We start from the raw sequence: 124,631 nt of genomic DNA, 5'->3' as shown, positions 1-124,631 counted from the left end.
AAAAATATTTGTTTACTTGTCCAGTTTATTGGAAAACTGAACTGCCAGTTTTCATGAAATTCCTAGAGTGAAATAAAGGCATAGTTGAATAAAAACAAAGCATTTGTGTGACTGCCTGGAATACATTCAGTTTCTTATACACATTAAGAAAAGAGATTTCAACCATATCCTCCTCATATGACGCTGTAGAATTTTCCTTGGCTCTTGCGCCACCTGCAGGCCAGTGCAGGTCACAGTTTCCCTTCATCTCTGGCATCAACAATCCCATTGTCAGCTCCAAGTGGGAACTTAATAAAAAGGCTATCGGAGTCCGTGTGTCACAACAAAATATGATAAAGACAAAAGAAGCAGTCTTATAGATTCATTCCCAGATAGCGGACATTATAATAAACAGCTCTTATAAAATACAGTGTTTCCCTTATAGGACACCATCCCTTATAGGACACCATCGGTGGTGTAAAAGAGTTTCCCAAGAGCACGTTAACACCACCAATCACACCAATCTCATGTTTGGGTGTTGCATTTGAGCCCAATCATCAGAAAAAAAGAAAAACACAGATAAAGAGAAACCAGAACGTGATAGCTGGAATATGCAGATGCTATTTCACATCATAACCTGTTGGTTTGCACTCGAATTTTTTTATCCTACATGTAATCGGATACAGAAAACACTGCGTTTCCACAAGTAGCTGTAAATGATCACTGGTGGTGATAATTAGGGCTGTCACAATTATTACATAATCATCTAATCGCAAATATTTTGTCATAATTGTCATAATCGTGAATGTTGAAACATGTTCATACATTTACAACCATTTTCAGAAATAGTAGAAATAGCAGATCTACAAGCTCACAACGCGTCGCGATGAGCTAGTAGATCGGCTATTTCCACTATCACTGTTATTTTTTAAGTAGTCAAATATATCAGTAATTTCTTTGTATATTTAGGTTTTGGGTCATATCTGCCATGTGCAACTTCAAAGCCTAAAAGTCGAACAGAAATGTAATTATCAACGACAAAATCACAATTAAATTGTTAATCGCAATTATTTGAGTGACAATTAATCGTCATGTAAAATGTCATATCGTGATTCGTGACAGCCCTAGTGATAAAGTGCCTTTGAGAAACCAAAGCTCACTAAAACACATTCTTGCCATAGAGTCCAAAATGTCAGTCAACGTACAGTTAACAGTGAGTGTTACTCCTGCATAAAGGCCCAGTCTCAGTGATACAGACATAAACAACTAAGTAAAGCCCCACCACCAAAAGAATAAATACAAAACAGAATAGCAGTGCAGACATGTTAATATGTATTCTCTACTATGTGATTTACTCTGCTTTTGACAGAAACACCAGGCAACCGATAAAACTATTATCTGTATTTTGGGGTTGTCACAGGTTTGTTTACACAGACAATGGTTGGTAATCATTGCAGTAAAGCAGATTGTATATTTAGATGTATGATAGGTTAGGACAGTGGTTCTCAAAGCGGATTCCAGGGACACTATGGGTTCCTTTAGGGGGTCTAAATTGACCAATACAGGTCTGTAACTCTGACAGTGTACAAATGGAACCAAATGGACCCTAGCGGGTCCATTTGGTTCCATTTGTACACGGCCAGAGTTAAGGGGAGACCTTGAAATTTGAAAGTTTGAGAACCACTGGGTTAGAAAGTTCCACGTGCAAAGAACAAACATTTCAAGAATGCGATCTGGATACACTCTCAATTAATGTTCTTAACAATACCGGATTGGGCCTTTGGCTTTCAAGAGTCTCAATTGGAATCCACAAGACAACCATTAACCACTACATGTGTAACACTGGCATGTGCTCCAGTACTGAAGCGTCAGGATCTGCTATTTTTGAAAAGTCGTGAAAATGTGTGCGAATCTTCGAATATATGCATTTTTTAAGCGAACATTTTTAACTCAAATTTTGATCCTGGGGGGTCCCTGGAACTAACTATTTTGAGATGGGGGTCCGTGACCAAATACATATCATTTTGGGGGTCCTTCACATGAAAAAGTTTGAGCACCACTGACATAGAAACATCATTTTTTCAAAAAGCCTTAGGATTTGAAATATTCAAAGACTTGCACAAATGTTCAAGATTTTTCAAAAATAGTAGATCTACAAGCTCACAGCGCAGCACTCAGTGCCACGCTGTGAGCTTGTATATCTGCTATTTTTCAATAGCACAAAATTCGAGTGAATCCTTGTACCCAGGGCCCAGAATGTGGTGAGACACCCCTTGGAATAACTACTTGGTTATCTTCCGCCAGGCAAGGAGAAAACACAAACTAATCTTGGTTTCTCCATTTCAGTTGGACTGCAGGATTAAATAAGATATAAATACGACAGACATACAACGAGTGACAGACAAGTCTCTCATCGAACACAAACATCTGATCTCAAGCTCTGTCAAAGAGAACCTGCACCCAACACATCCTTTTACAGAACTCGGACCCATAAAATACAGTGATAAAGAGTTATTCGACAAATAAAGCAAGAAATACGTGGCATGGTAACACGGTTCTCCAGTGTCAAAGCATCTCTCATAATACAATACCATCAATATATCCCAAAAATCCTTCTGTACATTTGGAAAATACAGCACACTTAAAATAGATATTAGTTTTACAGTATATGTTTCGTTTTGTGTTTTTTTTTCTTTTTCTTCTTCTTTTCTTCTAGTGTAGTTAGTGCTCAACAAAAATAGATATTTGGACATTTTCATAAATAGTTATACTATTAATGGAGTCTGATTGGCTCTAGCTTGGGTTCTAGGGTTGAGTAGTAAAATCAGATGGGAAGACGGGGTGACAGTAGCCAGCCATCACTAATATTCCTGTGTCCTGTATTCAAATTCTCAAGGACAACTGCATACCGAGCTTTCGTAGCAATCCTGCTAATTTTGATCACTTCTTGCTTTTACCCACGTTTCCAGGCGCCAAAGCCCTAAACCAGGATGCTGAATATTTTCGGTACGTAATGAAAGCTGGTTCAGTCACAGCAGCCTTGCTTTGCTGCACGGGTTTGCCCATCTCTCTGGTGGCTTTGAACGGGTCTTCCGGAGCACAGTAGACGTTTTGCGCATACTATGAATGTGTGCTCCCGGCAGCATCTGCGCATGAGGGGCCAGACCATTATAGTGTGCATATATACGGTGTCAAGTGAATACATACCCTGTTTATAAAGGGGGTCAGATACAGTACGATACATCTCATTATTATGTACTACTTTTCAATAGTGGGTGGTTGATAACCACTTACAAGGAGAATTCCGGCGGAATTCCGCCGTCCTTCATCCCAGGGCCCATTAGAAGGTGCAGACATTCAAGACACGGCAAACAAACGCACGCCCAGACGCAAACACAGCTTTAAAAAGACAGACACGCAGACACACTCCAAAAGAGATCGGGGGGCCTCTCTGACATTCTCCTCTGCAGAGAAAATAACCCACAGGGTTTTGGCTGCATTACGCAGACAGATTTCTTTTTCTTTCTTTTTTTTAGCTCCGTTGGATTGAGCCAACAGTCCCCATCGATGCTATAAAGCCAGCAACTCTGAACGGCTGATGAGATGAGTAATGTTCCGCTTCCTTAACAGGCGCGCCAGGAGTTCAATTCCAGTGTCTTCCATTGGATCTGTCGACGGAACATTAATGGTGGTGTGTGTGTGCGCGCGCTTGGTGAGTGAGTTAGTGTGTGTGTGTGATGTGTGTAAATCTATGTGTGAGTATTACGTTTACATGGTTGCGTATGAATGTAGGATGTTTGGTGTGCGTGTGCTTGTATGTACACGTGTGCAAGATGTATTATTGGTGTTTGGGTGTGTTCATTTTACTTGCAGGGTTGAAACAAAAAAACTAAAACCGACGTTGCACACTTGAGAAAGCGCACAGTGTTAACACAGTGGTTCTCAACCTGCGGGTTGAGAACCCTAACCCCAACCCAGGGAGGGGTTCCCAAATTATTTTGGGGGGTCCCCAGAAGATCAACTTAATGTGCAACATTGTTTTCTCACTCAAAGGTAAACAGACCAACTTAAAGTTTAAGTGTATAGAGGGTATCTGCACATTTCTAAAGAGACAATTTAAGGACTTTTTAAATACCTCTAAAATGGCAAATTAAACATTGGCCAAATTGTCAAATATTAGAGGCAGAAATTGTGAAAATAGCCGATCTACATGCTCTGAAGTATGTAGATCTGCTATTTTATTTTCACAATAAAACTGTCTTATACAAAATGTAATTCCTCAACTCTTGCTCAAATTTGTCAACTGCACGTCAGGGTGGGGGATCCCCAGTGATATGATTATTTTGGGGTTCGGAACCACTGGGTTAGCACACACACACACACACACAGACAGACACACACACATACACGCTGCCTCAGGCGTTAAGCAGTTGGTCCTCGGAGCGGCCGATGGCGTCGGGGTTGGACAGGGGGTCCAGGTCGGCAAACAAGTTGAACCAGGCGGACATGTCCCTGGACGCACCTTTAGACGCTGCGCGCACACACACGCGCACACACACGCGCACACACACACACACACACACGCACACACACGCACACACACACACGCACACACACGAGATGACCAATGGATTATACAAGTTCACGACTGAAAGATGATTCTACATGTCGTCGTTGTCGGGACAGTCTTGTGTGATGAAGCAGGGTTTTGCTTTACGGAAAAAAAAACATACAAATTTGAAACTAGGAGATACGAGGTTTCTGCCCGACAGTGAAGATATACTGTATAGTGTGTAAAAACCCATTGGAAGCAGCAGATGCCATAGCACTGGCTGCGGACATTTCACACTGGACTTCAAGCAACTCTGACTTCAGAAGGTTGACATATGAATCCTTGTTTTGAGTGGTCCCGTGCAAATTACTGTAATAGATGAGCTGTATGCCATAAAAGTCTAAATTAAAAGGTTTTCAAGCTGAAATGCAATCCTACAAACGACTGAATGTCTGTCTGTCTGTCTGTCTGTCTGTCTGTCTGTCTGTCTGTCTGTCTGATATGCATGCTCAAACAGTGGTCAAAATTTGGCCACTGTTTGAATGTGGAGTTGACTGACATCACTGATACTGTATGTCTTAAATCCTCCTATGACATCACTGATATGTCTTAAATCCTACTATGACATCACTGATATGTCTTAAATCCTACTATGACATCACTGATATGTCTTAAATCCTCCTATGACATCACTGATATGTCTTAAATCCTACTATGACATCACTGATATGTCTTAAATCCTACTATGACATCACTGATATGTCTTAAATCCTACTATGACATCACTGATATGTCTTAAATCCTCCTATGACATCACTGATATGTCTTAAATCCTCCTATGACATCACTGATAGCGCTGCCATGGTAAAGGTTTGACCAGGTAGTGGTACTGATAACAAACATAAATAGGGATGGAGCTTGTTAATCTTTATTGATAATGCACACCTTATCGATCCTGCATATTGAGCCGGGCTTTAATCAAGCCCACTGTTGAGCGTTTTCTAATATTTTGTGGAAAGATGTGAGACAACAAATTCTGAACAGAACCAGTTGTTGTGACTGAGTTTGTGGCTGACCACCCTTCTATGAAGATGACAATTGACAAAAGTAACAAATGTTATCATTAAATATCATTAAAACTATCATTCATTAGTGTGCAATAAGTGTTTTATATTATGAATAGTACTGTAATAATTTCTTGATCGCCTCTTGTCCTGGTTGTTTAAACATGACGTCATGGGCTGCTATGCTCGATAACAAGCTTGATAAGCCCAAAGCTTATTGATACCGGCTACTCAATAAATGTGTTGTCGAGTTTGTAACAGGCCCTCGTTTCGAGCTCCATCCCTAAACATGAACCTGCCCAAGTAATCGCGTCACGAAGCATCCGTCTTACCATTGGCTGTTGAACTGGGAGCAGTATGCGCTGATTGGCTCTGGCCGGCGGGGGGAGGGGGTTGTAGAGGCGGGGCTTGGAACATCGGCGGCGTAGCCCAACCTGGGATATGAGGAGCACCAACATTAGACCAGTTAGAAGAACGCACACAACACACACTCACTTCATACAAGCTGACATCATCACCACACACAGTTGAAGGTAGTGGAAGTGATATTTTTTGGTAAACAGAAAAGAAAACATTTGATTAAAAAGTGAAAAGGTTATTAGCTCTATATTCAACCTCTGTGAAGTTGGCACCCCATATTATGAAAACGTATATAAAAAATGGTGTCATTCTTTATTGCTGGATTTGTGCTGAATTGTGCCGTAAATTTTATAATTTGTACTGGTATAATCTTTGAGAGATTCTAAGTTATAGTTTTGCTGAGGCTTGCACCCCCAATTTTTTGGCTCCAAATCGGGAAAAAATGGTCTCCATCTTTAGTGCTGGATGTGCTCTAATTTGTGCCATTGAAATCATCAATTGAGCTTTTATATATATTTATATATATATATAAATATTTATAAGGTTATGAATTAGCAGATTTAGCAGCAGTATACCGGTAGTGATTGCCCTACAGAGGGTGGTGTAGAGCAGCAGTATTTCATTGTAGAAGATAGCAGCAGAACAGTGGTGTTGTGTAGAATATCTCAATAATGATAGCAGCACAAATTATAAAATTTACGGCACAATTCAGCACAAATCCAGCACTAAAGAATGACACCATTTTTATATATGTTTTCATCATAGGGGTGCCAACTTCACAGAGGTCTATATTCAAATAGTGATCATTGCTAGTGTTTTTGAGCGGGGGGGGGGGGGGGGTTCAGTTCAACTGACCTGTGGAGCTGAGGCTGTGGTCTAGGAGCTGGGAGGGCAGGAATCCCGTGGGACTGGGGGGCTGGGAGGGCCGCTGGGCCCCCCCGGGGCCGGGGGCTCCGGCGGCCGGCGGGGGAGCGGGGTGGTGGTCGCCCCCGGGGTCGCCGGGCTGGTCGAAGAGCCCGAAGGCGTCCTGCCACTCCCTGCTGAACTCGTCGGCTCCGCCGCCCTCCGCTCCGGGGCTGAGGAGGTCCTTGAGGAAGTTCAGGTCTCCCCTCTCGCTCTCCCCGTACCCACCGCCTCCTCCTGGTGACGCAGCAACGCTCGAGAGGAGGTCTCCGCCTGAGTGGGGAAGAGTGGTTTGTTAACAAGTACGAGGCAGTGTTGATTTTGTCGACTAAAACTATGACGAAAAATGTTTGTCGACTGCGTTTCTTTCACTGAAGAAAACTAAATAAAAACTAAGCTGTGGTGACTAAAACTAAGACTATATATATTGACAATTTCGTCAACAAAATAAAAACTAGACTAAAACGTTATGGAGGGACTAGTGGAGAAGAGAGTCATTTTATGTTTGGTTGCTCACAGATGTTGCGTGCTGAAAATAGCAGATCTACAAGCTCACAACGCGTCGCAGCACTATTTTCAGCACTCAACCAAGTGTAAAATCAGCCATTACGATGCCATCAAGGCCTGCCAAAATACATTTCAGTTGACTAAATCAACTGTAGATTTAGTCGCCTAAAATATTATGATATTGTCGACTAAAATTTTACTAAAACTAAAACTTTTCCGGTGACTAAATTATGACTGAAACTAAAAGACATTTTATTCAAAAGACTATGACTAAAACTAAATCAAAATTTGCGGTCAAAAACAACACTGGTACGAGGCAAACTTTTTAAGAACACGCCTGGCTAAACAGACACTGAAAAAGGTCAAAGCCTGAACCGAGGAGAGGCAGATCCTCTGGAAGAGAGAGGAGACTCAGAAAAGAGTTAGATTAGATATTTTAGGGTTCCCACACATTTTGACCAATGAATTTCCAAAAGAATTCCAGAATATTTAACCCAATTCCCAATAATGAGTATGTGCAATGCCCAAAGACAGGCAGTGTAGCAAAAATAAAGCGTGCACGCCGCGAACGGACCGTGGCGAGGATGTGGATCGTGCAAGATGGACACGCACATGCCCACGTCAATAGGTAAGAAAATCTTGGCAGGAAACCCTCAAAGTCGATTTATGGTGGCAGTAAATGAATTAACAAGATCAATAACCAAAAACAATGCATAGCCATTTTTTTCCAGGACCTTCCAGGACTGGAAAGATATTTTTCTAATTTCAAAATATTTCCAGGAATTTCATGACCGTGGGAACCCTGATATTCTTCATGCCAGGAGCAGAGAAGTGCAGCAATGCACAGATCTGAGAAAAGGGTAGATTATCTGAACAAGAGAGAAGACTAAGAAAAGAGTTTTGTTATTCTTCTTCACACCAGGAGAACAGAAGTGCAGCACCGGGGGGAATTAAAGATCTGAGGAAAGGCAGATTCTCTTGAAGAGAGAGAGAGAGAGAGAGGAGACTTAGTTAGATATTCTCCATGCCGAGAGACGAGAAGAGAAGTTCAACTCTGGAGGGAATTAAAGATCTGAGATTTATCCCATGAGAGACTGCGGCTCTGGGGCTGAAGCGTGGACCTACGGTATATTTTCTCTACAGCTAGAGCTGTAGGTCAGCTGAAGGAGAGAGAGACGCCTTTTCATTGCGTCTAAGCCAGAGGAGAGATCAACAAGCTGCAGAGAACCCAGTGTGCCAGTTTTAAAGCGAGGAAGGGAAAAGGAGCCTGCAAGAGGAGAAAACTAAGAGCACTGCATCGATCAAGTGCTTGTGACCAGGGGCGTCACAAGGGGGGGAAAAGTAGGACTGAGTTACCAGGGCCCAAGGTGGAGGGAGACTTAATTATTTTATACTTTAGCTTTAGCTATTGAAAAATAGCAGATATACAAGCTATTGAAAAATAGCAGATATACAAGCTCACTGCAAGCTTGTAGCTCTGCCATTTTTGAAAAGTCGTGAAAATGTGTGCAAATCTTTGAATAGGCCTACATGTATTTTTAAGCGAACATTTGTAACTCAAAGTTTGCTTCTGGGGGGTCCCTGGAACTAAAAATTTTGAGATGGGGTCTGTGGCCAAATACTTATCATTTTGGGGGTCTTTGACCTGAAAAAGTTTGAGCACCACTGACATAGAAACATAGGTTTTTCAAAAAAACCTTAGGATTTGAAATATTCAAAGATTTGCACAAATGTTAACGATTAAAAAAAAATAAAAAAAAATGCAGATATACAAGCTCACAGCGCGGCACGAGTGCCGCGCTGTGAGCTTGTATATCTGCTATTTTTCGAATAGTTAAAGTACCCAGGGCCCAGAATTTGGTGCGACACCCCTGCTTGTGACCAGTACAGCCAGCCTTGTTACCGGTGTCGGCGGGCAGCTGCGAAGGAGGAGGAGGAGCGGACTGGAAGTCTCCAAAGCCCCAAGACAGGCTGTCTGGATCCTCAGCCTGGGGAGGAGAACGGGGCTGGAAGGGGAGGAGGGTGTCCTGGGCAGGGAGCTGGGGATGGAGCTGGTCACAGGCCATGAGCATAAAGTCATCGCTGCTGCCCTCCGCGTTGAACGGTCCACTGACTCCACTCAGGTCGTACAGGGCTGGGGTGCATAGACGGCGTGTGTGAGATTACCATTCAATCCGTTCACATTAGTAACACACCCAAGCTGCACCCGTCTCCGTCGTGGGGAGTTTGTGCTGCCATGCAGTGGTGGAAAAAATACTATATATTTTTTTTTTAATTTAAAGGAGTACTTCACCACTTTTCAACCTATCTTCATATAATTGGTCCTCACTAAAAAATTCCTTTTTTTTTTTTTTTCTTTTTTTTTTTCCTCAGAGGAGGGTTGTGGGCAGGTCAGAAACCCATCGTCTTGTGACATCATCGATCGGGAATCCAAGCTAATAGAAAATGCAGGCTTTCTACTCCTGAAAAGTTGCAATGTTAACTCATTGAGTGCCAATCCCGAACTAGTTCGGCTTTATTAGCGTATCGTAGAGTGCCGATCCCGAACAAGTTCGGCTTTTTTTTTTTTTTTTTTTTTTTTTTAATTTTTTTTTTTTGAAAAATTTTTTTTTGATTTTTTTTTTTTTTTTTGGGACCCCATCAAATCTGGTGAACATGATTTCAATCGCGATTTTGCATGTTCCACCCCCATACAACCCCATCTAACATACAGGGCAGCCATTTTTGTTTACATTACATGTAAAACATAATGGCGATTATCTCAAGAATGCCTGAACGGATTTCCAATCAGATTTTTTTGTTTGAAAGCTGTGAACAAACTGCACAAATCCACTCCAATGCAATCCAGGATTGCATTGGATTTTTTAGAGCTCATTCTTCTCTGTTTTTTTCCCATGCATGAGGTGTGCAAGGTTTAATCATGGCTAAGTTGACGAAAATAAGGCTTCTAAAATGCTTGGTAGCCAATAGCTAACTTCAAGCTAACTTCATCCTCTTCCTGTACATGCACAAAGGAAAGTGTCCTTTCCTTTGTAAAAAAAGTCATGGCTCCAGGACTTGGGCATGCATTACCAGCATATCTCTATTATTCTCTGGTCACTGGGCGCCCTCTAGTGGTGATAGGCTGGCACTCAATGAGTTAAAGTGGAAGCCATTGTTCTCGCGATAATAAAAATCTAAATATTCTTTTCAAAAATATTGATTAATTTTTTTTTGGAAAATGATGATGTCACAAGACGATGGATTTCTGAACTTCCCACAGCTCTCCTAACAGACTTGGACCGAGTAGAAAAAAATTGTGCTATTTTATTATGAACATTAGTGAGGACCTATTATATGAAGATGGGTTGAAAAGTGGCAAAGTCCTCCTTTAAGTAAAAGTATTAACACTGCAATATAGAAATATGATGTTACAAGTAAAAGTCAGGAATTCTAAATTAATTTGAGTAAAAGTACAAAAGTATTGGTTTCAAAATGTACTTATAGTACCAAAAGTAGCATCCCCCTGTGAAATTGCCAGTGAAGTTTCAGGGTTACTTTTGACACACTTCCAACGCAAATAGATAAACTGGTATCTTGAAGGGCCTCACACTTCCGCCACCTCGCAGAACAAACATGCATGCATGCATGTGTGCTTACCGCTATCCAGACTGCCTTGGCTCTGTCTGTCAGCACAGTGGGCTGGGCCTGTAGAAGACACAAAACATGGGCGTGTCACAAGCAACAGGGTAAAAGCAATGGGTCTCTAGCCTGGGCCCAGCCTATACAGGTACACTAATGCAGCTAACTAACTGCAGTATATCCTATAACTACATCCCCTCCTTGTTTTAACCATAAGGTTTTAACATGTGTGGGGATGATGTCTAGCTGCAGCTAGGCTAATGGGTCTCAGCTCTAGCAACATATTCATTCCATATTCCAACCTGCAGGGGGCAGTACCTACCAGTTTCAGAGGCCTCATCTGACAGCTTGTCCTCATCCAGAGACACCAGACTGGAAGAAAGAGTGAGACAAAATACCGAATGTCACGTTTTCAGGCCAAGGACCCCTTAGTCGAGAGAGAGATGAAGCAGGGACCCCCACAACCTTTTCATAGATTCCATATAGTTTCATTGTTTGACAGCACAATCATCAGTGTATTGATTGTATTGACCCCTGCCGTATGTCATGAATGCTTTGGCAAAATGCCAATAAGGCATAATTTGAATTTGAAGAAAGAAAGAAAGAAATAAAGAAAGAGAGGAGAGTTAAAAAAGAAGAACTAAACTTTTTTCATGTATGACAATGCATTTTCATCAAACTACCATGTTTTGGAATCATATTTTGAGTGGCATATCTCTCACTGCCCAGGCAGATGACTTTGCCTCCCATCTATTCTCCCTTTTATCTGTTCTAAAAATCACTAACCTATGGCCTCTTATTGTTTTAGTCCAACACTTCCGTCTCATAGACTATATACTGTAGATCGAGCGAGGCATGCTGCCTTACTTGTAATCCCAGTTCTTTGTATTTACCGTTTAGTGCTTCCTCCAATGTTGCAATCTGTAAGTCGCTCCGGGTAAGAGTGTCTGCTTAAATGCTTAAACTGTACTTTCAACTCCTACGCACCTGGCACAATGATGGTCTGGAAAGTTTAGTTTGGGGTGCTACTGCATCTTCTAACAGCAGTGTGTTAATGACACATTTTGAAGACGGTATGCTCTCCAGTGTTGAAAGGACTATGGACTTGACTTAAGTAAACTAGAAGCTGTAACTGTACTGCCTGGCCAGTTGCCAAGTGCCTGTGTGCTCACTTGTCTGTGTGTCTTGGTGTGGACTTCTCCTTTTCATCCAGTTCTTTGGTCTGCATCTCCGTTAACTCTTCCAGAGGGTCCCTCAGCTCCTAAGAGACAGGACATTAGAGACGGGACGATAAGTAAGGGATAACGTCTCGCTGCGTGGTCGTTATGGAGAAAATAAAGGTCCCGACAGGCTGATAATCCCCCGAGACAAAGCTGAGGGGGTTATCAGACTGAAAGTTCCTTTACCCTCCATCAGGTGCCCTGGCTGGCCAGGGGGAGGCAGTATAGAGAGCAGGATTTCTTTTTGTGAGGGTACCTACCCTAGGGCAGTGGTTCTCAACCTGTGGGTCAGGACCCTCAGAGGGTTCCAGGATGATTAACTTAATGTGCAACATTGTTTTCTCACTCAACAGTAAGTGTATAGAAGGTATCTGCACTTTTCCAAATTGCCAATTTAAGGACTCTAAATTGACAAACATTGGCCAAATTGTCAAATATTAGAGGCAGAAATTGTGAAAATAGCTGATCTACATGCTCACAACACCTCGCAATAGAACCGGGTTATACAAAATGTAATGCCTCAACTCTTAGTGCTCGTCAGGGTGGGGGGGGGGTCCCCGAGTTCAAAAGTGATTATTCTGGGGGTCGCGGACTGAAATGGTTGAGAACCACTGCCCTAGGGGACACGGGGAGAACATCCATGAACAAACCCCATCCAGCCGTCTTTGTTACGCCGATACCATGAGTGTGGTGAACTGGTAGGAGATGACTACCCTAGGGGACACGGGGAGAACATGCAGGTACCTTGAGTGTGGTGGGAGATGACTACCCTAGGGGACACAGGGAGAACATGCAGGTACCTTGAGTGTGGTAGGAGATGACTACCCTAGGGGACACAGGGAGAACATGCAGGTACCTTGAGTGTGGTAGGAGATGACTACCCTAGGGGACACAGGGAGAACATGCAGGTACCTTGAGTGTGGTAGGAGATGACTACCCTAGGGGACACAGGGAGAACATGCAGGTACCTTGAGTGTGGTGGGAGATGACTACCCTAGGGGACACAGGGAGAACATGCAGGTACCTTGAGTGTGGTAGGAGATGACTACCCTAGGGGACACAGGGAGAACATGCAGGTACCTTGAGTGTGGTAGGAGATGACTACCCTAGGGGACACAGGGAGAACATGCAGGTACCTTGAGTGTGGTAGGAGATGACTACCCTAGGGGACACAGGGAGAACATGCAGGTACCTTGAGTGTGGTAGGAGATGACTACCCTAGGGGACACAGGGAGAACATGCAGGTACCTTGAGTGTGGTAGGAGATGACTACCCTATGGGACACAGGGAGAACATGCAGGTACCTTGAGTGTGGTGGGAGATGACTACCCTAGGGGACACGGGGAGAACATGCAGGTACCTTGAGTGTGGTAGGAGAGGACTACCCTAGGGGACACAGGGAGAACATGCAGGTACCTTGAGTGTGGTAGGAGATGACTACCCTATGGGACACAGGGAGAACATGCAGGTACCTTGAGTGTGGTGGGAGATGACTACCCTAGGGGACACAGGGAGAACATGCAGGTACCTTGAGTGTGGTAGGAGATGACTACCCTAGGGGACACAGGGAGAACATGCAGGTACCTTGAGTGTGGTAGGAGATGACTACCCTATGGGACACAGGGAGAACATGCAGGTACCTTGAGTGTGGTAGGAGATGACTACCCTATGGGACACAGGGAGAACATGCAGGTACCTTGAGTGTGGTAGGAGATGACTACCCTAGGGGACACGGGGAGAACATGCAGGTACCTTGAGTGTGGTAGGAGATGACTACCCTAGTGGACACAGGGAGAACATGCAGGTACCTTGAGTGTGGTGGGAGAGGACTACCCTAGGGGACACAGGGAGAACATGCAGGTACCTTGAGTGTGGTGGGAGATGACTACCCTATGGGACACAGGGAGAACATGCAGGTACCTTGAGTGTGGTAGGAGATGACTACCCTAGGGGACACAGGGAGAACATGCAGGTACCTTGAGTGTGGTAGGAGATGACTACCCTAGGGGACACGGGGAGAACATGCAGGTACCTTGAGTGTGGTGGGAGATGACTACCCTAGTGGACACAGGGAGAACATGCAGGTACCTTGAGTGTGGTGGGAGATGACTACCCTAGGGGACACGGGGAGAACATGCAGGTACCTTGAGTGTGGTGGGAGATGACTACCCTAGTGGACACAGGGAGAACATGCAGGTACCTTGAGTGTGGTAGGAGATGACTACCCTAGGGGACACGGGGAGAACATGCAGGTACCTTGAGTGTGGTGGGAGATGACTACCCTAGGGGACACAGGGAGAACATGCAGGTACCTTGAGTGTGGTAGGAGATGACTACCCTATGGGACACAGGGAGAACATGCAGGTACCTTGAGTGTGGTAGGAGATGACTACCCTATGGGACACAGGGAGAACATGCAGGTACCTTGAGTGTGGTGAACTGGTAGGAGATGTGTCCCTGGAAGGCCTGGTGGATTCCTGACATGGCGTGGGCCGTCTTCTCCCAGAAGGTCAGCAGAGTGGTCTGAACACACACACGCACGCACGCACGCACGCACGCACGCACGCACGCACGCACGCACGCACGCACGCACGCACACACACACACACACAGCAGGGTTTTTCAAAGTGGGTGCCGTGCACTGTACTTGAGTTCTTTTTCCATCTATTCTACACCAACTCTCTTCACCAAAAATAGCATATCTACAAGCTCACAACACGTCACAGTGTGACACGTGAGCTTGTAGATCTGCTATTTTTGCTGAACGCCCCCCCCCCCCCCCACATAATATGGATGCTGGGGTTCAAGTACGGCTGTAAAATTTTGCCTAAAAATAAAATCCTCCTATATGAATGAAGCTCCCACAGACCTGGTAGGTGCAGAGGGAGTGAGACAGCATGTTACAGCGGCTGGCTCCCAGCATGTCCACCTTCTGACACACATCGTTCTTCAGCTTCTCAAACTGACCCTTCGTCCCCCTCACCTGGGCTTGGACCTGAGCACGCACACACGCACACACACACACACACACCATTTTAATCATTGGCTGCTCTATCACAAGTTTCCCCAAGTTATTCCCGTTGTTTGACGCCACCTTTCCCGAGTTGGGGCCGTTTTTGCATAACTTTTTTTTTATCTACTTAAAATCTCTTCTCTCTTCTATCTACTAGGCATAATCGCAATCGCGAAATTGCATGTTTGACCCCCATACCAACCCCCATCATCAACATGGCAGCCATGTTTGTTTACATTTGAAGAAAACATAATGGCTGCTATCTCATGAATGCCTGAACGGATTTCCAAGCAGATTTCTTTCGTTTGAAAGGTGTGAACGGCGTGCACACACATGGTGCATGATGGTCCCATGATGGTCAGGTGGTCCCCAGCTAAACGATGGAACGATTATAGATGTTTAACTCTTGAAAGCGTAAAATGAATATGAGGGGGCAGACAATGAGTTTAAGTATGAAGTTATCAAATATGTCAGTATTTTCTTTGTATATTTAATATCTGCAATGTGCAACTTCAAAGCCTAAAAGCCAAACAGTTATGTTGTCAACGACAATTAATCACAATTATTTGAGGGACAATTAATCGTCATGTAAAATGTCATAATCTTAACAGCCCTGTGGACATGTTTACGACCTCCTGTTCTCTCTCTCTCTGACCTTGCGGAACTTCTCCAGCTGTTTGTAGGTGTCGGGGTCCAGCTCCTGCGAGGCGTCCTTCATCCAGAGCAGGGCCCCTCGGTACTCGGTGCGGGACGTCTCCATGCGGCCCACCGTCAGCAGCGTGTCGGCGATGGCGCGCCGCCGGAACGTCTCCACCTCCTGGAACATGCGCTGCAGCGGAGGGCACAGCGCCAGCCTGCCGACGGGCACGACAACAGCAAAAAAACAAAAAAAAAAGTTTTCCGTTAACTGAACTAAAACAACTGTTAATTTTATCAGACATTTTTAGATTTAGTCTCAGTCTTAGTCCAGTTTCAATTGCCATTGTTATTTTTTATCACATTTAGTCAACCTCATCCTATTTTTATTTAGTCCAAGGTACCTTGACACGAAATTGCATTATGATTTTTAGACCCAGTCATTGTTTATTCATGTGGGTTTTCGTCTCGTCTCGTCTAGTCTAGTTTTCTTCCTTTGAAAAATGTGTGTTGACGAACGTATTTTCTCATCATTTTCGTTAACGCAAATTAACACTAACTAAAACTAACTGAAATTATAGACAGAATGCACTTAGTTTTAGTTGTTCTCGTTACCAACAGTAATAGAATATATATATATATATATATACTGTATATACTGTATATGTTTTTTTTTTATTGTATCTTTTGTTGAGTTTTTATTACACAATAGGCAATTTTTTTTATCCTGCACCTGGCAAATAACCCAAAGCATGAAAAAAAAACTAAAAAAGAAAAAAACTAAAACTAAACTAAAACTAAGAAAAACTGAATTAGATTGCAGTTTTCGTTTTGTTTTTTTGAAAACTAACTAAAAGGTGTGTCTGACCTCTGCTTAGCTGAGGCACACAGAGCCCTGCTGGTGGCGTCCATCATGTTGCCTGCCTTGGTGCGGTCGTGTTCAGCCTGGAAGCGGAGGAACAGACCCAGCTCATTCTCCTCCTGGGACAGGTCTGAGGACAGAGACACACCGGGGCTTAATGGATGTTTAGATTAGTGGGTCTCAAACCCTTTTCATTTCAAGGACCCCCCAGTTTGGTACTGTATATACCATATAAAGGCCCTGGTCCACGGACCTCCATAACTGTAAGGCGACGTTGAGTACTCAGAAAATCGCTGTAACAATTGTACTGTATCTAGTACTATTATTATTGTCTCCAGCAGGCCGAAAGGCATGGCCAAGACTATGTTTTGCACCTGTCCTCCATCCGGGTGTGGGCCTGTTATGGCACCACCATGAGTTTGATTTTTGCAAAAAATAAATCTGTCGCAAATCGGGAGACAGTATCTGTTGGTCCGTTTTGAGTAAAAAATGCCTAAAATCATGAACACAGCATGCAATGTTGGTGAAATTGTGCACACACATTCCCACTAGGCCAAGGAAGAAATGCCACTTCAAATATCAAATATTTCATATTCCATCCCAATTGGCTAACATTGGCTTCCATAGTTTGCAGGATTGGTCCGTTTTTAACAAAATGCCTCAAATCATGAACGCAGCTAGCAAATTTTTCAACCACATTGCCACTAGGCTGAGGAACAAATGCCACCCTTTTCACATTGGGCCTGTTATAGCGCCACCAGCAGGTTGACTTTTGCAAAACATATTTTTGGAACAAAATGCCACAATTCATGAATGCAGAGTCCGATTGCCGTGAAAGGCTGAAGAAGACATGGCACCCTTTACACCTATTATAACGCCACTATTAGGCCCCAATAACCTACCTGACCTGGCAGCGACCTGTGCTTGGAAGAGCACTTATTCTAGTTTGGTATGTTTTGTTATCAAACAGGTGGATATTAAATAACGGAAGCAGGAATAGCTATCAGCTGACTATGACCTGCATGTCATCGTGTGTGTGTGTGTGTCACTCACGTGTGATTCTCTGTTGGTACTTCTCTATCACCTTCAGCAGCTCTGTGCACGTGGTCTGGACCGAGCGGAAGAACTGATGACACACACACACACACACACACACACACACACACACACACACACACACACACACACACACACACACACACACACACACACACACACACACACACACACACACACACACACACACACACACACACACACACACACACACACACACACACACACACACACACACACACACACACACAGTTGGTTAACATACTGTAGAGCAGAGGTTCCCATACTTTTCAATTCGAGACCAAAAGAGAAAAGACGTTTGCCCAGGATCCGAATTATGGATTTTTTTCGCGCGTTTTGACCCATAAACATTGGTCCGTGACCCACAAATGGGTCCCGACCCACTGTTGGGAACCTTTCTAAAAAGAGCATATTAAAATTGTTCACAGGGATTGGGATTACAATCATTATTCTTATTATAAGCAGTAACACACAACCACACACACACACACACACACACACACACACACACACACACACACACACACACACACACTTTGAGGGCAGAGTTCTGGTACAGACTGTGCCTCACATTATTATTTGTAATCATCCGTCTGTCTGTCTGTGGTGCACTGGATGGGTTGAATATGAGTGCAACAGATGAGACATCATCTCCCCCCCCCCCCCCCCATACGGTGGTCATGGCAACATAGAACCGGAGACCCGCTCTCTACTGTGCTGCTGTGGTCTGATTGGCAAAGGGGAAAAACAAGCTGATGTTCACAGGGTCCGTTAAGACTTTTAGAGCCGACCGCTTGCTTAGTGAGGGACAGAATGGTGCTGTGAACATGCTGTGAACAGTGGTGCACCGAAGTGAACATAATAAAGCATGGGTCTTCAACAGGGGGTCATCAGAGTTACTACAGGGGGTCCTCCAAATCTTTGAGTGATAGAAAGATTTTTCTCCCTTTTTTTATATTAACCACTTGAACCCTAGTGTCCATATTCTGAGAAATGTAGCCAAAAATAGCAGATCTACAAGCTCACAACGCCTCGCTTGTAGATCGGCTATTTTTGGCAAAGAGCTTTGGTGTAGAGGGGAAAAAGAGCAGACTAAGTACAGAGTGAAAGGTTCAAGTGGTTAAATATCTGAATCCAAAATTCACTGATGATTGTGCTGTCAAACAATGTATGGAATCTATGATAAGGTTGTGGGGGTCCCTGCTTAATCTCTCTCTCAACTAAGGGGTCCTTGGCCTGAAAACGTTAAAGACCCCTGTAATAAAGACCAGACCAGAAGTACAGGGCCAATGGTCAAGTTTACTAAGTATTGCATTTAAGTGGTTAAATGAATCCAACGAATATAATATTAAACAAAATGAAATTTAGGACATTTTAAAATCAGCTATAGAATACCATGCAGTATGTAGCTAGGGGGTCCGTGTGGCACCCCTCTCTCAGCTAAGGGGTCCTTGGCCTGAAAAGACCCCTGAATTATACGGCACAAAATACTTCAGAGTCCACTTCTGATTCAGGGCACGGTGCCTCCTCTTGCCTGCTTCTATTTTTGCCTCTGCTGATGAGAACAAGCAGAGAGACGGGGCCTACTGTGAGGTGAGGTGAGGCCGTTAGCTCTACTGGTGCAATTACAATATCCACTTAAAGTGGTCGTAGTAGTGTGTGCAGCACTATGCACGCGCACGATCGGCGTGAACGCTGTGGGAACATGGCCGTACAGAAATAGCCTGGCATTGATCATACTAATTCCTCACTGCGTATCGAATATTAGTCTGGACTCACAAGCAGAATTTTCATGTCCAAGGGGTGGGTTAAAAAAACGGCTCTGGACACGATTGGTTAGACCAGACCAATGCTGGGCCCTGATTGGTCCCCCAAATTTTGGGAGAGGGGAAATGGATTCACAATTGAGTGGGGCCAGACACATATTCGCCAAGGGCAAGTTTTTTGGCCCAGGCGAATTGGTCTAGTAGTTCCAGGCTAGTACTGAAAAGAGTGTGTTTGTGTGATGAAGCATCTCAAAGCTAGCGAACTAGCTAGCAGTGCTTTTAATGGAGACGCGAGGCAGGACCAGGAAACAAGAGAGATGGGCGTTTTCCTGCAAAACCTAACACGGGAGTCAATGGAGAATCGGTTTCCATTTCCTGTCTAGACTGGATGCACTTTGTCCCGGGCACTTGGGCACTGCGTCGCGGTTTATATATTTTTATTATTCTTTTTAAAGTCTCACTCACGATTTGCTTTGCCGCCATAACCATATCTGCTGCGCTGCTGAATGCACATTTAGTCCCAGACCTGGCATGGACCTATCAGTGGTGCAGGCACACATATAGACTAGAGTAGGTACTGTAGTTACTGATTAACCTAAAAGGGTAACCGGTGGCCTCTTCACACCTCCAAGATACAGGAGCCCAACATCTGTGACCTGTAAAGGTGGGACGTTCACGAACGAATCAAGTCTTTTGAACGGCTCCTTGAAATGAACGATGGGATACGGTTCGCAGTATAGGGAGCCGTTCCTTTTTTTTTTGAGGAGAGGGAGTAAATTCTTTACTTGCAGAGAATTTCTACATTGCAGTGTTGATACTTTTACTTAAAAAAATGTAAAAGTATCAGCACTGCACATAGAAATACTCTGCCACAACACAAGTAGACGTTCTCAATTAGAATGTACTTGAGTAAAAGTACAAGTGTATTGGTATCAAAATGTACACTATTGGCAATAGTAGAAAGTACTCATTATGCAGAATTTCACCCATTTCACAAGTTTTCCAATGAATAAGATGTAGAAAAGTCATTTGAAAATAGCCGATCTACAAGCTCACTATGTGTCGCAACGCTGAAATGTATATATGGCCGAAATGTATATAGGATTGAAGTGATTTGTAATCACAATCAAAATCTACAAAGTAACTAAAATGAGCCAGTCTTTTGATCGGCTCTTTGAAAGGAACGGATCCCAGAGATCCAGCTCACTTCAAAGAATAAATCCCATAACTAGTGACTAGCAGAGCTGCAACCACCAGCGCTGATCTCGTTCGTTGACTAATGCCATGACGGAAAAGGTTTGTCGACTACCTTTTTCACTGACGAAAACTAGATAAAAACTGAACACAAACTAAGCTATGGTGACTGAAGACTAAATATATTGACAATTCTGTCAACATATAAACATAGACAAAAATGTTAGGGAGGGACTAGTGGAGAAGCGATCCAGTAGAACTAAAAGACAGGTAGCTTTATGTTTGGTTGCGCTCAGGTGTTGCACTTTGAAAATATCAGATCTGCAAGCTCATTTTCAGATCTGCAAGCAGATCTACAGTTGTGAGATTGTAGATTGTCTATTTTCAGTGTGCAACCAAGTGTAAAATACATTTTTGTCAACAAAACCAACAGATTTAGTTGCCCCATCTGGCCAGTGATATACGTATATCGGACCAGTTACCCATATATATGGAGATTCCTGCATGATAGTCAACAATATGACATGCCCATATACAGTATGGGCATTACCAAATATGGGCATTCCCAGATATGGGATCTCCATATATGGGCATAAAACGGACAAGGGCGTAATTCATTTGCAAGTGTAATCTGGGAATGCCCATATATGGGCATTTTCTGACATCACATTGTCGACTATATATGGGCATAAAATATATGGGCATAAAAGGGACATCAAGCCAGAGCGTGATGTCAGAGCGGCAAACCCATTCTGTTAAGAGTGGTTCCCCTGAACAGTGACATCAAAGCATGATATCTGAGCGACAAACCCATAGAACCATAGACTGACTGACAGACACAGACGGAGACAAGCTGCGACATTTCTCATGGTATACTGTGACCTTCGGTCGCAATAAGTATACATAGTTAGTAAAACTAAAACATTTCAGATGACTTAAACGTGACTAAAACTAAATGAAATTGTATTCAGGGTTCCCTCACATCTTTACCAATTAATTTCCAAAACTTTTCCAAAACTTTTCCAGAATATTTAACCCAATTTCCAGGACTATATAACAATAATTCAGCTCAATAACGAGTCGCTTACTCCTATATGCGCAATGCCCAAAGACAGGTAGTGTATCTCAACCTTTTCAGGCCGCCCGTGACCCCCGAAATAATCATGTTTTAACTGGGGACCCGGCACCCTGACGAGCACTAAGAGTTGAGGAATTTTGTATAACACAGTTCTATTGTGAAAATAGCAGATCTACATGCTCACAACGCCTTGCACTGTAGATCGGCTATTTTCAAAATGTCTGCCTCTAATATTTGACAATTTGGCCCATGTTTAATTTGTCATTTCAGAGGTATTAACAAAATCAATAACCAAGGACAATGCATAGCCCTTGATAAATTCCAAAACTTTTCCAGTACTGGAAAAATATTTTTCTAATTTCAAAATATTTCCAGGAATTTCATGACCGTGGGAACCCTGTGTATTCAAAACTTCACTGGACGCATATAAAAATGGACACGTCTCACAGTTGTTGCCAAGTTTGTAAGTTCCCCTTCCTTGAGTGTTCAGAGGGGAAATTCCACACATTTTTGGAAAACGAGCCAAGAATAGGCCAGCTGGTGCTACCTGATGCTTCTATACTGCAACCATTCTTGGGCTACCACTCTCTTCTGAAGAAAAAGCTGGTGAAATAGTGAAAGATGCCGAATGAATTTTGGGATCCCAATAATGATGTTGGCTTTTTCTCTGTTCCCTTTGAATGAAACAAGTAGGTCGGGAGTGGCTTATTGTCGGTATCAGCCGGTAACACGCGGGAGTCTGTCCCTGTTACAATGCACTAGACCAGTGGTTCTTTTCAGGCTGCGAACCCCAAAATAATGATATTTTAACCCCCCCCCCACCCCCACCCCACCGCACTAAGAGTTGAGGCATTACATTTTGTATAACACTGTTCTAGTGTGAAAATAGCAGATCTACATGCTCACAGTGAGGCGCCGTGAGCATGTAGAGCGGCTATTTTCACAATTTATGACTGTAATATTTGACAATTTGGCTAATTTGTCATTTTAGAGGTATTAAAAAGTCCTTACATTTTTACTTTAGAAATTTGCAGATACCCTATAATAGGCTACACTTAAACTTTATGTTGGGTTGTTTGCTGTTGAGTGAGAAAACAACGTTGCACATTAAGTTAATAATCTGGGGACCCCCCAAAATAATTTGGGGACCCCCTCGGGGTCCTGACCCACAGGTTGAGAACCACTGCGCTAGACCCCTGGGAGATGGATTGCTGAGGTGGAGCGCCACACCTACCATCAGCTCCCAGTACGACATGCCGCAAAACTTGCCGCACCAAAGCCATGCAACTCATACGCCGAGTTGGTGGTGCCCGGGATTGTACCCATGATCTTGTGTGGTCCAAAGGCAAGAGCTCTACCGCGACTGAGCTACTCGGACACAATCAATGAAAGCATTTGATTAAGGGCATACACAGAACTCATATACATACAGTGTATGCCTGCAGGACAGCATGTACTGTCCTGTCATAAACTGTACTAGCAGAAGGTGGTTAGTTTCATGCCTCAGTGCATTGCCATCAGGGTACTCAAGCGGTCAGCCTAAATCCAACACACCGTGGCGGTTGTTATTGCAATCAATGTTCCGGAGAGGGCTGATTCACGACAACGTCAATAACAGACAAACACGGGAGAAGGTGTAAAATAGACACAGCAGCTGCTGCTGCGATTTCCCTGACCTTCTTGCTGTAAAAAACATGAGATATGTAACATTTTTTAAATGTCAGATGTATGACACCTCTGCAAACGCTCTCTATTCCGATGGGTGGACAAATTACTCAATTTACTTTGGTAAACGTATCAATACTGCAATGTAGAAACATTCTGTTACAAGCGAAAGTCCGGAATTAACTTTACTCAAGTAAGAGTACAAAAGTATTGGCATCAGAATGTACTTAAATATATTCCTTAAATACCCAAAATGATAGTGTTAATTAAGCAGAACTTTCCATTTCTAGTTCAAAAAGCTCAAAAAGCTTTTTCTTACTCTTTCTTTACTCACGCTTACATGAACCCTCCGAGGAGGGGGGAGGAGGGGGGGGGGTATGTGCGAGGGACAATGCAAGCAGGCTGACAGAATAAGGTTCTTTGGTCCTCCGTGAACAAGGCTCTCTCAGTCCGGTCTCCAGCAGCTGTGTGTAACAGTAACCGGGCCCTCTCTCTCGGTTCTCACAGGACCACGGTCTGCCCACGACCACGGTGCGACACCCAAACACTAAAGCCTCATTCATACTCCAAGGCGAGGAACGGGAGTATGAGTGAGCCTTAACAAGGTTCTGCTACTACAGAAAGAGAATGCTGATTCTTGAGACATAGGAGCCATGAAAGAGAGGGAGCATGTATACAGTGTGTGTGTATATTTATTTTATTTTATGTTTTTTACTTCTTCTTTTTTTTTTTACTTTGCCATAAGCAGTGGTTTAAAGTACATTTACTCAATTACTGTACTTAAAGGGGTCATGATTCCTGACCTCAATTAGACCCAAACAAAATGAATATTCAACATTCAGTGGTTTTTCTGTAATCTGTAGTTTTTGGAATAATTAGGCTCAGAAAAGTGCGTTAAATTGCCTCTAACTAACGCATCATCATCCAGGGGAGGATGTGGTTGTAGGAGAGGGTGAACGCAACAACTGAACTGGTAAATGGTGCATTGGAACGATACGATACACAGTGGAAAGTAACATCAATACGCTATCTGTACGATGAACATATACAGTACATCTTCATTTTCGCACTTTAACTTGTTTTCTAGCTCTTTCCCGCTGCTCTCAACCCACCTCTCAATCCTCTCTCTTTTGTAATTCAATACAAACAAAACCTGTTCAACTGTGCCGTGACAAATCAAACTGAATCTGATTCTTCACCAATAACATCATTCTTTCTCACTAAGCCCAAGCAGTGAAAAGCCCTCAAAAGAAAGGGACGACTAAATTACTTCCTGGAGCAAAACCTGTCCCAGATTACCTGAATTCAATACAACGCTTCCGGGAATCAAACATGACAGTCTGTGTTGGTTGGTTGGCGAGCGTTTTTTAATCTCTACGCCACTCGGACGAGTATCTAACTCATATGCCATATTTACAGCTGGTTATTGCACGGCTTGGTTGAATGCTTGATTCTGACGCGACCGCGGTTTTCCCGGTGAACCTAAGCACAACAGTGGGGGCCGATGGGCAAGGAGGGTCGCGAGCTTATGAGAAACAACTAAAATAAGACCTTAAATCTGGCGAAAACAGTTGCATTAGCGCAAGATGACGAAAAAGGAAATCGTTAAAGGGAAAACATTAAATTAACTTCTGAAAAGCCTACTAGGCCTTAAAACCTGGTGAAAACAGTTGTGTGCATTAGCGCAAGATTAGATGAGGATAATGGAAAACATTAAATTAACTTCTGGAAAAGGCTTCTAGGCCTACACTAGCCTAGTAGTAAAACTAGTGGAACCGCGATCTAGCCACACGTAAATAATTGTGGTTGTAAACAATAACACAGACAATATAAATCCTTAGTCTAATAATGGGAAGAAGAGGTTATCATCATGGCCCCAAATAACTTTTAAATGATCTTGCAATTGGCGACGAGTCTCTTACGAAATCGTCAAGAGTGCCTCTCAATACATAATGCTATATTATAACCTCTCCATCATAGGCAATAGTAGTGGTGTGTGTTCCCCACACTCCCACGCCCCCACCATTGCACTCAGGTTCACAGGGAAAACCGCGGTCGCGATTCTGACTGGTCAATCGCTGAAATCAGCTGTGTGTTATTTCTTGATAACAGACCGCTCGCGCTCGGCTCTATAACAGACCTAATCAACAGCTCAGAGCACCTGAATGTTGTGCCGTATCCAACATGAAAGCCATGTAAACAAACACTGTCATTTACAACTAAGCGTTGCTCTCACAAGAAGCGACAATAGACGATGCAGTGACAGAAAATGGATTCTATTTGACCAACACTTCCTCGTTTTGCCAAGGCGACCGTGTTGTGGAATACTTTCACTGCTATAAGCAAGGAAATACGTTGTTTAGTTTTTAGTTCCGAGTCAAATTATACATTTTATTGAGTAGCAGTGTAATAAGAGGGATAACGTCTCGCTCAGCGGTCATTGTTGAGAAATAAAAATCGCGACAGGCTGATAACCAACGACAGGATAGCAATCAATCTTCCATTGTATTTTCTTTTGAAGCAAACATTTTTCATACAAATCTTTGCTTCTGGTTGTCCCTGGAACAAAATATTTTGAGATGGAGGGTCCGCAGCCAAATACATTTAATCCTGGGGCTCTTTGACATGAAAAAGGTTGAAACTTTTTAGAAACATACGAGAAACATAAAAAAAAAAAAAAAAACATACACTTTGTTATACGATGAATAGTAAAAAAAGAACTGCTCTACAAGCTCACAATGTGTAGCATCACAAAATGTCGTGAGCTTATAGCTCAAGTTTTTGCCGTTTTTTAAACATTTTCAACATTTTCATCTATGTCCCCCCAAAAACATCCCCAGGTTTTAAAGCGGTTGACGCCCAAAAAACGCGATCCTCTTGGCGTTTTACCTCCAGCTTGGCGTCCAGGTCGGCGTCCGAGGCGACCACGTACTCGTCCTCCTTCTTGCCCGTGGCTTTGATCAGCACCTGCTTGGTCTTCCAGAACTTCTTTTGCATGCGGGCCATCACCGAGCTGTCCTCGCCCAGCAGGCCCCGGCCGCCCGAGAGCATGTCCCCCGAGAACCTGTGGTGGTCAAGAGGGCACGGCTTAGTCTTATGTTGTCAAGGGGGGGCCCCTCCCCGAAAGAGGGTGACTTTCTGAACGTCTAATGCAGGGTTCCCCAATAGGCGGCCCGCGGGGGCTACTATCAGGCCCCCACCAACCCCAGTGGTGGTATAAGAGCAGTAACAACACTAGTATGTCATCGTTGTCAGGTGGAAAACCTCGTATCTCCAAATTTGTACGTTCTTTCGCAAAGTAAAGCCCTGCTTCATCATTCAAGGCCGTCTCACAAAAGTAGTGAAAACAGCAGATCTACAAGCACACAACGCCTCGCGGTGCGAGGCGTTGTGTGCTTGTAGATTGGCTGTTTTCACTAGTTTGCGAGGCGTTGTGTGCTTGTAGATCTGCTGTTTTCACTAGTTTAAATCATTTTTAAAATGATAAATGCAAAACGAACGGTTTTGCACATACAATATTTTCACCCGACAACGACGATATCTGAACTGTCGCTGGAGTAGCGGGAACGCCGCCGTCGCCCCCTGCAATGTTGTGGCCCTCGGCTTGGTGCCCTAGACATAATTCGGCCCTTGGGGAAAACTAATTGGGGAACCCTGGTCTAATGTGATGGAGGGATTAGAACCACTGACTTAACAGTCCTGACAGGTCTGTCTACAGGCTTTCTAACAACACTGTTTCCCAAACAGTGGGTCGAAAAAATCCCATTTTAAACAGACAAACCAAAGACATTCCATGAATATAAAAAATATATAATTGCTATTTTCACTAGTTTGGGTCCCGGACAAATGTCTAATCGCTCTTTTGAGTCTGGACTTGAATAGTTTGGGAACCACTGCTTTATATTATGCTAAATGTTTCAGAATGTATAAGTGGCTTTATACAACAGTACATACCCGTCCATCTCCTGATATTCCCGACTGCTCTGCAACAACAAAAAAGACAACATTAGTGTGTTGTTTCTTGATTATGACTGCTCCGCTCTATAACAGACTAGGGCATTCACCAAATATTCGACTATTCGAATATCAAAGTCACTATTCGACTTTGTTCACCGAAGTCGGATATTCGCTTTTTTTTTTTTTTCTTTAAAAAGATATATATTTCTTCATCTATACTATAATTTTGCGAATGTCTGAGTGAGTGTCTGAGTGAGTGTCTGAGTGAGTGTCTGTCACAGCGTTTCTCCTCAGTGGCTGGAGCAATTGATCTGATATCGCATCACCATAAGCATATGAACACACCTGACATAACTGTGAAGCCCGTTTGTCACTTTCACAAATCGTATGCTGTATATTAGCATTTTTATGGTGTATCTACTATCTATTCTGCATCTAGCATGAGGCAGTGATGTCATTACGTGCGCATCCCACATCAAAAACTCATTCAAGTCACCCAGGGACTCATTCATGTCATGGTCCTGGGGTCCCGGGGATGCGCCTCCATTGGAGTCCATGTTAAAATAATTTACAGGGTCGCGGTAAAAGAAAAACATTTTAAAATTCTACAGACACCACCATTGTTCATGGGTGAAAGCATCCTACTTTACCCTACGTTAACACAAATAAAATCCAAGTAGAAAGTCTTAAATAGGCGATAGAAACTTCAATGTTTTGATTCCACCGACGTCCGACGCCATTTTGCACGCCCAAATTCATTAGGGGCATTTGTAGTTTTAGTAGTTCTAAGTTCAAACATTAGCCAAATTGTAAAAAAAAAAAAAAAAAAAAATAAGGAGTACGAGCGGAAGCATGGTGGATTCGGAGAGCGAAATTCAAGCAGAGGACTCGAGGGGGAATGAAAACAAAAGGAAAAGGAGTAAAGTATATAGCTCAGCAAGTGATGGACATGATACGGAAGACAGTTATGCTGCAGGAATGAGAGCTGTCAAAAAAGTGGATGGAATATTTAGTGATAGGCACAGTGTTGCAATGTTTGTGGGGAAGAAACTAGGAGAGGTGAAATCGGTTCGAATTGCTCGAAGTGGAATGGTAATTATAGAATGCAAGTCAGAAAAGCAAATGTTGAAGGCAGTACATGGCATCACGAAGTTTGATGGCCACAGAGTTGAGTGCTATGAACTTGGGCATGGGAGAAGAAATGCAGCTGGCGTTATAAGTGGTGTGCCACTCACAATGGAGCTGGAACCATTTTTTGACCTGTTGGGGGTAAACAAAGTGAAGAGAATGAAACGCTTCAGAGAAGGAAAGAGTGAGGATAGTGAGTCACTGTACATCGAGTTCAATGGAGATTTGCCGAACAGGATATATGTTGAGTATGTAACCTACAAGGTCAGACCATTTGAGAGGGGCCCTCTAAGATGTTATTGCTGTCAAGAATATGGACATGCCGCGGCCGTTTGCCGAAGAACAAGGAAATGTGGAAGATGTGGGGAGGAGAAATGTAAAGATGAGTGCACAACAGAGAGGAGCGAGCCGAAATGTATCCACTGCAAAGGGAATCATTATGCAGGGGCATCAGTGTGCCCTAAAAGAAGAAGGGAAGAAAGTGTCAATAAGATTAGAGTTGAAAAGGGAATATCGTACGCAGAGGCAGTAAAGAAAATGGAGGGAGGAAACGAATTAAGGGCGAAAGAAAGACATGAGGAAAGATCAAAGAGAGCAGAGCAAACAATTTGCATGGACAGGAAACAGTTTCTGGCGTTTATCGCTATGGTAGTGAATTGTGCAATGGAAATTAAAGGGAAAACAGAAAGAATCAAGATGATTCTAGACGCGGGCAAGAGATTTCTGAAAATAGAGGATATAAGTGGAGAGGACCTGGACAAGCTACTGAGGGAAGGATTTTCTCCAACTCAGGATGCTGGGTCTGGGGACAGAATGGACTGAATATGGAAGAAGACAATGGGGGGGGTTTATAAATGGATGGACTTGAAAAGTACTGCATAATGACTATTATGACTCCTTAAGTGCAAGGAGTGCACTACATACTCCGGTAAAGTAGGTGGCGGTATACACCTTCCGGTTGTCACCCGCCATTAAACTTAAAGAAGAAGAAGAAGAATTGTAAAATAAATATAAGAAATAGGCAAACATTTTGAAAATAGCCGATCTACAAGCTCACAGCGCTCGAAAACATTGTATTGAGGACTCATAAAACTTTTCTGGGACCCATTTGAATGACCACCTGTGGGTCCCGGGACCCATTACATTGAAAACCTAGTAACATCACTGATGAGGCACATCTATTCTGCATCTAGCTTGAGGCAAAATGTTTAACCAGCTCTGTGTGTGTGTGTGTGTGTGTGTGTGTGTGCAGGCAGGCGGGTGTGTGTGCAGGCGGGTGTGCGGGCGGGCTGGGGGGGGGGGGGGGGGGGGACAGTATCTCTGTAGCCATTAAACGAAACGGGTTTCTTACATTGATGCTCCTACATCATGCAAGCACCAGTTAAAGTTACTTTCCATCCCTCATATACTGTGTGCACAGTGCACATCCCATAACCCACACACTGCACATCATTTTGGAGCTCATATCTTTGAACGGGTAAGGGCTAGTGGTTTATAAAGCTTGGCTTGATAGGAACACCTCACAGCGCGAGGCGTTGTGAGCATGTAGATCTGCTATTTTCACAATGTTCGCCTCTTGCTTACTTAATATTTCACAGTTTGGTCAGTTTGGCCAGTCCTGTCGAATATTCGACTATTCGAATACTTTGAGGTTGAATAATTCGAATACTAAAAATCACTATTCGTGAATGCCCTATAACAGACCCATGTCTAATCAGAGACTCAGAGCACCTGACTGCACTGCTTGAATGTTAATTATATTTAATAATATAAACTATATGCGTTTACCACCTTTCATGACATGAAATGCAGCTTTAAGTGCTTTACAGAGCACTTTACATGTGTAAACTGGGGGTTGTTGATATAATACAATAAAACAAAGAGCCTGAGAACCACAGACATCTAGGTTGCAGGACAGATACACACCACAGAACTTGACAGCCGTTTCCAGTTAATAAAAATAAAAAATCGCACCCGTGCGAAGTGAGCGGTGCAAAGGCGATTTTCATTATGCAAGATCCTTAATAGCGTATAACGTTCAGTTCGTAGTCAAGGGTTGCTAAAAATGGTGAGAACCTTTGTGAGAACCTTGGTTGGTTGTCCTCCTGTCTGTTTTCCCTCTGTTATCCCTCTGTCTCCTAATTGCTTTATAACCCTCAAGAACAAAGAATTGAGTGCTCTGCTCACTTCACCATAATACTGTAACACAGACCTCCATGTATGGATCATAAAATGTATTCTATATCATAATATAAACCAATTATACTCAGTCATGAAAGTGTTATCATTATGACATCACATTATGTATTATATAATATAGGTTCTTCTACACAAAATCAGTAAAATAGTATTGTTATTGTGTGAGTAATTGTAAGTTTGAATTTATAATTGTAAATTGTAAAGGTGACTTTGAGAAAATCTGAGTAACTCTAGATAGGACCTGTAGAACAGATTTCTCTTTTACCAAAAGGTGAAGAAGCGAGGAACACAGACCTTAAGAAAGAGTCAAGAGTATACAGCCATCAACAGCTGGACACATTTCTGATATAAATACGGAGAGGACATCAACAACAGACTCATATAGATCTTGACGGCTAATACGGAAGAGAGGACCAAAAGGGACCGGAGTACACAGCAACCAACAAGACACCAACAGCAGACTCTTGGTAGAAAGGACTTGTATAAAAGACTTGTTTCTCTTTTACCAAAAGGTGAAGAAGCGAGGAACATAGACCTTAAGGAAGAGTCCAGAGTATACAGCCACCAACAGCTGGACACCTTTCTGATATAAATACGGAGAGGACACCAACAGCAGACTCATACAGATCTTGACGGCTAATACGGAAGAGAGGACCAAAAGGGACCGGAGTACACAGCAACCAACAAGACACCAACAGCAGACTCTTGGTAGAAAGGACTTGTAGAAAAGACTGGTTTCTCTTTTTCCAAAAGGTGAAGAAACAAGGAACACAGACCTTAAGGAACAAGCCAGTATATGGCCATATACATAGTCTTATAAATACAGAAGAGACACAAAGAGAGGACTCAAAAATACAGAAGAGACATCAAGAGAGGACTCAAAACAGAGGTTCTATAGACATATAGATCTTGAGGGCTAATACAGAAGAGAGAGGACTAAAAGGGACCGGAGTATACAGCCACCAACAAGACACCAACAGCAGACTCTTGTTAGAAAGGACATGTAGAAAAGACTGGTTTCTCCTTTACCAAAAGGTGAAGAAACAAGGAACACAGACCTCAAGAGAGGACTCTAAACAGAGGTTCTATAGACATATAGATCTTGACAGCTAATACAGAAGAGAGAGGACCTACGCCTGGACCAACCGCATATCCTGGACCTTTCTGGCGCAAATCGACCCCCACCCAGGATTCGAAACAGTAACCATGGACTGCAGGGTTTAATGTAGCGTGGTCGCTGTCTTGAATCCTGGGTGGGGGTCGATTTGCGCCAGAAAGGTCCAAGATATGCGGTTTGGTCAGACTTTTTCCCTCTAACTTTGACTGACGGCCAACGCCAAGAAGTGCTGGGTTGCCTCTTGGAAACAGATTATGTCGGGAGTATATTATGCGCAACATACCAGCCAGGTTTGTACCAGAAACTCCATTTTGAGTAGCCGAGATGCAGGAGAAACTCCTAATTGTCGCTGTCTGAAACCAGATAGAGCCAAATAGAGCTTCTTGTGGGTTATAAAGCAAGGGGGAGACAGGGAGAACAGACAGGAGGTCAGACAAACAGCCTGGCCATTAACAGCCTGGTGGCAGTCAAAGAGTGAATAGAAGAGAAAAATAATATGCAGTCCAGACCAGAAGCTCAAACAAAACAGACAGAGGGCAGAACGGAGAGGGGGTTTAGGAAAAGTCCAGGATATGAAACAACCTGGCCATTACGCCTGGACCAACTGCATATCCTGGACCTTTCTGGCGCAAATCGACCCCCACCCAGGATTCGAAACAGCAACCATAGACTACAGGGTTTAATGTAGCGTGGTCGCTGTCTTGAATCCTGGGTGGGGGTCGATTTGCGTCAGAAAGGTCCAGGATATGCGGTTGGTCAGACCTTTTTCCCTCTAACTTTGACTGACGGCCAACGAAGTGCTGGGTTGCCTCTTGGAAACAGATTATGTCAGGAGTATATTATGCGCAACATACCAGCCTGGCCATTAACAGCCGGTCTCAAGCCGGTCTCAAGTGCAAGTGTAATGGCCAAGACAGATCTAAATTAGCATGAACAACACAGCATTTGATTGGTCTGTTCTGTTTGGCTAACATATGTCGTCACGAGTAGAACGGTTTCTGATTGGTCGATTCTTATGTTTAATTACTCAACTAGCCAATCGATGAAGAATGAAAGAATCGTCCCGTGCTAATATGTTTTAACAAGATAAACCGAAAGTGAAATATAGGAGCGGTTTGCACCGCTCAAAAATGCAAGTTCAAGATGACTCATGATGACACAGAGGACAGAAGCAGGGTTCAAATGGAACCAAATGGACCTCTCCAAGTTACAAGGGTCCATTTGGTTCCCATAGCCTATATGATTTAGCTGGGGACCCCCTGGAACTCCCTCAAGGACCCACTTTGAGAACCAATGGTCTAAAGCAGAGCTGTTTAATGTCGTTAGAGAATGACACCTGAGGGACATTTAATGTGTGTGTGTGTGTGTGTGTGTGTGTGTGTGTGTGTGTGTGTGTGTGTGTGTGTGTGAGAGAGAGAGAGAGAGAGAGAGATACACAAGCAGCTGGCTGCCAACTAGCAGGTGTTCAGTTACACATCAGATCAACCTCTTATAATTCATGTCCGACACTTTAGTATTATGAACACAAAGTCTGTTTAACGATACGATCGGCCGAGATCAACCCATACAAACACAACTAAAACTAAAGAAATCCACCTTGATGGAAGTAAGCTATAGTAGTGGCGCTAGCACCAGCTTAGCTTCTTCCCCTACAGGGAGCCATTGTATTAAACGTGCAAAGGAAAACATGACTTCTTCACCCCACCGATTCCTCTCTCAGTTAAGCTGTCTTTTGCACCTTTACATCATGTTGATCTGGGACTCTCACCTCTCGGTTCGTTGGGTCTTCTGGTTGGGATGGTCTACTTCTACATCCAGGCCAGCACACAGCAGGTGGAGAAGCTGCTAGCCTCCTCTCTGCGAGCCATCATCATCATCATCCGATCTGAGTCAGACAGTCAGACAAGAAACAGGATATGCAAAGCAGCCGTGGCCTTCCTCTGCCACGCAGTGGCGCTGTTGGCACTGTTCTGTGTTCTATATCTCTGTTAATATCTCTGAGACCCCAATTTATATTGTAAAATCAATGTTAAAGGAGTAGTTCACCCTCAAAATGTTTTTTCCCCCTATTGATTAGTCACGCCGTGTTTTTGTATTTGTAAGATAAGACTTTTTTTCTTTTTTTTTTAATTTACACCCATTGATTGATTGATTGAAGAATTTATTTGAAGTTTGCAATAGAAAAAGGTACAGTTTCATGACAGTACAAATCACTGGTACAAGGTCAACTAAAAGGAGATCCTAGAAAGCCGAGGCTTATTTCCACAGGAACCACACTTTAAGTATCTCATATAACATTGAAAGACAGACGGATAGAACATAGTAGTTTATCTAGGATAATATCAGTTTCAAAAGCATAACATTGATTCTGGATGGGGACCCACATGCATGGCCCTGGATGGGGACACAAGCTCAGTCAGAGTCAGTTGGGGTAAAATGTACTTGACCCTTTACCCTAAATTTACCCCCATTGATTCTGACCCAAATGCATTTGGGTCCCCATCCAGGACCATGCATTTGGGTCCCAATACAGAATCAATGGGGGTAAATTTACTATAATCAAAAATTTTCTTAGGAATGTGACAAATACAAAAAATATATATTATTGAACTCAAGTCTCCATGGTGTGACTAATCAATAGAACAAATGGATTTGGTTCCATTTGTACGCTGTGGCTCTCTGAGTTACACACCTATAAGGGTCCATTTGGTAAAAGTGCAGAATTTAAAATGTACTTGTGTAATAGTACAAGGTTTTGGTATCAAAAATGTCTACAAACTAGTGACTTAAGTTTTCCAATAAATGTAGTGGAGTACAATATTTGGATCGGAGATGTAGTGGAAAAAAGTATTGGAAATCGGAAATACTCAAATAAAGTACAAATACCTCGACATTGTACTTAAGTACAGTACTTGAGTAAATGTACTGCAAATCAGATGATCAGTTTCTTCTATTTGTATTAGCTTTTGATGAAAGCATTTTACTTCCCAAAGTGGATTCCAGGGACTCTGTGGGTTCCTTTAGTGGGGATCTAAATTGACCAATACAAGTCTGTAACTCTGACAGGGTACAAATGGAACCAAATGAACCCGTCAGAGTTAAGGGGAGACCTTGACATTTGACCACTACTGCAACACAAAGCTGAAGAAACAGCCCCAGTCAACTTTCATTCATCTGTTTATCTCAGGCAAGCCATTTCACAGGAATACAAAGAGAGACACAGTATAAGAAAACAATGACCAGAACCCATGAGGGTGAACAGTGTAAAAACAAACAAACAAAAACAGTAAAATTAGACTAAAAATAAAAATAAATTGCTGTTGCTTTATTCTGTATGTCAATCACTGCATTGCTTCAAAAATCCTCAATGTCCATAGCTCAGTGGCTCTCAAAGTGGGGTCCAGGCTCCAAATGGGCGCTTACGGGTCTGTAACTCTGGAAAGTGAACCAAATGGACCCGTTACGGTCCATTTGGTTCCATTTGTACACGCACAGAGTTACGGGGGGGGGTAGTTGAAAATAAAACGTTTTGGGAACCACTGCTAAATCCGTTGTGCCCGTGTGTTGGTGACACGTCGTGGTGTGCTTGTTCTGTGCAGTCGTCGTCCGCTATGCCCCGGCGTCGGTCACACACGCCGAGTATTTGTAGGTGTACAGTTTGTTATCCGCCCCTCCGCTCAGCATCATCTGAAAACACAAAAACAAGTGATGAGACAAGGAATTGGGGGGGCGGCAGTGGCTCAGGAGGAGGTACTCAGGGACGTGCTGGGCCCCTGATTCAGCCCGGGGAAAAAAAGAGTTGGAGAGGCCTTCATTTTGCGCTATAGAGAGAGATTGCTACTCAAAGAGAGGGTGACCATAGCTGAGTGGTTAGGGAGCCTGCCTGGGGAACCAGTTCCCCTGGTTGTCCCTGGTTCGATTCCCGGTCAGGCAGCAATGTGTCAATGTGTCCCTGAGCAAGACCTTAACCCAAAATTGCTCCCCGAGCGCCGAATATGGCTGCTCACTGCTCCTAGTTGTTATAGGATGGGTAAAATGCAGAGATAAATCTCACGTATGTGCAAATGTACGCGACAAAAAACGTCCCGAAGGCGCGGGACCATATTCTATTCTATTCTATTCAAAGATTTGCCATTTCAGATCATGACAAGTGACAAGCCAGTGGGCCAATATTTCGTTGTTGTGGGGTGGAAACCTTGTTTGTCCAAAACCGTTTGTTTTGTATTTCTAATTTTAAAAATGAATTAAACTAGTGAAAACAGCCGATCTACAAGCGCCTCGAGGCGTTGTGTGCTTGTAGATCTGCTGTTTTCACTACTTTTGTGGGACGGCCTTGTATGATGAAGCAGGGCTTTGCTTTGCAAAAAAGTTGACAAATTTGAAACTTGGAGATACTAGGTTTCTGACCGACAGTGACGATTTACTTTGTTGGCCGCCCAGGCCCCAAAATGGAACGAAGGCCGAAAAGCGGATGTGAGGCCTCCTCCCCGCTTCCGTTTAGTCTTTACAGTCACGCACATGCATCATAATATACGTAAATGAAAATCATCTAAGCATAGCTTGCTGCTTAGCAGAAATGGAAATTAGAAAATAAAATGTGAAGATATTTTAAAATACATTTTCGTGGAAGGAAATGACCAACCAATGACAGCTTCCTGCCTTGGATTGGTGTAGTTCCAGACTCTAGATAGCATTTGGAGATTGTGGAAGAGTTGTCTGCACAGATATAAAAAGCTAGATGCCTCGTTCGCCTCTGCAGTTCATTGGAGTGACGTGCAACAATTGTAGTCCGGACATCCTGGAAAAACCAAGGGATTGCTGCCAGTCAAAGTGACCACTGGCCAATCACAGCTCACAGCGAGTCTTTTCCGGGACTTATCAATCCATCCATTTCCTGATGTTGCAAGGCTGCGCAGCTCAGCGGTTCTTACAGGCTGCGTACGTAGAGACCCGCCCCCACCTGCCTCTGATTGGCCTACCAACGTCCGTATGTGTGACGCACGTGGAAGCGATGCTCACGGATTCCCTTGGTCCCCCGATGCATATGCACCGGAGCTGAAGGAGGCGTCTACCTTTCTGTGTAATATAAAAAAAATAATAATAATAATACAATAAAAATACAAATAAACATCTTACCCCGCTCTCCGTCCAGTCCACACAAAACACTTTGTCTTCATGTGCAGCCAAGTCGTACAGAGGAGCTTTGCAGCTGGAACACAAAGCAGTTTGGTTAGCCTCCGTCTCTGTCTGCGATACAACTCACGTTTCCGTGAGCAACGACTGCATGTTTTATAATACAATCCATTTTAGCTATAATAATCTCACTTTAGTCGCTTGCTGTGTGTTCAGACTACAGGCAACAAAGCTGCAAGTATTATTATCATGATTACAAGTCGGTAAGTAACTTAGTCGGCACTCTCAGGTGCTTGCTAATTTCATGGTAATTGAAAAGTTGGGATATTGTACAACACAGGGAAGGGAACTTGCTAACGCAGAGCATAAAGATTCCCTCTGTTAAGGAAGAACCGGGACCTTTTGGGGGAAGATGAAAATTGCAAGTGGGAATGGTCGACAACGAAATTGTGTAATTGGTTTGACACTTCACACTCACAGTCTTTGGAGTACATGTCACCAACTGCCACTGGAAATGACGTGATCTGAACGCACAGGCTTACAACTGAGGCTTCTCAAATCTGAATATCAGACAGATTTATGATGTACTGAATAATCGTAAACCAGCTACTTCCTTTGCTTACTCAGTATTTGGAGGATGCCCTAATCCAAAAACCTTTACCAGTGCAACCACAGAGGAAGCTTCAATAAACTGATCACCGTCATATTAATAATAAGTAGTACTTTGTGCAGATTGAGTTAAACGCCACACTGTGCGTTAGGACAGACCTTCTGGTGTCCCACAGTTTGACCACGTTGTCAAGGGAACCAGAGACCAGCTGGTGCTCATGGGAGGGCGCCCACTTCACGGCGGTGACCCAGCCTGTGTGCGAGGTCAGGTTGAGCAGGACCAGCGAACCGTCTGGAAGGGAGAGAGGACAGAAGGTAAGACCACCACACGTGGTGAGTTGATGTTCATCACGGCCCATCAGTGCTGGAAAATGTACTCACATTCTTTACTTAACAGTTCTACTGCCAGATTTATTATTTATTTATTGGGGCTGGTGCCAGCAAAAAGCAGCTTACCTTTGGCAATGTTATAGAAAATTATCTATTGATAATTTTCAAACTAATTATTTTTTAGAATGGACGCTCATATGTGTACTTAAGCCAAGCTGGAGGCAGAGGGCAGCCTTATGCAAAGATTAATGTGAATTGGGCCGCTCCGCTTGCCATACATTCAGAGCATAGAAATGCATTTTCTAGAACAGATCCACAGAAAACAGCCAGGAAGTGATTTGGGACTCCATTATTGTTTACGGGCGGTGGATTTTTGAGAGCAGCGTTACAGGAGATGTTTTACAGTACACGGCGGCGCGACCCCTCATCAGCTTACAGTCATCAAACAAGGTAAAAAGAACGAGCCGTATTGGCAGCGAGCTGGGTTCAAAATTGTGGCGAACGGGAACGTCCGAAGCGGTAAAAGAGTTAATAATAATAATTAAATTTGTATTTGTAACACACTTTATATTTGAAACCAATGGTGTTAGCTCGCCAGTTGCCACCATTGGTGTGTGAATGTGGGAAGTGAGGACGCTGGCGTTGACAGTTCGCCCCCCCCCAATGTATGAATGAATGGATTTGTAAAGTGCTTTGAGTTCGCAACTTGTTTAGAAAAGTGCCATAAAAATGCAATAATAATTATTATAAACAAAACAAAGTGCTACATTTAAAAGGAAAGAAAACTGGAAGAATTAAAATAGACTAAGATATAAAGAATAAAAACTAAAAACAAAGAAAATGAATCCAGAACAGTGGTCACCTCAGCTAAGAAAAGGTTTAAAAGCACATAAGGCATCCATAAGTCAAACTAGGCAAATGCCTTGTTAAATAGAAGTAAGCAATTTACCCCGAGTGAGAGGACATTATGCTCTGATAATGTCCTGTGTTAGGGTGTTATCGGACGAGGCGAAGCCGAGTCCGATAACACCCTAACACAGGACATTATCAGAGCATAATGTCCGACCCCGAGTGGTAAATAGCTTTTCTACCACTTTTTCCCTTATACATGAAAGAAAACACATAGTTGTAACTTGCAAGGATCTTAAGTTACAATCATTATTGCCTATAAAACTTCCGCGAGACAGCAGATAGTTCCACCAACAACATCTTCTACTCACCAACAGATGGCGCCAACTCCATACTAATCCATGCGTCTAGCTTACAGCTAAGCTAACGTCAGTTAAAAGCACCGTTCCGGCCGTAAATAGAGGCTGTTCGCTTCCAGAAAGGCATAGGTTCAGAGAAAAGGGGCTTTAAAGTTGGCGGATTGCATTGGATCCAAATAAATCGGCGACGATAGTACGCACGTTAGTAAACATAGGACCGCTGCGACCTTCATTTGTTGGTTGGGGGAAAGGTGTTCCGACTACCTCCTGAAGTCCCCGGATGTACACTGAGGCGCATTGATCTCGGACAAGTCTTTGCGGCAGTTGTCCTCTCATAACCTCCGGAATTTAGCCAATCAGAATCCAGTATTTGAACACGTGACTCGAAAAAGTGGTAGAAGAGTCTTTAGTCCCCCTTTAAAAGCATCAATGGACTGTGGTGCCCTCAGGTGGTCAGGGAGGATATTCCACAGTCGAGGAGCAGCTGAACAGAAAGCCCAATCCCCCATAGAGCGGAGATTAGTCTTTTTACTTAAGTGAAAGTATCAATACTGCAGAAATACTCTGTTAAGGCACAGTCACACCAAGGTATGCTCCGCTCCATTACCACTGAACGGAGCAGAGTTTTGGAGAAATCTGGTAAGAGACAATGGTAAGAGATCGCACAACGAACCTTTGCTCCGCGGGTCCCACAGTCTGATGTGTCTGTCGGTGCTGCCTGAGGCCAAGCGTCTAGCAATGGAGGAATAGGAGATGCAGTTGAATGCCTTGCTGCCCGTCTGTGGAGGAAGAGAATGGTGAATCCCTTCATTAGGAGGAACTTTGTAGACCAGGGGTGTTCAACAGGGAGTCCGGGACCCCTAGGGGGTCCCCAGAGTAACCACAGGGGGGCCTCAAAATCTTTGAGTGATAGAAACTTTTTGTTCTCCTTTTTGATATTAACCACTTGAACCCTATAGTGTCCATATTCTGAGAACTTAGCCAAAAATAGCAGATCTACAAGCTCACAACGCCTCACGCTGCGAGGCGTTGTGAGCTTGTAGATCGGCTATTTTCGGCAAAGAGGTTTGGTGTAGAGGGGAAAAAAGAGCAGACTAAGTACAAAGTGAAAGGTCAAGTTTATTAAGTGTTGACGGTTCAAGTGGTTAAATATCTGAAAACTTAAATTGACATGAATCCAATACACTGACGATCGTGCTGTTAAACGATGAAACTATATGGAATCTATGAAGAGGTTGTGGAGGTTCCTGCTTCATCTCTCTCTCAACTAAGGGGTCCTTGGCCTGAAAACGTTGAAGACGATGTTTGCCATACGCTTCGATGCCACCATGGAGGAGTGACATCACAAATGGTACAGCATGTCGACCACAAAATGAGGCATAACCATTGTTTTGTCTGAGAAGAAGAGTACCAATACGTGTACTGCCTGTCTGTCTGTCTGTCTGTCTGTCTGTCCGTCTCACCAGTGTGCTCTTCACCACTCCGGACTCGGCGTCCCACACACGGATGGTGTGGTCCCAAGATGCGCTGCACAGCTCGTCGCTGTCGCTCCACAGGAGAGAGGACACCGCCTCGTTGTGTCCGGACAGGGTCATCAGGGGCGTCTGAAGGGGACAAAAGAGAGGAACACGTTGTGCTCAGTACTCCACTGATCAGAATCCCAGTCATCTTTATTGTCACATGCAGTTTGTAACGGTGGCCAAGAAAGACACATGAGTAACACTGTTTTTTCTTTCTGTATCTTTGACGATGAATCAAATTGGTCAATCAAATAGTCTGTTCACCTATCTGTCCCAAAGCTGAATGATCTAGGCCTATCTATCATCCATCTTCTGTAGCCCTATCGTCATATGTTTCTTAGCCAATTTTGAACCACTGACCCTGGTGAGGCCCAGCTGCTCAGTCTTCTGTTTCTTCCTGGGTCTGTTGGCGGGCTCCTCGATCTCGTCCTCCTCCTCTGTGGGAACTGGCAGAAGAGGAAGGGATGGGTTAGTCGAGAGATTATTATTATTATTAATAATTCATTCATTCATTCATTAGCTATTGCCTTACAAGAAGTTTTCAACAATCATCCAGCACATACCTGCAGACCAGAGCTTCACCATCTTGTCCCACGAGCCACTGCAGAACTAAAAGGGAGGAACCACAAACATTAGAAGGACAGACGCCCGGCAGTGATGTTTGAGAAGCACAAATGAAGAGGGTGCAATGGTTCCTTCAGCCCAGCGGTTCCCAACTCCGGTCCATCTGAAAACCCGGTACTGCAGGTGTTCCATCCTACAGGGTAAATGCAGTTAACATCCTGGTTGGATGGAAATCCAGCAGTACCGGGGATCCGGAGTTGGGGATTTCTGCGCTGCCCGTTCATCCAACACCCTCTACCTGCTAGGGATGGGACGATACACAATATTATCGTTTATCGTGATAAAAAACACTCACGATAATCATATTGTGGAGATTTAATACATCATGATATCGTCCTCCGTCATGCACTGGGATCAGTTCACCTTTTTTTTGCCGAGCTGCATATCCGGTACCACTTAAACACACTATAATTGGTAAAAGGTACTTATAATATACGTACTTGATACAGTCTTTTTTTCACTCTCTACCAAATGTCTTTGCCAAAAAAATAGCCGATCTACAAGCTCACGTGTTGTGAGCTTGTAGATCTGCTATTTTTTGGCAAATGTTCTGCCCAAGGAATGGATAATGGATTTTAATTATCCCGATAATATCGTAAATCGTGATTTCTTTCGTCACAATAATATGGAATGTTCATATCGTCCCATCCCTACTCCCTGCCCTGCACTGTGCTGTCCGACTCCTCATTGCCCATACCTTTGTCCCCGTGGGGTCTGTGGCGACGGCGTCCACGCTGGCCGCGTGGCCCCGGCAGCAGTGTCTGGCCTTCACCTTGTTCCTCTCAGAGTTCCACTCCCACAGGATGACCGTCTGGTCCAGAGAGGCTGTCAGCAGCACTGAGGTCAGACCATCTGGACGGCAAAGACAAACCCAAAAAGAAGAAAGAAAATGTCTCTCTCGGAATGCACAACAAAAGCTCCATTTCAGTTTAGGCCTGTCACAGTCATTACATAATTGTCTAATCGCAATCTACAAGCTCACATTATGCTGCAACTAGTTAAAGGAGCTATAGTCAACTTTTTCTTGAAAAACGGATGCTAAAATAAAAATAATGTTTCGAAAATATTTTATAAAAAAATAAGCTTCATATATGTGTTTCTATTCAAAAATGACCACAAAAAGCGTAAAATAATGATAAAATAATCATTTTGGCCATGTCAGACTGACACTTTGTTTACATTCTAGTCTATTCTTTGATAGTGTTAGACTAGGATGTAAACAAAGTGGCGGCCCGACAATGGCCAAAATGATTATTTCATCATTATTTTACGCTTTTTGTGGTCATTTTTGAATAGAAACACATGTATGAAGCTTGTTTTTTTATAAAATATTTTCGAAACATTCTTTTTATTTTAGCATCCGTTTTTCAAGAAAAAGTTGACTATAGCTCCTTTAAATAAATCAGCGGTTTCATGCGATGCAACCTGTTTGAAATCTCATGTAAAGCAACATGCTATGCTATTTTATTGAGCCTCATTGTGCGAAGGTGAAGTGAATGCTTACATATTTGCCCAGATAAAGTTATGTAAAATGTATTGTTTTAGTTTATTGGGATTGAACCCACTCACTACCTCAGTATTGAGCACAATGTTCTCAATGATGCACTATGCAGAGGGGCTACCTCATGTTCTTATATAAGGTTAAAATAAAATGCAAGTATTTACATCTAAGTCATGACTTGATTGTTTACTGTATTCCGGTGACTTAAACAAAAACTTTAATAAAACTGTCTGGGGAGTGGAAACGTTTCAAGCATGCAAGTAGAAGGTAACAAATATGTTAAAATGAACTGTCATTTTACCATCGTTTTTGGGCAAGTGGCCATGAACTGAGGGAAAGTAGAACATGACCTGTACAAGTGCCTCTGAGACCTCAGTGTCAACCCGAATGCTGACACCAAATGATCCTACAGATTAAAATGCCCCATACCATTGATTCTGTTTTGTGTTCCAGTCTGTTTTGTACTAAAAAGAAATATCTATTATAAATGTTTCACCTTATAGCCATGTCTTCCTCCTGTTTGTCCTACCCTCACGGGCCATGACATGACAGAGATTTGATTCGGCACACCCGCCCGTAAAAAACAAACAAACGTAATATTCCCTTGCTGTGCTTCCCTCACCTCTCTTGACCCAAGCTACGTCTTTGACCACGTCTGTGTGTCCAGCAACTGTCATCACAGCCTTGCCTTCCAGGGACCAGATTCTAGCGGTTTTGTCATAGGAGCCCGTCAGGATCCTGGAGAATACAGACAGACACACGTTGACCATCATTCATATTAACCACATGAACCTTAGCATCCCAGTTCAATTTCTGGGTAGGTCATAATGGGTCAATAGTCGGCGAAAATAGCAGATCTAAAAGCTTGCAACGTGATGCTTGTAGATAGGCTGTTGTAATGTCGGCAAAGAGATTTGGTGAAAAGGAAAACCAGATACCAAATTCTGGGCCTTGGGTACAAGGATTCACTGCAGGCCCCCCATGAATGTTCCTCATAGAGGGAGGGGGTTCAACCCATTTAGACTGGGAATGCATTATTTTGCGCTTTAACTATTGAAAAATAGCAGATATACAAACTCACAGCGTGGGACCGAGCGTCGTGCTGCAAGCTTGTAGATCTGCTATTTTTTAAAGATCGTGAAAAAGTCTCTGAACATTTCAAATCCTTCTAAGGTTTTTTGAAAGACCTATGTTTCTATGTCAGTGGTGCTCAAACTTTTTCATGTCAAGGACCCCGAAAATGATATGTATTCAGCCACAGACCCCCATCTCAAAATATTTAGTTCCAAGGACCCCCCAGAAACAAAATTTGAGTTACAAATGTTCGCTTAAAAAATACATATATTCAAAGATTTGCACACATTTTCAAGACTTTTCAAAAATAGCAGATCTACAAGCTCACAGGGCGGCACTCGGTGCCGCGCTTTAAGCTTGTATTATCTGCTAGTTTTCAATAGCTAAAGTATAAAATAATGAAGGCCCCTCCACCTTGGGCCCTGGTAACTCAGTCCCACTTTTCCCCCCCTTGTGACACCCCTGGTGTTACCATTCAGAGTCTGCTTGTACTGAGCTGATCCAGTCATCGTGCATCATACACTCCTCTGGTTCTGGGGCGGTCACTCGTTCCACATACTCTATCTCCACCACTTCTTCCTGGAACACACACACACACACAACACGCACACACAACACACACACACACACACACACACACACACACACACACACACACACACACACACACACACACACACACACACACACACACACACACACACACACACACACACACACACACAATAATCGTCTACGTTAAACCCATACAACGCTGCAGGACTGTGCTCTGTCACAAACACTTGCAAGCCTGACAGACCAGCCTATGAAAAAAGGTATTGGTCTAGTTCCTTACCGTTGATATGCCTTCTGTGTCCATGTGAATGGACAGCGATGTTCGAAGGAACTGCCCCCTGACCAGGAAGTCAAACTCCACCTGGCTGTGAGAGGCTGCGGAAACCACAGACACACACAAACACATGCTGAACATACATACGTTTTACGGGACATTTAAAAACCATACATTATTTAACCCATTTTGGGAAGGAACCCCTTTTGGAGTTTTAATCCTTCAGGACAGGAATCCCTTTTGGGGTTCTTGTTGCCAGTGTTGAATTAGTCTGGGGTCGCGTGCCTCCACCGCCCCATATCTTTTCTGAGCTGGGGCGTGTGACATCTCTAGATAAGCGACCCCCCAAACATTGAATCACCAATGCACCACTGCTTGTTGCTATGTACAGTGTATAGCAGCATAGTGTTTTGAATAAATATTTGAAGTTTTTCAGAAAACTTAGGTCATAATTTACATGTAGAAGGTGTTTTTAGAATCGTCTTCAGTCCTAAATGGGATAACTGACTGAGGCAATGCATGGGTTTTATCTATATGAATGACATGGTTACACGCGCAATGGATGCCAACATCATTTTGGCAAATACATTCTTTGCAGGTGATTATTTGTTGGACTGTTGGAGTTTGGAAGCGCTCATTTTCATCCCGCTGCCTCCTGCATTATGTAACATTTAGAAAGGGGTGGTAAGCAGGACCCTCGACGAGGTTTTCCAACGAGCGCTTCCAAACTCCAACGCTTCCGTTCAAATAATCACCTGCACGGAATTTCTTGACAGAAAGTAGCTCATAACATTTCTACGGTGGATTTTTATGAAACAAACACAGAAAGTTGCAAGTTTACCATTCTTTGCTTCCAGCAGTTTGTTGATGACATTGCTGAGATCCAGGACCTCTGAGGCAGCTGGGATGGAGAATGGGACGTCATCAACCGCAAACCTGGAGGGAAGGGGGTCGTTAGGGTTAGTCGACCTCTTGCATTAAATTATAGAATAAAGTACAGTGGTGGAAAAAAGTACTCCAATCTTTTACTCAAGTATCAATACTGCAATGTAGAAGTACTCTGTTACAAGGAAACGTCCGGAATTCTAAAGTGCCAAAATGCTAAGTACTCATTGAAAATACAAATACAAATACTTCAAATTGTACTAAAGTAGAGTACTTGAGTAACTGCACTTAGCTACTTTATAATAATAGGAATAACGATCTTTATTTATAGAGTACATTTCAGACATAAATGCAGTTCAAAGTGCTTTACATTCATGTTAAAAACACAGCTTAAAACGATGTAATAAACACACATATCACAGGTCAGGTTCTGTATCATCGATGGGAAGTGGCTTCACAAGTTAACAGAATATTAAACGTTTTACAATTAAAACCTCTCTGGTTTTGGGCTACATTAAAACAAAATACTCTTGAACCATCATCTGAACTAAATAGGCATAGTTTTATATCAGTGAATCTCTTGCTATATCTTTACTTCAGTTACATTTAGCTGATACAGGTTCTTCTTGCTATATTAGCACTGACTGGGGTTAGCAGCAACAACAACATATTTACAACATCTACAAGTCGATCATTACCTTTTGTCCTCTGTGAAGAACCTCGCTTGTAATTGAGACATCTTGATCCGTTTTTTATGTGTGTTTGTTTCCACTACCTAAACAAATACAGTTAATTTAAATAGGTGATTGTCTTACACTACTTCATAACACACATCTGAATCCTTCTGTCTCCATGCAGCTGCAGCGCATGCCATGTGGTACCGCGTCCAGACACTGCACTAGAGCACAGAGAGGTCGATCGACTTTAGTCACATAGATCACGGATTGACTCTCCTCCTGTAATGTCTGGGTGCCCTGTGTGTGTGTGTGTGTGTGTGTGTGTGTGTGTGTGTGTGTGTGTGTGTGTGTGTGTGTGTGTGTGTGTGTGTGTGTGTGTGTGTGTGTGTGTGCGTGTGCGTGTGCGTGCGCGTGATAGATAGATAGATAGATAGATAGATAGATAGATAGATAGATAGATAGATAGATAGATAGATAATTATATACCTGTCCTGTACATATATCCTACTATCCTTGCTTTTTTGGAGCTGTGTGCAGCTCCTATACGTGGCTGTGTGGGTCTGTGTGTGTGTCTGTGTGTCTGTCTGTGTGTCTGTGTGTATGTAGCCTGACTTCGGCGCGTAACTAGTGCCGCACCATTTACGCCACTCGCGCAAATACATCAAAATGTGCGGCTCGGCCGGGAATGGTGTTCTATTACCTTTCGTTCCGATCCGCCTTACCATGCCGACGTAATCGGCAAAAAACGACGCTTAATTGTCCCCATTGACTTATAATGGGACAATGCAAGAAATCACTTTCAAGTATTTTTCTCTCGTAAACCATAGGAGCTACAGTTTCAAACCTCGGAGAGGAGATTCATAATGATTTTAAGAATGAATCGAAAAATAATTACATCACTCGGCCTCATGGTGGCGCTATAACGGCCCACTTTACGTTTTGCCCCGTAACTCTTGAACCGTAGATCGGAAAATTAAAATTATTTTTTCCCTGGATGCGCCAGGATAGATTTTCCGCCATCTTGAATTTTTTCCAAAACACACTTTTTGCTCCTTTTCCTACATATTTTCTTCAAATGTCACAAAAATCGGTACACATGATCTACACACACACACACACACACACACACACACACACACACACACACACACACACACACACACACACACACACACACAGCTCCACTTCACACGGGTGTGATTTTTTTTTTAGCAATTAAATAAATCAAAAATAACTAGCCCTTACCCGTTCAAAGATATGAGCTCCAAAATGATGTGCAGTGTGTGGGTTATGGGATGTGCACTGTGCATACAGTATATGAGGGATGGAAAGTAACTTTAACTGGTGCTTGCATGATAATATGTAGGAGCATCAATGTAAGAAATACCCGTTTCGTTTAATGGCTACCCCCCCAAAATGCCTCAAATCATCAACGCAGCTTGCGATTACCGTGACATTTGCCACACATATTCCCACTAGGTCAAGGAACAAATGCTACCTTTTTAACATTGTCCTGTTATAGCGCCACCAGCAGGTAGACTTTAGCAAAACACATTTTTGGAACACAAAGCTTGAAATCATGCATGCAGCGTCCGACTGCCATGAAAGATCTAAGGTGAAGAACATATGCCACCCTTTTTACATTGGCCTATTATACAGTAGCACCACCAGGACGCACGGCCTGGTGGAGACCTGTGCTCGGAAGAGCACTGCTTCTAGTTAAACATGTTGCCTCATGCTAGATGCAGAATAGATGTGCCTCATGCTAGATGCAGAATAGATAGTAGATACACCATAAAAATGCTAATATACAGTATATGATTTGTGAAAGTGACAAACGGGCTTCACAGTTATGTCAGGTGTGTTCATATGCTAATGGTGATGCGATTTCAGATCAATTGCTCCAGCCACTGAGGAGAAACGCTGTGACCAGAGTTCGAGTTATGTGGGAGCCAGTGGGGTCTTAGCTCCCATAGTTAAAGTCTGGGACCCCATAGTCAACAACCCCCTTTGGGGTCTCTTTTTTTCTAAGTGTGTTTTTTTTTTTTTTTTCTCGTTTTTTTTTATTTTTTATGTTCCATTGGAAGAATTTATATTATTTATGTTAACTAGATATACTAAATAAACATGTTAGACAGTAAGACTGAACAATGACATCACACCGTTTAATCCTACTATTCATTTTATTATTATAAATCAGGCGCATTTAATGTGGGGTGTGAGTCTTCCTTTACCGTCCGGGTTATAACACACTCGCTGCAATGGTTCCTACCTTTCCCCCAGGGCCGAGGAGGCCCTGGATGCAGACCTACCCAGCTGCGTGGTCTCGCCATGGCCTGGGCATAGGCTAAGCTAGGAACCACTGCATCGAGTCTTTGCACTTCTAGCCACGGCCCGGACGGCAAAGGAAGGCGGACACGCCGGACAGCAACAAAACAACCAAACAAAACAACGCTGTCTTAGCAAGACTGTAGCCTTAGTGCCTGTGCCAGTGACAATGTTTTTTTTAGTAAATAAATATGAACCCGACCCGCCTTGTTTTGAGAAAGAAAAATACCCATTTTAGCCGACTTTATGCTACCAGAACGGGAACTTTTGGCTGGATGGCTCAGATCATCAGATGGAGGAATTGGGAACTGGAGGCTGAGCAATAATGGTGAGTTAATATGAACAGAAAAGACTGCCTGGAGTTGTCAACATAGCCAATGTGAAGCCCGAATTAATATTGTGAAAGGAAAAATATGATTTAATATAGGAAATACCCGTTTTAGCCGACTTTATATCCGCGAAATACCCGATTTAATATGATTTAATATAGGAAAGTACCCGTTTTAGGCGACTTTATATCCGCAATTACCCGATTTTTTTTCAGAATAGGGCTCCCATAGCTCTGTGGGTATAACTCGATCACTGGCTGTGACAGACACTCAGACACTCAGACAGACAGACAGACAGACACTCACTCAGACATTCGCAAAATTATAGTATAGATTGTATAACAAAGTATCTTTACATTTAAACATGTCATTTTAATTTAAACATCCACCACTGGTTGCATGACCTGCAATGACATGCTACACTGTAACCAATTAGTAATAACCAGAGCCCTAGAATGGAGAGTTGCGTCACTCCCGTTCACTTCATGGGGCCAGGTCGTCTATGCACACATCTATTGGCGTATAGTGACAAACGGCCAACCGGAAGTTTACAAAATGCATTGAAGTCTATGAGGTGTAAAGTGACAATGAACCACGTGACCAGCGCTGTTTCTGACCCCGCGGTGACACCACTCTCTGATTATACTGCTCTGGTAATAACTAGAAGCTGGGCTGCCCTTTGGGCGGCCCAGCGTCTAGTCGGCGACCTGGCCAACTCGGAACAATGTAAATAGGGAATGAATGCCCCGCCCTTTAATGCAAACCCCATTATACCTGTTTTCATAGGACCCGTTTTGACCATCTGTCTGCCTGTGTCCATTTATGCCCATATTAGGGCTGTCTTCGACACAGGATTTATGAAGTCGATTCGAGTCGCGGGGGTTAATCCGACGCGTCGACGAATCGTTTTATAGTCTACTTTGTGTAAAAAAAAAAGTGTTGCTTTAAACCACGTCAACATAATACAATAATACATTAAGAGATTAATTGAATACACTGTGTTTTCGGTGATATCGGTGCGCGAGCACAAATGTTATCTGCATAGCAGTGTACAACCATAGAGTTATAACACACCGTTAAAACAAATAAAACTTCTACCACTTTTTCTAGTCACGTGTTCAAATACTGGATTCTGATTGGCTAAATTCCGGAGGTTATGAGAGGACAACTGCCGCAAAGACTTGTCCGAGATCAATGCGCCTCAGTGTACATCCGGGGACTTCAGGAGGTAGTCGGAACACCTTTCCCCCAACCAACAAATGAAGGTCGCAGCGGTCCTATGTTTACTAACGTGCGTACTATCGTCGCCGATTTATTTGGATCCAATGCAATCCGCCAACTTTAAAGCCCCTTTTCTCTGAACCTATGCCTTTCTGGAAGCGAACAGCCTCTATTTACGGCCGGAACGGTGCTTTTAACTGACGTTAGCTTAGCTGTAAGCTAGACGCATGGATTAGTATGGAGTTGGCGCCATCTGTTGGTGAGTAGAAGATGTTGTTGGTGGAACTATCTGCTGTCTCGCGGAAGTTTTATAGGCAATAATGATTGTAACTTAAGATCCTTGCAAGTTACAACTATGTGTTTTCTTTCATGTATACGGGAAAAAGTGGTAGAAAAGCTATTTACCACTCGGGGTCGGACATTATGCTCTCATAATGTCCTCTCACTCGGGGTAAATTGCTTACATCTCCGCTGTTTCAACTCTGCCCCGTCTCTCTGCAGCGTGCAGTAGAGATGAGACATTCGCGAACGATTCCGCTCTCTTGAACGGCTCTTTTAAATGAACGATGGGATCCAGTCCGCAGTCGCGGGACACAGAGCACTGACAGAGTAATGAGTCAGTGTCGAGAACGGATTAATTTCAGAAACTGATCATAAACAGGTGGAGGCACAGCTCCCGCTTGAGCCAGCAGTGTGGACATGTCATGGACGCAAACACAGCGAAACACAATCATTCATCATGGATTACAACACTGGAACAATTCAGAAGCACTTTAATTAGAAAATGTAACTTGTAGCCTACACTTGTGTATGTTAAAGTTGTACTATGTAACTTTTTTTATAAAACAAATCTTAAAATTCTCCTAACTATTAAATCACAAAAGTTTTAGAAGATCCGCGCCGTGAATTTCAGCCTGTAAAGCCTTCTCTATATGTAAACTGAGATCCTTGCCGTGGACCGGATCTCGCGCCAAAATTGCGTCATCACACTACCGGCCAATCACAGCGAGGGTTATACAACTGCCGGCCAATCACAGCGCATCTTGAAGTGGGGTCGCTAATACTCGCTATGGCAGCCATATTTGTTGTCGCCCGTTTGTACCATCCCTTCTCTAGGTAATTTCGCCTACCAGGCAGGGTGAAGGAGTCCGTATCTCTGGAATTACTGAACGCACAGGAACAAGGGACCCCTTAAAAGATAGATCTCAGCGAGGTGGAGGCAGACGCGGGGGTCTGAAGGTACGAAAAACGGACGAAAGACGCGGACGCGACCGCGGTTTGCTATAGGGATAATGACCACTAGTTGGGCAACTTACACAGTATGGCTTTAATTTGACTTTAGAAGATTGTTTACTACTTCGTGGACGCGCGTTTGTGCTGTGGCAGGTTATTTAATATGGGATTTTGACAGCGTGCTTCCTCCTCTTAACGGAACACTGTCCCGGCTCTGAATGTTTTAACGAAGCGGCGGTTCTGAACCGTTCTGGCCGTTCCGTCTCACTTTCAACCCGACGCTGGTGCGAGACAATAAATAACTGTTCGCCAATTGCTACTTCTCATTGGAAGTACATGACACCACACCAGTCCAGCAGTGCACCGCAGTACTGGCAGTAGTAGGCTATAACTGGTGATATAAAAAAATATATATTTTCGCTTCGACTCAAACAATTGGCGTCGATTCCCGGGGCTTAAAACGACGCGTCGATTCGTCGATTTTTAGAAGACACCCCTAGCCCATATATGGAGATATCTGTATCTGTCTGTCTGTCTGTCTGTCTGTCGGCGTCCATTTTATGTCCATATATGGAGATCACTGCAGTTATAGTTATGGGTCCATTTTATGCCCATATATGGAGATATCTGTCTATCTGCGTCCATTTTATGCCCATATATGGAGTATCTGTCTGTGCCTCCAACTGTGTTGCAGACACAGTGCCGGTTCCCCCTTTAATGCAAACCTCATTATACCTGTTGTCATAGGACCCGTTTTGAACATCTGTTTGCCTGTGTCCATTTATGCCCATATATGGAGATATCTGTATCTGTCTGTCTGCGTCCATTTTATGCCCATCATTATACCTGTTTTCATAGGACCCGTTTTGACCATCTGTCTGCCTGTGTCCATTTATGCCCATATATGGAGATATCTGTATCTGTCTGTCTGTCTGTCTGTCTGTCTGTCTGTCTGTCGGCGTCCATTTTATGTCCATATATGGAGATCACTGCAGTTATAGTTCTGGGTCCATTTTATGCCCATATATGGAGATATCTGTCTATCTGCGTCCATTTTATGCCCATATATGGAGTATCTGTCTGTGCCTCCAACTGTGTTGCAGACACAGTGCCGGTTCCCCCTTTAATGCAAACCTCATTATACCTGTTGTCATAGGACCCGTTTTGAACATCTGTTTGCCTGTGTCCATTTATGCCCATATGGAGATATCTGTATCTGTCTGTCTGCGTCCATTTTATGCCCATATATGGAGATCTTTGACCATCTGTTTGCCTCTGTCCATTTATGTCCATATATGGAGATATCTGTATCTGTCTGTCTGCAATCCATTTTATGCCCATATATGGGGGCATTCATTTTATGCCCATATATGGAGAACGCGCGTGCCCGTGGGACGAACGGTTCTCGAGATACGCGGATTACATACATACATAAACACTCACAGAGATTTTTTGTTGACTCATGTGGCGTACGTGATGTCAGAGCCTTTTATGAAGTGATGTCACAATGAGTCAGAGCTTTCGCCGATTTCCTCCGGAACAGCCTGATGTCAACAATCAACCCCGCATAAGGAGATTCCGAACGTTTCGCGCCGGTTCGGGAAAACCGCGCGTTTGGTCGGGTCGAGACCCGGCACTGCACTCCGTGCCGCGGCGGGGAACGCGCGTGCCGAATCTGAAGCCGGTGGGACGAACGGTTCTCGAGATACGCGGATTACAGACACACAGACACACAGACAGACAGACAGACAGAGACTTCTCGCATTTATAGATAGATAATCTATTCTGAATTCTGAATTTTCAGACCAACCCAGCTGATTCGCTGCCCACAAGGAGAATTAGACAGGTAGTATATAGAAATAGAGGGAACGAAAAGATACCAAGAAGAAATAGATAGGCTATGGCCTATGGTTAGACAGTAGACTAGGAAACCTATACCTTATATTTATTATATTTATATACTGTATATATGAGACACTGACAGTATCTCCCTGCCCCAGTATCTCCCTGCCTCCAACATTACATAAAATGTAATTTCATGAGGAATTAATGTGATGCACGCGAGAACTTGAAATCATACCAGGAAAACCATTCTGTTGTATCAAATCCAAATGTTTATTTCACAAGAGCAGATGTTCAAGCTTTATACAACCGATTATATGGCTCAGTCTTCCATCTAGTTCTTTTAAGTTTCTAACTGAAGCTTGAGGGCCATCCACACCAAAATGAACCAATACTGACATCATGTGGTGAAAGGAATCATCAATCCAGGCCTCCTGGCCTCAATTTATCACTTTGGCCTTAAATGACAACTTTAGTTTTTTACAACAAGGGTTCATATTATTTTAGATTGTAATCAAAGAATATAAAAGATGAGTGTTATAGATTCTTATTTCAGTGGTTGGGGGCATGTGTACAAGTGGCTAAATGTGTCATTTTACACAGAATAAGCCCATTCCCAGGATACAATGCAACCTTTCATGGTTGGATGTGACTTATGGGGGCTAGAAGTGTTACTGTAAATAGTAATAAAGAAACTGCTGGCTTATTGTGTCTAAAAATACATATTTAGCCACTTGTACGCATGCCCCCATGCGTACGCATGCCCCACATTTTAGCAAGGTAGCCTAAAACGTGATAAAACAATAGAACAAAGCAAATGAAAACATTTTAACACTCACTTTTCCTTTTACCTAATTACAATGTAAAATATGAACCCTTGTTGTAAAAAAACAAAGTTGTCCTTTAACATGGTTTAAATCAAACAAACAAATCTACAAACTGAGTAATAAGCTGCAGACCGATGGGGGCGTCTCACTGAACAAGTAGATCTAAAACAAATAAAATGTTGTGTAGGTTTCCTTCTGCAATATAAAAAGGTGAAGCTTTCATACATTCTTGATTCGTTGCACATGCAGTGAAATATTTTAAACGTTTTTGTAGATTTACATGGCATACAGCTTATTGAAGACCTATTGATTGCGTAAAGTAACATACTTTTCAGAAGGTTGACATTTCTGCATTATAAATCCTTTCGTGTAATATTCCATTTCATTAGCTGTATGCTATAAAATCTATATATAGATATATTTAGATATAATATAGGCCTATAAATAAAATGTTCTGAATATTTCACTATATGCGCAATGAAAGTAGAACATGAGTTACTTTAATTATAAAGAGGTTTTATTTTTACACAATAGATTGATGTGTAATTTATACTGTCGCCCTACTTATGCTCTGCTATCGCACACAAATCTATGACCATTCATTCTAATCCACAATGACCATTTATACAATCTGATGTAATATCAACATGACAAAACAAAATGGAAGTCACGTTTCTTCAATGGTTCTCATTATGTTCAGTATGGAAACCGTACGTTTATTTTTCCTTTTAAAGTCAATGCGCAGTCGATCTTCATGCGAAGACAGTGCAACACAGTCATTCACTTTAAGATCAGTCAGTTTGACACCACTGTGCAAGGAGTATAAATTGAGCTCAAGAAGCATGTCTTAAAGAAATTATGTCAATCAGGAGGATAACAGAATATGCACGAATCCGTATGTAGATTTGGATTTGTTTTGTTCATCAAATCGCTCTGAAAGCGATCCCAAAAATAGTGTTCATTACATGTCGTTCTTTCTAGCTTTAGCTTATACTGTAGTTAAGGCAGTGGTTCGCAATGCGAGGCGTTCTATCATTTGACAATTTGGCCAATGTTTCAGTGTTTAAAGTAGTTTGATGATTACTTATGATGCAGTTATGCACCTTTATTTTTTAGCTATTAAAAAGGTCTTAAAAGTCCTTAAATTGTCACTTCAGTCATCAGGGGACCTCCACAACAATCATGCAGCGACCTCCTGGCGGTCCCGACCAACAGGTTGAGAACCACTGCTTCAAGACATGGTTAAACATGTAATACTATACATTATCCAAACTGTCCAAATCAGATTCGCAGAATACTTTTTGTTAAACAAAGTCTCTTTATATCAAGATTTTCTCTTGGTTTGCATCTCAAACAGCGCAGCGTGATTTACAATCACCTCTCAGCGTAAAAGTAAAAAGAGAGACTTAACAAATGAGTTCCAGAAAACAGGCACAATGGCTTGCTGTGCTGAGATAATAAAATGTGTACAATGACTAAAACTAACGAAAATATACAGAATCTTCAGGTGAACGTATTAATCTTCTTCCTCTTCCTTGACCTTCTTTTTCTTCTTCTTTTTCTTCTTTTCTGTTGACTGGGGAGAGAAAAAAGACAAGTGAGCATTTTTCAAACGGACCAGTAGATGCCATCTGCAGATAAATGCACTACATTTGAATCCAGCGAGATGCTGAATCCTACTTTGGTTCCACAACTGAGGCTCTGGGCTCCTCAGGCGGGCTCACTAGCCACTTAGCTATGGCCCCCCAGCAAAGCTTGCTCAGAATTGAATATCATCAACACCCTTTCACAGCTTTGAGACAGCAGGCAACTGTCACTGATCAGGGTCAGACGCAAATTACACCATCATTGCAATGCGATGCTCGTGCCCCTGGTATTTCCAAGGTCCCCCGTAACTAGTTTACAGATTGGTCCAAATAGACCCATATAAAGGTCAATTTGTTTCCTTCTGTACACTCTCAAGAGTTACGGACCTGTAAGGGTACATTTGGAACCCCTTCAAGGTAAGTATACTGTATATATATTTTTTTGTATTTAGGCCATGGCTACACGGAGCTGGATATTTCTGAAGCTAGACATTTTTTTGTGCTGTTCGGGCTTGCAGCCACATGAAGCTGGATATTTCGGCTGCGAAGCTGGATATTTTTGAAACAGGATAAGTAAGAGGAGAGATTGAAAACTATCCGATTCACTGGATCTGTGTAGACAGGGAACCCGGATATCTCTGAAGACTTTACTGTGTGCGTACTTGTTAGACCTAGATATCTTTGTCGTGTGGACCTAGATATTTTTCTATGTGGATATCTGAAAAAACAGGATATATGAAATATCCAGCTCTGTGTGGACCTAGATATTTTTCTATGTGGATATCTGAAAAACCTGGATATATGAAATATCCAGCTCTGTGTAGCCATGGCCTGAACCAGTCCTCAATACGACACATGGCGACCTGGGCAATAAGACTTACTTCCTCTGCTACAGACGTCTCTGCCTCCTCCATTGCCTCCTCCTTCACCTCCACTGTCTCCTCCTCCTCCGCAGCCTCTTTGGACTTCTTCTTTTTCTTCTTCTTCTTGGGAGTTTCGTCTGTCGCTTCTTCTGCCGCTGCTTCTTCTTCTTCTACTACTGAAAGACAAGGCAAAAGAAACAACATGAGCCTCACGAATGGCATGAAGGATTTTTACATTTTCTTTAACCACAAACTGAGAGAAAAGATATGGATCTTTTATTTTTAAACATTAAAAACAGAGACCCAACGAGAGGCGTTGGTCTGCAGGTTTGCCTACCTTCCGTCGCTGGCTCCTTCTTGGGCTTTTTGGTTTTGGGCACCACTGGCGTGGAGGGCGCCGAGGTGTCCGCCTCTTCCACCTCCTCGATCTTCCTCTTCTTCGAGGTTGAGGGGAGCGTCGAGTCTCCAGACGGATCGTACACTTTCACCTCACTGTTCACAAACAATATACATGTTAAACAAAGTCTGTATGAAGATACAAATGCGACGCGTTACTATTGCAACGGTATGGCGCTTGTTGGACTGCCTGTTTTGGCTTCATTCACCTCTTGTGTTGGTATTTGTCTGCTTTTGCCATCGCTTTTCCTGTTCCACTGATTCTCCTGATCTGAGGCGAAACAAAAACATGGAAGACATGGTCAGAACAACAAAGCACAGGTATGTCTGGAGGAAGTTGAAACAACGGAATAACTCACTACAACTGGAGCGAACTGATGAAGGTACCAACTAGAAATTTCTGAACAGATCTACTTCAACATCACAGGTAACATGTTGTTGTTTGATAGTTTTACTTACTCCTTTCTCCTCAAGGTGTCGCAAGCGAACTTCCAGCTTGGCACGGTTCTCTATTCCCATTTCTGCGTTGGTGTCCTCGCCGAGCGCGTCGTAGCGGATAGCTAGGGATGTTTTAGCCGCCAGCATTCTGGAAATCTGGAAAGCACCATGTTAATCAACAACTTTAGAACGCAATTTTTAAATCCATCATCCCAGATAAGACTAGGGCTGTCATGACTATGGCATTTTACATGACGATTAATCGTCACTCAAATAATTGCAATTTTGTCTTTGACAATTTCATTTCTGTTTGGCTTGTAGGCTTTGAAGTTGCACATGGCAGATATGACACATAACCTAAATATACAAAGAAATGACTAACATATTTGACAACTTTATACTTAAAAAATAATATTGATAGTGGAAATAGACAATAAGCTCACAACACGTCGTGACACGTTGTGAGCTTGTAGATCTGCCATTTCCACAATTTTTGAAAATGTTTGAAAATATATGAACATTTTTCAACCTCAATATGTGATCTTTGAAACATGGCATGCGCAACGCAGACCAATATTCGAGGTCTTTCCCTGAAGTTCTGAACTGCCTTCAATGAATGCGTGTGCCAATCCATGGTTGATTTTATATAAGTATCTTCTGAAGTTCAGTAGTATTCTATGCTAGTCTGGCCAATTCAAATACTCTTATTTTTAAATTATAACTGCTTTTTAGTTTGGAGATCACTTGACTAGCGGTATAACTGCTTTTTAGTTTGGAGATCACTTGACTAGCGGTTTGACGACTTTGTCATTCTTATTTATTTTTTTGCAGATCTGCACTGATCTCAGAAATAGCCCCTATGGAATTCTCCAAGACTGAAATCAGTCCCCAGGACTGAGAACTTTAACCCCTGCGAGTGAGAACTTTAATCCATGCCCATTGCTGGCCTGGCATCGTACCTGGCCCAGCCAGGGGCTCTGGCTCCTCACTAACCACTAACCTCACTAACCACTTAGCTATGGCCCCCCAGCAAAGCTTGCTCAGAATTGAATATCATCAACACCCTTTCACAGCTTTGAGACAGCAGGCAACTGTCACTGATCAGGGTCAGACGCAAATTACACCATCATTGCAATGCGATGCTTGTGCCCCTGGTATTACCAGACCACTGAAAAGTACAGCATTCAAATAATAATAAGTAGCGATGGGTTGATCTTAGATTAACACTCATTTGCTTTGCTAAACAAAGTACGGACTGTGACGAACAGCAACCACGCGGGAACCGAGAACTCACCTTGCCCTTGTTCTTGGTTGAGGTCTGGCCGACCAGCGAGGCGTGGTAGATGAGGCCGTATTTGGGTGTGTCTTTGCGGGTCTTCAGGGCTCTGAACAAGGCCTTCTCTGCTCCGAGGATCTGCACTGTGGAAGCCGGGTGCTTGGCCAGATTCAGCAGGGAGCCTTGGGAAACACAGAAAGGGGGACACGTTCAAGGCATACGTCCATAGAAACACCCTTTCATTTATCTAGCTGCACAGCACAGTGTTCGTGTCCCATTGAGACCTGGATCGTATTATTACTTTAACCATTATTGTATGCTTTAACTATAAAAAAACAGCAGATCTGCAAGCTCACAGCGCGGCACAGAGTGCCGTGCCGCGAGCTTGCAGATCTGCTATTTTTGAAAAATCTTGAGAATTTGTGCAAGACAAGTCTTTGAATATTTTTGATCCGATTATATAAATGTCTTCTAAATCCTTCTAAAAAAAAAAAATCAGTGGTTCTCAAACCTTTTTATTTCAAGGACCCCCAAAATTAAATATGGCCGGGTACCGTAATCTCAAAATATGTTGTTCCAGGTACCCCCCCAGAAGCAAATATTGGAGTTAGAAATGTTCGCTTTAAATATATATTCAAAGATTTGCCAGAAAATAGCAGATCTACAAGCTTGTATATCTGCCATTCTTTTAATAGTTAAAGCATAAAACAATGGTTAAAGTGGTTCCAGGTCTTAGGTTGAATGCGAGCTCAGATGAGGTAGTGACGAAGACCCTCATGATGTTTTCAGGACAATGACGTAGCGTCAGCATCATCACCGCTCCACTCAACGCACCACGTGTCCCCCCCTCCGCTCCGCTCTGCGGTTCTTACCGGCGTGGGAGATGAGGCGAGCGCCCACCAGCTCTCCCACCATCACTGTCAGGTTGGGGGCGATGGCCATCATGCGGTTCTTCAGGTAGTCGTACAGCTGAGCGCGGTAGTCTGTGATCTCGATCACCTGGAGAATAACAGATACGTGGGTGAATCCTCAAGTCCGACTTACACTTAAGTTGCGTGCCGGTGCCACATGTCAAGCAGCAAATACAGTGTGAGCTTGTAGATCTGCCATTTTTTTTTGTGCGTGACACCCACACGTAGGTACGACGCGGGCTTTACTGTCACAGCTGCTTTCAATGGTGGCCATGCAGGAATTGAAGCTTAAACTCTTTCATGTATATGAAAAAAAAAGCTCATGTATATTGACATTGTTTGTAATTGTCTCCCGCTCCTGACAGAGAGAGGTAATCACAACCACAGATATAAAAAGCTAGATACCTCCTCCACCGCTGCAGTTCATTAGCGCGACTGGTCAAACACCCCTGGCGGAAGTGCATAACTGTGGAACTGCGGAAGGCACTCTGCCCCCTCCAATGGGAAAGAGGGAGTCCTGCCAGGACTGCATCTGATTGGACTACCGAGCTTCCCATTCTGTGACGCACAAGGAAGCGTCCTTCAGAAATCCCAAGAGCCCCGCCTCAGAATTCTGGAGGCTTGCATAGAGTTATTGGGAGGCTTGCCAGGAGTCTTGGACCTGCACCCCCCAGTCGGAAGAGGCGTCTACCTTTCTATGTCTGTGATCACAACACCTTTCTCAACTACAATAAAGATGGCAGCACGCACATTGCTTGTGGTCTTGTGGAGAAACAGTTTGGTTATCTCATGTAAACATGTTTGTAGCTATAGCCACTACTACTTTCGAAACGTACATACTAGATCTGGTGTTTTGTCTACTTAAAGTAACTTTATTGGCAGTACCAACCCACGTTGAGTAGGGAAACGACTAGCTGCAATTGTGCTAGTTTTATTAATTTATTCATTCGAATATACAACCATTTTCACTTGTAAACTGTTATACACAGACTGAGGACCACACAGTTTAGAATAGTAATACATTTAAGTTTTAAAATGTGCAACTTTGCGGAGAAGTGTGTACGTGTGCTTGTGTGTAGGGGGCTTTCTGCGGCTGTTCAGATGAGATAGTGACTTAAAGACCCACATGATTGTTTCAGGAGGAAGACAAATGTCATCATCATCACTACAGCCACAGTCATTCCTTTGTACAAAGCACACAACAGTAGGAGTCAGCACTGGTCCTACCTGGTCACACAGGTGCTTTATGTTGTCGATGTCCTCGTCCGACACCTCCGTTCCCATGGAGATCTCGGCGGCCAGCTTGACCTCTGCCTCGATCTCCTCGGGCAGGATCTCCGACAGGTCGGTGGTGGCCACGTTGGTGCGAACCCCTGGGGACACCAGAAATGCGTCCGTCATTTACAACGCGGTAGAGGTCGGCACACTCTTGAGGCGACATGCCCTTCTACCGAAGGCTTCCTTTACACAGAGGCTTTGACCTTCAACACAAGGCTGTCTAAAGCAGTGCTTCTCAAACTTTTAAATTCCAAGGTCTTCCCTTAACTCTGACAGTGTACAAATGGAACCAAATGAAACCGTCAGGGTTTATTTGGTTCCATTTGTACACTGTCAGAGTTACAGACTTGTGTGGGTCAATTTAGACCCCCATAAAGAAACCTAGAGTCTCCCTGGAAACCAAGTTTGAGAACCACTGGTCTAAAGGATCTTCTCAATTGTCTCACCCTCTCATGCAGTCCACCTTAAATATAATAGCACTGGAAATAAAGTGAAGCAGTCTGTTGCATTGACCACTACCATCCCGGTGCCGCTATTTGGGCCTGGCAAACATAAAAAAAAAATAACCAAGCTACAAGCTCATAGCGCATTGTGATTTATTGTGAGCTTGTAGATGGTCTAATTTTATATACTGTGCTAGTTATGTTGTATTCCCAATTTCAGCTTTAAACCGTTTTTACTTATGAACCATTATTAACAGACTGAGGATCACATTTTAGAACAGTAATAGTTTAAATGAATCATTTGCACTTTGCAGAGCAGTGTGTATGTGTGCTTGTGTGTAGGAGGCTTTACGTGGCTGTTCAGATGAGATAGTGACTTAAAGACCCACATGATTTGTTTCAGGAAGAAGACAAATGTCATCATCATCACTACAGCCTAGGCTTGCGTTGTTCACTTCACAGACTGCCCAGTATCGTTCAACAACAAAAGAAATATATAGAAAATCCTCAACATAACGTGGGGTTTGTGTGTGGTGACATGTCAGATCCTTGCATATGCTCACCTATGTGTCTGACACTTTTGCAGTAGGCCAGGTTATCTGTGATGATCTTGCTCAGTTCGGGGAAATGCCATCCATACCACTCCCTGCAGCGCATGATGTAGTTGTTCAGCTCTTTGTCCAGATCATCCAACAGAGCTGCAGACAACAGGGATATATACATATAAATTAGCCAAGGGAATAAACACATTTTATCTTAAAGTTACATTAAACAAAATAATAATAATAACTTACAGATGGCTTGTACGATCATAGTGTCCACTTTGTCCGGGCTGAATTTCAACTTGTAGCGAGATAAACTGAGGAAGACATGGAAAAGCAAATTCAAGTTTAAGCCCTTTAACTTCTGATCTTTGTCTACTTCAAGGATGCTTTTGACGTCTTTCATTGCTGTGTTTTTAGGTCTATCACATGGTCAGTAAGATTCTCCTAACCTACATTTTCAGAAAATCTTCCATTTTTGTATTCCTTTTTTTGTCCAAAACCGTTCGTTTTGCATTTATCATTTTAAAAATGATTTAAACTAGTGAAAACAGCCGATCTACAAGCACACAATCGCGAGGCATTGTGTGCTTGCAGGGCTTTACTTTGTGAAAGAACGTACACATTTGAAACTGAGATACAACGTTTCCAACCGACAATGATGATATACATACACACACTATTATAACAACGCTTTCGTTATTTGGCTGCCTCAGTGGTAGTGACGAATGCTGAAAGGATTCCACATTGTTTGGATTCAGTCAGCAAAATGTAATCATTGGCAGAAGGGAGAGAAGCCTTTTAACCAAACAAATGGTTAAGCCTACGTTTTTAAATTTGAGAGATTAAAGCCAGGACAAACTCTGACCAGTTTGTGCAAGATTTTAGGTTTAAATAAGCCAGGTTTGTTTTTTGGGTGCAATTCCCTTTTCAGTTCCTATACCAGCGTATGCATGTGTCACTCTACCTGTGAGCGAGTCCCAGAGACATGGCGCTGATCTCCCGAGGAGGCAGCCCGGTTATGAGGCCTTCCATCTGGGTCCTAATGCCCCTCATCAGCTCTGCCACTGCCGGACTGTGGACGCAGCTCAGGTTGAGCTTGTCCTGGAAAAACAGAGCGAGTTAATGAACCACACAACACAAATTACACCTCATACAGCAGCCAAATAACGTACTGTACAAAATCAGGCGTGTACTTTAAAATCGGAGTTTCAATAAATATTTGACTTTTCTCTGATCCATCACCTATTAATATTGACCGGGGTGCATGCCTATCTTAAAGATCAATATACAGAGTAGCGTGTGTGTGGTATATTTATGGAGGATGGAAGACGCTGGGTGACCTACTTTGATGACGCCACCGAGTTTGGCGTCGCTGATGGCCAGCTGCTCATGAGCCTCTGTGGCGACAACCTTCTTCAACACCTTCTTCAGACTCTTTCCCATCTTTCCCTCTGTCATAGCAGTGGCAGCTGTAGAAAAAAAATGTTGGGACTAATGGATTTCAGTGCGGGGTCAACAAGTGGTGTTTTTGTAGTTTATCTAATGGCTGTGGTCTCAGTGGTAGTGACGAAACTGTAGATTGGCCTCATGTTTTCATCAGACACATAAAAGAGATGCATCATAGACCACAGCCTTCAATCGGTTACATAAAGACAAGTTGTGCAGAAAGTGCACAGTGCATGCAGGTGTTTTCAATGGTATGTTACCTGCCAGGGCCTCGGTTGTGTCCTGAAACTTCTCAAAGTGCTTCAACTTCACACTGAATGAGAGAAATCGAATGGCTTTTAGACTCAATTCACCAATTGAATACTTTATTAGATGTTTGCATAGGAATGGTACAGGACAGTACAGTTTTTAACATAGATTTTATTGGGGGATATCTTGCCGGTTACAGTAGTCAAAGGACAATGAATCAGTTTCCCCTTTTGAATAAGAAGAAAAAGGACAAACAAACATTAAGACAATAACAGACAAAAAATAAAAAATAAAGTAGTTGACAGCATCAAGGACAGAAAACATTAGATAATAACCTATTCAGGGAAATATAACCTAGACTGTTCTCAGGCACTTGATGGGCCACCCTGAGCACGGGCATTGGGGTCCTTTAGTACTCCATTCAATTCAGGGTAGCATTGCGCTTAGTAAATTATTAACAACACTCACATCTTGTTGGCCTTTTCCATCGTCTGGAACTCCTTCCACAGACTGTCGACTTCCTGCAGCTTGGATTCATCTAGGACCTGAAAGATTATATGAAGTTGATGGGAGTACAGGTTAATATAGCACTGAAAAAGCAGTGTTGTAGATCAGATCCTCAGTGTATACATTTGTTAACTCAAGAGAATGCACAAATCTGACCTGCACCAATCTGACCAGGCCCATTATACAATCAAGAGTAAAAGCAATCTTGAACTTGTCTAATGAATAAAACGTTAGTTGCTGAAGATGGGTCACCCATATTTCTATATTGTCGGGACGGGTAGGGCAAGTTTTTGACAAGTAGTCCTGCCTAAAGTTCATGAGCACAAACAATTATAATCACCGGTGTAAAGTAACTAAGTACATTTACACAAGTATTGTACTTAAGTACAGTTGAGGTACTTTTACTTTACTGGATGATTTCCAATTTTCTGTACTTTTACTTCTACTCCACTACATCTTGGATCCTACAATTATTTGAATAATTATATTTGAATAACTATAGTTACTTTGTTGATTTTGATTTATATTACAAAACATACATCAACCACTTCAGCCCATTACATTTAGGGCTATTTTCAATTTTCAAATGTGTATACATTTGAAAACTTGTAAAATGGGACATTCGGCATAATGAGTACTTTCTACTTGTGCATTTTTACTCAAGTCAATTCTGAATTCCAGACTTATACTCAAAACAGAATTATTTCTACATCTCAGTATTGCTACAATATGCGAGTACTTTTTCCACCACTGGTAGTGGGACTCTGCACACGTGGGGGCCGCGTGTATCTATTCTGCATCTAGCTTAAGGCAAGACCCTCATTTTGAGTGACATTTTTTAACTAAGATCTTTGACTCTGGGGGTGCCTGGAACAAACGATTTTGAGATGGGGGTCCGCGGCCAAATACATATTTTGGGGGGGTCCTTGACATGACAACGTTTGATAACGATTGACGATTCTACCAATGTCTTTGAAGAATCTGAAAAAAATGTTGCTAATCTTGCTATATAGTGGTACTCAAACTCTGCAATACCAAGGACCCCCAAACTGATATGCATTTGGCCGCGGACCCCATCTCAAAATATGTTGTTCCAGGGACCCCCAGAAGCAAAGATTTGAGTTGAAAAACTCTGAATTTGCCTTAAGCTGGATGCAGAATGGATAGACGCGTGGGGCGGCCATTGGGCCCTAGCTCACACTATAAACCTATCCCAATCAGAAGAACATAGATATATAGAAAAATATACCGAATAACACCATGACACACAATCCACCCCTTCACGATAACAATGGAGTACGGATGCATAAAGGCAGCCATTCTTATTATTCTCATTTTTACACGATACTGACGTTGAAGTAGAAGCCAACGTGGGCAGCTAACGTTAGCCGCATTAGCTAAAAGTCGACTAACCACTGGAGAATGGAGTTAATGTTGAAACTAAGGAATGATAAACAACAAAATAAATACGTACTTTGAATATTGCATATCCAGCCGCGGTTTCAAATAGCACCAGCATTGTGGCAGCTATTTAAGTATGTATAATAGTAATGTTGTAATGTTGCTCTCCTGTGAGCACCGCCGTCTTCCACGATGCTGCTGTTGGAATGGAATGGAGAAATCGAGCGACGATCAGTGAGTGTTCCGCTAGCAACTCTAGGCTAGTAGCAACACCGGAACAACCGGTTGCCGATCTCTTAAGAATAAGAGTTTTGATTGATTGAAAGTGACCCAGATGCACTCCATAACAAGGCACTTGATTGATTGATTGATTGATTGATTGATTGATTGATTGATTGAAGAGTTTATTAGTAGTTTGCAATAGAAAAAAGTACGGTTTCATGACAGCACAAATCACTGGTTACGGTCAACTAAAAGGAGATCCTAGTAAGCTTTACGGCTTATTTACACAGGAACCACTTATTACTTTAACATCAATTACAAAAGCAGGAAAAGGGGAGAAAAAAGGGGGGGGGGTGAAAACGTGGGGGCTTAGCCTATTTGCAAGTCTCGAGTAGCAGCCGCCTGAAGGTGACTTTTCATACCAATTTCGAAGGAAGCTAGGGATTTGCTCATGTTGGTGGTATAGCTGGAGAACGAATTAGAGCCTTATAGTGTTAAATAGGTCTAACATGATTAGTGGAGCTGCCTCTGGTGTTGTGATTGTGGACATCCTTGAGGAAGCAGTTTGTCAGGTACCTGGGTATCTTGGAGGTGTAGTGTATCTTGTACACCAGGCCCATTGCAAGATGCTGTACTCTGTCAGCTACTTCGAGCCACCCCACACTTTCGTGGTGAAAACTGGTGATGTACGGAAAGGTGGGCCCGAGGAGGAGGAAGACCAAGCACGATCAGTTTGTTCTGGGCTGTTTGGAGCTTTAACTTTGATTGAAAGTGACCCAGATGCACTACAAGGCACTCACACATAGAGAAGCTCTAGAGAGATGCCCCCTCAGCCAACTGGTCAGGGAACTCTGTACACAAACACAAGCTGAGCCACCAGATAGAAAATTCACTGGACTAAACCAAATGATTAAACAGCAAAAAGAAAGCTACCTGACACATTGGAGAGAACTAAGCAAAAGCAGAGCAAACTAGAATGCTATTTGGCCCTAGACAGAGGATACACTGTGGCAGAATACCCATGAGCAAGGTGACCGACCCAAAACAAAGAAAATTCTTTACTAGATAGGCCTACAGACTCAGTGAGCATAGTCTTGCAATAGAGAAAGGCCGCCATAGGCATACCTGGCTCCCTAGAGAAAACAGACTTTGCACCCACTGCACACAAAAAGAAAGTGGAAACTGAGCTATGCTTCCTAACCGCCTGTCCACTGTACCAAGACATCAGAGACACATACTTCCTACAGATCATAACCACCCAAGGAGAGTTTGAAAACATGACCAATGATGAAAAACTCCCATACCTGCTGGATGAAGTACAAAAATGTGCAAACACAGCAGCAAGATGTGTGAGCTGCTGTGATAGGAGAAGGATATCAAATGGAACCCAACCACCTAAGACCATTGTATATAGGTATGTTCTCTGTCTGTCTTTCCATGTTATATGAGATACATAAAGTTGTTCCTGTGTAAATAAGCCGTAAAGCTTACTAGGATCTCCTTTTCGTTGACCTTGTACGAGTGATTTGTGCTCATCATGAAACTGTACCTTTTTCTATTGCAAACTGCTAATACACTCTTCAAACAATCAATCATAATATATATTAACCATGATCTTATTTTGAAGACAAGGGGCAGACGTAGTGTTGCAACGTCCAAAACCGGAAACATAAGTGCTGCTCACGAAACGGAGCTGAAATGGAGCAGCGCCACAATACACACGTGGTACTCACACCCGGAAACGGCACGGTTGCCACTTATCCCCATGATTATCCCCCCTTTAAGTCCTGAGGCCGATTCTAAAAAATGAAAAATGTCTTCTAAATCCTACTGGTTCTTAAAGAATGAATGAATGAATGTGTAGCCCCCACAGTCTCAAGAGAGAAGCCTTTTGGATAAACTTTTTGAATACTTTAATCCCAAATGGCCTAAATGTTGATTTTGATTTGAGACCTTTTCTTTGAGAGTGAGTAGAGCTAAAATGTCCATCATTGGTTATTCCAACCAGGACTTATCTCCCTCTACTCCCTTTCCCTAAACCTGTTCTCTTTGCAAACTCTAGGCTTGAATCATTTACATTTTCTGTAGAAAAATATTATTGTGAATAGTCTAAAAACCTTTTTTCTATGTTTCCTCAAGTTGTTTTTTCACTCCTGTTTCTAAGTTATTTATGTGTGTATTGATACTTTGTCCTATTTTCCACAGACCAATACGAGTCAAACAGACAGATGAAACAGGTTGATGTCCCTTTATCTAGTGTAGTCTCCCAGTCATGAGTTCTTCACAAAATGAGTTCTGTTGATTGCCCCCTCCCACTGGAGAGTTTTTTGATACTGTGTCATTTACTGTTGTATCCTTACTCTTTTCTATTGTGTATGTATTTATATTTATACATTTCTCAGAGTGTTCTAGAAATGTTTTTCCATATATATATATATTGTCGTTGTCTTTTAATATTCACAAATGAATAATGAAATGAACAGATGTATAAGTCACTTGGGCACACAGCAGGTTTTCAGTTACTTCACTTGCCAGTGATTAGCAATTACCCACCCCTCCCATGTTGATGGGGAGATTGAGGACACCTCCCTGAGATGACTCCACCTTTGTTCCCAGCCCCCTATAAAAGTGATGTTTGTACTGTCATTCTGTTAAACCCTGATGAAGACTGGTAACAGTCGAAACGTTGGTTAATAAATTATTTGCATCGTGGCTGAAGAGTGTGCGGCCTCTTTCCTCTCATTCATTATTATCTGCGTGGTCAGCACCTCACTCACTTAGGTGTGCGCTCCTCCTTATGTGCTTGATAGCCCCCACAGTTAGCCATGAACCAGCGACAACAGCCCTGCTAATCGGGCTCAGCCCTATTAGCACGACTGGTTGTGCGTTGGACTGGCGAGTGGGAGTCCCGGGTTCAATCCCCGCTTCCGCGCATCACTACAATCGCATGAAATTACTTTAATTCATTACTTTGATGACACTTTTTCGTGTCAAGGTAAGGACCCCTAGGCCCTAGAATTAGGCTATATTATATATTAGACCGCAGACCCCCCCCCCCCCATCTCAAAATATTTTGTTCCAGGGTCCATGAGAGGCTGAGAAAGATTTGAGTTACAAATGTTGGCTTTATATATGCTTTCCAGGTCTAAATGGGGTAATACTTAAAAACTATAACAAAAACATAATAAAGAGACCATAGCCTATTTTTCTCTGTGGTCACCCCAATCTAATCCAAATCATCATTGCCACTGTCAATTTCACAGTTCACACTTCTTTAGCGCCAATGTCACCAAGGCTAGTGTGTGTGTGTGTGTGTGTGTGTGTGTGTGTGTGTGTGTGTGTGTGTGTGTGTGAGTGTGTGTGTGTGAGAGAGAGCGAGAGAGAGAGAGAGAGAGAGAGAGAGAGAGAGAGAGAGAGAGAGAGAGGTAGCCAGTGCAAACCATAACTAGATATTGACACAAGTGGGTCCAGATATCATCTCTCAGATGGACTCTATGGTTATCAACAAATCAGGCCAGAGACTGCATGTCTGTGTTTTCACGGGCCTATTTACATACTGAAGACACCTGGGATGAGGTGTCAGGTTCTTGTCTTTGTGTAGGAGGCCACCTGCGGGGAGTAGCTATTGCCCACTCTCTTCAGAAGCCTACTGGTGTGAACTCAGTGGGGCGTCGACAGGCCAAATGTATTGTGAAGAAGGTTCCCTTTGTCAGGTCAAAGGGCCTTTTGGTGCAAGCAGAGGTTTATCATTTACATGCTAAAATAGTTACTTCAACCATTGATGTAAGGTACAGATCAACACAAAATTAACTTAAAACCTAGTGACTGTCTGGCTACTTGCAATTTGGTCCTTGGGAATGTGTGAGAGAGAGAGAGAGAGAGAGCGAGCGAGCGAGCGAGCGTGTGTTTTGGAGACATGGCAACCGCAGATATAGCAAACCTCGCGAGACCGGAAGTGAGATTCCTAGTAATTTCCGGTGGTAACAAACTGTCCTTCCGCCTTGGATTCGTGCAAGACATCAGTGCTTCGTGTTGAGTGTGGCTCTATCGGACGTTTTCGGTCATAAAGCAGAAAAGCACACATACTGTAGGTTTATGTTCACGGAAAACAATAAGCCAATGAGGAAATTCTCTAATATTTGTATTATATATTATATTTTTCAAGTGGGAAATGAAATCCAGCTAAAACGTCAGCTGAGCGCCAGGTAGCTGGGAGCTAACGTTAGCTGTCCAAAGGTCCAAACAGCCAACAGGTAAAGTAAACACAACAACCTAAATGTTTAATATTTACGAAATGAAATGTCTTAATGGCATTCCCTAATGTTGTGCAATGTTTACGTTACATTATCAATAATCATTATCTATAGCTAACTTAAATTAGCTACCTCTTATTAATGTTGTGTGTGTGTGTGTGTGTGTGTGTGTGTGTGTGTGTGTGTAAACTTGCCACAAAAAGTTCGGAAATCTAACTTTGGTCGATTATATCTCCCCTTTAATAAACCCAAATGGTATTGTGTTTTATATCATTTTCATTGTTGATTTGTCACCTTTACAACGAGGTACAGCGTGTAAGCATCGGGCATTCGAGGCATGAGCTACACAGCCAAACGTGAGGGTTGCGCTGACCCAACATTTGCCAACATTCGGTCCATTATATCCCCCCTTTAATTGTGCCAAATGGTATTGTGTTTGATATCATTGTTATCGTTGATTCGTCACCTTTACAATGAGGATCTGGCATTCGTGGAATGAGAAATACAGCCAAATGTGTGGGTAGCGCTCCTCCAAAAATTGTCAAAATGGCCTGGCAGGCCTGCAATACTGTTCTTTTGGTCTTCACCTTTGTTACTTGGGGCATTGAATGATTGCACTCTCTCACAGTAATAAGGAAAAGAAAAAACAACACATATTGGCAATTTTTACACTTTATTAATGTGAAGCCCAAAACGAGAGTAAATGCCAGCAAAACAGTATATTGCAAGCCATTGTACTTCGTTGTAAAGGTGACAAATCAACAATAAAAATGATATAAAACACAATACCATTTGGGTTTATTAAAGGGGAGATATAATCGACCAAAGTTAGATTTCCGAACTTTTTGTGGCAAGTATATATATATATATATATATATATATATATATATATATATATATATATATATATATATATAGACAGAAAGAGAGATATACTCTAGTCTTGACTGGTTTGTGTGCACACAACACTTGGTGAAGGCACTATCCCCACAAAACACTTACAGTGCACTTGCATTATTTGTACTGCAGTTGCGTTACACTTACTTACACCTACTGCCACAGCTGTTACAATGTCAGTATGGAACAATCCTGTAGCATTTCACGATTTGTGACGTTACACTTGACTGAGTTAAAGAATAAAATACCTACGCTACAGTTTTCTTTAATTTCATCAGATACAAATAAACTGCCAACTGTATAATGTAGCCTTATTAATTCTCTTGATGCTTTGCCTCCAGCGACAAGATCGTCTCTGCACCGTCAGACCTGGTGTACAGCATACTATTACTCAGATACCTTCTCTCTGGAGTCTGGACATCAGGGTTGGCAAGCATGGCGTCCTACCCCCCAAATAAGCTGTCGGCGGCAATGAGCATCCTAAATGGCTGTGGTCTGGACATGAAAGACCTGGCTCTGCTGGCTGATATGCCTGAAGAACTCATCACCGCAGAGACTCTCCCTCACCTCTTAATGCACATTAAGAACGTTCATCGTGGAGCACTTGGTGAGTCAGTCACACAACAGGCCAGTAATGAATCACAGCAGACAAAAACCTCACACACCAGAGGGGGGTCACCCCCGAGAAGAGGGTCACCCCCGAGAAGGGGGTCGCCCTCGAGGAGGGGGTCGCCCTCGAGAAGGGGGTCACCCTCGAGAAGGGGGTCGCCCTCGAGAAGGGATTCGCCCTCGAGAAGGGATTCGTCCCCCAGAAGAAGGCGCTCGGGTTCGCCCAGATGCAGACATTCATCGCCGAGAAGAGATGGCGATGATCGTAAGCACTCGTCTCGGCGCAAGCGCTCGTCATCTAGAAGTGATTCCGGTTTGTTGGAGCGAAGGGGCCCGAGCCCCTACAGAAGAAGTCAGCGTTCGCCTCCCCGCAGGCAATCTCCTCGAGATTCTCCACGAGATTCTCCCCCAAGCAGCTCGGGATTCTTCATACAAGATTCATACCAAACCAGCTCCAGTCCCTCCAGTGGCCCCTGGCTGCCGCAGGGGGTTCAACCCCCGCCGCTATTTACCCCGTATCCGCTCCCCCCGTCCCAGCCATCCACAACAACATCATCAAGAGACCACGATGAACGTAAGCAGGGGGTTCAACCCCTGCCGCTATTTACCCCGTATCCGCTCCCCCCGTCCCAGCCATCCACAACAGCATCATCAAGAGACCACGATGAACGTAAGCAGGGGATTCAACCCCCGCCGCTATTTACCCCGTATCCGCTCCCCCCGTCCCAGCCATCCACAACAACATCATCAAGAGACCACGATGAACGTAAGCAGGGGGTTCAACCCCCGCTGCTATTTACCCCGTATCCGCTCCCCCCGTCCCAGCCACCCACAACAACATCATCAAGAGACCACGATGAACGTAAGCAGGGGGTTCAACCCCCGCCGCTATTTACCCCGTATCCGCTCCCCCCGTCCCAGCCATCCACAACAGCATCATCAAGAGACCACGATGAACGTAAGCATGAACGTGATTCCAGTTCGTCCCCGAGACGCGACTACAGCCCAAAAAGAGGTCGGAGGTCGCCTCCACGCAGGCGCTCTCCTCCTCCGCAAAAAAGAATACATTCTCCCCCTAGCAGGTGCTCTTCAAACCAGGCCAGCTCCAGCTCATTTCCTGGCCCCAGTGGTTCCTGGCCCCAGCCTGTTCCGTTATTTTCCACGGCCCCTCCCCCCTCGTCCCAGCCACCCACAAGAACATCATCAGCTAAACATTCATCAACTTCATCACGTCCACTGGTGCCTAGTCCCCCTGTCGCAGGCAAAAAAAACCTGCTCCCTAGCCCTACCCCACCACCCCTCATGCCCACTCTGCCCACAGTACCCACAGGCCCTATTCCACCGTTCATGCCCACTCTGCCCCCAGTACCCACAGGCCCTGTTCCACCGTTCATGCCCACTCTGCCCCCAGTACCCACAGGCCCTGTTCCACCGTTCGGCTGGACACCGTATGGCTGGATGGGTATGCCGCCGTATGGGTCCAGTTACCCGCCATTTCCCCCACCCTCCTACACCACGTCCTCTAGTAGCACCGCCCCGCCTGCTGCCGGGTCATCGACCAATCAGAAGCAAGCCCCGCCTGCCGGTTCATCGAGCCAACTGAAGAAAGACATCCAGACGCCCTCTAAGCGTGCAGCTAGAGATTTCAACGGAGAAGCACCTAAACATTTTCCATACACATGTGCCCTGTGTCATGATATCGTCAGCAAGGAATCTGTAAGTAAAACCTCCATCACCATGGCAACCGCTTCTGGTTCGTCCATTTGTCGTAGTTCTTATTTAGCTTGGCTGTATATTGAATATACAGTATCAAAGTTATCCAATATGGTATGAATAATGTGAAGGAAAAAAATATATATTGACATATTAGTCTGGTGGTATTTCTGAAAAATGTGACTGTTAGAGGCATTTTGGGGTAAAAGTTGGTAACCAGTCTATTTTACACAATTCAAGGGTGCTGAATCTGAAAAAAATGGTTACCAAGCAAAATTTTGAGTTTTTGACCTAATTTGCATAACAAAATAGTTGCAGAATTGTCAATTTTAAACTATTTCTTCAAGGGATATTTCACTTTCAAAAAACGTTTAGTAATTTTATCGTCTAATCAAGCTTTTGGGAACACCCAGGACAGCTTTTGAGTTGTTTGATTCAGTTTAGATTTAGATATTTGATATTCATTTTATCAGACACGCCCCCTTCCTATACAAACCCATTGTAACTTCAAACTCCATTTTAACCATGATAGATTTAATGAGAACACCCGTCCTTTTTTCTGGTGACTCCTGATATGCTCCTAATACGTGAGCAGGTTATGTTTTGTCAATAACATTTTTCATTTATCTTTAATAAGTTCTTAATTGTATTTCATTTCTTTCATTTTCCCAAATAATTATAGAAAATAAACTAAAAAGGTTATCGAAAGAACACTACCTGTTCGTGTATTAGAAGGGCATCAGGAGTCACCAGAAAAAAGAATGGGTGTTTTCATTGAATCTATCATGGTTAAAATGTTTTAGTTTGATTTAAAAGAGATATTTCACTTAAATACGAAAACATTTTAACCATGATAGATTCAATGAAAACACCCATCCTTTTTTTCTGGTGACTCCTGACGCCCTCTTAATGCACGAACAGGCAGTGTTTTTTGATAACTTTTCTAGTTTCTTTTTAATAATTATTTGGGAAAATGCAAAATAAATAAATACAAAGAATAAATGATTAAAAAGAAATGAAAGGAGTTATCGAAAGAACACGACCTGCTCACGTATTAGGAGGGCGTCAGGAGTCACCAGAAAAAAGGATGGGTGTTTTCATTAAATCTATCATGGTTAAAATGGAGTTTGAAGTTACAATGGGTCTTTATAGGAAGGGGGCGTGTCTGATACAATGAATATCAAATATCTAAATATAAACTGAATCAAGCAACTCAAAAACTGTCCTGGGTGTTCGCAAAACCCTGATTATATGATAAAATAATGAAAAGTTTTTTGAAAGAGAAATATTGCTTGAATAAATGGTTCAAAATGTACAATTCAGTAGCCACTTTGTTATGCAAATTAGAAGGTCAAAAACTCAAAATTTTGATTGGTAACCAGGTTTTTCAGATTTTGCATCCCTGAATTATGTAAAATGGCCTGGTTACCCACTTTTACCCCCAAATGCCTCTAACCTGCTTATAGAAGGCCTTTTTCCAGAATTTCCACCTGACTATATGGAAATATTATTTTCCCTTTTCTTTTCTTTTTTTTAATGTATGTATTTTAGTGTAAAAGAAAAATATTTCAACAAAATCATCTGTCTCTTTCATCTACTACTATTCTCAAATCGGATTCCAGTTAATAAACACAATAAAACATGGAGCTACAGTAGACTTTTGAATTGTGATAATATGAGACCTATTCAACATTAAAGCTATACTGTGTAAGTTGCTCAACTAGTGGTCAGTAGCTCTATAGCAAACCGCGGTTGCGTCCGCGTCTTTCGTCCGTTCTTCGCCGCGGACCGGGCCTCACACCCCCGCGTCTGCCTCCACCTCACCGAGATCTATCTTTAGATGGGTCCCTGGTTCCTGTGCGTTCAGGCATTCTGGAGAAACGGACTCCTTCACCGGAGTATATGCTGTTGTTTTGTTGAGGCAAGCTACTTCCTGAGAAGTCAGCAAGATGCGCTGTGATTGGCCGGCAGTGTATAACCCTCGCTGTGATTGGCCGGTAGTGTATGATGACGTAATTTTTCCACGAAAACCGGACCCCGGCGAGGATCACAGAAAACATATAAAGAGAAGGCTTTAGAAGCTGAAAATAACAGAGTGTGTGTTCTAAAACTTTAGCGATTTAACAGGACAATTTTAAGATTTGTTTTATAAAAAAAGTTACATGGTATAACTTTAAATATGAGACACTTGGAAGTCCTTGCCACCAGTCCCAGGTTTGTATGTCGGTTTGTGTTTATACTGAGAAGCAGTGTGGCCTGTAGCCAGAGAGAGACAGGACTGTCAAGAGAGACTGGGAAATGTGTGCTTATGTTTGCTTATGTTGTCTTATCCACAGTGATTTATTGAACAAGTACTCAAGGGAATTTTATGTATTGCTATTTTCTAATTTCTACAGGTCACTTTGACACAACAGATTTGAAGGATTTTAACTGGGAATTACAGGGATTGATCCTGTACTGTTAACCGTTTAAAACCCCAAGTACCCCTTCCTGTGACTGTTACAGATCACATACAGTTTGTTAACCAGTAAGACTCCCGAATCGGGAGATAAGCGACCTGACGGTCACGCTGTGGACCTGACGGTGATGTCAGCGAGTTGTGACATCACTTCCTGTACAGGGCGGCTACACGAAATGTGGATAACACTATATATGGAGTGTGACGATTCAAGGCATCTCGGTTAAGTTCTTACCGGACACCACTGCATCGGTTATCTCCATATATGGAGGGATGTGTTGGTTATCTCCATATCTGGAGATTCAACCTTCAACGATTTTGACATCTTGTTACTAATCTGTCGGTAGATAATGCCGGTCTTATATCACAGCCTCCACCTCTCACGTCATACGGGCAGCCATAGTTACACCTGGAATGTTGAATCTCCATATATGGAGATAACCTACGCCTCACACAAAGTCTGACCTCACCAGCCCATACTTGGGCATGGACGACTTATATCTCCATATACGGAGATGGCCATATATGGAGATACGATGACATCACAGAGTCCACAGCTGATGATGTGGCGTGATGTCATACAATACACAAACAAGCCCTATATAAAGGGGCAATTCTCAGCAGGGAAGAGAGCATTCCCCACTAGCTGAGTATCTTATCACATCTTGGATGTGATGATAAGCTATAAGCTTAGTTGATCCTGGCGATAAGGTCTGAGTCGAGGAATGCTCTCTTCCCTGGTGAGAATTGTCCCTTTATATAGGGCTTGTTTGTGTATTGTATGACATCACGCCACATCATCAGCTGTGGACTCTGTGGCTCAGAGTGATATCAGCTGTGGACTCTGACGTCACACGTGTCACGTCACACGTGTGACTCAGGGACGGACTCAGGGACGGACGGACGGCCGGTGGAGGTTTTCATACTAAACTGCGACCTGACGGTCGCAATGAAATCAAATGTTTGAAATCGTCACAGAATAAATAATGTAAACAAGCCACTGTCGATCATCTGTTTGTATGTCACATTGATCAATATTGGTTTTCCGTCCTCCAGACCTGGTTCAAACACATCACAGAGCCCAGACATTCAGATGCACAACTTGAACTCCTAAAGATGTGAGTTGATCAACTTCTCTATTTGGTCTGGTTCTTCTAGGTCATATAACTTTACCTTTATTACTACTAGGCTCTGTTATTCTAGGATCAGAGGAATAAGAAACCTTCTGATTCTTGTGCTCGGAATACAGCATATTTAAATGTTGTTGATCTAGGTAAGGATCTGATCCTTGTGCAGTACTTCTTCTATATAGTCCGGTAAAATTAAGGCAGAGGTTGGACAAAATGTTATTTAGTTTTTCAACTGATTCTGTTAGGAAATTAGGTCTACTAGCCAGGATAAAAAAATCTACCACAATCTGCTCACTGCAAATACCCACAGTGGCCAAATCAAGTTGGGCTCCCATCGACTTTCTATATAGGAGGAAAATACCCAGAAAAAAGATCTGCTTTAAGTAGGATGTGAGGGGTCTAACTAGGGGTTTGTCGTGATGCTGAATCCATTGCAAGCATTTGTTTTGCACAAAAACAGTCATTGGCCCCAGAAAACGCCAACAAAAGATGAGTTTTTTGATGACTCATCACTTTTTTTCTGGGTATTTTCCTCCTGTATAGAAAGTCGATGGGAGCCCAACTTGATTTGGCCACTGTGGGTATTTGCAGTGAGCAGATTGTGGTAGATTTTTTATCCTGGCTAGTAGACCTAATTTCCTAACAGAATCAGTTGAAAAACTAAATAATAAAATGTTGTCCAACCTGAGTGTATTTTTTCCCTAGATTTACTAGACTAATATGATGATTGTGATTGTTGCTGAATCTTTGTGTGTGTGGTTAGGTACCCAGACTGGGACTGTCGTGTTGAATCTGCAAGAGGGTAAGTCCTTTTTTGTGTTTTTCTATCTTTTCTATTTCTGTATTATTGTCATAATACTATTATTGTGGGCTGTAATAGCTGATAATGGTGTGTGTGTGTGTGTCTGTCTGTCTGTCTGTCTGTCTCTAGGCACATTGACAGGAGGGAGAAGGACATTAAAGCGAGGGTGATGCGGGAAGTTAAACAGAGGCTGTCCTGGATTTCACCATCATGTTCGCCCACCGCTCGTGAGTCCCTGTTAACTACTTCAGTCTTTGAACACAATATAAAAGAAATGTTGAAAACATAAGGAGGGTAGTGTAGTGTTGGGCTGCACAACCAGCGAGTCGCACCAGAGCGCGGAGTGAAGATGCACAATAAAGACAGATTTAACTGTTATATGTGCATTTCTTTCTAAAATGATTGGGTCCTTACAAACAAATCACATAATCTATGGCAAAGGGGTTAAATGTAATTTAGGCATTGAAAAGGTGAAAAAGCCCCCCAGAGGAGGCAATTATCTCGCTGTCTATCCGATCGCTGTCTGTTTATCTCGATGGGGTTGGTGCGCATGGGGAAAAACATGGGAAAACAGAAAGCCATCGGATAAAAAGGCTTCTTATTAAAGAACACAGAGGATACGAGTAATTATAGAATGCCGTACCGTATTTAGACAGGAGTGAGATTTTATTAAGCACTTTGTGAAATCTGAATGTTGGTGTAGTTGTAGGGGGCTAATTAAGTCGCTCTGCCCGAACCCATGTACTATAAACACAGGAATGTGACGGTCGGGGATTGGTCTCTACGACCATGCGTGAGCTACGATGGGCTAAAATCGCTTTGGGAAACCCGGCCATTGGCGCTTACTGGGCCCATTAGGGATTGGGTCCATCATTTTGGACCTGTGAAGACCTCTAGTCCAAACACACAAGCTTGCATATTAATTGTGTTTTTCTGTAGGTCCAAGCAGAGATGATGAAAGAAAATCAGAGGAGAGGGAGAGAAAGGTAGTGTCTTTTTCTCTACTGGTCAACACTTAAGACAACAATCATTAGACAAATAGTGATAGTGTAACTTTCACTACTGCTGCCTCTTTAAGCCCCAAGTGTAGCCAGTCTGGCACTTAACCACTTAAGCCTAATTTATAGTTTGTCATACAACAGTGTCAAAATTGGCAATGTACAAGCTTGTGAGCTACAAGCTTGCTTGTAGATCGATTGGGGATTTAACTTGCCATCACTATGCCCATTACTACTGTTAGTACTATCACTAACACTTTTTCTGATCACTATTACTATTACTAAATCAAATTATTAAACCTTTTTTAATTTACTATATTTAATTTAATTTGCTAAGTTTAGAAAACTTTGGAAACTTGTACATATCAGCAAAATATTTACACAAGGAATCCATGCAACTTAAATAAAATATGGTAACAGGAACAGAGAACTTAAAGAATGTACTGTGTGTGTGTGTGTGTGTGTGTGTGTGTGTGTGTGTGTGTGTGTGTGTGTGTGTGTGTGTGTGTGTGTGTGTGTGTGTTGTAGGTGTCGTCTGGTGATATAGCTGCTAAGCGGTATGTGGACATAAACAAGAACACACTGTTAATGTTAACCACAACATAACACCAATATATACCTCAATATACACAGCTCAACACAACACGCCTAAACACAAGAAAACAACACAATAAGCCTCATCACAAGACAACACAACTCATCAACACAACACTGAAATGACAGTCTATTGACACTTCCAACTCTACACATTGTGCGTGTGTGTGTGTGTGTGTGTGTGTGTACTGTACATTCATGCGTGTGTTTAGGAAGTTTACTGCTGTGAATCGGTCAGAGGACAAGAAGAGAAGCTTCAATTCCTCGTCTTCCTCATCGCACAAGAAGACTGCTGTGAATCGGTCAGAGGACAGGAAGAGAAGCTTCAATTCCTCATCTTCCTCATCGCACAAGAAGGTGAAGAGAGACGAGAGAGAGGGGAGATACTCCTCTCCTGACAAAGAAAAGCCAAGTAAGAAATGACACGCACTCACACACACACACACACACACACACACACACACACACACACACACACTCTCTCTCTCTCACACACACACACACACACACACACACACACACACACACACACACACACACACACACACACACACACACACACACACTGCATTGAACATTAGACAGATGATCCATTCGGAAAGTAGCACCTTCAAGCACCTCAAGTGCTACGACAATGGTCAAAACTGTTGTCGTCTTATGGGCATACTGTGTAACCTTTTCAATAAAACAAAAGTAATTTTCTATGCAATCTTTCACTGGTACAGTATATTAAACTGCATTTTACTCTCATGTATGTGTACACAAGATGTAAGGATAAAGACCACCTTGTACCTTCTCGTACCTGTAGACACAGTAGAACATGTTCTTCTCTTACTTTCTTTTCTCATACAGAGATCAAGAAGGTGGCTCTTTCCACCTCGCAGCAGGACAAAGAGAGCAAACCAACCTCTACAACGAAAAAGGTTCGCAAGATATCAAAAGAAGCAAAGGAGACGAAGACACAGAAGGAGCAGAAACCAGGAGCTCATGAGAAGGAGAAGGGAGAAGAGACGGAGAAGGGAGAAGGACCTCCAGAGAAGAAGGAAGTAAGGACGGAAGAGATGCCGGGAGCTCCAGAGGAGAAGGTAGCGGAGGACAAACTAGGAAGTCCAGAGAAGGAGGGGGAGAAGGGAAAAAAGACAGGGGAGAAACCACAAGCTCCGGAGATGGAGAAGATAAAGAAACTAGGTGCTCCAGAGAAGAAGGGAGACAAAACAGAAGAGGAACCAGAGATGAAGGAAGACAAGACGGAGGACAAAGTCGGAACTCCAGAGAAGGAGAAGGGAGGAAAGACGGAGGAGAAGCCAGGAGCTCCAGAGTTGGAGAAGGGAGAAAAGAAGACAGAGGAGAAACCAGTAGCTCCAGTGAAGGAGAAGGGAGGAAAGACAGAGGAAAAACCAGGCGTTTCAGAGTTGCCGAAGGGAGAAAAGAAGACAGAGGAGGAACCAGGAGTGCCACAAATTGAGAAGGACGGAGAGAAGCAGGGAAAACAAGAGGAGGAGGTAGAGAACAGATATTACTTCACTAAACATACTATGTATTGATATTGTATAGATATACTGTACTTTATGCAACAGCTACAGCCGCGCATTGTGATTGGCCAAGAGGCTTTCGGACCCATGCCAGTAACCATAACCCTTCATGATACGTTGTGGACCAATCCTGCTGCTGTTAATTTGCCTATAGCAATGGTAAACAATGGGGATTTTCTTTGGGTTGCGGAGGCCTGAAATCTGATCATGTGGATCTCAGACTTAAAGGGGAAGACCACCCATTTTCAATATTGAACTGTGTCATTAATATACCTTAGAGTAGTTGTGTGGAAATACAAAAAGAAGTTCCCCCCCCTTCTGTGTTGCCTAGAACTGGAGGATTGATTTTGGGGTTTGTATTGTAAAGTACAACGTGATGACATCACACATTATACTTTACAATACAAACCCCAAAATCAATCCTCCAGTTCTAGGCAACACAGAAGGGGGGGAACTTTTTTTCTATTTCCACACAACTCCTTTAATGTATATTAATGACATAGCTCAATATTGAAAATGGGTGGTCTTCCCCTTTAATGTGCACAGCAGTGATGTCTTTATTGACACATCCATGACATAGTGGTCCTCATGGTGCAGATAGATTTTTTGGCGTACGCCGAAATGTATGCAATTGTCTGCATTTATCATCGCATCGTGACTTTGATGTTGGTGTACTTTGTAGGCTCAGATCTCAAGTAACCCGAAACAATAAGCTGCGGGCCATCACACGCGTGCACACACAAACATGGCTGCTATCCTCCTGCAGAGCCATTCATTAAAAAAAACGACATTATGTGGCAATGATGTTGCATAAAAGGTTGTGCTTCATCCTGGTAATTGATATGCTTGTGCAAGGTGATGTGATAGTAGCACTGCCGTGCTAATTAGCCCTATTCACGGCCCGCCCACTCAGCATCCCCCGGGTGCTGAAGTCACGTTTTGAAGGGGAAAATCCTACTATAGCCTATAGAGTTAACACAGATATCGCTAATTTAATGCAATTTCCGAATAGTAAAGTATAAAATACGGCTAGCATGATCAAGAACACAAGATAGAAAAAGGCACAAAGCATTATAATTGACTTTACCGTTCGAAATAATGATTTGTTGGCTTTAAGTCCAGCTATTTCTGTTATAGTTTCCCCTTCTAAATTGACATCAGCACCCGGGGAAAGCTGAGAAATTTGCTGAGTGGGCGGGCCGTGAATAGAGCTAATATCCACTATAAACCTCAAAGATGCTGCGATTCTGTATAATATTTTATTAATGTAATATACAGAAGACACTGTACAAATTCTGTATTGATATAGATACTGCATAACACTGTTTATACAGATACTGTACTTATATGGATGGACACTGACTGGACACATACTGCTACAAAATAGTGTTGGTAATATTGTGTGTATGTGCTTGCGTGTTTTTGACAGGAATGCACTCCATTCAGTTTGGACAATTGTATACCACTGGACGAGGTGCAGCAGACAGGTGCAGCGGACAGACAGTCTACAGTGTACATACCAAAGGATGAAACTGCTGACAGAAGCCAGGAAGGTGAGAAGATGACAACAAGAAGTCGTAGAGGAAAGCATAGTTTAGATGAAGACGGGGAACCAACAGACGGTACAGAAGAGAAGAAGACAGAAAAAAAAGGAAAGAAAGCTCCTTCCGCGGGCAAAAATACAGCTGAAACAAAACCTAAAACAGAGGTTTCCATCCTGACAGCTGCTATTGACAGTTCAGACACTTCTGAATACTTGGGCAACGAGCAGCCAAGCCCGGTGCGTGTCACCAGGAGACAAAGCCAGAGGACAAAGAGTATCACACTGAGGAAAGTACCAGCTAGAAAAACTTCAACCAGAAATAAGAAGACCAGCGCAGAGATAACAGAGTCTAAGGAGAGAAAGACAGAGACCAGCACAGAGACACCAGAGTCCGAAGAGATAAAGACCAAGGTTGGCACAGAGACACCAGAGTCTAAGGAGAGAAAGACGGAGACTGGCACTGGGACGCTAGAGTCTGAAGAGACCACGGCTAGCACAGAGACACCAGAGTGTGAGGAGATAAAGATGGACGTTGAACAGGAACAGGAACATGGAGATCTTACGTTGAGTAAAAGGGACGAGGACAAATCTTCCACAGCTCCAGAGCCAGAAACTGAACAGTCACCAGAGAAGGACAATAAAGTAGACTTAGAGAAGGGTGATTCAGCTGCAGACATTGTGTCCAGCAAGCCCGAAACTGTAGCTGAAACAGTGGCTGGAAGTACAGCTGAACCTACACCTGACATTACAGCTAAAAAATGTGTAGCTAAAACTACAGCTAAAGGTGTAGCTAAAAAAGGACCTGTAGTTGTAGTTCACCAACTAACTACATCTAAAATTATAGCTGAGGCTAAACATACACCTGAAACAGCGTCTGAACATACATCTGAACCTGTAGCACAATCTACAGCTGAAACCGCAACTGACACAGTAGCTGAAACTACAGTTGAATCAGTGGCTGAAACTACACCTAAAACAGAGGTTTCGACTCTGATGCCTGCTATTGAAGCTGTAGACTCGACACACGACCAGGCTGACAACTCATCTGAAGACAACGAGCCACCATGCCCGGTGCGTGTCACCAGGAAACGAGGCCGGAGGAGGAGGAGGGCCCCAGTAAGGAAGACGGCAGCTAGAAAAACTACAACGAAGAAGACTAATGATAGCAAAGAGACACCAGCGGCTGAGGCGATAACGACAGAGACACCAGAAGCTGAAGGGATAAAGACCAAGGTTATCACAGAGACACCAGAGTCTGAGGAGATGAAGACAGAGACTAGCACAGAGACACCAGAGGGTGAGGAGATAACGACAGATACACCAGAAGCTGAGGGGACAAAGACCAAGGCTATCACAGAGACACCAGAGTCTGAGGATATGAAAACCAAGGCTATCACCGAGACACCAAAGGGTGAGGAGGTAACGACGGAGACACCAGAGGCTGAGGAGGTAACGACAGAGCCACCAGAGGCTGAGGAGGTAACACCAGAGGCTGAGGAGATAAGGACCAAGTCTATCACAGAGACACCAGAGGCTGAGGAGATAACGACAGAGGCTAGCACAGAGACACCCGAGGGTGAGGAGGGACACGGAGATGCTACGAGGAGGAGGAAGCTGGGGACGTTCCTGTCCCCATCCGCCGCCATTCCGGATGCGCTGCGCAGCCAGATTCTAACGGGTCAAGACGTGAATCTAGTGAAGATCCTCCTCTGTGCAGCAGAGTCCTCAGCTGAGCGTTTTGTGGACTGCGGGGATTTCTCTGTAATTCTTAAAGATAGCGACCCTAGGCTTTCTAAATCCCTGACCCTAGCAGAGTTTATTGTAGCCTTTGGTGTCTACAGAGACACCATGTGCGAAATTTACCCAGAGCGCAGAGTTGAGCTAGATGCATATCTATCCATAATTGCCGACATGGAGTACACATACGGGGGCGGTCTCTTTTACGAGTACCACAAAAGTTTCTCCTCCAAATCTGCTATGCATATTCAGCGCTTTAACCAGAGGATCGACTGGTCTGTCCAGGATCTCAGCCTGATTAGTCGCCATTTTTCTGCTCATCCCCCGCTGTCCTGCTCTGTGTGCGGCTCCTTCAGCCACAGAACCGACCTATGCCCCAAAGCTCTAGCCCAAGAGCCGCCGATCAAGTCCACCCCCCCACCCAGTCAGCAGCAGCCGAGGGGATACGGGCCTCAGGCTCCAGCCAATACGAGACAGGTGCCGTATGATCCTGATCGTAAAGTCCCCATTTGCAAACAGTTTAACCAAAATGGCTGTACCTTTCCACATTGTAAATATATGCATATTCAAGAGCCGCCGATCAAGTCCACCCCCCCACCCAGTCAGCAGCAGCCGAGGGGATACGGGCCTCAGGCTCCAGCCAATACGACACAGGTGCCGTATGATCCTAATCGTAAAGTCCCCATTTGCATTCAGTTTAACCAAAATGGCTGTACCTTTCCACATTGTAAATATATGCATATTTGCAGTTGGTGCGCGGACAACCACCCCCGGTCTGTCTGTCCCAGGAGGGCATGCCCAATGCCCAAGAGTGGGAAAAAATAAAAGAGGATCACCCTGCAACACCTGTTGATGTCCCGGCTCTTTCTGCTGCTCTTTCAGACCACCCAAATAGATGCTGGGTTAAATATTTGATTACGGGACTCATGCAGGGGTTTTTAGCGGGGCTATGTTGGCTACCAAAAACATTGTATGTGTGTCCGAACCTTAAATCCGCTCTGTCGGAGCCCAAAGTAGTAGATGATCTCCTAGGGAAGGAAGTAAAGAAAGGTCACTTAATAGGTCCGTTCGCCAGATCTCCCTTCAGTCTATTCAGAGTCAGTCCTATTGGGGTAGCGACTAGAAAGTATTCTAAAAAAAGGCGCCTTATCTTTGACTTGTCCGCACCTCACAACAGCTCTATCCCTAGCATTAATAGCTTGATTCCACTAGCGCCTTTTTCACTTTTTTACGCATCGGTAGACAACGCCATTCAGATGATAAAAATGGCCGGGCCAGGGGCTTGGTTGGCTAAAGCAGACATCGCTGACGCGTTCAAAGTGATGCCACTCCATCCCTCACAGTGGCACCTTTTCGGCATTTGCTGGCGCTCCAAATATTATTTTGCCGTTAAACTGACTTCCGATTGCCGCAGCAGCCCGCGGATTTTTGACACGCTGTCAGAGGCACTATGCTGGGTCCTGTACAACAAGTATAAACTTCCCTTTGTACTGCATCTGCTAGACGATTTTCTTACCATTGACTACGCGTTTTCGCCACCCGCTAGGTGTATCTCCATCGTGCGTCATGTTTTTAACTCTCTCGGGGTTCCCCTGTCTGAGGAAAAAACGGTTGGGCCGTCGACTCGCATCGAATTTTTGGGCATTATGCTCGACAGTGTGCTCATGCAAGCGGCATTGCCTATAGAAAGATTAGTGCGCATCAGAAAACTAGTGAAGTCCTTTTTAGAAACCAGAGCAGTAACAAAAAGGGACTTATTATCCCTTTTAGGCCATTTAAACATCGCCATGCGCATTATTCCCCAGGGCCGCTCTTTCGTTTCCCGGCTAATTGACCTGTCAACGTCAAAAAAGGACAATACGGCGATGATAGATCTAGACGAGGGTAGCCGCTCTGACCTTAGATTTTGGGCGCTATTTCTTGATCAGTGGAACGGTATTTCTTTCTTTTACGATGCAGAGCCCGAGTCATCAGAGTCCATGCAATTTTTTACGGACGCAGCCCCGTCCGTAGGTTTCGGGGGTTATTGCAATGGGGAATGGTTTGCCAGCGCTTGGCCAAAAGAAATGCACGACTTGCCTCCTGTCTGTAAATCTACTGCTCTGTACGAGATTTACCCGATTGTAGCGGCAGCATCATTGTGGGGAGGCAAGTGGGCCCGCAAAAGGATCTCTGTCCTGTGTGATAATGAGGCAACGGTGCAGGTAATTAACGAGGGCCGTTCTTCTATTGCGATTATCAATACATTTGTGAGACGCCTTACCTGGCTATGTCTCCAAGGTAACTTCATTATGCAGGCAGTTTTTATTCCTGCAAAGGAAAACGGCATCGCTGATGCGTTGTCCCGCTTTAAATTCCAGGAGTTCCGCACTCTGTGCCCAGGAGCAGCGGCCCTCGGCCTGCAAGTTCCAGCCTTTTCGGAACTGGTGTTGGATTAGTTCAGGAAAGGCCCCTGGCCATAGAGACACCAGAGGGTGAGGAGGGAAAGACGAAAGCTAACATAGAGACACCAGAGGGTGAGGAGGGAAAGACGAAAGCTAGCATAGAGACACCAGAGGGTGAGGAGGGAAAGACGAAAGCTAGCATAGAGACACCAGAGGGTGAGGAGGGAAAAACAGAGGCTAGACACCTACTGCACATATACAGTATGAAACAGAGCTGATACCTTTAAATGCATTTTGAGAAAGAATAATGCTGCTATTTGTACCCTGTATATATATAAAATGTCACAATGCGACATAGCTCTGTTTACACAATGCTGTACCCCCTCCAACTGTATATATGTTCCCCATTTTCAACTGTTTTTTTATTGTATTTGTGATACTTGCTTTGGCAATGTAAACGTATGTTTTCTCATGCCAATAAAGCTCCTTTGAATTGAATTGAATTGACACCAGAGAGTGATTCGGTAACGACAGAGGCTAGAACAGGGACACCAGAGGGCAAAGTGATAAAGATGGAGGTTGAACAGGGACATGGAGATGCTACGACTCCACCACTGAAGATGAGAGATGAGGACAAACCTGCAACAGTTCCAGAGACAGAAACTGAACAAGCGCTAAAGAATGAAATGGACTTGGACAAGAAAAGTGATGCAACAGCAGGAGAAAGATGCGGGGCCCGTAGAAGAAACGCCAGATTCTGTAGACGACGGTGCTGATCCAGATCAGCTGTCTGATTCAGTTGGTAAGAACAAGGCCATTTAATACAGATTCTGAAATGAATTTCCTTTTCCACTGTGTCTGATGCCCTGACAGCCCATCAATAAACTGTCAGGATTACCCACTACTACAACTAGGAAATATACTTTTTATAGTTTGTTTTTATTATAATCACAAGCCCATATCCTTATTCTTTAACAAAGATGATAAAGTAGTATTTGTGTAGCTTTTTATACTTCAGGGTATGGCATCATACCCTGATATATTTGTGACATGAAGAAAATGATTAACCCATTTAGGCCTAGGATTATTGACTGCTTTAACTATTGAAAAATAGCAGATCTACAAGCTCACCGCGCGGCACCGAGTGCCGCGCTGCGAGCTTGTAGATCTGCTATTTTTGAAAAAGTCGTGAAAATGTGTGAAAATCTTTGAATATATGTATTTTCAAAGCGAACATTCTGCATCTCAGATTTTGCCTCTGGGTGGTCCCTGGAACTAAATATTTTGAGATGGGGGTCCGTGGCCAAATTCATATCATTTTGGGGGTCCTTCACATGAAAAGGTTTGAGAACCACTGTCATAGTATCTCAAGAACAGACTAACTGAGCTCCAGTTAAGTGAAAAGGACCTTTTCTTTGACGATTGCTTGCCAGATTGCTGACATAGAAACATAGGTTTTTCAAAAAACCTTAGAAGGATTCAAAAGACACTTATAGAATCGGGTCAAAATTCTAATTTTCACGATTTTTCAAAAATAGCAGATCTACAAGCTCGCAGCGCGGCACTCGGTGCCGCGCTGTGAGCTTGTATATCTGCTATTTTTCAATAGTTAAAGCATAAAATAATGAAACACGAATTGTGTACCCGTTCTGAATGGGTTAACATAATCTTTGAAGGGACTGTTTTAAAGTCCTTCCACTGATCGTCTTGAATGTTTTTGTCGATACAGGAACTGAGTACATCCGCTGTGCCACGGGTTACCTGTGTGACCTGTGTCGGGTGACGTTTGTCCGTGAGGTTGATGCCAGAGACACACTGCAGAAGTTTGTCACACAGGCAGAGGGTTCAGGTGAGGTTCTTCTCTCTTCTGCCAAGGCTACTGCGGAAGCAGAGATGCCACCAAAGTATTATTCACATTGTGCTTGGATTATATATATCTCCTCAAGTTATGGTTCAACAATATATCACTGTTGTTGGGCAGAAACCTTGTTTCTCCACATTTCAGTGGTAGTGGGAGAAATATGTAACAAAAAAAGGCTAATGTGTTCACTTCCGGCAGAAAGCGTGAAAATTTGCACCTAGGGGTATTTTTGTGCGCTGAATTCAAAAATTGACGGTCCCAAGCACTTTTCCCATGGGATCTGGTGGCTCTCATTCACTTACCATACTAGGGAAAAAAGACCCCCCAAAAAATCTTCTTCAAGTAGCATGTGAGGGGTCAAACTAGGTGTTTTTCGGGATTCTGAATCCATTGCAAGCATTTGTTTTGCACGGAAAACATTCCTTTCCGAGAAATGGACACAACAAAACTTTGAAAAGTGATGACTCATCACTAAACCATAGTTTGTGGGGTCCATTTCTTCCCCAAGGAATGTTTTTTGTGCAAAACAAATGCTTGGAATGGATTCAGAATCATGAAAACCCCCTAGATAGACCCCTCACATGCTACTTAAAGAAGATTTTTGGGGGGTCTTTTTTTCCTAACCCTAACCCTATGGTAAGTGAATGAGAGAAAAGTGAATTTGAGAAAAGTGCTTGGGACCGTCAATTTTTTAATTCAGCGCACAAAAATACCCCTAGGTGCAAATTTTCACGCTTTCTGCCGGAAGTGAACACCTTTTTCACATATTTCTCCCACTATGGTGTTTTTATCATACTACAGTGTCACAAACATTGCTAGAATAGTTTCTTTATTTTTTCTTTATTTCTTTAAAGTTTTACATAGATATTTTCTTTAAACTATGGCATGTTAATATTTTGAGACATTGTCTTATTACAAATTTACTACACAATAGTAAATAAATAATTCTACCCAATAAATAAATATGTTTTAAATAGCTGATCTCAATATGGATCCTTTTTTTTTTTAACTTGATTTTTAGTTTTGACATAATCATGTAGCTCTACAACAGAGGCACAGCCATGACAGCAATGGTACAAAAAATATTTTTATATATAATAAAAATCACCCTCTCTGCTATTCGTTATTCAGTTTCGGCCAAGACTTTTCCTTTCGATACATCCCTAGTACATGGTGTAATTTATAATGTGATGCAACATGAATGCATGAATGAAATCTTGTTAAAAATCAGACAAAGTAAAAAAAAAAAAAATCCAGGTTGCTTTTACATAATATGTAAAAGCAACCTGGATAATATTATTATGGACATATTGTGTCAGTTTAACCAGTGTGGTTGCTGCGACACCACCTCGCCGGGTGAGGTCGCTTATCGCCCTTAGGTGTCTTAATGATTAAATATACAGTATAATAACACAAATAATGTTGTTTTACAGGAAATTGCTGGCTCTAAACAACGATAGTGAGGGTCACCAATAGCTGACACGGCAAAGTCCCACAACCTGCCTGCACCTCCCTGTTCAACGTCTCCCCGTTCCTGAGATATGACCAATTTCGACCAAGTTTCATAAAAATCTGTCTATTCATTCTTGATTTATTTTGTCCATGGACATAGACAGACGGATAACCTCTGTGAAGTTGGCACTCCATATGTTGAAAACATATATAATACACAACTCCTCTAAGGTATCTTAATGACACCGTTCAATATTGAAAGTGGGTGGCTTTATTATTGCAAGGGTAATGCATGTGTAGCAGTAGCTCTGGTCCATCGCGTATCCTCCCGGAGACGCTCTGACAGACCCGTCGGGAAATGGCTAGACTCGAGATTGTCGGCCCCTCCGAGTGCTCAACATCAGTCAAAATAAACAAAACTATTTCACTACTCACCAAACCAAAGGTAGTTTTGCGTTGTTGAAACTCTATTCTCCGCGGTGGTGAACCTCTCAGAACCCCACCTACTCTGTAAAATACATTATTTTTGTCATGAAATAAAACGCACCCACCTCGAGCCGGCAACAGTCCGCCATTCCGAAACACCGCTATTCCGAAGCAGGTTTAGGGTTAGGGTTAGGGTTAGGGGTAGGGTTAGGGGTAGGGTTAGGGTTAGTTAGGGTTAGGGTTAGGGTAAGGGTTAGGGTTAGGGTTAGGGTTAGGGTTAGGGGTAGGGTTAGGGTTAGAAGTCAACGTTCGGAATAGCGGTGTTTCGGAATGGCGGGGTGTAACCCCTCAAGCCACCTAGCGCCCACCGCAGATACATACCGGAAATAAGCGGCGGTCGAGTTGGATGCACTTTATTTCATGCCAAAAATAGTGTATTTTGCAGAGTGGGTGGGGTGCTGAGGGGTTCACCACTGCGGAGAATAGAGTTTCAACAACGCAAAACTACCTTTGGTTTGGTGAGTAGTGAAATAGTTTTGTTTATTTTGACTGATGTTGAGCGCTCGGAGGGGCCGACAATCTCGAGTCTAGCCATTTCCCGACGGGTCTGTCAGAGCGTCTCCGGGAGGAGACGCGATGGACCAGAGCTAGTGTAGCAGTATGGGCGTTCCCCACCACCCATGCTCCTCCCCCTGGTTGGTCTACTGATTGAGAGCAGTACTTAACCAGTATGGCTGTCAGCTGCCAGTTAGCTGTCTGCCTCTACAAGCTGCAGGGGCGCTGCAGGGGCATTGCATGTGCTTGTGCAGTGTGCACAGCACCAAGGTGGTCCCCCAGCTCGCGCTGGCCTTCTGGCTTCAGCTACACTTGTGTCTTGCTCTGTGAAGCAAGATGCTACAAACACTCTTGTCTGGAGTTGTGCGTGGTGATGATCACCACACGTCAGTTTATTAGACCCTACCCGGCGCCTGCTGCTGCGGACGTGACATGGTGTGTGTGTGTGCCGCCCGAGCTAAAGTGGGCCGGTGGCAGCTGCTGCTTTGCTGTCCGTAGAGTTACCATCCATTGAGAACAAGGTCTTACATACCCAACTCTGAGTCCTCCCGTTCATCAAGCTTCTGTTGAAACCCTGGTGTGGTTGAAATGACCGCACACCCGATGGCCTCGTGCTATACGGACATAACTATTTATTAATTTGGTTATTTGTTTTATTTGTGATATATTGTATTGAGTCTCAACGCTGTTATTTCTATTGCAGGCCAGGTGCTGGGGCTCATCGTTTGGGACAGGTGACGGCCACCCATGGTAGTGGTAATTCCCTTTTGATGTGTTGCTATTATTTTGTGTTTGGTTTGTTTTGTTCATTGAAGTGCCACTGCTGTGGGTGGGTTGCCCTGTCCCTCTTCCCCTCCCCCAGCACCGGCCCCCCTACAGTAGATGCTTAGTAGTTTCATTGTTGACTCACCATTGATGACACTGATCTCTATAGACTGCATTCCAGTTTTTATTGTTAAATGAAATGATAATCATATGACGATGACCTAGAGCTGTTAATAAAAGCCTATTTTGTACTTTTGTAAAACATGTTTCTGCCTGCCTTCTTGTGAGAACGAACTTGTGTGCTACCTTGAACTTAAGGTGTTTAATTTAGATAATAACTATTTCCGGTGGTGTAATTCCACCGGTGGCGTTGTCTGGCTGCTCCTTATAGTGCAATGGCTTAGTGAATTACCGTTACGGAGCGGATAAAAGCGCAGAACTTTTTTTAGGCTTCTTTAGGACCTAACGATGGATTTTATAAGGGTAAATAAACATGTTGGATTTTTGATGTTTACCCATATAATATCCATATAAAGTTGGGCTCCCATAGACTTTCTATACAGGAGGAAAATACCCAGAAAGAGAATCTGCTTTAAGTAGGATGTGAGGGGTCTAACTAGGGGTTTGTCATGATTCTGAATCCATTGCAAGCATTTGTTTTGCACAAAAATCTTTCCTTGGGCGAGAAATGGCCCCACAAAATGATGGTTTAGTGATGAGTCATCATTTTTCACAGTTTTTTGGGGGCCATTTCTCGCCCAAGGAAAGATTTTTGTGCAAAACAAATGCTTGCAATGGATTCAGAATCATGACAAACCCCTAGTAAGACCCCTCACATCCTACTTAAAGCAGATTTCCTTTCTGGGTATTTTCCTCCTGTATAGAAAGTCTATGGGAGCCCAACTTGATATGGATATTATATGGGTAAACATCAAAAATCCATGATGTTTACCCTTATAAAATCCATCGTTAGGTCCTAAAGAAGCCTAAAAAAAAGTTCTGCGCTTTTATCCGCTTCGTTTCGGTAATGTCAAAAACCAGCGTTAAGCAACTGAGCTATTACATTATGATGCTCCCACATATTCTCACGCACGCACCAGTTACAGTAACTTTCCCCACAACCCACACATATTTTGGAACACATATCTTTGAACGGGTAAGGTCTAGTATATTTAATACAGCTTCAAATGGGCTCCTTTTAGTGTGGGATTTTAAACCCAGATGTAAATGTTTTTTATTTATTTTCTATAATGTGAAACTGAGCATAAATCACAGAACTTAGAGGCCAAGTAATCATGAAGTGCTTTTTGTTTATTATATATGTTTTGGACATTTTCTGCTGTATTCAACAGTGTCAGTATAGAGACGGGAAGGAGGGAGAGGGTATTGGGTCGGATTTGAACCTGGGCCAGCTGCGGCAAGGATTTGACTGTTATAGTACACACTACACAGTATCTACCAAGATCCTTTCTGTAACCTGCATCATTTTCTCTGCTGTTTCCCTTAAAGGGGAAGACCACCCATTTTCAATATTGAATTATGTCATTAATATACCTTAGAGGAGTTGTGTGGATGTGTTGCCTAGAACTGGAGGATTGATTTTGGGGTTTTTATTGTAAAGTACAATGTGTGATGACATCAAGTTGTAGGCCTACTTTACAATACAAACACCAAAATCAATCCTCCATCTAGGCAACACAGAAGGGGGGGGGGGGGGGGGGGGGACGACTTTTTTCTATTTCCACACAACTCCTAAGGTATATTAATGACACCGTTCAATATTGAAAGTGGGTGGTCTTCCCCTTTAAGTTTAATAGCTGTATTTTTGTCTTTACACCACTGTGTCACTGGACTCTAATAAAAGATTATAAATGTAAATTTCAATCATGTACTTTTGGGGATGACTTTACCTCACTGCATTAACTCATGTTACATCAGTCACAACATAGGGAATAAATCGAAAGAGGTTTACTGATTTTGAATATTCTAATCTGTTACATTAGAACCAATCTGGCTAGCCATCATCAAATTAAATGGAAAAACAGCACCCTCTCTGTTTTGTTCTTTTTCAGAGAATCTGTTCTTGAGATTACTAACTACATTCATTGACTTCAGGTAGTAGTAATAGTACAATTCTTTATGTACATTTGACCCTAAACAAGTTTATTAAGGATATAAGGGCTTATAGCCTATTGCAACTCAGTATTTGTTTTCTGTCTTGATAATGCCATTGACATCACTATACAACAGACAGTAATGTAAGCAGTTGATGTGGAGAGGAACTACTGAAATGAGTGGCACCAAATACTTGCCAAATACCATAGTCAATCCCAACGAACGTAAACAAATAGATTGACTTCCGGTTGTAACTTCAAAATATAATTCATTAACTCGTTTTTTGTTTTTCCCAAATAAAATCTAGAGGACCGGACTGGAGGATACGCCTATGAACAAACAATAATATTCTGATGATTGATTGCAACCTTTGTCACTAACTAAGTAGCCTACATTTAAGTAGCCTACTTGTCTTAAGTACAAAATAAATTGTACAATTTTGAGGTATTTGTACTTTATACCGGGGAATAATTTTACTTCTACTCCACTACACCGGACCTGAGAGACAAATACTGTACTTTTGCTCCACTACATTTATTTGAAAACTTTACTTACTCTTTCTCTAGTCTACTTTGTAGATTTTACCGAAGAGGAAATCCTATTTGTGTTTCAGTTGGGAGACATGACGCTTGCGTGTAGTCTCTCCAGGAGAAGGAGAGAAGGGTCCAGGCCAGGTCCAGGCCAGCCCAAGAGGGCGTAGATACCTTTTTAGGAGGCGGAAGCATGTTTGCAGTCTATTCATTTACAATGGGAGAGCTAACGTGAACACTAGTGAAAATAATAGTTCAGAAGCTATGGTCACTGAACTAAATATTGGACCAGATCATCACAAGCCACATAATATTAACAAAATTGTCATACTAAAGTGGCTTTTTTCAGCAACACAACGAAGGAGAAAATCAACTTTAATATTGCTCTTTAGCTGTCCCAGCAACACACTCTCGCGGGATCTATAGCACCATAAAACAGGACGTGCGCGAGATTTGCCTTCAGAGCCGGCGCCCACTTAAGAGGCTATTTGCAGGATTTGTGTACAATATCGCACTCTAGTGGATCCAATGAAGTTGAGCTATCCTCATTAATTGAATATCTTTGGTCCAGCTTTGGAGACATGGCAACCGCAGATATAGCAAACCTCGCGAGACCGGAAGTCAGTGGCTGTTTTCAATGTACTGCTGGAACGGCTGGAACACAGGCGAAGATAGAAAGCTAGCACATTTTATCTTTATTTTAACTAGATCATTTTGTAGGACTAAAAAAATCAACAACAACAAGCTCAACAACAAGCTACTTGTTTTGCTGTGAAACGTCCGGAGAGCAAAATGGAAGAATATAATCCCAGCGACGAGGTCTGAATTGAATTTTTAATAAAGTTAGCAATGTTCTCTGTGTGTATGTGTGTGTGTGTGTGTGTGTGTGTGTGTGTGTGTGTGTGTGTGTGTGTGTGTGTGATAAAATACATCTAGTCTTGATCTAGCGGCTATGGAATGATATGTTTATTTGTCTTCATTATGTTGTCTCACACACACACACACACACACACACACACACGCAATAACTATGAAATAAATATTGTTTTAAAATTCTCTACCCACGTGGATGGCAGTGTCCAGTGTCCACAGCAACAATAAATAAACATAAAAATAAATATATAGTTATTGTTATCTTAGTTATTCTGCCCAGTGGGAATGGTGTTTTTAGCCTTGCATCAAGACTGTCGTAGATGTAGGCCTATTTTATCCAGTCTGACTTTAACTTATTATTATTATTTCATAACATAGACCTGTGCTTTTTTTCTCCCTAATTGCAGGGCTCATTCAATGCCGACGACGCAACCAACACCGTTAAAGAGGTATTATTAAACATGTCTAAAGCCACGGTTGTTATATGTAGCCAGAGAATGTCTGTGACACAGTATGCGCATACATTTAATGTATTCGAAACACCCAGCCATCGGTGCTGCTGCTGCTGTGTCCAATAATGAATTCCTAAGACTTGGAGTCAGATATTGCCCTCTAGCTTCAAATCCATTTGAAAGTTGGGGCAGAAAATGTGTGTTTAGTTAAATATCTGCACTTTTCTCCGACATGGTTACTGTTTTCTTTTTTCTTTTTCTTTACATATCTACTGCATAGTACTGTGTTCTATTTGTCTGTCATTCAATGTTATATGAGATACTTCAATGGTTTCCAGTGGAAATAAGCTTAGTCTTTTCATGGATCTCCTTTTAGTAGACCTTGTACCAGTGAACTGTACCGTCATGAAACTGTACCTTTTCCTATGCAAACTTCTAATAAAGTCTTCAATCAATCAAATGGAAGACATTCTCTCCGGGCGAGGGGCCAGAAATTAGTGCAGGACTAAACACATCAAAACTTCCTTTGGGATGCAATGTATGGGGCACACAATTGCTGGTGGTGTGAATAATTACCCCACACCAATCGCAACGCAACACACCTTTCAAGTGTGTGCCCCAGACTTTACAACGTGCAGCTTTCCAAACTCTAATTCGGGGTAATGCTTTTCAGAAGTTGCGAGTAATGTCATTTTGTAGTTGAACCGGACCTTTTGACGAAAAGTTCAGTGGTCGGAGAGACATACTTTGACCAAAACCGAACTTTTCGGTCAAAAGATCTGGTCAGTCAAATATCCCTTTAATGTTGTGATGTTGTGAGCCGTTATGTTCCAAACACGGCTATAAATAGTATCAGTGGGCAAAAACAAACGAGGCTCAGTTTTCTTTACGATTTACACCATTTGCCTTAGGTGCTTAGCAAAAACCAATGACTGCCACATGACTGGCTTGTTGACTTGATTTTAATCCTTGAAAAGTTGTGTTATTTTTGTTTAACGTGTTTGTGTTGTGTATGTGCGTGCGTGTGTTGCAGTGTATTGACAACATCTTAGGTGCGGTAGACTACAACCAGAACCTGGTGAACAAATGGACGTCCAGTATTGTGGAGACGTCCCTCACCCAGCTGGTCAAACAGGCGAAGGCCTACAAGTACATCGGTATGTTGTGGGAGTGGGTCCTATTATTAGGCCAATGCATCTCCCTGCAACTACCATTGGGCATAATAGTTGCAAGTGGTTGCACTGGATGCAAGGAGTTGCATTGGTGTGGACTGGCCTTAAAGGGGAATGCCGTAGGAGTGCTTTTCTTTTAGTAATCTGATGTTATTCCATCCATTAACAAGTGGTAGAGGCTTGTAGATCTGCTATTTTTCAATAGTTAAAGCACAAAATAATGCGTTCCCAGTCTGGGCCAGCAGTGAATCCTTGTACCCAGGGCCCAGAATTTGGTGCGACACCCCCGCTGGGGATAATAGTTGCAAGTAGTTGCAGGCTTGTAGATCTACTATTTTTCAATAGTTAAAGCACAAAATAATGCGTTCCCAGTCTAAATCCGCCTTCACACAGAGATAAAAAACATGCCGTAAAAGTGCACAGGAACGCAATTCTGTGCGCCTCCAGTCCGTGAGACTGTTGTTGATTGACAGTCACTCTGTTGAATCACTTCCCTGTCATTCCCCACAGCCCGACCTACACGCAGAGCAGCACTGCTTTCATTGGCTTCAAGAGCTCACGGCACGCACGCACAAGATTTGAATAAAGTCGGTCGCGACGAGCTTTATTCAAATTTCTCAGCCGGTCTGATGCGTGCGCTCAGCGTGAAATTGGGCGTTTTTTGACGTATCGCGCAAGACGGGCTCCACGCCAGCCCCCATTGGAAATGAATGGTATACGTGCGCAAACATACGCAACACCAGCTCAGTGTGAATAGGCCTTCAATGGGTTAAACCCCCTACCCTATGAAGAACATTCATGGTGGGCCAGCCCAGCAGTGAATCCTTGTACCCAGGGCCCAGAATTTGGTGCGACGCCCCTGATGGTCAAGTCCTGTGGGCCCCGCTTTCTTGATGTTTTAAGATTTTTTATGTTCATTTTAAATCCTGTTTACAAGGTTGCATGATGATGTGTGCATTATGAGTGAGATGTGATTGATTGCGACCGTCAGGTCGCACTTACTATCAAAACCTCCACCAGCTGTCTGTCTGTCTGTCTGTCTGTCTGTCTGTCTGTCTGTCTGTCTGTCTGTCCGTCCGTCCGTCACACGTCACACTTTTGCCCTGCTCATATCGCCGCAACCGTTGCCCCGATCCATGCCGAATTTTGCACACACACTCCTTGCCTGCCAAACCACAACCTCACACCCTGAGCCACCATCAGGCCGATTCTTGCTAAACACATTTTTGGACCCTGCTCCTAAAGCCTTTGCCCTAAAATCACGCAAATCGCTACACAGTATGTCTACACTCATGTCTTCAACATGGATCTGTCCCATTTAGCGCCACCTTCACGCCCAATTTTTAAAACTCATTTTTGGACACTACTCCTACAGATTTTGCCCTAAAATCACGCAAATCGCTACACAGTATGTCTACACTCATGTCTTCAACATGGACCTATACACATGTGACCTGAAGGTCGCTTACCTCCCGATTAGGGAGTCTTACTGGTGTGATGTGTCCCCCTGTGCAGTGACGTGTGCTGTGATGCAGAAGAGTGGCGCAGGACTCCATGCTGCCAACTCATGCTACTGGGACACCACCACAGATGGTAAGAAACTAAAAAAAAATCTTCATCTTTATTCTTTTTCTTTTGTTTTTTACACAATACCACACTCCAATAAGAGTCACAGGGTTCCCACGGTCATGCAATTCCTGGAAATATTTTGAAATTAGAAAAAATATTTTTCCAGTACTGGAAAGGTTTTGGAATCTATCAAGGGTCCTGGAAGGTCCTGGAAAAAAATAGCTATGCATTGTCTTTGGTTATTGATTTTGTTAATACCTCTGAAATGACAAATTAAACATTGACCAAATTGTCAAATATTAGAGGCAGAAATTGTGAAAATAGACGATCTACATTAAACCGTGTTATACAAAATTCCTCAACTCTTAGTGCTCGTCGGGGTGCCGGGTCCCCAGTTAAAATATGATTATTTCAGGGGTCACGGCCTGAAACGGTTGAGAACCACTGACATACACTACCTGTCTTTGGGCATTGCGCATAGGAGTAAGCGACCTGTTATGTAGCTGAATTATTGTTATATAGTCCTGGAAATTGGGTTAAATATTCTGGAAAAGTTTGGGAAATTAATTGGTAAAAATGTGTGGGAACCCTGAATACAACACTCCAATAAGAGTCAGATTCTACAACAGGTAACACTCCCTAAGGTCGAGTAGCGACCGCAGGGGGTACCAGCTAATTTGACTATTTAGACTTACCTAGGATTTTAAGAAATTGCAAAAAAAGAAACACGTCAACATATATATGAATAAGAGACATGGTGGGGGCGGACATTCATTGATGATAAATATTGCATGCAGGCGAGCATAATTGCATGTAAACTTACAACCAAAGGCTCTTCAAAGCACACGTGAGGAGGAAAAGTAAAATGCTTTCTAAATCGCCATTTCTCAAACTTTTCCGTGTCAATAAAAGGACCCCCAAATTGATATATATATATATATATATATATATATATATATATATATATATATATATATATATATATATATATATATATATATATATATATATATATATATATACATACAGGCAGGTAAATAAAACATCAGGGCAGGTGAAGTTGGCTTTAAGGTTGCCCGACAGGGCAAGTGCTCATTTGAGAGGGGACACAAATGTCTATAAACACAACACCAGATATCTGTCTAAACACCTGAACGTGGCCAGTGTGCTGTGTCTTCTGGTCTGTGGAATGTAAAATAAGAGCACTATTTACCTATAATGTGCTGTTTTTACTGTCGCTGAAATAAGTGATAAATTGAGCGGTAATTAAAATCGTACCTATCATTTTATAATGGACGATTTACTTTTCGGGCAAGTGAGCATTACCTTCAGGCAAGTTGAACATGACCTGTACTTGCCCGATGGGCAAGTGCCTCTGAGACCTTAGTGTCAACCCCTGATATATATATATACAGTACTTAAAGGAGCTATAGTCAACTTTTTCATTGTAGGGCCGACACTTTGTTTACATCCTGTAAAAAGTGTCGGTCTGACAATGGCCAAAATGATTATTTTATCATTATTTGACGCTTTTTGTGGTCATTTTTGAATAGAAACACATATATGAAGCTTATTTTTTTATAAAATAATTATTTTCGAAACATTATTTTTATTTTAGCATCCGTTTTTCAAGAAAAAGTTGACTATAGCTCCTTTAAATCCCATCAATTCTTTTTGTATGTTCTTTCGTAAAGTGAAGCCCTGCTTCATCATTCAAGGCTGTCGTACAAAACTAGTGAAACTAGCAGATCTACAAGCACACAACGCCTCGCACGTGCTTGTAGATTGGCTAGTTTCACTACTTTAATTCATTTTTAAAATACAAAACGAACGGTTTTGGACATACAAGGTTTCCACACGACAACGACGATATTCTTTCTTTTTTTTTGTTTTCTCTCCAGGAAGCTGCACAGTGAGATGGGAGAACCGCTCCATGTACTGTGTGGTTAGTGTCTTCGCTGTGGCAGTAGCATAGGAGGACACACACGCACGCGCACACACAGACAGACACACACACACACACACACACACACACACACACACACACACACACACACACACGCGCTACATGCACATAGGGCTGTCACGATATGACATTTTACATGACGATTAATTGTCACTCAAATAATTGGCGATTAACGATTTAATTGTGTTTTTGTCGTTGACAATTACATTTCTGTTTGGCTTTTAGGCTTTGAAGTTGTACATGGTAGATATGACACATAACCTATTATACGAAGAAATTACTGACATATTTGACAACTTACTACTTAAAAAATAACTTTTAGAGTGGAAATAGCCGATCTACAAGCTCACAACGCGATGCGACGCGTTGTGAGCTTGTAGATCTGCTATTTCCACTATTTTTGACTTTCTTAAAAATACATGAACATTTTTCAACATGGAAACGATTATGACGATTATGTCAAATAATCACGATTATGTCAAATAATCACGATTAGACGATTACGTAATAATTGTGACAGCCCTACATGCACAACCCACCCAACCTGCTCAAAGACATTGCAATGCGTTTCCACGGCCAGCAGGGGCCCCCCAAGTGCCACAGAGTCCACAGTACATATTACATCTTGTTGAATGGCTGCCCTTTCCTTACCCTAAACCTCCCCCCTTCATCTGTCCAGCATGGCAGCTTTACGGATGGTGAAATTGGTGACCTGAAATTTAGAACACTCCAAGACAGTTCATGAGATGCTGTGTTTGTTTGTTTATTATTTTTTTCCCGGTAATGTAATCATGAATGTGTAAAGAGACAAACCGATGTTGCTTAACTTGCTTTGAGTTATCTGAAAGGGGTTGCCCTTCTTACCACAGTGCTTTATAAACTTGCATCAAAGGCCATATATATATAGTTATATTCCGAGTTATATTATTTAAACGCATGTGTTCTCCATCAGTAAACAATGCAGTTTTTAGTGCACTTATTAGTATTTCATGATCCGTTCATTATACTGTCCTATTGAAAAGGTGGTTCACTGGTTGGTTAATAAACTGTGCCATGGTGAAAAGATGAGTTAATGCAGTACACTGTGCCATGGTGAAAAGATGAGTTGATGCAGTACACTGTGCCATGGTGAAAAGATGAGTTGATGCAGTACACTGTGCCATGGTGAAAAGATGGCTAGTTAGGTTTTATAAAGTAATGAGAGGCAATAAACTGGAGTTGAAAACAAGCAACTAGTATTAGTCATTTGTTTTGAACTAATATTATATTTAAGCAATATTACACAAGAGGGTGTGCATATAACACGGTTATCCTGCACGACAGCCTTGCCGCAGGAACGAGCCGACAGGCGAGTTCCGTAGGTAGGGCTGGAGTGAGCCACTGTTGTAAGTATGAACATCAAAGCAATGTTTTTAATACTTTTTTATTAGCACATGCATTCCATACATTCCATAGGGCTGGACCACACATGGACTACATGAGACCGTGAACTTGCGAGGCGAGTTGCCCCTATAATGCTATTGAGTGAAAGAACTACAATTTCTAAAATAAATACAATATTTAAGGTGTTTTCCTTTTTTGTTACATGGGACAATTATAACATCAAGACCGGCTATGCATTATTACACATCATTACTTAACCATTATCTTATGCTTTAACTGTCTTATGCGAGCTTGTAGATCTGCTATTTTTGAAAAATTGTGAACATTTGTGCAAGTCTTTGAATGTTTTTGACACATATTTGAGTTAGAAATGTTAGCTTTTAAAAAGATATATTTAAAGATTAGCAAGAAAATCTAGATTTAAAAAATTAATTAGCCGATCTACAAGCTCGCAGCGCGGCCCTCGGTGCTGTGCTGTGAGCTTGTATATCTGCTATTGTTTAATAGTCAAAGCATAATATAATGGTTAAAGCGGTTCCAGCTCTTAATGGTTAATTAAGGCATATAAGGCTTATTGTATTGGGTTAACAGGTGCACAACAAGGACATGGCAGTAACATGTGAAATGGGAAGAAGCAAAAAGAGAAGAGGGTTATGTTGTAAAATACAGAAGGTAATTTCTCTATCAAATTGTGAAAGAAACCGGAAACAGAAGACCTTGTGAAATTACTTGACGTTTAGAACAAGTTCCATTTATACACTCTCTGAGAAAACATATGCTGGGACCCCCAAAATGACAAGTATTCGGCCACGGACCGTGGGAATCGCTGTTTTAGGGGGCCCCTTTTCACACGGATTTAGCAGTGTTGTTGTGAGTGAAACACAGAATAATATTTAAACTTTTCACGGTGGATGTGCTAGAACAGTGGTTCTCAAACTTTGAAATTTGAAGGTCTCCCCTTAACCTTGACGTACAAACGGGTCCATTTGGTTCACTGTCAAAGTTGTACACTGTCAAAGTTACAGACTTGTATTGATCAATATAGACCCCCATAAAGGAACCTAGAGAGTCCCTGAAATCCACTTTGAGAACCACTGTGCTAGAACTAGCAACGAGCGGTACTCTTGTCTTGTTCCCGCGGCACAGGAGTTGAAAAGGCACTGGACTGTCCCACTGGTTGGTTTATGGGCGGGGAGGACTGGGGAGTCGGTTGCTGCAGCAGAATCCTGAGAAGGTTATCTCTTGGTGTTCTAGAAGTTCTCTTTGTTGAAGATGAACGACGTGCCTCCTTCGGTGTGAGCGATACTCTGCTGGCCCAGGGCCTTGCCAATCACCGCCGGGCCACACAGGAACACCCCCACTTTGGTGCTGAGGACAAAACGTACATGGAAATATCATTAAAAACTGTTTTAACCCATTCAGGCCTAGAAATGATTGAATGCTTTAACCAGTGAAAAATAGCAGATATACAAGCTCACAGCGCGGCACCGAGTGCCGCGCTGCGAGCTTGTAGATCTGCTATTTTTGAAAAAGTCGTGAAAATGTGTGCAATTCTTTGAATATTGTGTATTTTCAAAGCGAACGTTTGTAACTAAAATTTTGCTTCTGGGGGGGTCCCTGGAACGAAATATTTTGAGATGGGGTTCCGTGGCCAAATAAATATAATTTTGGGGGTCCTTCACATGAAAAGGTTTGAGAACCACTGACATAGTCTCTCAAGAACAGACTAACTGAGCTCCAGTTGAAGTGAAAAGGACCTTTTCTTTGACAATGGCTGGCCAGATTGCTGACATAGAAACATAGGTTTTTCAAAAAAACCTAAGAAGGATTCAAAAGACACTTATAGAATCGGGTCAAAATTCAAATTTTCACGATTTTTCAAAAATAGATCTACAAGCTCGCAGCGCGGCACTCGGTGCCGCGCTGTGAGCTTGTATATCTGCTATTTGTCAATAGTTAAAGCATAAAATAATGATACACGAAATGTGTACCCGTTCTAAAAGGGTAAATCTAGCGGCAGTGGCTCAGGATGTAGAGCGGCCGCTTGGGAAGGTTCCCAGTTCGATCCCGGGCTCCCCCAAAGTGTCGAAGTGTCCTTAAGCAAGACGCTGAACCCCTGATTGCCACCGATGTGCAGGTCGGTGCCTCGCATGGTTTCCTCCGCCATCGGTGTATGAATGTGTGTGTGTGAATGGGTGACTGTAATACACAGTCTATGTAAAGTGCCTTGAATAAAGGTGCTATATAAATACACCATTTACCATTTATTTTAACCCATTAAGACCTAAGAAAGATTCGACAAAACGCCTTCTAAATGAGTACTTTATTGTCTGTATGAACACTTTCAAGATTCGGAAAAAAAAGTCATTTAGTTTTGTGCGACAGTCTTGTATGATGAAGCAGGGCTTTGCTTTACCAAAAGACGTACACATTTGAAACTTGGAGATACAAGGTTTCTGCCCGACAGTGACGATATTTTAGTGATTATGTTGCGAGGAAAACGATGAGATAATAGCCATTTTGGTTAGAACTGACTGAAAATAACTTTGTGCTTCAAGTTTGAAATTATATTAAATAATATTTTTTCAAGTGTCCAAATAAATTCCAAATATTATCAAAGTGGGTGTGACGGCACCCCTGGACTGCCGTCACACCCACTTTGAAAACCCCTGAAGTAGGGCGCTAAAAAGGAGGAGGAAAAAACCCCACAAAAAGTTAGAATAAATTATGGAGATGCAGAGTATGCAGACGATATGTGAAAAGGCCACACCAATGCAACTCTTCGCAACTCCTTGCAACATGCAACTACTTGCAACCAACATCCCCAATGGCAGTTGCAAGGAGTTGCGTTGGTGTGACATGGCCTTAGAACGGTTTTGTTGCAAGGAGTTGCGACTAGCTGCATTGGTGCGGTCTGGCCTTTACACCCCCTCGTCCTATCAAGCAGCGCTAGCAGAGAGAGAGACTCACTTTGGGTGTTTTGTCGCAACGTTGCCAAATTCGTTGTCCCAGTTGGGCCTCCCGTAGAGCGTCTTCTGTTTGAGTCCAGTGATGGGGTCGTTCTCGTCCTCGTGGTGGACCCTGAAGTGTGCAGCCTGAAGACACAACCAGATTGATTGATTGATTGAATACGTTTATTATTACCGTGTATCATCACATATAGTAGCCCAGGTGTTTAACCCACAAGTCAGTCGACTAAATCTACAATTGATCTTGTCGACACAAAATGTATTTTGGGCGGTGCCTTGATGGTGTCGAGATGGCTGATTTTATTTACACTTGGTTGCATGCTGAAAATAGCAGATCCACAAGCTCACAACGCTGTGGATGTCGCGCTACTCACGGATCTGCCATTTCCAGAGCGCAACAGCCGAGAGGTAGTCTGGGATCACTTCACTTTTTGAGATTTGATCCGGTCGGGAGAGGAAACCACTTTACGTCAGGTTGTAGTACTCAAAGGACTACAATTTGCCGGAACTATCAAACCGGATTCAGTTTTAACCCAAAATAATTCCCCTGCGCTCAAGGACATACTTTTAGGGCCTACCTAATAAACTCCTTGATGCGGAGTAGTTTTGCTTTTGAAAATTTTGTTTGGTATATGCATCTTTTAGTCCAACTGTTAGCGACTGGCAAGACTACACTAGGCTACTCAAGCATTTTAATAGGGATTGGGGAAACATACGGAGGGAACCAAATCAAAGCGACGCCGCTTCTTCTAGTGGTTTCCGCGCTTTAGGCGGAAACCAAACGGCCCGTTGTGAACGAACACCAGGCTTTCTCTCAGAAAGCCTGGTGGGCGAGGTTAGCCGAGAGGTACTACTGTACCTCGGTCTCCTTCCAGCGGGTCAGGTAGATGTTGTAGGTGAGGAAGTCGGTCACACCCGCCTCCGCCATCTGGTGCTCCAGGGACTGCAGCAGGTCGGCGAACCACTCGAACGCCTCCGTCTCCGGACACAGCCAATACAAGTAGATCTAGAGGGGTTTGGGGGGAGAATCCGGAGACATTTGAGTACTTTTTTCCACCACTGTGTATGACGTCATTGTCAGTCGTCTATGACAGTGGTCCTCAACCTTTTCAGGCCGTGACCCCCAAAATAATCATATTTTAACTGGGGACCCCCACACAAGCACTTGGAATTGTAGGAGTTGGCATTACATTTGGTTTGACTCGATCATTGTGAAAATAGACGATCTACATGCTCACAACGCCTCGCGGTGCGAGGCGTTGTGAGCATGTAGATCGGCTATTTTCACAATTTCAGCCTCTAATATTTGACAATTTGACCAATGTTTGACTAGAGGTACTAAAAAGGTCTTTAAAGTCCTTAAATTGTCACTTTAAATATGTGCAGATGCCCTCTATACACTTCAACTTTATGTTGGTTTGTTTACTGTTGAGTGAGAAAACAAGGTTAACATCTGGTATATCTGGTATGTTAACATTTAGCTTAACATCTGGGGGCCCCCCAAAATAATTTGGGGACCCACAGGTTGAAAACCACTGGTCTATGAAATATCTATGATGTACGATCTACAAGCTGTGAGCTTGTATATCTGCTATTTTTCAATAGCTCAAGTATAATTCCAGGCCCCTCCACCTTGGTCCCTAGTAACTCCCCCCTGCCCCCCCCCCCCCCCCCTGTGCCCTCCTCCTCTCACCTTCTTGGTGAAGACGTCTGCGTTCTGCTGGTTGCGTCTGTACCACAGGGACTTGAGGATGGAGGCGAAGGGGGTGATGCCGATGCCCGCTCCCACCAGCATCACCACCTCGTAGCGGAACACGTCCTCGCTGGCCGTTCCAAACGGCCCGTCGATCGCCACCCTATGAGAGAGAGAGAGAGAGAGAAAGAGAGATGCATGTTGGCTGGGGTCATGGCTTTGTGGTGGACATTTGTCAAAATTCTATGTTTGCCACGTCCATACAAAATAAGCCGACAATAATGTTGCCAGAAACACAAAGACCTGGCCCTGAAGGTGTGTAACTCTGAACCCTGAACCCTGATAGTCGGGGGATATCTTAAAAAGTCCTGGAATAAATTCCTTACCAAAACATTTCTTCACCAATGTGTAAAAACAGCCCATAAAATGATGTTTTAGTGATTAGTCATCACTTTTCACAGTGGTATGGGGGTCCATTTCTAGCCCAAGGAATGTTTTTGGTGCAAAACAAATGCTTGCAATGGATTCAGAATAATTAAAAACACCTAGTTAGACCCCTCACATCCAACTTAAAGCATATTTTTTGGGAGTGATTTTTCCCCCTATAGTATAGTGTATAGTGAGTGAATGAGACCCAGAATTACCCTAGCTGTCAAAGATTTTCCTAGGGAAACTGAATTTCAGTCTTTGTGAGATGTGTTACTAGACACCTTTACAAACACATTGGTGAAGAGTATTTCTAAAGATATCCCCCGACTATGAAGGAGTGTACAAATGGAACCAAATGGACACCAACGGGTACATTTGGTTTTATTTGTACACACTCAGAGTTATGCTCTCTGAGTTATGGTCGTCCTTGCAAATAAAACATTTGAGAACGATTATAGTACTAGTCGGACTCCGAATGTTCCATAGTGTCACAGTAATTCAGTGTTATACATATTCTGAAGAAAACCTGAAGACTGACATTCAGTATGGGTATTGCGATCAAAATAAGAACATAATGGTGTGTAAAAGAAAATCTCAAATTAGCCACAGACAAGAGTCTTTGCCACGGACACAGTTGTCCTCGTACGGACATATTGATGACCCCTGCATGTTGGTATAACATAAATCACACCTAGTGTGAAGGGAGCGGTGCTATTTATGAGTTCATTTCATTAAGAGTCCCGCGACGCTTGGCCAATGTGACAATGGCCATGACACCGCTCAAAACTTCAATGGAGAAAGAGAGAGAGAGAGAGAGAGTCCAGTAATTGGAAAGTTTGACACCTCTGGACCGCCCAGTGTACATGTTGAAGTTCAAGACACTTAGCCCTCAACTGGCCAACATCTCCCCTGAGCACTCATCAATGCTTGCCCATGATATTAACACAGGTATTAATCCCAGGCCTAAAGAGGGAAATTAGCCTTGGCTATGAATCCCATATACAATGTTCATGTTCATATTTTTATAACTTCATACTTTTTTTTAAAAATACACATATAAATACTTTCATATATCTAGTGTCTACATATCGTCTCGTTGTCGGGTGGAAATCTTGTATGTCCAAGACTGTTCGTTTTGTTTTTATGATTTTTAAAATGAACTAAACTAGTGAAAACAGCAGATCTACAAGCACACAACGCCTCGCACCGCGAGGCGTTTTCACTACTTTTGTGTGACAGCCTTGTATGATGAAGCAGGGCTTCACTTACACAAACAAATTACACATTTGAAACTTGGAGATACGAGGTTTCTGCCCGACAACGACGATATGTTGTTGGTTTTCTGTTTTGTTGTACTGTGTGAGTGTTGTGTAGTCGGTGCATTGCTCTGAAATATCCTGTTGCTCCACCAGAGCCCCTCATATGGACCAACAGGAGCAGATGGTTTGTATTGGGCAACTTGTTAAATGTGAAACCTTTCAGGTCCAGACCCAAAAGAGAGATTAGATGTTTGACCTCAGCTAGTGAAAACAGCAGATCTACAAGCGATAAAATAATTCTACTGGTGATTCCACTGAAAAGGTTTGCACAACACTGATATACAGACATAGATTTTTCAGAAAACTGTTAGTAATTTTGTCACTGTTGGGCAGAAACCTCTCCAAGTTACAAATTTGAATGATTTTTTCGTAAGCCCTTCTTTATCATCATACAAGACTGTCACACAGAATGAGCGAAAATAGCAGATCTACAACGCCTGGTGCGAGGCATTGTGCTTGTAGATCGGCTATTTTCACTAGTTTTTTTTTTTTTTAGAATGATAAATACAAAACGACTTCTGACCTCATAGCAGGGTTCCCCAATTAGTTTTCCCCAAGGGCCGAATTATGTCCTGGGTACCAAGCCGAGGGCCACAACATTGCAGGGGGCAACTGTGGTGTTCCTGCTACTCCAGCGACAGTTCAGATATCGTCTTTGTCGGGTGAAAATCTTCGGGTCCAAAACCGTTCGTTTTGCATTTATCATTTTAAAAATTATTTTAACTAGTGAAAACAGCCGATCGACAACGCCTCGCACCGCGAGGAGTTGTGTGCTTGTAGATCTGCTGTTTTCACTACTTTTGTTTTCCCTGGCCTTGTATGATTTGCGAAAGAACTTACACATCTGGAGATACAAGATTTCCACCCGACAACGACAATATACTAGTATTGTTGCTGTTCTTATACTGGTCACCATTATTACTGTGGTTGGTGGGGGCCAGACAGTAGCCCCCAGCGGGCCGCAAATGGCCCGCAGGCCGCCTATTGGGGAGCCCTGTCATATAGGCATCACTTATTTTGTATGACATTTACCTGGGCAGGTGCCAGGCCTCCTGGGTCTCCTTCTTGTCGCCTCCGCAGGCCTTGTACAGGGCCTCGGTCCAGTCCCCCGCCAGGCGGATGTGGATGCTGAAGTTCTCGTCCTCTGGCGAGGACGACAGGGTGAACGGGTGCCACTCCAGGTGCGAGATGGAGGGACACTTGATGAAGACGTACTGGCCCACCTCCGACTTGAAGCCCTTCTTCTTCATCTGCAGCTCCAGGGTCTTGGACGGATGCATCACCACCTTGAGAGGAGGACATATAGGAGAGATCGATTGGATCGAATGCCTTTGTTAGACGGAAATGTGAAAACAGCATAAGTACAGTAAAAATAAAAAGGATTATGCCACTAATCGGTGGTCTCCCGTATCCCGTCTCTCGTGCTACTTCTGTTCTCCAATGCAAGTGGATGGGACCCAGAAGTACAGCAAGACTTGGCGAGTTCTAAGTTAATCGTTTTATCAAAAACAATGGCGTGCTCCTGGAGATGTAATAGCTTCTGTGTGTTGCTAACAGTGTCGGCGACTGATGTGTATCGAGAAAATGGACGTTTAAAAAAAAAAAAACAGATTAACAATTTATCCAATCGTTCCCGCTTTAAGCCCTGTTTGGGTAGGATGGCTCGAACAAAAATGGAATATATTGCATCTTTTCAAAAGACAACTGGAAATTCTTTTGGCACCAAATGAATACCTTGAAAGGTAAGATAGCCGTTTTACCCCGAAATTCTCCTTTAACTATAATAAGCTTTAATAACTTTGCCCTTTAGGGGTTGTTTGTCTGCCAGCCTATAACTTTAAACCAAAGAGAATACAGAGTAATCGTGTCTCAGTCAAGGAAGACTACTTAAGATGGAGGACATACAGTATTGTAGTGTTGGTTTGGTCATGCATGAGTTCACATAGGAAGCAGACAGAGGTTAGCTTCCTGTTTCTATTTTCAATTCCATTTTTAAAAGCAGAAAACTGCACTTATATAACCAGGGGCGTCACAAGGGGGGGGGAGTGGGACTGAGTTACTAGGGCCCAAGGTGGAGAGGGGCCTTCATTAATTTATACTTTAGCTATTGAAAAATAGCAGATCTACAAGCTCACAGCGAGGCACCGAGTGCCGCGCTGCTGTGTGCAAATCTTTGAATATATGTACTTTTTTAAGCAAACATTTGTAACTCAAATCTTGCGTCTGGGGGGTCCCTGGAACTAAATATTTCGAGATGGGGGTCCGTGGCCAAATACATATCATTTTGGGGGTCCTTCACATGAAAATATGTGAGCACCAATGACATAGAAACATAGGTCTTTCAAAAATTGAAATATTCAGACTCCGCACACATTTTCACGATTTTTCAAGAATAGCAGATCTACAAGCTCGCTGCGCGGCACTCTGCTATTTTTCAATAGTTAAAGTACCCAGGGCCCAGAATTTGGTGCGGACACCCCTGGTCTGTAGAAACCAACGATGTGATGCTGTCCATATTTCTTTGTAAGGTCTATGGTATAGAACATACCTTGGTGATGACCACCTTCTGCATAGATCGATAGAAACGGACCATCCGCTCGGTGACATAGATGATCATAGGCCCAATAACCCACTTCCATGTCTAGACAAGAAAAAGAAAAAAAAGGTTTAGAACTGCGTATTATACAAAGTAACACTGAGCTCAAATACGTTACTTATTTGAATTAATACATCGTGATTTAAACCAAACTGTATGGTAGTTTGAGAACCAGTGTGTTAACTCACCCCAGGGGGATTCCCGGCAAAGACGGGGGTGGGGCAGACGGTTCCGTTCCTGCCCCAGACTCGGAAGCGGTCCCTGCATTCGTTGGGGTCGTGCACCAGCAGGTCAGACGGCACCTGTCCCCGCACGATCCTCCTGTGGCCGTAGGAGGAACAGAGGAACGTTGGACCATTAACATTCAGGTTGACGATTAATCGTCGTCAGTGGTGGAAGAACTACTCTAAAATACCTAAAAGTAACTATACGTACTTACCTATACGTACTGTACCTCAGAACTATACTTAAAGGGGAAGACCACCCATTTTCAATATTGAACTATGTCATTAATATATACCTTAGAGGAGTTGTGTGGAAATTAAAAAAATGTTCCCCCTCTTCTGTGTTGCATAGAACTGGAGGATTGATTTTGGGGTTTGTATTGTAAATTACAACTTGATGACATCACACATTGTACTTTACAATACAAACCCCTTCAGGCGACTGCTACTCGATACTTGTAAATAGACAAGATAAAAATCTCCTGTCAAAAGAGAAGATGGAGAAAAAAAAGAACACTGCGACCCACCCGTAGCCGTGGAAGACCAGTGCGATGAAGAAGACGACGAAGAGGTGGTGGGTGTACCAGAAGACCTCGAAGTAGGACCTGCGGATCACCTCCATGGACGAGGTGATGATGAGGATGAGCGCCAGCGTGATGACCACGCCCGTCAGCCCCGCGATGGTGGTGAACATCACGTAGGTCGGGTTCTGGACGGAGAGGGGCACAGGGGGGTCACGATCACAGTCAGCTTTCATTTAATTTCATTCATAAAGTGCTCACGTTTTCTACTTAAAGGGGAAAGCCACCCATATTCAATATTTAACTATGTCATTAATATACCTTAGAGGAGTTATGTGGAAATAAAAAAAGTTCCCCCCCCTTCTGTGTTGCCTAGAACTGGAGGATTGATTTGGGGGTTTGTAGTGTAAAGTACACCGTGATGACATCTTCACGTCAGGACAGGACTTCACAACATGCTGGGCCCCTGATTCAACCCGGGAAAAAGAGTTGTAGAGGCCCTCATTGCGCGCTATAGAGAGAGATCTCTCTATAGCACTGCTGCTACTCAAGGATTTGCCATTTCAGATCATGACAAGTGACAAGCCAGTGGGCCAATTACATGAGTTATATTTCGTCATTGTCGGGTGGAAACCTTGTATGTCCAAGCACACAACGCCTCGCACCGCGAGGCGTTGTGTGCTTGTAGATCTGCTGTTTTCTCTACTTTTGTGCGCCAGCCTTGTATGCTGAAGCAGCGCTTTGCTTTGCGAAAAAATGTACACATTTGGAACTTGGAGATACGAGGTTTCTGCGCGACAGTGACGATTTACTTTGTTGGCCGCCCAGCCCCCAAAATGGAACGAAGGCCGACATTTTATTTTTATTTTTTTTCCTAATGGCCTAAAGGTCTCATGCATTATGCATTATGGATTATACGGTTTCAAACTGGGGGTCCTTGAAATAAATAAAAAAGGTTTAACGTCATTGACGGAGGAGGAGAGGCCCAAGGGAAAGGAGAAGTGGTATTTTACCAACACACACAGTGCTGTGAATCCTCAGTCACGTCCCAGACCAAAAAGGCACACAGTTCAACCTCCAGTTGTTTTTGGTCAACGAGTGACCAAAAAGCAGAAGCATGTGGTCCTACTGGGTCCAGGTGTGACGTGAGTGTACGTTTTACTGCTTTACTGTTTTAGGGCTCGACAATTATGCTATATAATGCTACTGAAAATAGCAGATATACAAGATCACAAGTCTCTCTCTCTGTCTGTCTGTCTGTCTGTCTGTCTGTCTGTCTGTCTCTCTCTCTCTCTCTCTCTCTCTCTCTCTCTCTCTCTCTCTCTCTCTCTCTCTCTCTCTCTCTCTCTCTCTCATCTATCTGGAGCAGTGAAAAGGGAAGGTGGACTTCCTGTTAAAAGTGTTTTCATAAAATAAAATACAATAAAACGAGAGTGAACTTTCAGTCTTGTTATCCTTTTAGCGAAACCGTTGACTGTACCTGCACTGTTAATGTGCATGCTAATAAAGTATCCAATCAATCAATCAATCAATAAGGTCCTAATGATGTGTATTGGTAGGATAGGTTGGAACTTACAGTCTCGTTAGTCCTGATGACGTTCAGGTAGGCATCGTTGGGTTTGTCTCCCACCCGAGACAGGGCGAAGGTTAGGGTGCTCGCGTTGCGGTTCAGCGCGGCGTCCATGAAGTACTCAAAGTTGAACAGGTGAGCTATGATGTGGATGACTGAGGGAAAAATATAAGTATATATTTTTAATTTTGTGTACGGTAGTTAATTTGCCCAGTGAAACGTTTTAAAGAATAAAACAGAGAAGTGATTTTTTACAATTTTTACCTATTTTTTTGTCTCTCACAATTGTGTATCACAATTTTGGGAGGGACTCTAAATTTGGAATTGCAAAAATAAGAACAGCAATAACAACAACAATTCTGACCTTTTAAATAATGGATATTGGACAGGTGAGGAAAAAAAAGGTCTTGATGCAACTTGCAAGTCAGAAGAAGCAAGCGACCAGAAATATACTGTGAGAGAACTGAATAGTCAGTCAAATGATATTTCAAATAAAGTGTATTTTCATTTGTTAAAGGCCCAATCTGGGATTGTTTTGAGCATGGAAATATAGTTATATTCAATATTTATAGATGGAACTTTTTCGCCCATCAGAATCACAATCGTGTTTTGTTTCGTTTTGGCCAAAACACTCTTTACATGTAAGGAATGTGATTACATTTCACAATGACTGTCATTGTACTTTAATCCTACAATCAAGAGACAGCAGCAAAGAGCCTATACACAGTAATCAGTTTTATCACAACAATCATGTTGATTTCATAGACTAAAACTATGACGAAAAATTTTAGTCAACTAACTTTTTCCACTGACGAAAATGTAATAAAAACTAAACAATAACTAAGCCATGATGACTAAAACTAAGACTAAATATAGTCAACAAATAAAAACTAGACTAAAATGATAGGGAGGGACTAGAGAAGAGATCCAGACAGTAGAACTAAAAGACAAGTCATGTCATGTTTGGTTGCGCTCAGGTGTAGCAGATCTCAAAGCTCACAACGTATTTAGTCGACTAAAAACGTACGATATTTAGTCGACTAAAACTAAAACATTCCAGACGACAAAAACAAAATCGAATTCTGTCCAAAAGACAATGGCTAAAACTAAATCAACGTTTGCTGTCAAAACGAACACTGAATGCCATGGTATGCTCACATGTCTGCAAGGCGATCATGTAAGCCACCAGCTTGTGGAAGGAGATGTTCTTGTCCAGCTGGCGAGTGACGGTGCGACCGCAACACTGTGCACATGGAGACAGGGGACAGGGGACAGGGTTGGGGTCAGTGACAGGAAAAGTGCTCACATTTCTTTTTAAGTATCAATATTGCAATGTAGAAATACCGCAGTCACAAGTAAAAGTCTGGAATTCAACATGTACTTGAATAAAAGTACAAAAGTATTGGCATCAAAATATAGCCTACTTGTAGTACTAAAGGTAAAAGTAGTTATTATGCAGAATGTCCCATTTCACGTTTTCAAATGTGTAAAATCTTTTTTTGAAAATAGCATATCTACAAAGCTCACAATGCATCGCGATGTGATGCATTGTAACTAAAGTTTGCAAATAATTGTAGTGTAGCAAAAGTGCAATATATTCCCTCTGAGATGACGTGGGGTAGAAGTAAAAGTATTGGAAATTTGAAACAGCCCACTGAAGAAGTAAATGATGAAGTAATTAGAAACCTGGATGGTGCCGCGCACTATGGAGAGGAGGTTCCTGCAGACGGGCAACAGAATCAGCAGGCAGTTGAAGTTGAGGACGGCCGCGGGGGCCCTGGCCCAGGGCAGAGCTTGCTGGGAACACAGGAGAGAAACAGCGTTAATGTTTTCATGCAGCAAATTTTGATTTAGTCTTAGTCTTTTGAATAACACACCCAGGGGCGTCAATTGGGTATGGCAGGGGTATGCAGCTGGGTCATACCCTGGGTCCAGGGGGGGGGGGGAGAATACAAGTTACTTTAAAATATAAATCCATGAATGTCTCTTTGTCTATCTGTGCTGGTTATGTTGTTAAATTACAGTAAAATAACTACAAATGCAAAATTTAACAAGGTATTATAATTATATTCTCCACACTTTTATTTTCCCCATCTTGATAGAATAGTATATTCCCAGGTTCCGCAGGTCAGCTGCACAGGTGCAATTCATTATTGTTAATTGTGGCACGTTTACTATATTATGTTAAGTTTAGCTGCACTTGAACAACTGTTCCAGACTGCCATATCCAGCCCAAGAAACCATATACATTTTTGGGGAAAAAAATAGAATGTACTTCTTAATATAAATGTATCATGCCTGTTGCTAAGGTATGGCAACATAAGGTATGGCAACATGACTGGTGTCTTGCACGCGCGCCTTTGCGAGCGTGCAAGACACCAGTCATGTTGCCATACCTTACCTTTTTCTGAACTGACGCCACTGAACACACCATTTAGTCTTAGTCCTGTCTTAGTCTTCTGAAATTGTTTTTGGCTAGTCTAGTGTTAGTTGACTAAATATCAAAATATTTAGTCTTCTGGGATTAGTCTTAGTCTTTTAGTCTTTGTCTCTTCAGCTATAGGCGAAATATAACCACATAACTCTGAACAAGTCATTGTATTATACTGTGCAAAACCAACAAGATTTGAAAATAACATATAAGTGCCATTCTCAAATGTAAAGATTAAAGATGTATTTGGCTTTAATTTCATTGCACAGTTACATACCAGTGTTAATTTTTACAGCCATTAGTCTTAGACTTAGATTTAGTCTTAGTCTTTTGAATAACACACATAAGTCTTAGTCTTCTTAAATTGTTTTAGTCTATAGTCTTATCGACAAAATATCAAAATCCTGTAGTCTTTTAGAGATTTAAAAAAAGGTCCATAGGCTTTTTTGGGCGTATCCTTTTAGTTGACCTTGAACCAGTGAACTGTACTGTCATGAAACTGTACCTTTTCCTATGAAAACTTCTGATAAAGTTTTCAATCAATCAATCAATCAATCAATCAATCAAATCAATACTGCATTGTAGAAATAAATAGCTACTCTGTTACAAGTAAAAGTCCGGAATTCAAAAAGTACAAAACTAAAAAAGTACTCATTATGCAAGTTTTCAAATGTATAAAAAAAATCACAGAACTACATTTAACCAAGGTTCCATTCAAACAGAATCAGATACAGATACTGTGAATGCAGATCTACAAGGGTTATGATACCGTGTCTTATAGTACCGTGGTTCTCAACCTGTGGGTTCTCAACCCACACAGGTTGTAAAACCTAAAACCGAAAAAGGAAATAAAGAAAAAAAAAAGAAAAGGCCATTGCTGTATCAAAACAAAAATAACAACAACTTTAAAACTGGTCAAACATTGGTCAAATTGTCAAATATACGAAATAGGCAAAAAACTACAATTCCAAGTCTTGTCAGGGTGGGGGGTCCCCAGTTAATTTTGTATTCTTTTGGGGGGTCGCCGCCTGAAAAGGTTGAAAACTACTGCCTTAGTAGGTTCTCAATTCATTTTTTTTTCAAGGGTCCCCAATTTGATAAGCATATGCGGCCATGGACCCCCATAACTCTGAGAGTGTAGCCTATACAGATGGATTCCTATACAGATGGTTCCATTTGTGCACTCTCAGAGTTACAGATTCGTAAGCGCCCATTTGGTTCCTCCTAACTATTCACCATTTAGCTGGGGACCCCCTGGAAACCCCGGCCTCAAGGACCCCTGGGGGTCCACAGACCCCACTTTTGGGAAGTACGGCAGCCTGTATAAGGCCATCCATCCCTCCTCCCCCCACACACACCTACCCACACATGCCGATTGCCAAAACCTTTGCAGGAAGTTGAAAAAAAGGACTCCATTTCACTTCTGCTCAGGGCTAGCCACCTGGGGGGGGGGGGGGGGGGGCATTGTATTCCCCCAGTCACTCATAAAAACAGATGTGGCCGAATGACATCCCCCCTACAGACCTACTTCCCTATCTTTAATCTGTTTTCTTCTTTTTTTTTTTTTAAAACAGGGCTTTCTTAAACAAGAAACGTATTAAATACTGACATGACACATTGATCGACTGATTGAGTAGTTTGCATCGTAAAAGGTACAGTTTCATGACAGTATACAGTTCACTGGTACAAGGACAACTAAAAGGATAAACCCCAAAAAGACTATATGGCTTGTTTAACATGATACTAACATGATACCGACATGATACTGACAGGATACTGTCAGGATACTGACATGATATACATTAATGTGTTTGAAATGACATTTCTAGACAAAAGGCCAAACTTACCCCCAGAAGATCCCTGGAATAGTCCCATCGCTTTGTGAGGAAATTGAAGTAGAATTGGACAAACAGGTATGTGTTGATCGCCATCCATACGAACTGTAACACATTGTGCAGATATTAGTATATATATACTTTATATATATACAGATTTATATTTCCAATGTGCTGTTATCGCATGCAGGGAATAGGCTTTAGGACAGTGGTTCTCAAGGGACACTTTGGGTTCTAAATTGACCCATTTGGCGGGTTCATTTGGTTCCATTTGTACACTGTCAGAGTTAAGGGAAGACCTTGAAATTTGAAAGTTTGTGAAACACTGCTTTAAGAGAACAAATGACACAAACAGACAAACAATTTGAACAAACCACACAATGTGTAGATTCAAAATACAATGCATACTCACAATGACAAAGATGGATGCTCCCTGGTTTGCAATCCAGCCCATGGTGACTGTGTGTGAGGGTGCGTCTGGCAGTGTGTGTCTGTGTGTTCTGGTAAAGCAGCTAAAGAGGAGGAGGAAGTCAGGAGAGAACCCAACACACACTGAAGCGATGCAGATGGAGTCACCCCTACTTTTATATCCCTGCTAGGTAGCAAAATGAAGAAGTGGTGACGAAAGTACTCCTCATTATGCAGAATGATTTCACATTCCTGTTTCACAGTTTTTTTCTTTTCAAATGTAAAAAAACTGTATAAAAGATCTTTTGAAAATAGCAGATCTACAAGCTCACAATGTGTCGCATCGTGAGCTTGTAGATCGGCTATGGAGTAGAAGGAGTAGAACTAAAAGTAAAAAGTAAAACTTGGAAATTGGAAATACTCAAGTAAAGTACAAATACCTGAAAATTATACTCAAGTACAGTTCTTAAGTACATGCCCTTAGTTACTTTCCAACACTTTTTTCATTTTTCTTTCACTTAATATATCAACACTAAATATAGATATATATTTATTAAGTCCAAAACTTGAATAAAAGTGCAAAAGTAGTGACATCAAAATCTAGTAGAAAGTATAGGGCACGGCAGCCATATTGGTAAGAAATTACCATTTATTTACATACTGCTAATTAAGGCTCTGTTCCATTTAGTGTAGCAGAGTCTCTCCAGTGAGCCAGCATGCACAGTATCATAACCCTTAATTAAATAAGCCTTAATTATTGTATACTTTAGCTATTGAAAAATAGCAGATATACAAGCTCACAGCGCGGTGTGGCCTTGTAGATCTGCTATTTATGAAATGTCGTGAAAATGTGTGCAAATCTTTGAATATGAATGAAGGTCCGTGGCCAAATACATATCATTTTGGGGGTCCCTCACATGAAAAGGTTTGAGCACAGAGCACCACTGACATAGAAACATGTATTTTTCTAAAAAGAATAGCAGATCTACAAGCTTGCAGCGCTGTGAGCTTGTATATCTGCTATTTTTCAATAGTTAAAGCACAAAATAACGCGTAATAATGCGTTCCCAGTCTAAATGGGTTAAACCCCCTTCCCCCTATGAAGAACGTTCATGGGAGGCTCATGATGAATCCTTGTACCCAGGGCCCAGAATTTGATGCAACACCCCATCAATCCCTCCCCCCCCCCCCCCCCCCATACACACCTACCTACCCATACACATGCATGCCGCTTGCCGACATGCAGACACCTTTGTTTTGCATGTATTGCCACAGACCTATTGTGACATGCTCAGAATGGGGACGCTAGGGTTCATGTGGCTGATGAGAAGAATTGCTCCATGTTCCTGTCGACATGCCTCATGAGCAAGGCAGCGGCGTCAGTTCAGAAAAAGCTAGGGTATGGCAACATGACTGGTGTCTTGCACGCGCGCCCTCGCACGCGTGCAAGACACCAGTCATGTTGCCATACCTTAGCAACAGGCAGAATGAAAAGTACAGTTTATTATTTTCCCCCTGTAGCCAAGGTATGGCAGCTGCCATAGCTTGCCATACCCAATTGACGCCTCTGGAGCAAGGCATGCATGTTACCTCTGTGTAGGCCTGCAGGCAACTTCCCTGGCTGTGCATCAACCTGCACAGACTAACAGGAGGCAACTGAAATGTTTTATGTTCATTAACCCAGAGGTTCTCAAACTCTTTCATGTCAAACTTTTTCATTTTTTATATTAACCACTTGAACCCTATAGCGTCCATATTCTGAGAACTTTAGCCAAAAATAGCGAGGCATTGTGAGTTTGTAGATCGTCTATTTTTGGCAAAGAGGTTTGGTGTAAAGAGTACAAGAGTACAGAGTGAGTACAGAGTGAAAGGTCAAGTTTATTAAGTATTGACGGTTCAAGTGGTTAAATATCTGAAAACGACATGAATCCAAAATACACTGATGATTGTGCTGTCAAACAATGAAACTATGGAATCTATGAACAGGTTGTGGGGGTCCCTGCTTCATCTCTCTCTTGACTAAGGGGTCCTTGGCCTGAAAACGTTGAAGACCCCTGACGTAGTTAATTTCCACCGCTGCATTCAGTCACTGAGACCATAAGGGATTTACATAAACACAGACTTTAGTCTCAATCTATTCTGCATACTTCCTCCTTTTGTCCTCAAACTATTGCAACATGCACACATAGACATCAAAGGGGGCTTGAGCCCCTGCCCTTTTATCTGTCTGTAAAAAGTGCCCTCTCCAGACCATGCATGCATGCAGTTTTCACTATGATGAAAGAAATGCAAATGCCCCGTTTCCATGCTATACCTGAAGGCAGCATTCAAGAGAACTTGAATGCAGCATCTCATGTTGAAAGAATTGCCCTCTCTGTGTAGAAATCCATGCCGTTATGCCACATCTCCAGTATTGACTTGATTATGCTTAGTTTAGTGTGGTATCAAGTACTGAAAATAGCCGACCTCCAAGCTCACAACGAATCGCATCGCGACGCGTTGTGAGCTTCGAGGTCTGCTATTTTCAATATCTTCACCAAAAGGCCCTTTTGGAAATGTCAGCCCCTGCCTCTCCAACATTCTCTGCACGTCCCTGGATTGCAATACCAGGGAGCTGTGGAAATACCTGACTTACTTATTAGAGGAAGTTGTCACTGAATGGCAACACCGTTCATTTGATGCTAATTTGATGTGGCGGAAGTAGTGGGACTTTCACCGTAACAGCAATAACGAAACCAAACTGTGAGCTTATACTGTAGTCGACCGAAAGCTTCTAGAATCTAGATGTTCATTACATTAATTATATATTCATGTGCTATTCAATTAGGCCTATATGTGAATCCCATGGGAGGTTGGGTTGCTCTCGGTGGTGGGAAAAGTACTCAAATGTTATACTTAAGTAAAAGTATCATCATACTGCAATGTAGAATCAGGGTGCCCTCACACCAAAATACCTAGAGTGGAATCCGCCAATGCATTTCAATGAGAATGGAGCGTTTTTTGCAGAAATCCTCTACTGGCAAAACAACGCTCCCTTCTCATTGAAATGCATTGGCAGAACGCGGATTCCACTCTCATAGGTATTTTGGTGTGAGGGCACCCTCACTGTTGCAAGTGAAAGTCCACAATTCAAAAAAGTACAAAATTATTGGAATCATCATGTACTTAAGTAATTATTATGCAGAAAGTCCCTTTTCACAAGTTTTCAAATGTTTACAAATATTTTTAAAATAGCAGCTCTACAAGCTCACAATGTGTTGCAACTTGCAACGCATTGTGAGCTTGTAAGTCGGCTATTTTCAAATGGCCAAAATGCATATAGGGCCTATGGGTATAATGCATGCTTAATTAAGAAGATCTAACATTGCAACTCTGAGAGGGTAAGTTGCAACATCAGCAGTCGCTGATTTCACCATTATATCAATGGATTCTTATCTCCTTGGGGATTATTTCCAATATAAACTGATTGTTTGCTATAGGCCTACTATATATACGTATCCAGGGGAGAACACTTAAATTCCACGCTTTTCTCTGATGAAACAGAGGCTTACATACATCTTAGTAAAGGCTAACACATGGTTCTGACATGTAAAAAGAAAAGTGGAGTGGAGTGGATGTGAAGAATAGCCTACAAGGCGCTAGCTAGATTAAATCTGAGATTACGTCAAACAATCTGTCTCCCAAGGCATAAGTAATCCTCTGTCTAATTCCATTTAGACCTGGAAAGTATGTCTCATTAGATTTTAACCACTTCAACCATTATGTTTTACTTTAGCTGTTCAAAAATAGCAGATATAAAAGCTCATAGCGCGGCACCGAGCCGAGCGGTCAAATACATGGGGCCTTCTAGGGGCCTTGACATTAAAGTTTGAGCACCACTGATATACAGTAGGAACTAGGAACATAAGATTTAAAATAAAATAAAAAAAGGATTTAGAAGACATTTACAGAATTGGGACCTCAGGTCTAAATGGTGTAAAGTAATTTCATTTTTTCAAATTAGCTTGTAGATCTGCTATTTTCACTAGTTTGGGTCCCGGGCAAACATCTAATTTCTCTTTTTGGTCTCGACCTGAAAAGTATGGGAACCTCTGGTCTAACCATAGCTAATGACAAGCAGTAAGGAGGATCCAGTGATTTCTACCAGAGGAGCCCTAGTCATCTAGCCTGGTTTAGCCGGACTATATACTAATGCAGCTAACTAAACTGCTCCCCTCCTTGTTTTAACATGGGTGGATTGTCTATAGCTGAGCTAGGCTACTAGTCATCTACTGAAAATCAGTATAGCCAAACCGTATCCTGTAGGTTTGTAATCTAAACTATGAGGGATTATTTCATTATTTACTCCATAGCACCCATTCTGAGTAAGAACATTATTTACCAGTAGTAAAATAGCTATTCAAACTGAGGTTTTACTGAGGAGGGTATATAGGCATAGTTTACAGAGGTTAAGTTTAGTAATAGGCTACCAGGCAAAGACCATTCTACCGCTTCGCCGTATAGGCGCCCGAGGTGACTGTTTTTTATGGCAGACTTTCTGGTGTTAGTCTGTTCCATAATATTTTAGGTAGAGTGGAATAGCTCCTGTCAAAGACTTGAGGGACAGCATGTGGTTTTGTTGCAAATGTGCGCCATCTTGTGCAAGTGTCTGTCTCATTCAAAGATTGCACTGGTGGAAAAACTTAAAGTAGGCCTACTTAAGTAAAAGTATCAATGTCTCAATGTAGAAAGTAGGCCTAGTCTGTTAAAAGTAGAAGTCCCGTACTTAAATGTGACTTTTTTTTAATTGGCAAAGGTATTGGCATCAATAATATAATATACGCAAAAGGTACTCGCAATACCGGTATGTCCCATTTCACCAGTTCAATAGGCCTGTATATATATAAGCCTACTAATATTTTGAGAATAGCAGATACACAAGCTCACAATGTGTTCTATCGCAACGTGTTGTGAGCTTGTAGATCGCCTATTTTAAAATAGCAGAAGGAATTATAAGGCTATTTATTGGTTAGTGCATGTTTTGTAATAATAATCAAAATCTAAAAAAATCTTTTCAAATCATTTTAGTGGGATAGAAATGTTGAAAATTGGAAATACTCCAGTAAAGTTAAAAAAATACCTACACCCACATTTGAGTACATAGTACTTAGTTACTTTCCATCACTGGAAGCTTGAATACATAATTCCTATAGCTAAGCCAGGCACCATTTGATGTGAATAAAATATAGCATTACAGATGGTGGAGATAGCCCTGGAGGAAACTGCAGATCAACTTTAATTCATTTGAACATCAACCTATCCAAGACTTCCCATGTATAGCTATAGCCTACTGTACACTCAAGCTTCGTCTTGAGTGTATGTTAACAAGATCAAGGCAGTGTTCCCACCTCTTACATCCAGACTCCAGAGGGGAATTTTGCATATTGTGACGCACCTATGTACAGATGTGGCGCTTGTCTCAATGCATGCTGGGAATATACTCGATTGGTGGGGGAGGGTACTTTAGTGTGCAATATATATATATATATATATATATATATATATATTTTTTTTTTTAGCTTGTAGAATGTAGATCACTATTTTCAAATGGCCAAAATGTATAGGGATGAAGTGGTTGATGTACGTTTTGTAATAATAATCAAAATCTTCAAAGTATTAACTAAAGTTGTCAAATAATTGTTGTGGAGTAAAAATACAACAATTGCCTCTAAAATCAAATGTAATGGAGTAGGAGTATTGAAAATTGGCAATACTCCAGTATACTGGTACGTCAAAATTGTACTTAAGTAGGCTAAATGTACTTATTCACTGTTCTTTTGTATCTGCCTGGCAAACATCATATGATATGATAAATGCCTTATAATAATAATACTATCTATCAAATTTCTTCTATTCGTCTATTGTTTGTGGAACAGCTCCAAGCATTTGGACGGTCAAATTTTAAATGTTTTTGAGGCTCCCTTCGCAATGTTACATGCTTTACTACTTTAAAATATCTATAGGTCAACATCACCGGCCAGCCTCTGTTTCAGGTTTGAAATTAGTGCAGGTTTTAAAATCCCTGCTAAATGTGTCGAGTAATCCTTTCTAATCCCAGCATTACTGATTGTGTTTCAGCAGAACGCTTACATTACTTCATTCGCAGACAGAGCAAAAGAGCAAGAGTAGCCTGGAAACAGACAAATCTGCCAATGCAAAAACAAACCAAAACAAAAGCCCCCATTACTCTGTCCAACCAATCGGTTGTGATTGCATTTCGCTGCCCCAAAAGTTGTGGGGCACCATTAAAATCCGGTATGCAAATATGGATCAGGTTCATCACCAGAGCCATGCATTTTTTAGGCAATAATATTTACGCAGTGACATTAGTCTGGCCATATGCCAGGCTAGAGCGAAAGTATAGTTTCAACCACACCTTAGGCCTTCTACATTCTCTAATTCACCCTTTGTCAGCCTTCTGATTGGTCCCTGACTTACCAACCAGCAGGCTCTTTCTGCCTTGTCCCGCCCTGGATCCGCTTTTTATGTTGAATTTGCTAGAACAGCGAGAAATAAAAACATTTAAAAACATGCCCAGTCACTATACTGCACCTGAGAGGCTCCTTTTTACTGAAACCAAGTTTAAAATGAGAATTGAATACACAAAATAACAATAAAAAGCAACTGAATTTTAATGGTAGTGGATGGAGAGAAAGGACTTTTGTCCCACCATGACACAGCAACCAATGGGTGCGAAGAGGGGCGGGACAACGGGCGGGACTTGACAAAGGGTGAATTGTGTAGACTTCTTGTAATTTAAGTTATGCAGATGTTAAATATTAATTTAGCTCTTGAGAGCTTTCAAGATCAAAGATCTATAAGGGTTAAAGAGTTAAAGATCAATAGATAGGTCCATTTGGTTACAAATAAACTCTCCATCATTTAGCTGGACAACCTGGAACCCCTGAAGGACCACTGGTGGTCCCCGGACCACTGGTTGAAAACCACTGCTCTCTTCGATCTCTCTGCAGACTCAACCAAGAGATCTTGCATGAAACCTGTACACATAATATGTGACTTTGCTGAACACCCATGAGGCGAGCAAGTTAATGTACCGTATACCAGGGTTACAACATTGCAGGGGGCGACGGCGGAGTTCCCGCTACTCCAGCGACAGTTCAGATATTGTCGTTGTCGGGTGAAAATCTTGTATGTCCAAAACCGTTCGTTTTGCATTTATCATTTTAAAAATTATTTAA

At 42.6% G+C, this 124,631-nt stretch overlaps 6 protein-coding genes across 12 annotated transcripts; 2 read left to right on the top strand and 4 right to left on the bottom strand.

The window, feature by feature from the left end:
- Positions 1-4,394: 4,394 nt before the first annotated feature.
- On the bottom strand, positions 4,395-33,736 carry ical1 (islet cell autoantigen 1-like; the record flags this gene model as incomplete). Its single annotated transcript, XM_080720345.1, has 15 exons — positions 33,667-33,736; positions 27,452-27,475; positions 26,387-26,561; positions 17,771-17,843; positions 16,724-16,847; positions 15,875-16,073; positions 15,076-15,201; positions 14,631-14,729; positions 12,159-12,247; positions 11,309-11,358; positions 11,005-11,052; positions 9,269-9,499; positions 6,811-7,131; positions 5,928-6,029; positions 4,395-4,510 (listed from the first exon to the last, which is right to left on the bottom strand). The coding sequence occupies exons 2-15, from the start codon at positions 27,457-27,459 to the stop codon at positions 4,395-4,397; spliced, it is 1,761 nt and encodes a 586-aa protein (XP_080576471.1). The 5' UTR covers positions 27,460-27,475; positions 33,667-33,736.
- A 1,407-nt stretch (positions 33,737-35,143) lies between these two features.
- wdr12 (WD repeat domain 12) lies at positions 35,144-46,467 on the bottom strand. The gene is made up of 13 exons (XM_080720283.1): positions 46,310-46,467; positions 45,568-45,662; positions 44,733-44,827; positions 44,370-44,476; positions 43,446-43,561; positions 42,020-42,174; positions 41,262-41,307; positions 41,059-41,144; positions 40,642-40,782; positions 39,852-39,957; positions 37,800-37,932; positions 37,035-37,107; positions 35,144-35,585 (listed from the first exon to the last, which is right to left on the bottom strand). The coding sequence occupies exons 1-13, from the start codon at positions 46,348-46,350 to the stop codon at positions 35,508-35,510; spliced, it is 1,272 nt and encodes a 423-aa protein (XP_080576409.1). The 5' UTR covers positions 46,351-46,467; the 3' UTR covers positions 35,144-35,507.
- Positions 46,468-54,563: 8,096 nt separating this feature from the next.
- nop58 (NOP58 ribonucleoprotein homolog (yeast)) lies at positions 54,564-65,606 on the bottom strand. 2 transcript variants are annotated; one of them, XM_080720866.1, is made up of 15 exons: positions 65,481-65,606; positions 63,968-64,044; positions 63,511-63,563; positions 63,149-63,273; positions 62,769-62,905; positions 62,054-62,118; positions 61,823-61,957; positions 60,766-60,911; positions 59,500-59,626; positions 58,646-58,809; positions 57,373-57,507; positions 57,123-57,184; positions 56,855-57,009; positions 56,536-56,693; positions 54,564-55,644 (listed from the first exon to the last, which is right to left on the bottom strand). In XM_080720866.1, exons 1-15 carry the CDS (start codon positions 65,523-65,525, stop codon positions 55,585-55,587), a joined length of 1,644 nt encoding a protein of 547 aa, XP_080576992.1. In that variant the 5' UTR covers positions 65,526-65,606; the 3' UTR covers positions 54,564-55,584. The 2 variants fall into 2 exon arrangements, with proteins under 2 accessions (XP_080576992.1, XP_080576993.1); XM_080720867.1 differs by having other exon boundaries at positions 56,536-56,690.
- A 4,036-nt stretch (positions 65,607-69,642) lies between these two features.
- On the top strand, positions 69,643-89,871 carry LOC308280478 (uncharacterized protein). Of its 6 annotated transcripts, none has more exons than XR_013961739.1 (14): positions 69,643-69,882; positions 71,121-73,104; positions 76,616-76,677; positions 77,453-77,491; positions 77,621-77,718; positions 78,431-78,477; positions 79,018-79,046; positions 79,296-79,495; positions 79,936-80,585; positions 82,045-83,607; positions 83,701-84,549; positions 84,645-87,081; positions 88,009-88,128; positions 89,574-89,871. XR_013961739.1 is itself a non-coding variant. In XM_080720755.1 (11 exons), the coding sequence occupies exons 2-11, from the start codon at positions 71,215-71,217 to the stop codon at positions 86,331-86,333; spliced, it is 7,209 nt and encodes a 2,402-aa protein (XP_080576881.1). In that variant the 5' UTR covers positions 69,643-69,882; positions 71,121-71,214; the 3' UTR covers positions 86,334-87,367. The 6 variants fall into 6 exon arrangements, 2 of the variants coding, with proteins under 2 accessions (XP_080576881.1, XP_080576882.1); XR_013961740.1 differs by having other exon boundaries at positions 82,045-83,637; XR_013961741.1 differs by having other exon boundaries at positions 82,045-84,549.
- A 4,782-nt stretch (positions 89,872-94,653) lies between these two features.
- On the top strand, positions 94,654-100,287 carry LOC308280017 (dynein light chain Tctex-type 3-like). Its single transcript, XM_080720273.1, has 5 exons — positions 94,654-94,802; positions 95,264-95,305; positions 96,342-96,465; positions 97,996-98,073; positions 99,951-100,287. The coding sequence occupies exons 1-5, from the start codon at positions 94,776-94,778 to the stop codon at positions 100,022-100,024; spliced, it is 345 nt and encodes a 114-aa protein (XP_080576399.1). The 5' UTR covers positions 94,654-94,775; the 3' UTR covers positions 100,025-100,287.
- A 1,958-nt stretch (positions 100,288-102,245) lies between these two features.
- On the bottom strand, positions 102,246-117,480 carry cybb (cytochrome b-245, beta polypeptide (chronic granulomatous disease)). The gene is made up of 13 exons (XM_080720234.1): positions 117,398-117,480; positions 116,998-117,090; positions 114,406-114,516; positions 113,878-113,962; positions 112,726-112,874; positions 111,156-111,337; positions 110,593-110,725; positions 110,357-110,449; positions 108,841-109,094; positions 106,061-106,223; positions 105,227-105,373; positions 104,369-104,493; positions 102,246-102,766 (listed from the first exon to the last, which is right to left on the bottom strand). The coding sequence occupies exons 1-13, from the start codon at positions 117,437-117,439 to the stop codon at positions 102,649-102,651; spliced, it is 1,695 nt and encodes a 564-aa protein (XP_080576360.1). The 5' UTR covers positions 117,440-117,480; the 3' UTR covers positions 102,246-102,648.
- Positions 117,481-124,631: the final 7,151 nt, after the last annotated feature.

The sequence above is a fragment of the Nannobrachium achirus genome (assembly GCF_963921795.1).
Source record: "Nannobrachium achirus genome assembly, chromosome: 24".
Lineage (NCBI taxonomy): Eukaryota > Metazoa > Chordata > Actinopteri > Myctophiformes > Myctophidae > Nannobrachium > Nannobrachium achirus.
The sequence above is the reverse complement of the archived record's forward strand: the minus strand, read 5'-3'. Positions and strand labels throughout refer to the sequence as shown.

Excerpts from the sequence above, each read along its gene's own strand:
- wdr12 (XM_080720283.1), bottom strand. The coding sequence starts at position 46,350 with ATGTCTCAATTACAAGCGAGGTTCTTCACAGAGGACAAAAG. Across the intron at positions 41,145-41,261 it reads GGTGAAGCTCTGGTCTGCAG|TTCCCACAGAGGAGGAGGAC; the intron begins GTATGTGCTGGA and ends CTCTTCTGCCAG. Across the intron at positions 35,586-37,034 it reads TGGACTGGACGGAGAGCGGG|ATGATGCTGAGCGGAGGGGC; the intron begins GTAAGATGTTTA and ends TTGTGTTTTCAG.
- cybb (XM_080720234.1), bottom strand. The coding sequence starts at position 117,439 with ATGGGCTGGATTGCAAACCAGGGAGCATCCATCTTTGTCATT. Across the intron at positions 114,517-116,997 it reads ATTCCAGGGATCTTCTGGGG|CAAGCTCTGCCCTGGGCCAG; the intron begins GTAAGTTTGGCC and ends CTGTGTTCCCAG. Across the intron at positions 102,767-104,368 it reads GTTGCGACAAAACACCCAAA|CACCAAAGTGGGGGTGTTCC; the intron begins GTGAGTCTCTCT and ends TTTTGTCCTCAG.
- nop58 (XM_080720866.1), bottom strand. The coding sequence starts at position 65,525 with ATGCTGGTGCTATTTGAAACCGCGGCTGGATATGCAATATTCAAA. Across the intron at positions 63,274-63,510 it reads CACAACCGAGGCCCTGGCAG|CTGCCACTGCTATGACAGAG; the intron begins GTAACATACCAT and ends TTTTTTCTACAG. Across the intron at positions 57,010-57,122 it reads GACAAATACCAACACAAGAG|TGAGGTGAAAGTGTACGATC; the intron begins GTGAATGAAGCC and ends GTTTGTGAACAG.
- LOC308280478 (XM_080720755.1), top strand. The coding sequence starts at position 71,215 with ATGGCGTCCTACCCCCCAAATAAGCTGTCGGCGGCAATGAGCATCCTA. Across the intron at positions 77,492-77,620 it reads CGTGTTGAATCTGCAAGAGG|GCACATTGACAGGAGGGAGA; the intron begins GTAAGTCCTTTT and ends GTCTGTCTCTAG. Across the intron at positions 78,478-79,017 it reads CAGAGGAGAGGGAGAGAAAG|GTGTCGTCTGGTGATATAGC; the intron begins GTAGTGTCTTTT and ends TGTGTGTTGTAG.
- LOC308280017 (XM_080720273.1), top strand. The coding sequence starts at position 94,776 with ATGGAAGAATATAATCCCAGCGACGAG. Across the intron at positions 95,306-96,341 it reads CAACCAACACCGTTAAAGAG|TGTATTGACAACATCTTAGG; the intron begins GTATTATTAAAC and ends CGTGTGTTGCAG. Across the intron at positions 98,074-99,950 it reads CTGGGACACCACCACAGATG|GAAGCTGCACAGTGAGATGG; the intron begins GTAAGAAACTAA and ends TTTTCTCTCCAG.